This window comes from Sceloporus occidentalis, unplaced genomic scaffold, assembly GCF_023333645.1.
Source record: "Sceloporus occidentalis isolate IW3139 unplaced genomic scaffold, rSceOcc1.0.p SCAF_3, whole genome shotgun sequence".
Classification (NCBI taxonomy): domain Eukaryota; kingdom Metazoa; phylum Chordata; class Lepidosauria; order Squamata; family Phrynosomatidae; genus Sceloporus; species Sceloporus occidentalis.
Window position 1 is genome coordinate 236,088,632 of NW_028316983.1, and position 144,179 is coordinate 236,232,810.

Consider the following 144,179-nt stretch of genomic DNA (forward strand, 5'->3'; position numbering starts at 1 on the left):
GGGGATCTGGGTAGAGGCCTTGATTTTCACCTCTACCAGGAAATGATCCGTCCATGGCAGGGGGGAAACATTAACTATTTCCGCCCACGGATTCTCCGCATCCGAACAGAAGACCAGATCAAGAGTATTACCCGCACAGTGCGTAGGACCCTGTATCAGCTGGGACAGGCCCATGGCCGCCATGGTCTCCATGAATTCCCGAGCCGCACCGGGTGGAACATGGCTGGCCGTGAGGGAGATGTTGAAGTCACCCAGGACAAGGAGCCTGGGCGTCTCCAACAGCAGCTCAGCGACCAGCAGTGTCAGCTCGTTAAGGGAGTCTGCTAATGCACGGGGTGGCCGATACACTAACAGAATCCCTAGACTGTCCCTAGCCTTTAGGGTCAGGTAAATACACTCGATATAGGAGGTCTGTCGGATGTGGTTCCTGGAGAGGGACACGGTGTTCCTATGTACCAAGGCCACAAATTCTGTCAAATCCCAGAATTTCATAGCATTGAGCCATGGCAGATTGAGCAACGTCAACTTGCATTATTTCTTCAGTGCGGATACAGCCAAAGGTAGATAGGGGAAGGTGGTAAATAAAGCAAGATACTCAGAGCAAATCAGAGCCAAAGCAATTATTTAGGTTATAAATATGACATTCTTATGTGTGTGTGTGTGTTTGTGTGTATAAAATGGCATAGGAGATAAATGTCTGTGAGAGACAAGACTAGACAAGGGACCAGGCTATAGCATAGTGGCAAAGTGCATGAAGGTTCCAGGTTCATTCTCCCCTAGAATCAGTTATCATAAAATGTCACCCCTTAGCCCTCTTTTCCCGCAGGCTAAACATACCCAGCTCTCTAAGCCTCTCCTCATAGGGCTTGTTTTCCTGACCTTTCACCATTTTGGTAACTCTCCCCTGGATACACTCAGGCTTGTCCTCATCCTTCTTGAATTGTGGTACCCAAAACTGGACACACTTTTTCAGATGAGGCTTGACCAAAGCAGAATAGAGTGGTACTGTTATGTCCCTTGATCTAGACACTGTAGTCCTATTGTTGCAGCCTAGAATTGTATTGGCTTTCTTAGCTGCTGCATCACACTGCTGACTCATATCCAGCCTGTGGTCCACTAAGACTCCTAGATCCATTGTGTATGTGCTGCCTTCAAGCCAGGTGTCACCCATTCTATATCTGTGCATTTCATTTTTACTGCTCAAATGTAGCATCCTACATTTTTCTCTGTTGAAATTCATTTTGTTAGTTTTCACCCAGCATTCTAATCTGTTAAGGTCATTTTGAATTCTGATCCTGTCCTCCTAATTTGGTGTCATCTGCAAATTTAATCAGCATGGCCTCTATTCCTTTATCCAAATCATTGATAAAGATGCTGAATAGCACTAGGCCCAGAACTGAACCCTGTTGCACCCCACTAGTCACTTCTCTCCAGCATGAAGAGGAGACATTGATGAGCACCCTTTCGGTATTTGGAGGTAGCTAATCCACTCAAATATAGGGTTTTGGGGCTCCAAAACCTTCATGGCACCCCTCCAAGAAGCACACAATTCCGATCCCTCCTCTAACTATTGCATAACGTTGCCTTTCTAGCCTCAAAGAAAAGAAGCAAGGAATGGGAAAAATAGAAACAAACAATTAGCAACCTGGTTGAATCCCTCTACCTCCATTTGATTGAAAATCCTAGAACAACTTTATATTTATTTATGTCAGCCTGGAAGCTTTCTTCCCTGGCTGGGAACTTGTCCAATTTTCTTTGCAAGCCACTATGCCATAATGATGTGACAGTTTGATTTCCCTACAGGTTGTTTTTTAATATATATAAAGAGGGTGTATAATTAGGTGCTATGAATTAACTGGTTTTGAGAAAGAAAACTAGGCTCTGGGAGGGGTCAGTGGAGCAAGCTGTGTCTCAATTTTAAAAAAGGAAGAGTTTCAAGGGATGAAAGTAGAGCCACTCACCTAATTAGCCCTTTTAACTTTTGTCACATATGTACATGGATACAGAGGACAGAAATAGCACAGAAGCAAGAGATACTTGTCAGAACTGGTATATGCATAGCTCAGTTAACAAAGTCTCTTTACTCTTCTCCGCTCGCTTTTCTTCATTGACCTCTTCCTAGCTGGATACTTTTAAGCAGCATCAGCACTGGGAGGGTGGTGAAGGAGGATTGGAGAAACAGACTTTCAGTGTCAGGTTGCAGCAGCACACCAGCAGAGAACAATGGAGTACACTTGGGGAAGGAAAGAGTGGGACTGACTATAGCTGTGTGTGCCTGCCTAGAATAAGCAAGATAATAATAATAATAAAATTTATTTATGTTTCCCCACCTCTTCCGGTGGATCGAAGCAGGATTACAGACTAAATAAAAGCACAAAGTGTTTACATCGAAATTCAGTTAAAAGCAGCTAAAACAATAAAATATCCAACATCAAGCAATAACAATAGCATCAACAAGCAAAGCAGGGATCATACACAGACAGGGTTCATATCAGGGGGGTATTCATATCAGGTGAGGTATGGTCGGCTAAAAAGCTCAGTTTTAACTGCTTTTCTAAATGTTTCTAGCGAGGCTGCTGAGTGGATCTCCTCAGGAAGACTATTCCAAACTCTCAGAGCCATTGATGAAAATGCTCTTTGCGAAGTAGCAACAAATTTAAAGGTTGCTATTTCCAATAGGTTCTTACCTGATGTTCTAAGAGTGCGGGGCGGATTATATAGGGAGATGTGGTCCCGTAAGTAACTCGGGCCCAAGCAATGTAGGGCTTTATAGGTAACAACCAACACCTTGTACTGTGCCTGGAAGCAAATAGGGAGCTGGTGAAGATGTTTTAGAATAGGTGTAATATGGTCAAACCTTGATGAACCGGTGACCAATCTGGCTGCCATATTTTGCACTAACTGAAGCTTCCAAGCTTGGTACAAGGGTAGCCCCATGTAAAGCACATTACAGAAATCTAGACAAGAGGTTACCAGAGCGTGTACCACCGTTTCAAGGTCCCTTCGGTCTAGGTAGGGTCGCAGTCGGCGTATCAACCGAAGTTGATAGCAAGCACTTCTGGCCGTCGCATCTACCTGAGATGTCAATTGCAGGGATGAGTCCAGAACTACTCCTAGGCTGCAAACTTCGTCCTTCAGGGGAAGTGTGACCCCGTCCAGGACAGGTTGGCAAATTTCCTTCCTTAGACCCGAGGAACCTATCACAAGTATTTCCGTTTTCTCTGGATTCAATTTGAGTTAGTTTTCCCTCATCCAGCCCATTACCGACTCCAGGCAGGCATTCAGAGGAGAGACGCCATCCTTAGTCCCTGTATCAGTCAGAGACATAGAGAAACATATTTGGGTGTCATCAGCGTACTGATAACACTGCGCCCCATGTCTCCAGATGATCTCTCCCAGCAGTTTCATGTAAATGTTGAACAGCATGGGGGACAGAATAGCTCCTTGAGAGACACCAGATGTCAGTTCCCTCTTAGAGGAGCAAGTGTCCCCCAGCTTTACTATCTGGAATCTGCCTGAGAGGTAGAATCAGAACCACTGGAGCGCAGTGCCCCCGATACCCAGCTCCCTCAGGTGCTCCAGAAGGATACCGTGGTCGATGGTATCAAAAGCCGCTGAGATGTCCAAGAGCACCAGCAAGGCCACACTTCCCCTGTCGATGCCCAGACGGAGATCGACTAAGGCGACCATGGCAGTCTCAACTCCGTATCCCGTATAAACAGTAGCTATTTCCAGAATGCCTTACTGAGCCTGTATGAATGCCAAAACAGAGAACAAAAGGAAGACAAGCTAAGCCTTCCTCATCACCTGCTCACAGCATGATTTTTAATAGCATGTACAGTCATCCCTCCGTATCCATGCATGGATTCAGCCATCCACAGCTTGAAAATATTTTTAAAGTATATGAATTCCAAAAAGCAAACCTTGGTTTTTCCATTTTATATAGAGAACATCCTTTTATTATGCTGTTTTATTTAATGAGACCTGAGCATCCACAGATTTTGTTATCCATGGGGCGAGGTCCTGGAACCAAACCCCAATGGATATCAAAATCCCACTGTATCTATACGTTAGGCCACCAAAGTGGAGATCATATCAAACATGGAGGCTGCTAAAAGAGAAAATCATTTGTCTGTGCAATTTGGAAGAAGACTACAAGTGGTCTCTGGAAAATTCAAAATGTTTTGCTGAGTTATGAAAAGCTCACCAGACCTGATTGTTTCATTTCACACGTGCATATGGCTAGGCTTGAATACAAGTTTTCTGAAACATGCTGAACTGTTCTTCTTTTTAGCCATCCAGGAATTTTCCTGTATGCTTTTTTTTTCTGCCTCTGATACCAAATTTTCAGTGAAAGAGATAATACCCAGGAACACATCTTCTTTGTTAACTGAAGTATATCTGTATTCAATGCAAATCTTGGGAAGTCATATGAGTCTGAGAGATTTTCAGAAGAACAGGTCACAAGCAACAGCATTATCTCCAATAGACTCTATCCACACTACAGTAATAATCCAGATTGATGCCATTTTAGCTGTCATTGTTCAATGCTATGAAATGCTGGGAATTGCAATTTGTTGTGGCACAGAGCTCTCTGTCAGACAGGCCAAAATGACTCATAAAACTACAATACCCAATGTTAAGGATGTTTTCAGGCCAAAGTGAATGCACATCTCCTGATGGTAATTTTATACAAAATATTTTAAAATAATTTTGTGCATGAAACAAAGTTTATGTATATTAAACCATCAGAAAGCTAAACTGTCACTACCTTAGCCATCTATGTGGACAATTTTGGATTTTGGAGTATTTTGGATTTTGGAATCCTGGGTAAAGGAGATTCAACCTGCAGTAATACTGGTAATGTCATGAAACACATGATTTGCAGCTATGTTCAGTAAGAGAAATTAAGAGAAGGAGCATTAAACTGCATGATTTATTTGAGCCTACCTGAATCTTATAGTCCTTAAGAGGAGGGCTTTCTCTACGTTTCATCTGGTGAGGATGTGGGACAGAGTTTTCTTGGTGGCTGCTCCTAGACTATGGAACTTCCTCCCCAAAAAAGTTCAGTTATCCCTCCTCTGTGCTCTCTTTTCCCTAGCAAACAAAGACCTCCTTATTAAAAGAGCTCTTCAGCTTTCCACTGGTTCCCATACAAGGCTGTGCAATGGATGTGCTATTTTTTTATATATGGTCTATGTTCCATGTATTTTTAATTGTTTCAGATAAATGTTTTAAAAGTAATGTTTTACTTGCATTGGTTGCTTATTGGCCCTCCATATGCATGGATTCTTTATCCACAGATTCAAGCATCCACAGACTGAAAACATCCCAAAAATATATAAATTCCAAAATGGAAACCTTGATTTTGGCATTTTATATAAGGGTCACTATTTTACTATCCATTGTATTTAATGAAACTTGAGCATCAATGGATTTTGTTATCCCTGGCAGGTCCTAGAACCAAATCCCAGCAGATAACAAGGGCCCACTGTGCTATATAAGCAACCCTTTGGTATCCACTGGGTTTGGGTTCCAGGACTCCTGATGGATACCAAAATCCATGGATGCTCAAGCCCCATTATATATAATGGCACAGTAAAATTGTGTCCCTTATTTTTAAAAAGGGCAAAATCAAGCTTTGCTTGTGGGAGTTCATTTATTTATTTGGAATATTATCAAGCCGTGGAAAGTGGCATCTGTGGATGCAGCGTTTGTGGATACGAGGTTCAACTGTATGCGTGTATGTGTGCATGTTTATATGTGTAAACCCTGTGATAGGTACACTATAAGTCAGAAACGACTTGAAGACACACAACAACAAGATTATATGGTGGAATCTGTGGATGCAGAATATGTGGATATGGAAGAATGACTCTAAAATAAAACAAAAGTAGCTCAAACGATACATGGTACAATGGTGTGTGTGTGTGTGATAATTGTACTATGTATTGTTTGAGCTATTTTTGGTTTAACTTTAGGGCGGGATACAAACCGCCGCTTTGCGGCGGTCTGCCGCCGCCGCCGGTTAGTCCGCGGGGGAGCCGGAGCCTCCACACGGCACGGCTCCTGTGCAGACTGAAAAAGAAGCTCCAAAATGGAGCTTCTTTTAGAGTCGCGTTTGTGACGTAGCGAGGCGCCAGGGGCGCACTCGCTATGTCACAAAGGACGCAACATGTCTGGACGCTATGCGTCCAGTACGTAAAGATGGAGGCGCCCATGTGGAAGGGGCGCCGCCATCTTGTACGTATAGGATACGTACTAGGGTTAGGGGGGTGCGGAAGCACCGCCCCTTCCTAACCCTAGTACGTATCCTATACATACTATATGGCGGTTTGTATCCCGCCAAAGTCAGGCCTCCATATACACTGATTCCACCATCCACAGCTTCAAAATATGCTAAAAACAAAATTCTAAAAGACAAACCTTGATTTTGCCATTTTATATAGGAGTTATCATTTTACTACCCCACTGTGTATAATGGAACTTCAGCTTTTACAGATTTTGGTATCCATGATGGAATTAACCCCCAGAGGATAGCAAGGGCAAACTATATTATAAGCCACTCTGGGTCCTGTTTTGTGAGAACGGTGGAAGGTAAACCAAATAAGCAAATACTTTTGGACCACAGAATTGGGATTGTGTCTCTCTGTGCTAATGCAATCTCTGCATTTCATTTTTCTTTAATGCACACGGCACATGAGTATGTGCAGCCTCCCCCATCAGGAATGAACCCAGCTGTGCCTGGGACGGCATGAGTGCTTTTGATCATGCGAGATTAAACAGAGACAACCAGCTAGGGCTTGGGTTTTCCTTTTAATTTCCTCCTTGAAGCCTCTCTTTCATTTTAGGTGAATTACACACAGGGCTAACACAAGCAGGCATCTAATCACACAGCAGACGGCAACATGTGCAGCCTGTCATCAAGGCCCTTGGCTGACACTTCTTCAAATGTTTCGGTGGCCTGGCATGGTTTTGGGCTGGGATTGAAGGGGAGGCAAAGCAAAACAATAACACCCCCTTGCTTATTTTGGGCGAATGTTTGCTTAACACAGGTTTATAATGTCTGTAAGCCATGTTCTGCTTGTAAACCACAATTAAAGAGAATGAGTCAGGACCTGTATTCATAAAAGCAACAAAATTAAGCTTTAGCATTCCCAGGACATTTCAAGAGAACCAATTAGTTCCATATGATGGAAAGATTGGTTATCTCAGTGTTGTTACCTAAAAGTCTCTCTGCCTTGCCCATCGGTTGACCATTTTGGTTCACTCTTGGGTTGTACTTGCTCAGGTATTTTGGGGGTGGTGGTGGTGGAATAGTACTCCAAGAATCCTCTTGAATCATAGGACATGTAGTTTAGAGATTTAGGGATTTATCATTTTCAGCCGTGTGTGTTCACGTTATCTCCAGTTTATGACAACCTTTTTTGGTGGAGGGATTTATTCAAAGGGGATTTTTCACTGGTTGCATTTACACCGCAAACTTAAGGCAGTTTGACACCATTCCAACTGCTATGGCTCAGTGCTATTGAATCCTGGGATTTACTGTTTTGTGAAATGCTTAGCCTTATCTGTTAGAAAGCTCCAGTGCCACAACAAACTAAAGATCCCAGGATTCCATCAGATGGAGCCATGACAGTTAAAGCAGTGTCAGACTGCATTAATTCTGCAGTGTGGCAGATGCCATTGCCTGCATGACTTGTCCATGATCACCCGGCATGTTTCCATGGGTGAGTGGGGATTTCATACCCTCCAACATTTTACATGTCATAACTGGAACATATGTTGGCAAGCAAAGTTAGCGTGGAAGAGTTAGAGCTGGAAGAGACCTCAAGGGCCATAAAATCCAACCTTCTGCCTTGCAAGAATACACACTCAAAGCAACCCCAACAGATGGTTACTAATGAAGAAGAACACACAAGCTAGGAGAGGCTGCAGCAGTTTGCTTTTGCCTGAGTCTACTGAGAAGGGCAGTACTCCACCTCACCTTGCTGAGTTAATTGAGTACAAACTATTTTTGCATGTTGAGCTCAGTTTGCACCAAACAAAATAAGCAAAGGGAAAAGGAGGAAAATAATAGCAGAAAGAAATTGTATGGGGTCAGGTAGCTGGCACATTTTGATTAACATGGGCAGGGAGATCCCCTGTTCTCTTTATGGTTACAGTAAGCAGGTGTAGGGTCTATTTCAAAATTCCTATTAGAATGCAAAGTACTTGGTTGCAATGCGTTTTGCATCTGATGCAGTGGACTTCAGGACTCCTAATACAGGTGGTCTTAATGGATGATCAAGACTGATTAGCATTATTAAAATCTGTTCCTGGTCAAGATGAAGGCCTACATTCCACTGAGTCATCTGAATTATAGTAGATTTGTTGACTGATTGTTAAATAGTAAGCCAACATTGGCGGGATACAGACCACCCCTTTGGGGCGGCCTGCACCCACCCCTTTCCCTGATGGATCGGGGCCTGAGCTGCCACAGCGGCAGCCCCAGAGGCCCCGATCCTCTGCTTTTCCAGGCCGCAGGGAAGTGGCAAAACACCACTTCCCCGCGGCCTGGAAAGGGGTGTCCTTGGGGCTTCATGCCCCAAGGACACCTGACAGTGGTGGGGAAAGGGAGAAAGGGGCCGCTCAGGCCCTTTTTCTCTGTATCGCTGGCGCGGCCGTTTAAAGGCCGTGCCAGTGATACGCGCGGGTAAAGGAGCTCCAAAATGGAGCTCCTTTTGGCACCGCTGAAAGGGCGTCACAAGTGCCCTACAGTGGCACCATGATGTAATGGCCGCGCCGCGCCGTTTGGACACAGCACAGCCATTAAGTCAAAATGGCAGAAACCATGCGAACAGGGCACCATCATTTTATACATACTCCTTACGTACTAGAGTTGTGGGCATCTAAAAGAGATGCCCCCAGGCAACCCTAGTACGTACAGAGTACGTACAAAATGGCCCGTTTGGACAGGACCATAGTCTTCCACCTCTTCATTTACACTCAAGAGACCAGTAAAACAAGCAGCAACTTGCAGGTAAATCTTTTTGATTCAGTGGATCTACTGAATTTGGGACTATTGAGATGATACAGCCTTAAAACTGCTAGAACCTGTTCTTGATGTGACTCAGTACAGCTGCCTGCACTTTGGGATCCTTCCTGAAGCTCCTTCTTTTATTGTCATTCTTTAAGGACTGTCTTGTTGAGTAGTCCACAATTCAAATTTTACTGGGAATTAAAACTGTAGCTTAGATTTCCTCTGACTGGCAAGTTATCTTCTTGCCTCTGTCCAAAATAACTCTATTTCTTCATGTACAGAGGGCTAACCTGTTAGGGAAATCTACAGAAGTAAGTGAGAACTCTTTCCCTCAAAACTCTAGTTTTCTAGACTCTCTTCCACCTGACATGAATGTCTCAGTTTGGCAGGGGGAGACCTGATTACTCCTGTGCTGTCCCACTTTTCCAGCTGCTTTTGAGGTGTTGTCAGCTACTACCACACTACAGAATTAATACAGTTTGATACTGCTTAAACTGTCATGGCTCCAGGGGATCAAGGGAATGTTTCTTTAGAATGGGTTTCACAACTGCTAATTTCAAACTTGATGGAAAACAACCTTCCCTGAGGGAGGCATTGGTTATAGATTGTAGCAGTTTCAAAGTTGCCTCACCTTCCTGGATGGCCAGCCAAGATGGACAGGGATTGAGAGGGCAGGTGGTCTTTTTTACCTTACCAAGCAGCTTGTCTACATCATCAGTACTCATAGATGGTTTTGCACAGTCAAAACTCCAGGTTTGTGATAGCTTTAAGTAGTTATTCATGGTGCTGGGGAAATAGCCAAGCGTTTTACGTAACTCCTCAAAAACTTGAATTATAACCTGAGATGGATTCACTGCCCTACTGGCATGGGCATAACCAACTGCCACATAGCCTTAACTGAAAGAACTAGTAGAACCTATAGAATAAAATGTTGAGCTTGAATCATGATAGCTTTCTCTTAATACCTGAATGGCTGTTGAAAAGGAAGAAGGATACGATTTGGAAAGTGTATAGTGTACATTTTAGCTAAGCATTAGGAGACATGACTTCATATTCTAGAAATTGTTTAGAGTCTGGTAAGGACCTATGGGAGTTGTAGTCCAAAGCATCTGTAGGGCTTTATCTTTCCCACCCCTTGTCCAGTGTAAGAGCTGTTTGACTTTGCAAGAAAAGTCCAGAAAATCCCAAGAAGCTGTGAATTCTTTTTTGCTGGAGATATTTAAAGAGAAGATGGAAGGCCAATCTGATGGGAATTCCTGTGGGGGGGGGGGGTCTTTCATGCTATGCAGTTATTCTGATTTCCTTTTAACTCACTTGACTACCTCCAGTGGAATCCTGGGATGTGCATTTTAGGGAAGAGTACTTAGAATAGTCAGCCAGAGAGCTCTAGTGCTTCACCAAACTACAAGCCCCAGGATTCCACTGGATGCAGCCAAGCCAGTTCAAGGGGAATCACAGGGTGCATAAACACCATAGAAATAAAGCAGTTTGACAGTGCTTTAGTTGTTGTGGCTCCATCCCATGGAATCCTGAGATTTTTAGTTTGGTGAGAGACTAGGGCCTATTACAGACAGCCAAAATAAAGCTGCTTCGAGTCACAGTGGAGGTATGGTGTTTCAATGATGCATGCGTCCTAAGAGTCCAAAAGTCACACCAAAGCCACACTCCAGTCCTTAGGGATGGAGTGTGGCTTTGGTGCGACTTCTGGACTCTTAGGACGCATGCATCATTGAAACACCATACCTCCACTGTGACTCGAAGCAGCTTTATTTTGGCTGTCTGTAACAGGCCTAGAGCTCTCTGAGAGACCAGGCTGAATACTTCAAGAAAGTAAAAGTCCAAGGATTCCAGAGGATGGAGCAATGATGTGTAAAATGGTGCCAAACTGCTTCATTTGTGCAGTGTGGCAACAGCCACAGTTATATAATTTTATAATGTGAAAGAGCCTTCTGAAGTTGCATCTTGTATTGTCTATGGGTCTGGGGAACACTGTTTTCGAGGTCTTTTCTAACCTTAAAATCCTGTGTTAGTCCTTCACCAGGGAAAACTATCCTGTGTTATTATTACTAAAGGGAAAGTGTAATTCTCTTTTGTGCTCCTCCCCTGACTGCAACCCAGTTTCTCTGAGATCTTCATGTAAAAGCAGCATAAAGACACATCAGTGTATGGCCAGTGGAGCTGAAGAAAACAAACATTTTGCTTTCTTAAATAAATAACATAACATAAATAAAAATTGTATTTATTTTAAATTTATTCATTTATTTATTCAAGCAAAGAAACAAACATTTTTTCCAAATTTCCTACCTTACCATTCCTGTTTTACTGCAGACCGTATTTTCATAATCATGGATAATTGCATTAGATGCAGTTTTAGCCTACTGTAGCAAGAATGAGATTGATTTTTTAAAAACAAAAACAAAAAAAACCCTTTTGTTTGGAAGGCATAAATACAGAGACAGAAAATAGCATAGTACAAATTGCATTTATCTTAGAAGTGGAGAATTAACTATTAAGTTTGTTAAATTGCCATTTAAATTTCAGTGAAATGCCTTTACCAAAAGCCTTACCACCATAATAGAGCTGAAAAGTCCCACTTATCATTTTATTCCCTACCATCCTCTTCTCCCTGTGTTGCACTTACAGGAGAGAATCAAATGTATGTATTTTTGAAACATCCATTTCACACACCCTTCTCTTGATTTTAAAATTCTTCTTCCTTGTTATCTCACATCTTTGTTTTTATTTTACTGATATGAATAGAATGGGCTGCCTTGGTGGGTGGTGGACTCTCCATCTTTGAAGGTCTTTAAACAGGGTTTGGATGGGCAACTTTCAGGAGTGCTTCCATTGTGTATTCCTGCATGGTGCGGTGTTGGAATAGATGGCCCTTGTGGTCCCTTCCAAAGTTCTGACTTTAAGATTCTATGAGTCTACTTTTTTCCATGTAGATCCTATCAGAAATCGCAGGATTAAGAGCATCAACATTCAACTTCTTGGGACAGATGAGAGCAATTTATGTAGTGGTTACTGTAGAATACGTAGAATACTGTAGAATAGTGAAGGACTACAACTCTGGAGAGCAGGGTTCAATTTCTAACTCAGCCATGAAACCCACTGGGTGACTTTGGGTAAGTCATACGTTCTCAGCCTCAGGAGAAGGCAATGGCAAACCTCCTTTGAACAAATCTTGTCAAGAAAACTTCTCATAGACTCACCATAAATCGGAAACCACTTGAAGGCACACAACAACAAACAACAAAGTATCAAATACAGGTGGACTGTTCAGAAGACCACATCTTTCCAAACTCTCCTTCCGGTCTGTTCGTTTAAAACTCTTTTAGTCCTCAAACAAACTAAAGCTGTTGTTGTTATTATGTGATTACACATCATTTCTGATTTATGATGGCCAGTAGCAAGCTACTATGGATAGTCACATGTGCTCCATCTCCTTTGGATCCAGTAGAGCCGTCAGGTAGCTGGTTGCCTCAGGGCTTCATGTGCCAATGCTCACAAAAGAGGCCAAGGAAAGAGAAAAGCCACAAGAACAGCAGGATGGGAGGGAGACAAAATTGGTGGAAAAAGAGAGGGAGCTGCAGGAGCTGCGTTGCATCAGGCCAAGAAAATGCTGGCCTCCAAGGGAGAGAAGAACATCCAAGCACAGCTATATCAAGCCTTGGTTCCAGCAGCTGATGTTGGCCCCTTCCTCCATTCCAATTGCCATTGTTCTGGTCTTTGAGGAAGAGAAGAGCAACCAGCCACAGCTCTCTTATGCCTTGGTTCAGTGGGCAGTGAGCAATTCACCCTTCAGGTTGCGCCTCCCATTGTCCTCTGTCCCACTGCCATCTCCTTTTCCGTTTGTGTCCTGCCTTTTAAGACTGTAAGCCTGAGAGCAGGGAGCTGTCAAATGAGTGATTCGTAAGCCACAAATTATAATCATTGCAATCATTACAAAGGCAGGCTTACTGCTGAATATAAAAAAATAAAAAAACAATAGCACCTTTCTTCCGTATTTAAATCCAGGATCGCTTTCTTCCATATAATCCATCCTGCGCACTTAGATCCTCTGGGAAAAACTTACCGCAGCCAGCAAAGACTAGGTTGGCTGCAGTGACCCAGAGGGCCTTTTCATCCACTGCTCCCAAATTATGGAATGGCCTGTCAGAAGAGATCTGGCATATTATCAATCTTGATGGCTTTAAAAAGGCTCTCAAGATGGATCTTTTCTGACAGGCCTTCCTGAATAACTGACTTGGTCACCTCGCTGATAGGGACCATTCTACTAAGTACCTCAAGAAGTCCTGTTCTCCTGTCTATAATTTGTTTTATTGAATTATATGGTATTTTAATTTATTGTTATGTTGGAATTGTTATGTTGTGGTAGAAGGAGGGAGGGGATGAATGGATTTATTTTTGTACTGTATGAATTTTATTGTTGTTGTGAGCCACCTCAATCTTGTTGGAGAGGCGGGATAGAAATATATTATTATTATTATTATTATTATTATTATTATATACTTGACTATAAGTCAAAAACTTTATGCCTAAAAATTGACCCTAAAATCCTGTGTCGACTTATATATGGATCAGTACAGTAATATTGCTTAGAAAGGTCCTGAAAGAAGCACCACCCATGTGCCTGGCAATGATTTCTGAAAGGGCTGCCCAGGCAGGAGTGTGTGTGTGTGTGTGTGTGTGTGAGAGAGAGAAAAACCCTTCTCAGTCTGATGTTAAATCCTTTTCTATCCACCAAACACCCCATTTAACTACTTCCCTACCTTCCCAATGTCAAAAATCTGCTCTCCCCACTAAACACCTCATTTAATTCTACTTCCTTCCCTTCTTAATCCTATGTTAAAACCTTTTCTGCCCACTTCCTTCCCTTCTCAAACTGATTTTAAAACCATTTCTGCCCACCAAACACCTCATTTAACTCCATTTGCTTCCCTTCCCAATCCAGTGTTAAAACCTTTCTCTTCCAGCATCAGGGAAGTGGTGTTAGGTGGTCGGGAAAGGTCCAAAGAAGGAGAAGGAGGGAAGGAAGTGGTGTTTCTCCCTTTAGATCTTTGGTTACATGCCCCTAAGTTTTACCCTCGATTTATCCACAGGTCATATCAAAATCTATGATTTTGGCCCTAAAACCTTCCCTTGACTTATACATGAGGTGGACTTGTACAAAAGTATATACATTACATAAATTCAACTTAGATAATGAGGAAATCGAAATAGTCCAGGTTTTTGTGGTTTTCTGCTAGTGGTACGGTGTCATCTGCATATCTAAGGTTGTTAATGTTTCTTCCTCTGATCTTCACTCCTCCTGCCTCTGAGTCTAAGCCTGCTCTGTGTATGATATCAAAATTGAAATACAGTGGTACCCCGGGATACGAATTGATCGCGTTACGAAATTTCCGGGGTACGAAAAAGTTAGATTGGAAAAAACTGTTCCGGGTTACGAAAGATTTTTCGGGTTACGAAATTCATTTCGGCGCGAAATTCAAATGTGAAGCGCGGCTAGCGGCTTTCCAGTGCCTTTTCGGGTTGCAAAATGTATCGGGTTACGAACGGCGCCGCGGAACGAATTAATTTCGTAACCCGAGGTAGCACTGTAGTTAAAGATTTCCTCTACCTTGGGTCAAATATTGATCAGAATGGAAACTACAGTCAAAAAATCAGAAGACTGGGAATGGGAGGAAAAGTGTAAAGACACACAACTGAGCATTACATTAGAATTGTCCAAGCCATTGTATTCCCCATCTAAAGCAGATAAGAAGAAAATGAACTCATTGGAGGTGTCCTGGTGGTGAAGAGTGCTGAGGATACCATGAGCGGCCAAAAAGACAAATAGGTCCTAAAACAGATCAAGCCTGAATTCTCCCTGGAAGTCAAGATGACAAAAGTGAGGCTGTCATACTTTGACTGCATAGTGAGAAGGCACAGCCTGTTCAAAAAGGCATTAATGCTAAGAAAGGTGCAAATATTAAAAATATAATTCAAAGATATAGCCGTGTTAGTCTGTCAAATCAGTATGTAGGGAGATCTTGTAGCACCTTTCAGACTAACTGAAAGAAAGAAGTTGGCAGCAGGAGCTTTTGTAGACTGGAGCCTACTTCCTCAACTGCATCTAAGGAAACTGACTGAAGTCTACAAAAGCTCCTGCTGCCAACTTCTTTCTTTCAGTTAGTCTCAAAGGAGCTATAAGATCACTCTACATTAAAAATATAATGAAACTGTGAAATCACATGGGCTCAGGGGAAGGCAATGGCAAACCTCCTCGGAACAAATCTTGCCAAGAAAACCACATGATAGGGTCACCTTAGGGTCGCCATAAGTCAGAAATGACTTGGGAGTCACACAACACAGAGAGAAACAATTAAAATTGTGACCATTAGAAAGAGAGGGGAAAAGCAAATATAGACAATATGGCACTTTATGAAAAGCCCCTTTCTTCTGATCAATGAATCCTCAAAGGCCTACTGAAACAATACTGTCTTCACCTGGCTATGGAAGGAAGGCATCAGTCTAGAGTCTCTCAGAAGGGAGTTATTATTTATTTAGAGTATTTATACTCTGTCCTTCAGCTGAAAAGGCTCCTGGAGCAACTTACAAATTGGTAATTGGACAGTTCCTTGACTTCAGGCTTACAGTGTAAGTAAGGGATGGCAGATGAGTAAGTCCAGCAGATTCTGTCCACAGTTCTCTCTCTCAGAGGCCACAGCAGTGATAGTTAGGATGGTTGGAGGGCTAGAGTCCAAGAGCCTGGGAGCAGCCACCAAGAAGGCCCTGTCTGGCAATCCCACCAATGTACCTGTGAGGCTGGCATGACAGGGAGAAGGGCATTGCTTTTCATTTGTGTTGTTTTAAATATTGTTTACTGAATATGCTTAATAAATATACTTAATAAATATTAAATACTTGTTCAGTATTTAAACATGGTGTTCTCGAAAGATGCCAGCCACAGCTGCTGGCAAAACCTCAGGAATACACTCTTGAACATGGCCACATAGCCTGAAAAACCCACAAGAAAAATCTATGGGTGCCAGCCATGAATGCCTTCGACTTCAGGTCATTATTTTTGTTTTCTTTATGTGCAACAGGAAGGCCTAGCCTGCCTTTGCCCTTTCTGCCTTGATCTTCCTTTACTAGGTGTTGCAGGTCTGGGAGGTTTTCTGCTAGTGCTATTCAGGACAGAGGGCCTTGGAGATGCCTCGTCCATTATAGGGTCGCCATGGGTGGAAGGCAGTGAACAACAGCAATTGCTGCTGCTGCTCTCAGTCCTTTCTGCTCTGCAGCAAGGCAAGGCAAGGCAAGGCAAGGCTGAGCTGAGCTGCTGGGGGGGCCGTGACGTCACGGAGCCTCCAGCCAGCACAACGTTCCATTGAGGCGAGCGCGTGCTCCGAGGAGCACATGGGAAGGAGGCAGCCTGCGAGCCATGCAGCCGGGCTCCCATCCTCTGCCCTTGGCGCCCTCCTCGCAGCCCTTCCTGGCACTCTGTCTTTTGTATTTTATTCATTTTTGGCAAAGGATATTTAGTATCCCATCTTTTTGTTTGGGTTCTTTTGTTGTTGTTGTTGCAAAGATTAAGGACTCAGGCTCGGAAGCGGCTTGCAACTTTGTAACGCCTGTGGACGGTGTTGCCTTCCTGCTGGCCCTGTTGGGGGATGCTGGGCTGGTGAGTACAAAAGCTAGCTTTGCAGTGGGGATGAGGGGTGCTGCAGTCTCCGATGAGGATGGTGATGATGTGGGGGAGGGGAAGCTTGCTCCCGGATGCTTTTCTTTTATCTCTCTCTCTCTCTCTCTCTGCATTCCCTTTGGATTTTATTTTTATTATTTTGGATTTGGAATTGTTTTATTCTTTTATTTTTTGGGGCCTCGGAGTTGGCGAGAAGTTTGCAGGTGGCCTTTGCACGGCGGTGGTGTGTGTGTGGTGTGTGTGTGTGTGTGAGGGAGGCGATGCTTTTCCTCCATTGCTCTTTGCACACATGCCTTATTTTTTCTCCCTTTTTCTTTTCTTGCAAGCTCTTCCTTCCTGTTTTCCTTTCCTTGGATAAAGGAGATGAGCATTTTGATTTTGATTTTTTGGAAATGCATGTAGCCAGAAGTCCATTTCTCTACCTAACGGCAAATGCCCATCCGTAGCCGGGATGGCTGGGTAACGTGTAACGGAACGAAGGCCTCGTTAGGAACGAAATCCAGGCAGGCCAGGGCTTGGATTCTGGGCCCCTGCATTTTCTTTGGCCCTTTTGGCTTGGCTCTGGTGCAAAGGTTTGTTTTTCCCTTCTGAAATCAAGCCCAGCCAAAAGGAAAGGAAGGATCCGGACACTTTAGGCTGCATCCGCACTGGAGAATTAATCCGGTTTGAGCCCACTTTCACGGCCATGACTCCAAGCTACGGAATGCTGGGGGTTGTAGTTTGGTGAGGCGCCAGAGCATTACAGAAATAGTCCACTTTGAGCCCACTTGAACTGCCATGGCTCAAGGCTGTGGAATTCTGGGAATTGTAGTTTGGGCTGAAACTGGATTCTTTCTCCTGTGCAGATGCAGCCCCAAATTATGGGGGCAAAACAAGCAACTTTGGTCCAAAACACACTGCAGAAATAACCCGGTTTGAAACTGCTCTAACTGCCCTGGCTTAGTGCTAGGGAATCCTGAGAATTGCAGTTTGTGGTGGCGCCTGAGCTCTCTGACAGAGAAGGCTAAATGTCTCCCAAAACTACAGTTCCCAGAATTCCCTAGCATTGAGCCTGGGCAGTTAAAGCGGTCTCAAACTGGATTATTTCTGCAGTATGTTCTGGAGCTTTGAAAACCCTGGGCCTTCTTGCTCCCCCATTCCCCTCTCCTTCATTTTCTTTGTCCTGATCTCATGTTGGTCCATGCACACGGATGACATGCGTGTACATTCCTAGCCAGGTCCAAAGGGCAGTCTGACATCTTGGTGGATCTTCCCTCTCACGTTGAGGCCTTAAGACAGGAAAGTCCAGGTGGGGCCAGGAAGGTCATCCAGTCTACTCTGGGCTGCAGCAAACTGTATCTGAGGGTGCGTCTACACTGTAGGAATAATGCACTTCTACATCACCTTAAGTCCTGTAGCCCCAACCTAAGGAAACGTGGGATTTGTGCTTTGACAAGGTCTTTTGCCGCCTCTGTCAAAAGAGGGCTGGTACCTTGCCAAGCTATAAATCCCAGGATTCTGTAGGATGAAACCATGGCAGTGACAGGGGTGTCAAACTGCATTATTTCTAGGCACCCGTAGCCCTTGGAGACTTTTCTACCCCAAAATAGAGACATCCACTCCCCAAGGAAAAGTGCAAGCATTAAAAAAAATCCTATAGATTGCAATCCTATATACACTTTTTCAGGAGCAATCCTTGATCCCTTGTGTGCCAACTTTGATAGGCTTTTTATTTTAAGAAAAGGCCTTGGGATGCCTTTTAAAACTGACTGACTTTTTGCAGCATGTGTTTTAATGGATTAGAATTCAGACCTTCAGCTGCATAAAGCACAATCTAGGATAACAGGGATAAAATGAGGGATAAAATGCAATCTGGGGCCTTATGTGGCCCTTAAGACCCTTTTTGGAGGCCTATGACCCCACGGGCCACTCTTGTTATGCCTCTTTTGAGAAGGTGAATTGTCTCTCCTGGCAGACTTCAGGAGTGGTAATTCAATTTTTGAATAGGTTGCAGGGCCTACACTATTTTTAATATCAACAACCCCTTTCCCCGCTCCAGTTTTTAAAAAAAAATCAAAAGAAGAAGTGGACTGCCAACCATTTCTGTTTTTATCTTCATTTTTTTTTTTTTTTTGGTATTTTCTACATCATGTGTGTATATGATCGGCCAGAAAATTAGCCGGACGCACACCCTAATGCCAGGTGTATAATACCTTGCATATTGTACAGAACATATCAAATGGGGTGTATTGATATTGAATAGGGTATATCGTGTATATAATCAGACCTCCATACCCATGGATTCTTTATTCACAGATTCAAGGATCCACGGCTTGAAAATATTCCAAAAATACAGAAATTCCTAAAAGCAAACCTTGATTTTGCCATTTTATATAAGGGACACCATTTTACAATACCACTGTATTTAATGGGATTTGAACATCCACAGGGGATATTGGAACCAAATGTCAGTGGATACCAAGGACCCACTTGCAGTCACTCATCTTTAAAAGTTAGAGGTGTAGTGTCAACCTGTGAGATCATCTTTGCACAAATAAATAAGAATATTCAAAAATATGACATTTTTACATTTCTCTGCTACTTCTGTTGATGGAATATTGACCTCCCCATCCCCGTCGCACAAAGTTACAAATGCTAGACAATGCTAAAGCAATTAGAAATAAAGATGTCTCCTGAATATTCTGGCCTGTTGGAAAGAAGGCCTGCCAAGTTTATGGAGACGTTGAAGCTCAGGGACCCTTCTGAGAAGTGGGCTTGAATTGACAAGTTTGGACATGTTTGTACAGCCTGTGTTTATGAGTTGCCGTAATTAGTCATTCAGCAACTCATGTGACAGAAGCGTCTCCGGTTTTCTTCAAAATACTGGTTTGAGATCTCTTGTTTTGGTGCATGCTTGACATAAGGACCATTTGTTTTCATGATACGGTGCTGTGTTTGTATCATCAGGGTGTAATAATAACAACCAATTGGTCTATAGTTTTGTTTAGCCGTTTGGTAAAATTTGGTAATTGGGATTTGTAGAATATATTCTTTTATTACATTAGTTGCTTATGAGGGGTCTTCAGGTTACATTCAGCATAGGCACAGTTTAATCATGTATGCATATTGTTGATCTGGGAAGAACTGATGCATAATATTCAATCTGTACACTAATGGTACATGTACGTGTGTTCATTCTGAGTGTGCATTGCTGCTTGATTTTAATGTCTTGAATAACAAACAGTGGAAATCAGAAATTTTGGTGTCTTGTGTGATTGTTATTCTCCAATTTAAGAAGTTTAGTTGCTGTCTAACTTAGATAAAAACTCTAATAATTGCAATGGAGGTTGCATAAAATTGTAAATTCTGGAAAAGTTACTGGTTCTACCTTAAACCTTGGTAGATATAAATAATTTTTTGGCGTAGAGTGTTTTTTAAAAATTTTAAAAGTGTCTTTTTAAAGCATTAAGAAATTTTGAAAATGGAATAAAAATGCTAACTAAAGCAGAAAGCCAGGAAGAAATTATTTAGTGAGAAGGCGGAAGGAGGGGAAGAAAGCTGTAGAGGAGAAATTTTGATAAATTAGATATCTGCTTTGCATCTCAGGTCTTTTCTGCTGCGAAAGAGCACTGGGCTGGAATCCAATGATATTATTTTATTTTGTTCATTTATTTTATTTTTATCTCGCCTTTCTCCCAAAAAGAGACCCAAGGCGGATCACAATATATTCTCATTCTACCTTTCTGGACTGAAAACTGCTGTGATTCTGTGCTCCACTGTTTTATTTGGTTGGAGATTTTTTAATAACACACTTTTGCTGAGGATTCTTCCTTCTCTTTCTTTCAGTCTTCCTCAGAATGTACACAAAGAACAGCATTTCTCATGGCTGTTCTTTTGCAGCCATAAGAAATTCTGATGTTTGTGTGCATGCATGTGGGTGTTCTGAGGAAGAGTGGACGAAAGAAAAGGTGTTCAGCAGTAGATGCAAAAATACATGTGTTCATTTTATCAGTGTACAGCTGTACCGTTGGTCACTCCTCTGGATTTAAGAGGATTCTTCGACTTGCCTACAAATTTAGAGTGAACATTCTGTATGGACACAGTATAAACTGTAAAAAAAGTCTCATGTCATTGTAATTTATTTTCAAAAAGCCAGCAAAAATTGTTTTTAAAAATTAATCCACCATCCCCAGCTGAATCCCAGAACTAGTTTATTCCTGGAGTTACAGAGGTTTACACTTTCTGTTTTTGCAGATGTGGCTCTCTTTTCTTTTTTTCAGTTTAAAATAATCATAGTGTGCTGTGATAAAATGTTTTGAGGGAGCAGTATTTCTAAAGATGCAGAACATTTGGACTTTTCCTTTCCTGTGAAATAAGCAATCAAACCCCTGTGGTTTTGAGGATTATGTTTTCTGGTGGTTCTATGTAGAAAAATAGAAGAGTTCCTTTAAAGGCCATGCTGAGAACAAAATGACAACAGACATGCTGTATCATTTCCCCCTCATGGGTCTTGCAAAGCTTTCTCTTTCAGTTTTTCCGGTTCCTTGTAAACTTCAGAACTGTGCTGAGATGTCCTCTTTGTGATCCACCTTTCCTCGGGGATTTTGTATGTGTGGTTGTCACATTTGAACAACCCTGTGAGATAGGAGAGTATCTTTAATAAGTCCTACTGGTGAGTAAGAATTGGAAGCTGGGCCTTGCAGGATTTTATATTCCATTTGCATGGTAACCTGGGATTTAAGTGCATGAATGTGCAGTGGTGGGATTGCATGTGCCTGATAGATAGGCTTTTGCTGAGGAATCACAGTAGAGATGCCAGCTACTGGGCAACAGTGTGAGAGAGACAATGGGACTAGAACCATAGTTTACACTTGTTAGCATTGCGCAGCCCCCTTTTGAATGACAAGCAAAAATGACTTGGGTCGCCATAAGTCAAAGTAGACATCTACACTGTTTAAATAATGCAGTTTGACATCATTTTTACTGCCATGGCTCCATTCCACAGAATCCCAGGAGTTGTAGCATTGTGAGGCACAAGCACACTTTGACAGAGAAGGCTAAAACCTTGTAAAACTACAAATCCCAGGATTCCATAGGATGCAGCTACAGTACTTAAAGTTGTGTCCAACTGCATTGGTTTTACAATGCACTCAGACTCAACTTGATGACAGTAACAGAGTTGCATACTAGGTGGTGTCACAGATCCTTACTTAACCAGCTTTTGTTTAACATTTTGCTCTTCCCAGTTGGTCTAAAGAAGCATAAATTTTTGCAGTATGGTTACTTGGGTTTTGCCAGTTGTCCACTGGTTCTGTTCTGTGTCCACTTGTTCTTTGTGTATTCTTTCTGAGGGGATGTTTTTGTCATTTCTTGGACCTGCACTGAGGTTGTTCCAGGTGGTTTTTTTGTTTGTTTTAGTTGTTGTTAAAACAGTTTACAGAAGTGATTTTGTGGTTCAAACGGCAATTCCCCCCCCCCCCCCACACACACACCACTTGTTTTGGGGGATTTTTAAATTATGGTGCTGCAGTGCAAAAGTGCCATTTTGCTGATGCACTATAGCAGTGCGTCTCAGAGGGATGGTCAACAGACTGATTCTGGTCCAAGAGCCATGAACTGCCAGTGCCTGGATAGTTTCCAGCAAAGAAAAAAAAAAACAGTTGTAGCCAGTGGACACAAGTATGCCTGGAGAAGAGAATGTTAAGGGGTAATATGATAGCCCCGTTTAAATATTTGACTGGATGTCATATTGAGAATGGAGGAAGCTTGTTTTCTGCTGCTCTAGAGAATAGGACCCGTAACAATGGATGATGCAAACTACAGGAAAAGAGGGTCTACCTAACATTAGGAAGAACTTCTTGACAGTAAGAGCTGTTCAATAGTAGAACGCACTCCCTTGCAGAGTGATGGAGAGGCTGTACAGACCAGCCATTATGGCCTGCTTGGGGGTAGGGTCAGGGTGTGGCATCCATACAACTCATGCCCCGATTCCACCCCTGGCCAGTGTGATGCCGCATGCCGCACCACATGGCGTGCAGCATCACAGTGCTCCTCTGGTGCTGCGTCTAGATGATGCAGCGCCAAAAGAGCACTGAAAAGCCATGTTGCCAGCAGCTGTGGTGCCCTTTCTGTGGCGCAGAAAAGAGCCACTTTTTTGAGGATTCTTTTTGTGCTGCAGAAAGGCAAGATCCTGTGTCCTGTGAGTGATGTCTGGTGTGACAATCAGAAACAGAATCTCTGGCTGCAGCCGCACTGCAGAAATAATCCAGTTTAACTGCTATGGCTCAGTAAAATGGAATCCTGGGATTTGTAGTTTGTGCTGGCACCAGGGTGTTCTCACAGAGAAGACTGAATGGGTCTCAGAAAACTACAACTCCCAGAATTCCATAGCATTGAGCCATAGCTGTTAAAATGGTGTCAATACTGGATTATTTCTGCAGTGCAGATGCAGCCCCTGTTGCAATTCCTCCTCACACCAGAGATAGCTTGTGGGAGGGGTGATGGAAACATCAGCCTGCTTTGCCCCATTGACAGGAGAACAGATGTCTGTCACTTGCACCAGCTAATGTCTGGTAAGGCTACATCAGGGGACTTTTACAATCTCAATGCATTTCCTGCTCTTTTGAATATATAGGGATTGTGAATGCAAATCAGGTATGAATGTATAACTGTAGAATTCCAGCCATAATTTGGATAGTTTAAAAAAACCTGGGAACTATAGTAACCAATACTAATGCATTTGCCTCATCTGGAGAAGACCCTTGCTGCCCTTTCATCTCTGCCTTGACTAATTTAACCCAGCTTTTCCTTCCTTGGCCCATTTTGGTTGGTGTTTAAAATTGTGTTGATAGCCCAGAAGGTCTACCTGGTTGTTCCATAGAAATGATCACCTTCTGCCAAGGTGATCTCCATCCCCCAACTTGTGTTGGAAGCATCCTAATTCCTTGCCTTAAAATCATCCCTCACCTCATTTGTGCTGCTGGTAAGTGTACACCTGATGCTATCATTTAAGTATTGCCAGGGTTTAGCATGGCTTTAAAAGAAGGATGTATGTTAGTTTCCTATCACCTTTACTTGCCTGTTGAATCCAGGTTCTGCCACTAGTTCCAGGCTGTGTTATGTGGGGACCATCTTGGAAAAAGAGGTCTGAAACACAGTGTAGACCTGGCTGGAAATTTTCTCCTTTTGTTTCCAAGCAGCTACCAGATACCTATTCAATCTTTTTAACCAAAGGCTTGTTCAACCCAATATACCGCTCCCACCATGACCAATCAGATGTCTATGCCATGCAGCAGTTTCCTGTGGTTAAGGTCAACTTCATGTAAAAGCTTTCTGGGCTTTAAATTGCCTTTTATCTCCAGTCAATGACTGGTGATAACCGCAGAGAAGCTTGTGGGCCTTTATGGGGACCCCTATAAGGAGGTTCCTCATCTCTGGCCCATGGCAAGCCCACAAGTAGGCTGCGGGTGCAATAGCATCTTCCTAACTGTGAGCCTCAGCAATTGGTATTCTGTCTTCTCCTGGATGTCTTATCCTCCATGAATATCTCTACTATATTTACGAAGCTTTCGGCCATGGTGGCCATAATTTCATCGTGAGATAGTGAATTCCATAATGCGATGGTGCATGAAGAGTACAGCGCTTTATAAATAAAGGTTAATAATAATAATAATAATAATAATGAAGAAGAAGAAGTTGTCTATCCTAAGTCCAGCAGAATGGTTAGGCCTGGTCTCAGAAGAGGCAATAAACCAGAAAGCCTCTTTTGGTGTCATTCCACTAACCCTGCTAAAAATTAATAACTTTTTACCCTTTTCCTATCCCGCTGTTTTTCTTTTGTGTCACACCTATTTAGAATATATGCAAAGGGATCTTGTAGCACCTTTGAGACTAACTGAAAGAAATAAATTGGTTGCATGAGCTTTTGTAGACTTGAGCCTACTTCCTCAGATGCATATTTGGCTCCAGTGACAAAAGCTCATGCTACCAACTTCTTTTTTTCAGTTAGTCTCAAAGGTGCTACGTTACAAGATATCTGTGCATACTGATTTTCCAGACTGACAAGGCTATGTGTTTGACTTCTGCCTTTTTAGAATGTAAGCCTGTGGCAAGGGACTGTTCTATTTTGATTGAAGTCTTTTTGGCTGAGGTGGATAGTAGAAATACTTTGAAAAAAGTAACAACACAATAATGCAACATTCTATAAAGAAAATCCTTTGGAAACAGGTATCCAGAGCAATCAGATAAGGCCACTGGTGGTTGTACTACAGGTTGAGCCTCCCTTATTTGAAATGTTTGGGACCAGAAGTATTTTGGATTTTTTTGGACTTTTGAATATTTGCATATGCATAATGAGATATCTTCAAGGTGGGGACCCATGAAATTCCTTATACAGTCAGCACTTCGTATCCACGGATTCTTTATCCACCAATTCAAGCATCCACGGCTTGAAAATACCCCCTCCTCCCAAAAAAATAAATTTCAAAAAGCAAACCTTGATTTTGCAATTCTATATAAGAGCACCATTTTACTGTGACATTGTATTTAATGGGACTTGAGTATCCACGGATTTTGGTATTCATGAGGGGTCCAAACCCCAGTAGATAACAAGGGCCCACTGTACATCTTATACACATAAGCTAAGGTAATTTATACCCAATACTTTAAATAATTTTGTGCATGAAACAAAGTTTATGTACACTGAACCATGAAAAAATAGAGGTATCACTATCTGCACAGCTACCCATGTGGACAAGTTTGAAGTATTTTGGATTTTGAAATTACAGACAAAAGAGTTTCAACCTGTTTCTTACTTCCTGAAGTTAATGCTTTTGTGACGGTTATGTTCCTGTACCATTTTGGAGCATTGGAGAGAGGAGTTGAAATTTGGTGTTTGTATGTCATGTGCTTTGTAAATTGGTGAAGAATATGTTTCATTCCCATTTCTCTGTACTGCAGCTTTGCTGATGGTACCCAAGTTGTCCTGGAATTCCGGAAGGGCAGAAAAGGGGACTGAAATTGTATTGTTTCTAAAGAACCATGATTTGTTTAAAGTGAGGAGGATAAATGTACAGCTTTGTGAGACCAATTCCCCCTCCCATCCATCGCTTTGCAGGCCACCCCACTGATGGTACCCAAACAGACCTGTTGCTTTTTTAGCCTGCATGCCATTTCTGTCTGCCATTTTGATGGGGGAATAGTTGAGAATGGAGATATTGGGTTTCTGGTGAGTTGGGATGGTCTTGATCGGTTTTTCAGGCAAAACTTGGGAGTCTGTTTCAGGGTTTTTTGGAGGACTGGGTTGAGATTCAAAGGTCTCAGAATTGGGTTTTGGGGGCTGTGTGTGGCTCAGAGGTGGCACTTTCCATAATGTTGGTTTAAGGTTTGTGTGAAAGGAGGTACGATATAGACAAGCGATGCCTGTAACACATGGTTGCCATGTGAAGTGAATTGAAGGAAGATACCTCCCTCTTTATTTCAGAAGAAGCTCTCCTTGCTCTTTCCATGAGCATCTACTGTTGTAGCCTGCACTTATATTGGCTGCATGAACACTGCAGAATTAATGCAGTTTGACACGGCTTTAACACAATGTTATGGAATTCTGGGATTTGTAGCTTTGCAAGATATTTTGCCTTCTTTATTGCCAGCTCTTATGCCATAACACAACTACAGATCCCAGGATTCCATAAGATGGGAGCCATAGCAGTTAAAGCAGTGTCAAATTGCATTAATTCTGCAGTGTGTTGGAAGCTGTTGCCATAGTGGAGAGGCTTTTCTAAAGAAGGGAGAACAGAATAGAATTCTTTTATCAGAATTTGGGACTATGCTAGCCTGTAAATCCCCCTGAATCTCCCAGTCAACATGGCCACTGGCTACTTTTGACTGATGGATTCTGAGAATTGTAGGCCAGCACAGTAACTTTTCCAAACTCTGCTCTTCACTTTGCTGTCAGCACTAGTTAGAGAGCTGAATAACGTTTTTTTCCTGGGAGAAAGGTAGAGTGTAAATCCAATAAATAAATGTAACTCCTTCTTGAATTCATTATCTTTCTCAAAATATTGTGTGCATTTTCTTCCTGTCCCTTTCATTCTCCAATTTATTTATTTTTTGCAAGATTTTGTTTTGCTTTTTGCTTCCCATGTGGAAATTCATGTGGCTTTTGGTACACATTTTTCTTAAGGTGGAAACATTGAAACACATTTTCTCCATAGGTCAAAGGGTGTTTGGTTCATTTTTCAAAGAAACATGTTTTACATATTATTTAAAAAGAGAAAAAAGAAGAATTTATAGAGATGCTATTTAAATGATGCATGCATCCTAAGAGGCCGGAAGCTGCACCAAAGCCACACTCCAGTCCTAAGGACTGGAGAGCTGCTTTAGCACAGCTTCTGGACTCTTAAGATGTGTGTGTCATTTAAACAGCATACCTCCAAAGTGACCCAAAGCAGCTTTATTTTGGCCTGTCTGTATGGACTCTTGGTTATCAGCAGTAAAGTAACTTCTCTTGGCTTCCAGGAGTATGTCTTTATCCCATAGCCCTCTTTCCTGGGCAGAGAACAACTGAATTTTTCAAGAAATCTCTGTACTGCTATGTTAGGAAAACGTTTAGGTGCTGCAAAGGTAAAACTCAGCCAATTACAGTCCAAACAAAAAAGTTTTTCCAGATGTAGCAGTATATAGGGACTTCCTGAGAAATTTATGCTGTGACTTCAGTGCCCACTTATAGCTGCCCTTCCCAGTCTTAGGCTTCTTCTGATTTGTTTACTACAGTCTCTATTTTGATCTGTATCAGAACCAAGCTATAGAAAGCCTTTATGTTGATATCTTCATCACCTGTTCTAAGATTGGTGTAAATTATCTTTGATTGCACAAACTGCATAGGACTCCTGAACCCCACTTTTACCACTGCCATATCCCCCAAACAGCCTCCAAAACTCTTTGAACTGCCCCATTGGTAAGAAAAGATCTAGATTGACTTTTGGGAGGTTTTTTTTTTCTGAAAAGACATGAATTTAAGAAAATTGCTTGCATGTCCAGTGCCTTTGCCTTCTCACTTCCTGATTCCTCAAACTCCCCCCAAACCTATATTTGACTGAACAATGACCAAAAAAGGCAACCAGTGTGGCCTATGGATGTGAAAATTGGCCCTGTGCAGTTACCCATTTCTGAGTTAAGAGTAACTGCAATAATCTCCTGTGTTAAAAGTGGTAGGAGAAAAAATAGCTATGGCTGTAATCCTAAATATGCTGGCACTGGAATGCAAGTCTTTGGGACTTGAGAAAAAAATGCACAAGAGGATCATGCAGCATGTGAATACATTCAGTTTATCTGTCAAGTGTGTCATAGAAAGAAACAGCATTTTGGGGGGTGGAGGGGCGGTTGGACTACACCCTCCAGAATAAAGCCAGCATGGTTTGAGCATTGGACTACAACTCTGGAGACCAGGGTTTGAATCCCTACTTAGCCATGGAAATCCACTGGGTGATCTTGGGCAGGTCACATCTTCTCAGCCTCAGAGGAAGGCAAAGACTCCCTCCCCCCGAACAAATCTTGCCAATAAAACCCCATATTAGGTTCTCCTTAGGTCACCAAAAGTTGGAAATGACTTGAAAACATATAACAATCACAACAGCCTTCCAAAATTCCCCAGCCAGGTGAAAGTCTGAAAAAGTAATTCTTCTAAGATCTGGAAAGGTGTTCTAGTGTTCTGTTCTAGATATGTGGCACCATGGCCTGAATGTTTGCTAGAACTCTAAACAGGCACACTTAGCAGTGGCTGCATGCCATACAACAAGCAAAATATAGACTGCTGAAGTTAACAGTTGACACACAAATCATTGCTAGGTCTTCTGCCCACATGTTTGATCTGTGGATCATAAGAACCCTGGATGGCATTTAGTGCCTAGAAGATTCCTTCAGCAAAATGGTTTTGTGTAGCAATTGTATATTTCCCTGTACATTTGGCCCTCCACATTTATGGCTTTGACTTTTGCAGATTTGACTATTCACAGTTTTGATTAGTGTGTTCTCTCTAGGAATCTCTAGGTCCTCCAGCACAACTCTCCCAGATGTTGACCCTAGAGTTGTGCTTGAGAACCTAGAAGTTCCTAGGGAAAACATATCTCTAGGCATTTGTAGGTCTCCAGCATGATTCTATGATCAACTTCTGGCAGATGTTGATTATAGAGTTGCACTGGAGGACCTGGAGATTCCTAGAGAGATGTTATCTTAAGTAAAAGTAATAGTGTTTTGTTATTTGCTGTTTTTCCACTTTCATGGGGTTCTTTCACCTCTAACCCCAGCAAATGTGGAGTCAAATGGCAAAGCAGTGACTTTCTGCAGTCTTGACAGCTGGTCTGCCCCATGCTCTGTTCCGTCAGCACCAGTTTGCACCTCTTCTAGCATTGCCAAGGACAGGCGATTGTGCAACCTTCTGAATGTTGTCGAACTACAGCTCCCAGCATTTCTCCCCATTGGTTATGCTGGCTAGGGCTGCAGGGACTTTCAATTCAACAACAACTGAAGAGTCACATTATTCCCAGCCCTGGCATAGTTAGTGCTTTTAGACTTGTCTGACAATAATACCAGAGATGGATACATTCTGGAAGTCCAGGGGGAAGTTTTCACCACCTGGGATCCCTTTGAAGGTTGCATTCCTCTCAAAAATGGAGCCAGAGATGATTCAAAATCCACATCTGCTTTGGCAAAGTTCTTTTGGAAGTGTTTGTTTGAAACAAGCCATAGGAGCTGCACCTTGTTTAAAAGGAGAGCTTCTGCTCCTGGCTTCCAGGAGAGACAATTATTTCCTTAATTTTGCCTGTGTGTGTGTGTGTGTGTGTGTGTGTGTGTATGTATGTATATATGTATATGGGCCTCCACACCTATATGTGGATCTGCTGTCTTAACTGAACTGAATTCTGTTTCTTACTGAGCCAGGAAGCTCACTGGGCACCCATTTTTATTTAGGTATTTATATCCCGCCCTTCAGCCCTAATGGCTATCAGGGCGGCTTACATTTACTATTATTTTTAACCAGACAGTTCCCTGCCCGCAGGCTTACAATCTAAAAGACACGACACAAAAGGAGAAGGGAATGGTGAGGGGGCAGGGGATCAGGTCCAGCATTCTTCTCTCCCTCTGAGGCCTGGACCAAGGCAGATGGACCGGAGGGAGGGCTCTGCTTCTTCCAGGCAGGCCTGGTGGAGCTCGCCTGCCTCTCTCTCCCCTTCCAGATGGTGGCTGAAGGGAGGGCTGGTCCTCTTCGAGGAAGGCAGTTGGAGCTCACCTGCCTCTCTCTCCCAGATGGTGGCTGAAGGGAGGGCAGGTTCTCTTCGAGGAAGGCATGCCCATAAGCCAGTCATTTTCTCAACCTAACCTACTTTACAGAATTGTGCAGTTACATTGGGGTTACAGTACTGTCAGCTCATTGCAGAAAAGGTATACTATATATCTTATTGAATAATTATATGAGTCCATGCCTTTGTCCGAGAGCACACTGCACAGCAGACTGTAGAGCAGCCTGTATCAGCCTTCCCTGATTTAGAGCTTTCTCACATGTCAGATTATGGCCAAAGTCCTATGTCCCTTCAATGCAGATGTTAACATTTGCTGATGGGAGTTACGTCATGCAGCCCCTGAGCTGAATACCTGTGTAGTGGCCAATCTAAGTGGGTGACCATTGTGCAGTTCAAATGCTCAATGCACAGAAATAATACATAGAGGCAATGAGCATTCACATGCTAAGCTGTTTACTTTAATGTACGATACATTTTCATCTCTACTTAGATGCTTGGCAGCTGGATACAATTCTTATGCAGTCCCCCCAAAAACCATTCTGCATGCCATCTGCAACGTGACATTATTGTGTGCCTTCAATTCATTTCTGACTTATGGTGGTCCTAAGGTGAACCTATTGAGGGGCTTTCTTGACAAGTTTCTTCGGATGGCAATGGTTGCCATTGCCATCCTCTGAGGCTGAGAGTATGTGACTTGCTGAAAGTCACCCAGTGGGTTTCCATGGTTGAGCTGGGATTTGAAACCTGGCCTCCAGAATCATAGTCCAACACTCAAACCACTATACCATGCTGGTTTAAACCACAACTTACCCTTTGTAATGGGAGGCACCAACCTACATCTCCCACCATCCCCAATTAGAAATGAAGGAATCTGTAATGCACATCGGGAGGCCCCTGTGTTGGGAATGGCTTGCCGTACGTGGAGACATTTCAGCTTCTTGGCTTTTCTGTATAGAATTCTCTTCGTCATCTTTTTCTTTTTGTCTGTGCAATCTGCAATTTGGTGGAAGGTGAATGAGGACACAGAGGAGAGCAGCCAAGACTGTTGGCTCATGCCCCTGATGGAAAGGAGCATGTGAAGCTTTTGCTTGTGTTGAAATCTGGCTTGGCAGTAAGACCAGAATTTGTATCATCTGCTCCTGGTTTCCAAAGGGCTGTGAAATAGCAGGACCTTTGGTTAAAGTTCCCTTTCCCTTTCACTCCTGAGTTCTTGCTCTTTCCTTAAAAAATATTAACTTTGCAGCAAGATAAAATACATGTCCCTTGTCATCAATCCACACAGTGCCAGATTGTAGTAGTCCAGTTGCTCTTTTCCTTGAAAATGGAGGAAAGTTTATTAGCAGGGAAAGGATGCTTCTGAAACGTTTCATGGGACAATATTCATTTTACATTCAGTTTGTAGCATTTGTATCTCACCAATTGCCAAATGTGCTCTAATATATTTTTTTCAAAACCCCACCTTCATGACAACAGTGATCGTAATGATGAGCAATCGTTATATTAAAAAAATCAAAAGTGCCAAGTAAAACAAAGGAGAGCATATAAAAATATGGGAAGGAAGAGTTCTATAAAACAGCAGGAAGGCAAGTAAAGGAGCTCAAGTACTATTAAAAGGTATGAGAAAGTAAGCCAGTATTTCAAGATCAGCCTGTCCCCAGACTGCCACCCCGATATGTTAGAATACAACTCCCATCAGTCTCAGGTTGACCAATGGCCTGAGGCTGCATCTACACTGCAGAAATAATCCAGTTTGACACCAATTTAATTGCCTGGCTCAGTGCTATGGAATTCTGGAGACTTGTAATTCTGTCAGACATTTAGTTTTCTCTGTCAAAGAGCTCTGGTGCCACAACAAACTACAATTCCAGAATTACATAGCATTGAGCCATGGCAGTTAAAGTGGTGTCAAACTGCATTGTTTCTGCAGTATGGATATAACCTGGGTTTTCAACTATTAATTGCTGCCCTTACATTTAATACAGGACTGGTACAGATGAAAGATGGATTGGAGAGCAACAACAATGGGGCAAAACTATGGCTTCATATTCAGATGTATTTTTGGTGTCCTAGTGAGCATTTTGTTTGTGCTGAAATAACAAACTAGGTACTCCTAGGTAGATGGATGACTGCAGAGCTGTGAAACACATGCAGAATCTGGAAAAAAATATTTTTCAGAATTACTGTTCTTAGAAAGTCCAGCCAGCATGGGAACTCTGGCTATTGTAGTTCACCAAAAGTAGTTTGCCCAAACTTTTGTGGGGTCATAGTTTTCTTTCTTTTGTAACCCCTGCTGCAAAAGGTTCTTGTTGGTAAGGGGCCACTTCCATTTATGACTGCTTTACAACAGAAAGCAAAAGATTTAAGAGAGAAAATTGCTGAGATGATGATGATGATGATGATAATAATAATAATAATAATATCTTATTTATATTTCCCGCCTCTCCCTGCGGATTGAGGCGGGATTACAACCGATAAAAGCCAAACGATACAATTACACAACACATACTACATAAAATAATCAATTAAAACATGCCAAGATGCAATACAATCATCAACGAAGCCAAATCGTTGTCTGTTTCTGTACTGTTGAATCAGGTGTAAAAAATTCTATAAGATCCACTATAAAAGATCAGGTGGATAGGCCCGCCGGAAGAGATCCGTCTTAAGTGCCTTCTTAAAGGCTTCTAAGGTGGTGATGAGATGGATCTCTTCCGGTAAGTTGTTCCAGAGTGTGGGGGCTGCAGCTGTGAATGCTTTACAGGAAGTTGTATTTAGTCTGGTCTTTGTATATTCCAATAAATTCTTCCTGGATGTTCTGAGAGTGCGGGGCGGATTATGTAGGAAGAGGCGTTCCCTCAAGTAACTCAGGCCCAAGCCATGTAGGGCTTTAAAGGTGATAACCAACACTTTGTATTGGGCCTGGAAGCTGATCGGCAGCCAGTGTAATGATTTTAATATTGGAGTAATATGGTCAGATCTAGATGTACCTGTGACCAATCTGGCTGCAGCATTTTGGATCAATTGAAACTTCCAAACTTGGTACAAAGTTAGCTCCATGTAGAGTGCATTGCAGAAGTCTAGACGAGAAGTTACCAGTGCATGTACCACTGTTTCAAGGTCCCTCTTGGTCAGGTAGGGATGCAGTTGGCGTATCAACCAAAGTTGGTACCATGCACTCCTGGCCACCGCCTCCACCTGGGATGACAGCTGAAGATACGAGTCCAGGAGCACTCCCAAACTGCGAACTTTGTCCTTTAAGGGAAATGTAACCCCATCCAGGACTGGTTGACAAATCTCCATCCCTGGACCAGGGGTACCTATCGCAAGCACCTCTGTTTTCTCTGGACTCACTTTCAGTTTGCTTTCCCTCATCCAGCCCATTACCGACTCATTTAGAGGAGAGATTATTATCCATCCTTAGTCACTGCAGCAGTCGGAGACATAGAGAAATAAATTTGGGTGTCATCAGTGTACTGATAACACCTCACCCCATATCTCCGGATGATCTAGCCCAGCAGTTTCATGTAAATGTTAAACAGCATGGGAGACAGAATGGAGCCCTGGGGAAACCAGATGTCAGCTCTCTTTTACGAGAGCAGCTGTCTGGAATCTGGCCGAGAGGTAGGAATGGAGCCACTGAAGTGCAGTGCCCCCGATACCCAACTCCCTCAAGCGTTCCAGAAGGATACCGTGGTCAATGGTATTGAAGGCCGCTGAGATGTCCAAAAACACGAGCAGGGTCACACTTCCCCTGTCCATGCCCAGACGGAGATCATCGACCAAGGCAGTCTCAACTCTGTTTCCCGCCCTGAAGCCGGTTTGAAATGGGTCTAGATAATCGGCTTCATCCAAGACAGCCTTGAGTTGGAGGGCAACATAAATGGACTATGTTAATACACTGCACTTCCAAGCCATAAGATAGCTTGCAGCCAGAGAAGAGAAACTGAGCTGAGAAAAGAGATATTTGGTAGTAGTAGTAGTAGTAGCAAGTAAAAGGAAGTACATTTCTATACCACTTACAAAGTGTAAGCTAATTTCCCCCAACAAGCTGGGTACTCATTTTAGCAACGTATGGAAGGATGCCAGGCTGAGTTGCCTCAGAGCCCTTGGCTGTTATTGAACTGACAACCTTGTGGTTTGTGAATGAGTTGGCTGCAGTACACGCATTTAACCACTGTGCCACCAGATAGTAGTAGTAATAGTAATAATAACAACAACAACAACAACAACAAAAATAATATTTCTTACCCTCCTCTCCCCATGGATCAAGGCGGGAAACAACAACATATAAACAATGCATAACATCAATTAAAACACATTAATTAAAACATACAACAATTCACATTCTAAAACATTCCACATTTAAAATTCCTCATTTAAAAATAATCTGGATAAGCCTGCCAGAAGAGATTGGTCTTTAATGTTGTTTTAAATTTGGACAGCATATTCAGCCAAATCTCTTCTAGCAGATCATTCCACAGTCTAGCGGCGGCTGAAGAAAAGGTCCTCTGGCTGGTAGTTGCCAACCTAGTCCTGGCTGACTGGAGCAAATGTCTGCCAGAGGACCTGATTGTAAGACTCCTAAAGATAACGTCTGTGCGTGTGCACTTGCACACATTTATCTATGTGCATGCGTACATGCACATGTGTATGCATGTCTTTAAGTCACCTGTTGACTTACAGTGACCCCATGATTTTTTCATAGGGTTTTCTTAGGCAAGGAATACTCAGAGGTTCCTTCCTCTGAAATATAGCCTACAGCAGCTGGTATTTATTAATGGTCTCCTATCAAAGTACTAACCAGAACTGAACTTGCTTAGATACAAAATCAGACAGGGTCTAGTTCCTTTAAGGTTTGAAAGGGCAAGAGACCCCATAGATGGTCTCATGCATAGAAAGAGCGAGATGCTGCAAGTGCTCGTGATGCTCTGTGTTGATGAAGAGACTGAACAGGTATGATGCACTGACTCTTTGCTCTACATCTCAGGCTTTGAAATCGAGCTGAGCCTCAAGAAGTCACCTCAGGTCAGATCCCTTATAATTAGACCTAGGAGAAAAGCCGGCTTGCCTCCATGAATCCAAAGGGAATCTACAGGTGGCAGGGCTCATTAGTTGGTGACCCTTTTGGAGTGGCACCTCAGCATGTCCTAAGGATCACAGGAGGCATTTATATTGATGGGGGAAATTTGAAGATGTTTTCTCCAGTGTCATGTTATGTGGCAAGCATCTGCTCTTGGCCCCTTTCACAGGTTTGAGACCAAGTGCAAGGGAAACTGTTGGCTTCTTTTAGTCTTTCTTTTTCCAAGAAAGCTGGTTGCCCACGGAGGCAATAGCCGTTTCCATGTTAGGATGGAGAACTCATTTCAAGTCCCTGTTTGCAACATTGGCAGCAGCTGTCTCCACAAATGTGTACCACAGCTGCCTCAAGCCATGAATCTTGAAGGTCATTTAAGTTGAATGCTGAACAACCCTGTATTTTTTCTTCCTGTTGTCAATTGCTTTATTATTATTATTATTATTATTATTTTGGCTTTGGCTTTGGCTTTGGCCCTGCTTGGAAGGCTTCCCTTCTTTTCTGTTCAGAAAGCACTGGGGAAGAGCAAACAATGAAAATCCAATCTTCTTCCTAAAGAAGAAAAAGAAACAGTGAATGAAAAGGAAATGGGGTTTGGTTAACTTGTTTTCCACACTGCTTATGTTATGTTTGCAGTTAAAAGGTTTCTCACTATAGTCCTGAATTGCTGCTTTTCTTAAATGCTGTGCTGAATGGAGTTTCCTCACCTTTGTAAGTGCTCTGGCATTTCAGGTGCCAGGATCTTTAGCTTCCCACTAATGTCAGTAAATGGAGGTTCTAAGCCAGACTTTCCAAAACATCATGAGGTACACTCTGGAGCTGTCAATGTGTTTCCTTCCTCATTTTGGGGCTGGGATGTTCTGAAATGGAAGGACTATTTTATTATGTGGAACCATCCACCTCCTGAATAAAGCAATTCTCAGAGAAATTTCAAGCTACCAGATTCCATCTGATCTGGGAGGCAAAGCAGGATCAGATCTAGTTAGTATTTGGATGGGGGAATACCAGGTGGAATAGGCTATATATCAGAAGAAGGCCACGGTAAACCACCTGTGAGTATTCCTTGCTTAGGTGTCCCCTATTACATTTCATGGGATTGCCGTAAGTCAACAGATGAGGGCACATTGTTGTTGTGTGCTTTCGAGCCATTTCTAACTTAGGGCAACCCTAAGGCAACCCTATAATGGGGTTTTCTTGAAAGGTTTCTTCAGAGGGGGTTTGCCATTGCCATCCTGAGAGAGACTATGGCTTGCCCAAGGTCACCTAGTGGATTTCCATGGCTGAGCTGGGATTCGAACCCTGGTCTCCAGTCTTTGTCCAACACTCAAAAACACTATGCCATGAAGGCATATGCATTCACACAGTTTAATTCAGTAGAAAAAGAAGGGGTCTTGTGGAATAGCTATGAACATTTTTAAAAAAGTTTTTTTAATAAAAATGTTTCCCCCTGGAAACATAGGACTAGGATATTTTTTCTGTGCCCCCCCCCCCTCACAGCAAGCCCTTCAGGTAGTTTAAAGACTTATTTCGGCATAAGCTTTTGTGGAAAACAGTCCGTTTCCTCCGATGCAACCTTTATTCTTCATGGATGAAGCTTATTTATTATTGCTATGGGATGTTCTGCATTAGCTTGCTTGTTGTTGGAATTAACACTTGGAAATACCCCTATCATTTAAATTTTTTTTCCAGGTCTCACTGGCGGGTTACACACTGCCATTTAGTATGTAATGAATATGTACTAGGGTTAGGAAGGGGCGGTGCTTCTGCACCCCCTAACCCTAGTACGTATTCTGTACGTACAATATGGCGGCGGCCGTCCCACACGGCCACCACCATATTTACGTATCGGATGCTGTGCGTCCGCACGTGTCGCGGCGTCTATGATGTCGCGAGTGCGCCCCTGGCGCCTTGCGACGTCATAGAGGCGCCGTTTAAAGAAGCTCCATTTTGGAGCTTCTTTTTCGGTCTGTGCGGGAGCTGCGCGGTGTGGCTGCTGCGGCTCCCGCACGGAGCAAGTGGTGGCAGCGGCAGACCACCGCAAAGCGGCGGTCTGTAACCCGCCACTGTCACTGCTGCCGAAATTTGCTTGTGATAAGTTTAACGCCTTGTATGTAATGATCCACCTGGTTAGCCAGAGGAGTTTCATGTGGTCAAGTGAATGAGTGGGCAGAAGAGGAGAGAGAGGACTCTTCTTTCATGTCAGCTTTGTTTCCATGCTGCTGCAGAAAAAGACAAGTCAGTAACATAGCAGGTTGGAGAGAGAAGGATAAAATGCTTTTGTTGCATGGCCAGCATAAATAGAGAACCATTGTAGTTAGTGATTTTAGCATTGGACCATGACTCTGGAGTACAGGGTTCAAATCCATGCTTGGTCATACAAACCCACCTTGGGCAAGTCACGGTATCTCAGCTTCATAGAAAGGCCATGACAACCCCTCTGAGTAAACCTTGTCTAGAAAACCCCATGATAGGGTCACTGTAAGTTGGAAATTATTTAAAGGTACACTACACAGCAACAACAGCACCCTACAGGCCAGTAATTTTGAACTGTGTGTTTTGGAAGTCTGAATTGGAGATGCCTGCATTCACAAGTGTAGACGCTGCCTGATTGTCCCAAGATTAACCCTAATGACTTTGCAGGCTTGTGAGTAACACTGTCATAATTTTTTTTCTCTTCTCTTTTTAACATCTTTGCCTAATGAAGAAGTCATTGGAGCTTTGAAAACTTGCATCATGTATTTTATGTATTTTGGTTGGCTAATAAAGGTATCACTGCTTTGTGGATTTTGGATGTTATGTATTTTGCTACATGGCCAACAGAACTATCCATGGATATGGTTTCTAGACACTTTGCTTGATGACTCATCACTATGATTAGTTAGATTTGCAAGCGCTAGTTGCTTGTGCTTAGAGAACTAACTCTTTGGACTATAAGTAAACTATGAATATGGTAACTGTATTTTTACAAGCACCTGTATTGTACAGATGAAGGCAATGAATGTCATGGCTTGCTGTATTTTCCTATATGTTTGCAAGCATCTATATTCTACAGATGGACTCAACAAGTGTCATTGCTTGCTGTATTTTCCTGTATGTTTGCAAGCACCTGTATTCTACAAATGCACTCAATGGATGTCATAGCTTGCTGTATTGGTGAGCATGTAGCAAACATGGGTTTACCCTTTGGATAACATGAGTTGATCTTTTGGAAATGCGATATATAAATAAAATGTATGATTATGACTATTATTATTAGTTGCATTTTATACCCTGTCTTTCCTATCTTATATCTAACTTTCTAGTGAGCTCAGCGAGAAGCGCATGGCATTCTTCCCTACTTTTGTCTCACATTTACTTTGTAAGGTAGGCCAGGCTAAGTGTGAGAGCAAATGGTCCAAGGGCACTCAGTGAGTTTCACGGCTGAGAAGGAATTTGAATGTAGATCTCTCAAGTCTTGGTTTGCTACTCTAACCATTACATCACCACATTAACCACTACACCATGCTGTGTGTTCCCAGTGTGCAACAGATATGCGATATTACAGAGACCCGCAGCATGTTTGGCCTTGTTATTATTATTGTATGATAATAGGCTAACAGATGTGTGTGTATGTTCCATTCATACCTGTGTGCGTTTAATTAAAAAAGTAAACTTGAAACAAAGAATCTCATGTAAGAGTAAGGTAGGGTTTATTAGTAAGAAGCTGCAAGTCTCAAGCCTCCTTGGAAGATGATCCTCTTTAGGATCTGGTGTGTCCTTTTAATCCTTTTGGGAGCTTATAGTCATTACTTGTTGTGGAGGGCAAAATAGCCTGAAATGTGGAGTTACCACTCAGTGTAAGAACAGCTCTTACCTTCGTTTTTAGAAGTAGGTTTTGGGAATGTGTGTGGCTATAAACTGTGTTCATTCTTGGCTCAGATTAAGAGCTGCAGAGGAGAACATTGTGTTGGCTCCTCTTATAACACTTTGCATGTATGCAAAGCCATATAGTGTTCAAAGTTCTCCACCTACTGTATATACTCATGTATAAGTCAACCTCATGTATAAGTCGAGGGAAGTTTTTGGATCCAAAATCATGGATTTTGATATGACCCGTGGATAAGTCGAGGGGCAAACACTGGAGGATGTTACAAAAGATCTAAAGAGGGGGGAAACAAAGCACCACTTCCCTCCCTATATCTCCCTCTCTGGACCTCTCCCAAGCATCAGTCTCGGCATGGAAAAGGGGAAACAAACCTCGGTGCGTGCGTGCACACACACACTCTTCCCCTTACCAGAAGCATCTCCAAGGCTCATGGCTTGCGAAAAGGAGGACAGAGCCACTGTCTCTCTGCTTGTCACCCCCAGGACTCCCAAGGCTCATAGCTTGCAAAAAGGAGGACAGACCTTTCTCTCTCTCTGCCTTTCACCCCCAGGACTCCAAGGCTCATAACTTGCAAAAATAGAGGACAGACCTTTCTCTCTCTCTGCCTTTCACCCCCAGGACTCCAAGGTTCAGGGCTTGCAGAAATAGAGGACAGACCTCTCTCTCTCTCTCTCTCTGCTTTTCACCCCCAGGACTCCAAGGTTCAGGGCTTGCAAAAATAGAGGACAGACCTTTCTCTCTCTCTGCCTTTCACCCCCAGGACTCCAAGGTTCAGGGCTTGCAGAAATAGAGGACAGACCTTTCTCTCTCTCTCTCTCTGCTTTTCACCCCCAGGACTCCAAGGTTCAGGGCTTGCAAAAATAGAGGACAGACCTTTCTCTCTCTCTGGTTTTCACCCCCAGGACTCCAAGGTTCAGGGCTTGCAAAAATAAGAGGACAGACCTTTCTCTACCTCTCCTTTTCACCCCCAGAACTTCCAGGCAAAATGGGGTACAAGCCAGGGCATACTTTCTGTGTGTTCCTTTCCTCAGCAGCAGCTTGTTAGCTCTGGCAGCACGGGAAGGCTGAGAGGGACACAGACACAGAGAGAGGGAGAGAGGAGGAGAGTGTGCACCGGGGCTTCAAACAGGGAGCCATTACAAGGCTACAGAGAAAGGTGGGCACTTTTTCTTTCAAGAAATGTATTAGCATTAACTCATTGCCCTGTACATAAGTCTACCCATGATTTTGGAGTTCATTTTTGTTTTGTTTTATTGTATTGGTTTTATTGTGTTTTTATTGTATTGTATTGTTTTTTGATGTGCACCGCCCTGATCTCTGGAAGGGGGGTATATAAATAAACTTTTATTATTATTATTATTATTATTATTATTATTATTTTGGGGCATAAATTTTTCAACTTATAGTCGAGTATATATGGTAAATCCTTAGTCTAATGATCCTTGTAGTAGTGCATTGAGGCAGACAAATATTATGAACTGCATGTTACAGATGGAAAAGTGAGGGAGAAAGGATGTTATTAACAGGAGTGGGAATGATGTGGCCCCCCAGATGTTGTTGGACTGGAAGTCCCAGCAGCACTAACCAGCCAAGGTGAGGAATGCTGAGTGTCATAGTTCCAACTACATCTGAAAGGCTACATGATTCCACCCTATCATTGTAGCCTACAAAAGTAAAATGAGGGCACAGTGCATTTTGTGGCCTCCTTCCTCTCCATCCCTCTCTTTTGTGGTGATTCTGTTCTGTCTTAAAATGGAAAGCCTACTGAGAGAAGGTTATTTTTCCTGTTCAGAGTAATTACATGCTAGGTTGCCATTCATTGGCTTTTGCCACAAGCGCCTTCTCTCCCCCCCCCCGCCCCATCTCTTTCTGCCTGATGTGCTATGTTTGGAAGGATGAGGCAGCCAAATATAATAAGCTGTTGGGCTGAAAAGCACAGAGTGCCCTGTGATTTGCTAAATAATTATTGTACAGTGTGTGTAAACCCAGCCGTGGTTGATTTGGTCTTCTCTCCCCAAGCCCTGGCCTAGCAACAGAAATGCACATTGCCATTCCCTTCCCCGTGGTTGGAGTTGGCTAGCATCACTCCATTTTATTTTTATGTCCCCCCCCCCCCCCCGCCGGAAAGCCTGGCTTCGCTTTTAAAAGCTTGTATTTTGTCTCTAGGGATCACTTTTGGGTTTTCCAGTAATCTCTGCTCAGCAGCCAGCAAGATTGCAAGAGACACCTCAAGACAAACCTGTCTCCAGCTAATGCTTCCCTTCTCTACATCCTTTCTCTCCCTGCCTGGGTTTGAAATACATAACTGTGTATATAGATTTCAGGCTTCACTGTGGGTATACCAATGAACAAGACTTGCAGGGTGTGTGGTCCAGCATGAAGTTGCTGAAGTGAAGTGTTGTATATACTTGACTATAAGTCGGCCTCACGTATAAGATCTTGATATGACCTATGTGTAAAACTTAAAGGCATGCAACAAATAATGTAAGTGATGAAACAACAACAACAACAAAACAATGCCAAAGAACTTACTGAATTCCAGCAGGCATAACTGTTTGTGGTCATCCTAAAGGCTGGATGGGTGAGAGTGGAACTGCGATAAATCATGACTCTGCAATGTGTGAAAAGGGAGGTGAAAAGGCACAGGTAGGGCTATGAAAGTGCACACATGTCAAAAAGGATGAAAGGACAAAAACAAAGAGAATGGTGGCTATGGCCCGGTACAGACAGGCGGGGAGCGGCATGCCTGTGCTGATTCTAGGGTTTCAAAGCATGCACCAACCTCACGTTCCGGAACCCTAGTCCGTATGGATTCCATCATCATGGCGGCCTCCTGTCTACATGGCAACCGCCATGATGACATCACCGCCACACAGCAACCAGATGTCACTTCCAGGAAGTGGCGTCATGGTGGCACCGTTTCCCCTTTACAGCACCACAAAAAAGAAGCCACTTAAAAGGGCTTCTTTTTGGCAGCACATCAGTGCTGTGCGGTGCGGCTGCTGCGGCACCGACAAGGGAGAAAGAGGGGCAACATGGAGCCACCCATCTTTACCGGCCCTATGTTAGCGGTGTTTATAGGCTTTAACATCAATGTGCTAATATTGCCAGATTTTGACCCAGGACTATTGACAAACATAAACAAATGTCTTCTTTAAATCTTTTAACACCCTATTTCTTTGGGCTCTCTTTTAAAGAGAATTGCCAAAGAGCTCCTACCTTTACCATTTTCCCCCAGGTATTTGAAAGGATCAGATGTGGCACTGTGGAAGAGAGTGTAGAGGGAGTCGGTGCTTCTCTAACATTTCTAGACTTCAAAGACGTAGCCATGCTAGTCTGGAAAACCAGTTTGCAAAGGGATCTTGTAGCACCTTTGAGACTAACTGAAAGAGGAAAGTTGGTAACATAAGTTTTCATAGACTTGAGTCTCCTTCCTCAGATGCGTGCAACATCTACCAACTTCTCTCTTTCAATTAGTCTCAAAGATTCTACAAGATTCCTTTGCATATTGATTTCCAGACTTATAAATGAGTATAAGCCTGGAATAATACAATAGGCCTAATCCTTGCCTAGCTTACAGAGCAGATTGATGCCATGGGATCAGTATTTATACAAGGCATGGCCAATCCATAAGCCTCCTGCTCCCTCACCAATTGCAGGGCATGCCAGTACACTTCCCTTTTCTATCCTGTCCACATTGGGCTCTGTGTCCAGAAGACACACATTCCTGGACAGCTCCCTGAGATCTTAAATTAAGCTTTCTTGTCTCCTTTTTGTTGTTGTTAATTGTCAAATTGACTTTTACTTTTAGTGACTTTGAATAAAAGATCTTCAAGAGCTCTCTGTTATCAACAGGCCTGCTCCAGACCTGCAAACTCAGAGCTGTGGTTTTCTTGACCTCTGCCCACTTGTCATGTGGTTTTCCTCTTTTCCTACTGCCTCCTACGTTTGTTGTTGTGTACCTTTAAGTTGTTTCTGACTTATGGTGACCCTAAGGCAGACATATCATGGGGTTTTCATGTCTGAATTGAATCCTGATCTCCAGGGTCCTAGCCCTATGCTCAAACCACTACACCAAGTAGGCTCTCACCTTACCTTACCAAGCATTATTGTGTTTTCTAAAGAGCCCTGTCTTCTCACGATGAGGTCCAAGCTACAATAGTCTCAGTTTAGTTATAATTTGGCCTTGAGTGAGAGTTCAGGCTTGATTTGTTCTGAGACATTTATTTGTCTTTTTGGCAGACTGTAGTTTCCTTAGAACTCTCCTTCAGCACCACATTTCAAAAGCGTTGATTCTCTTCTTGTTGGCTTTCTTCACTGTCCAGGTTTCACAACAATATATATCAGAAATCAGAAATAGAATGGCATGTACAATCCTTACCTTGCTATTCAATTATATACCTTTACACTTGAAGATCATGTCTAGTTCTTTCATAGCTGCCCATCCAAGTGCTAAGTCCTCTGATTTCTTGACTAGTCTTCATTTTGATTTATAACTGAGCCCAAGTAGGGAAAATCTTTAACTTTTTTAATGTCTCCATTGCCTGCTTTAAAGTTATGTAAATCATCTGTGCATGTGTTGTGTGCCTTTGAGTAGTTTGCAACTTTGGTGACCCTGAGGTGACCATATCATGGCGTTTTCTTGGCAAGATTTGTTCAGAAGCAGGCTGCCTTTGCCTTTGTATGAGGCTGAAACAGTGTGACTTGGCCAAGGTACCCAGTGACGTAGACTTAGACATGGTTTTTGTAAAAGTTATATTGCATCTTTCCCAGTTGCTTTTCAAGGTGTTTTTGTGGTTTCCCATTTCCCTCAACAGGGTTATTCAGCCTCCTTTCCCTGCAATATTCTTTGAGTCCAAAATCAGCAGTTTGGCTTTGCCTTTTGAAGGTACTTTATGGCCTTGGAAATAATCTCTCCTCTGTATTAGTCCCAACACCAAACAATCTTCTTTTCAAATAGAGGAGAAACTTTTGACACCTGTAACTAATGAAGCCCACACAGATGTCCAATCCAAGTTGTGGAAGATAATGGGAGAACCTCCCTCAAGCCCCTTCCTCTGATTTGGGAACCCCTTTTTGGTTTGGTTATCCTAATAGAGAGCCTGAGAAATGGGAGGAAGAAGTTTGGTGTTATCTCTGATCACTGCAGTCTTACACCTGTCCATGCTTTACATTCCAGCTACATGCTAAATGAGCTCTCAGGCTACTGAAGATAGGGATTTAAGGATTCCCCTTAGGCTGAGAATGTCCCCCTCCCAGAATTCCAAAGCCCTATTTCAGTTTTATCTAGTTCAGTACTCTCCAGATAAGTTGCAGGGATGGCCACCCTCACTGGGGATTGCAAGAGTTGGAGTTCATCATACCTGGGAAAACCAGAGGCCCTTCCATACTATACAATTATACCATTTGATTCCACTTTAACTTTCATCGCAGCATCCTATGGAATCCTGGTTTTTGTAGTGTGTGGGAACTCTTACATACTCTGGCTGAATGTCCCTCGATGAATTGCAAATCTTATGATTGACTAAAAAGCAGCCATCATAGTTGAAGTGGAATTGTAGCTTTATAAATTCCAGGTTGGCAAAGACTGCTCTCTTTCTGTGGTGCTTTGGTTTGCTGTTTTACGGGAAGGTTAACTGCTAGGGGATCTGCTGTGAAATCACTCTCCACCCCTTCACTGTTCATTATATATCATATTTTTGTCTTTTTAATTTTGACATTGAAAAAATGCTTTGATCTCTGGAAAAGTGATTTTTTCTTTCTTTTGAAAAACAATACAATAATACTTGGGGCCTTAGAGCACAAAAACACAAAGCAGAAACACAGACAGTGAGTACTGGCTTTCTCCATGTGATAACATCGTATCGTAGTTTTTTAGTTCTCTTCCCCATGGGAGATGGTTGTAAAAGTGTGTCTTTTTTTATACCTGGAAAAATCCATTCGATAAAAGACACACTTTTGTAACTGTATCCCACAGGAACAGAACAACATAATGTGGTAAGGCATGGAGAAAGTTGCTACTATCTGGCTTCAGCTTTGTTTCTGCTTTGTTTTCTCATGCCTTAAAGCTCTTGTAGATTCCAATCCATTATCTACCAGTTATGTTTCTACAAGACCATGCATTGGTTTTCTGTTTTCTCCCTGTTGCTTTAGTTTTACAGTAAACCTCACCTTTGCTTCCCTTGGGAGGCATAGACAGTTGTTCTGGGATTTATTCAACTGGAAACCATGTATTATTTTTCAGTAACAGCAGGAAAACAAAACATGCCCATTCCTTTGGAGAGGATGTGCTGGACATCTTGATAATGAGCCTTCCTATTATAAAGTCATTTTATGTGTTCAGTTTTTATTCATCACTGCGGAGCAGAAGTCTCACAATGGGGATTCCAGGAAAGCATGTTATTGTCTTCTCCCCCCCCCCCCTTAAAATAGAGGATAACCTAAAATAGCTCTGCGATCATGAAAATATATTTTTTAAAAGCAGCGAGGCTCTGCAACCAGTGATTCAGTGGCCAAATTCTTTTGTGCCGAGCCACCCTTGTTTTCATAACAATTGGACGCCTGCTTATTCTGTTGATGCTACTCCCTTAAATTCTGCTAGAATGGCCCTTCCCTTTGATTTATTGCAACTGAGTCAAGAATTCTTCAGTTAGTTTACAAAGGAGTTTTGAACTGTAAAATTTACAGCCTTCATTATCAGTTATTGATTTATTGAGTGCTGAAGGTAAAGCCTCTGGGCTTAAAGGCAGCTTTCTCCAACATAGCACCTTCCCTATTTGTTGGACTACATCTTCTCATCATTGCGGACCATTTGTCAGCCTCTTTGGGGATGATGGGAATTGTAAGGAGTACATTTAGAACAGTGATTCCTAAACGTTGGTCCTCCAGATGTTTTGGACTTCAGCTCCCAGAAGCCCCAGTCAGCTTGGCCAGTAATCCGAAATACTAAGAGATGAAGTTGAAAACATCTGGAGGACCAAAGTTTGGGAACCACTGATCTAAAAAGTGCTGAATAATTGAATACTCTAAGAGCTAATCCATATTACACAAATAAAGCAGTTTGACACCTCTTTAACTGTCATGGTGCCATCCTGTGGAATGCTGGGATTTGTAGTGTGGTGAAGTATTCAGCTTGGTGTATCAGAGAGCTCTAGTGCCTCATCAACCCTCTCTGGAGGTGATGGGAGTTGTAAGGGGCACATTTAGAGGTTGCTGAGTAATTTGAACACTATTTAAGTAATGCACACTTCAGAAATACAGCAGTTTGACACCACTTTAATTGCCATGGTGCTGTCCTGTGAAACGTTGAGATCTGAAGTTTGGTGAGGTATTCAGCTTGATTTGTCAGAGAGCTCTGGTGCCTCACCAAACTACAAACCAAACCACAGGATTAAATTTGTGTCAAACTGCTTTATTTTTGCAGTATGGATATCCACCAAGACTGAAAAAGCACCTTTGAGACCAACTATGCAAAAGATGTTGTAACGTAAGCTTTTGTAGACATGGTCTGCTTCCTCAGGTGCAGGTAAGGAAGATGGTATCTGAAAAAGTAGACCTAGGTCCAAAACACATTGCAGAAATAATCCAGTTTGAGACCATTTTAACTGTCCTGGCTCAGTGCTAGGGAATCCTGGGAAGTATAGTTTAATGTGGAAACTGAGCTCTCTGACAAAGAAGACAAAGTGTCTCACAAAACTGCAATTCCCCAAATCCCCTAGCATTGAGCCAGGGCAGTTAAAGTGGTCTCAAAATGGATTATTTCTGCAGTGTGTTTGGGAATCTAGAGTACAAAAGCTTATGCTATAACTTCTGTTGCATAGTTTGTCTTAAAGGTGCTACAAGATCCCTTTGCATACTGATAGTCCAGGCTAACATTGCTGTCTCTAAATTCTAAGACGGAGCAATATGCAAGATACATTTTCATTTATATCCAAAAGAAAAGAAAAACCTCCAATAAAAATGCCCACACTACACCATTATAGAGTGAATCTTATCTGTCTTTCATAGTCTATTGTGTCTCATTGTACAATTGCCCCAACTTTGGCGTTCATGGATGAGAGCACCCATGTGTTATTGGGTTGCTGGGAAGAGCTGTGATGTTGAACTGCAGGTTATATTGTTCCTCACCACTGGCTATACAGAGTAGGTCTCCTGGACATTGTACTCCAACAGCATCTGGAGGGTTGAGCTTTGCCCTCCAATTCCTCTAGACCAAAATGCTCTGTTGGTTTCTCACATGACAGAATGGTTACCATTCACTAGGTGAAGCGCTGCTCACCTTTGCTGTGGAAGCCAAACAATCCCACCACCGCTCATGTTGGATGGTCCAATTAAGTAATGTCATAAAGATGCAGGGAAAGAGGAAAACAGTGCTTGGGTCTAGGTGGTGTGGAAGAATGTAAGATGTTTCTAGGGAGAGGGAAGGACTCCTTGTCCCTGGTGGTGGAGAGCTTGGAGAATGGGTAGGATCTCAAACATAATATCTGCCTGGTAGATTCCACGCTCGAGTATTACTGTATCTCTTGAGGGTCTGCATACTAAGATTTGAGCGCTTCTTCAAGGCATGTGCTCCAGTACTCTGAACACCTTGCTGCTCTGTAGCACATATACAGCTTGACCTCTATGAAAAGGTCAGACTATGCATCCAGATTAGGATGTGGGACCCCCTGCTGTTCAGTGAGAGATTGCCACCAGAGGAGAATACAGTAGTTGGCATGGCAGAGCCTGGAAAGCAAGATCTAACTCTTTTGGGCACCTCTTTGAAGTGAGATTCTATTTATTTATTTACCACTCATATTTATATATTGCCTTTTATATATTGCTGAGCTCCAGATTATGTGCACAGCTGTCCTTTGCTTTTTTCACTTTATCCTCACAACAGTCCTCTAGGCTAGGGTGAAAGAGAAGAGTGTGCTCAGGAACAATCATGTCTGCCTTTTGTCCACTTCTGCATGTCACCAAGACCTAGGCTTTGACAGGAGTACCAGCCATATCCACAATAAATTGTCCTCAAAACCCCAAGTATTACATTTGATTTCTTTTCCTCTCCAGGGACAGACCTTTCTAAAGAAGTCACCTACCCTAGCACATGAGGAAACGAGCCACCAGTCTAAATCTGAGAAGAATGGGATCTGATCAGAAGAACTGGATTGATCTTAGGTCCCCTGCATCTTCCATTTTCTTTCCCAGTGGTGGAGCCCCAGATGACAATTTGTCCTGCCTCATGAGAGCCAGCAAGGCATAGTCATTTAAGCATTGTACTACGAATCTGGAAACTAGAATGTAGCAAGATCTTGTAGCACCTTTGAGACTAACTGAAAGAAAGAAATTGGCAGCATGAGCTTTCATAGACTTCAGTCTACTTCCTCAGTTGCAGAAGTAGACTGAAGTCTATGAAAGCTCATGCTGCCAATTTCTTTCAGTTAGTCTCAAAGGTGCTACAAGATCTCTCTATGTACTGATTCTACATACTGTACTAACACATTCCCACTTACCGATAAATCAGTTTCTGAGCCGCATCCTTAATTCGGTTCTGCAGCAGAGCATGGTTAGCATTACGTTTGAGCTGGAGGAGGCAGGCCGGGGAGGACAGAGGAGGCAGGATGGGAGGACGGAGCAAGCAGAAACAAGTAGAAGAAGTAGTGGAAAAAGGCCGGGGACAAAGAGGCAAGGGATGGGAGAAGGCAGCGGAAGAAGGCTGGAGACAGAGAGGCAAGGGACAGAAAAGCTGATGATGGGAGAAGGCCAGGGCCATTGCAGCTGCCCCCCCCCCCCCATCACAGGGAGTGGATTCGAATCTGCATGGTTCACATTGGGCTGAATCGATTTATTTCAAAATAAATCGATTCAAACAAAAAGAACTGGGGAAAAAGTGTCTTTTTGATGCGGGTTCAATGGGTGAAAAGCATGCCTCCCCTTTTGGAATCGCTTCTGCAATTCGAATTAAGTGGGAACCATGCTCTTTTAAACTGGTTCATACCGAATCACGATCCAGTTTAAAAGGTAGTGGGAATGAGGCCACAGCTATATCACTCTGGAGAGCAGAGTTCAGTTCCCACTTGGTCATGAAACCCACTGGATGGGTCATTTTAACTAGCTTGTGCCCATTCCCCCCCCCCCCCCCCCACCACAAGCCACCTATCAAACTAATGATAATCACTTAAACAAAGGGCTTCCTCCTCAACTCTTTCCTTAATTCCTTTCTCCTTCCAAGAACTAATTAATACTAGGTAAAACTTAATACAAAAAGGGTCCCTTTGCAGAGGGGCCATATGAAGGGTGAAGAAGCATGGCTCCAATAGGTGTCCCTGAAAGCAGCTCCATCCAGAGGAATGACTGCTCACATCAGTTTCAGCTAGAACCTCCCTCTGCAATTGCAAAATCAGAATGAGATGCACTCTGGCTTTGCAACCGCAGAGATCACAGTAGTGTAGTGTGCTACATCACACAGTCTTAGAATTACCTTCTATAGAACTCTAGTGCTACAGTGGGAGCCAGCATGGTGTAGTGGTTTGCGCATTGGACTATGACTCTGGAAACGAGGGTTTGAATCCCAGCTTGGCCATGTAAGCCCACAGGGATGACCTTGGGCAAGTCACACTTTCTCAGTGTCAGAGGATGACAATGACCAACCTCTGAAGAAACGTGCCAAGAAAACCCAATAATAGGTTCACCATAAGTCAGAAATGACTTGAAAGCACACAAAAACAACAACAAAAAAGGTGCTACAATGCCGGGAAATAGACTGGAGTTTATAGAAAAGTCTTAATTCCTTAGGAAACTATAAACCCCAGGATTTCATGGAATTGCACCATGGCAGTTATAGTGATATCAGACCCCAGTAACTATGCCATGCAATGGTTCTCAACTTTTGGTCCTGCAGATGTTTGAACCTCAAGTTCCTGCCAGCTTTGTCAGTGATCAGGAATTCTGTGAGTTGAAATCCCAAATGTCTGGAGTGACTGAAGGTTGAGAACCACTGGTGCAGTGTAATATAGGCTTATTGTCCACAAGGTTGGTGCTTCCATCAGCTTGGAACACACAGCTGGTTCCTCTCACCTTGGGGAGTAGAAGTCCTCCTACACACAGGAGGAAGAGGAGGCAAGGAGGGATAACCTTCAGCAAATCCTTCTCACCTGCATTTGCTTGCATTATCACCGGATGCTACTGTGTTTCCCTCTGAGAGCTGCATAGCCCAGCTCAATCCTTCTCTGACATTTTCAAGGCCATCAGCCATCTGGAATATTGCTCAAATGGTGGGCCTTCTAGACCCTTATCACTAACTACAGCTTTATCACAGCAAAATACCATAATACAGACTAGGGATCACTTCTCAGCCTTTTGGCTAAGATCAAGTGTAATACAGACTAGGGATCAATATATTATACTTCTCTATCAAAGGGGAGAAAACAAATTTTAGCTCTGGAATTAAAGAACAGAAAAGGAGAGCAAGCATGGTGTAGTGGTTTGAGGGTTGTACTATGATCCAGGAGACTAGGGTTCGAATCCCTGCTCTGCCATGTAAACCCACTGGATGACCCTGGGCATGTTACATTTCTCTCAGTCTCAGATGATGGGTTTGCCTTATGATCACTGTAAGTCTGATGAAACTTGTCAAGAAAACCCTATGATAGGTTTACCTTAGGATCACTGTAAGTTGGAAATGATTTCAATGCACACAGCAGCAACAATAAACAACAACAAAGGGGTGAGGAAAGCACAGTCCTGGGGCTATATCCTTCGCCAGGCTGACTTTCTTTTTTCTTTTTTTGCAGATTTGGTAACCCCTGGAGCCTTTTTTGGGGGAAATGGCTTCTTTTGGAAATGTCCAGGACTGGCAGTTCACCTTTTACATAGGACACATGAGTTCCCTGCGCTGTTAAACAATTTTTGTGGGTGTGTTAAAAAAACCACGCTTGTTCAAAACAAGATGCAGATGTTTTGACAGACATTCCTGGTTATGTTTTTGGCAATTTGGGGAACTTTTGGTAGACTGTGTAGCCACTGGAGTGCAAGGGCAGAAAATTGCCCCCCCCCCCCCCCACCATGTACAAAGCTGCCAAACTCTGGGCTATAGTTGTTCTAACCAAAATAAAGATGGGTCTTTACAAATGCCTGGTGGACACAACTTCATCCAGAGTTGATTTTGCCCCATTTTCTAGACCTGCTAAGTTCCCAAACCCATAGATCCTCATCAAAGAAATTATTCTTTTTTACTCAGTGAACAATTAGTCAGCTTGCAGCCAGTGTCTCAAGTTGTCATTGTTTTGAGTTTGCTTTTGGCATCTTGCTTTCTTAAGTTTGCATTGACATTTATCTCCTTAAAACAGCTTCTTCATTACCCTTTTCTCCCCAAAGAATTTGGGCTGTAGCATGTTCGACTGACAGGGGGTGGAGATGGTCTGCATTGTTTTCAGTCCACAGTTGTGTGGATTATGGGAGTTGCAGTGGCACACACTGGGAAGGTACCAGGGTGGAAAAGGTTGTACCTGCGTAACCTATGACAAACAGCCTGGGCTGGGCTATGTCATCCATGTTTCTGCTTTTGTGGCTTCCTTAGGACTACAGTGGGTAGGTTGCCAGGCAGCTTATGGGCCAAAGTATGTGGCTATGGACCGTTTTGAAAAAGTTACTTTTCTGGACTGCATCTCCCAGAATCTCCCAACTATCCTGGCCAGTGACCATGCTGGGGGATTCTGAGCACTGTAATTCAGAAAGGTAATGTTAGCAAGCTCTAATTTGTTGAATTAGAAGTTATCCATGGTTGGATGCATCTATATATGTTGAAAAATAGCAGTGATGAGGAAGCCTTGGTACATGGTAGACCAAATAGATTAGAATATTTACATATTTTTTTACATGAGAAGGTGTGGAAGAATGGAAGAGGACTGAGTCATATGAATACCCATCTGGAGTCTGAAATATTTGTTTTTGTTCCTGTTTGCTGTCAAGTTGACTTTGATGTTTATCACACTATACTCTTAAAGTGCTACTATTCCACTTTGACTCCTCTAGCTGCCTCCTGTTGCATTCTGGGATTTGCAGTTTTAAGGAGGGGTATTTAGAATTCTCAGGCAGAGAACTCTGCCTGAGAATTCTAAATACTCCTCCTTAAAACTGCCAATCCCAGAATGCAACAGGAGGCAGCTAAAGGAGTCAAAGTGGAATAGTAGCACTTTAAGAGTATAGTGTGATAAACCTTTTTGACTCATAGTTATTTTATGAATGAGAAACTTTCAAGAGCCCAGGCATTGACTGCCCTGCTCAGATCTTTTAAACTTCATCTCTGTGGCTTCCTAGATTTAATAAACCCACCTGTAATGTGGTCTTCCTGTGTTCTGCCTTCTTTCCACTTTACCAAACCTTGCTGTCTTTTCTACTGAGTTGATTTGTCTCATGATATGGGTAAAGTTTGACGGCCTTAGTTTGGTCATCTTTGCTTCTAGTGAGAGCTCAGGCTTGATTTGCTCTAAGATCCATTCATTTGTCTTTTTAGCAGTATTAATAAAAATTTCTCTAGCACCATAAATAAAATTCATTGATTTTTTTCCTGCCAGCTTTCTTCACTGTCTACCTTTCACAGCCATACACAGAAATTGGAAATATTGTGGCCTGGATGACTTTGGATTTAGTATATAATTTTGTATCTTTATGCTTAAGTCAGAAGTATTACAGCATAGTTAATAGGCTGCCAGCTTGTGAGAACTAGCTAGTAAATTGTAGATCAGAGTGAAAAACTTAGAATCCTCCAGATTTTGTTTTAGATCACAGTACTAAGAACTCCTTACCACTGGATGTATTAGCTAAGGCTGTTGGTAGGTGCAAGGCATCATCATCTGGAGAACCATAGGTTGCCACACCTATGGTTGGTGAAATTTTTAAATGATCATAGCTATTAAGTAAGCCAGCATGGTGTAGTGGTCTAAGCACTGGACTATGACTCTGGAAACCAGAGTTCAAATCCTGGTTCAGCCAGATAAACTCACTGGGTGACCGTGGGCAAGTCCACTCTCTCAGCTTCAGAGGATTGGCAGTGGGAAAGCCCCCTCTGAAGAAACTTGGCAAGAAATCTCCATGATAGGTTCTCCTTGGGTCTACATAAGTTGGAAACACCTTGAGGGTACCCCACAACAACATCATCATTATTCAACATCTTTATCAATGACCTGGATGACAGGATTGGGAGCATACTTATCAAATTTGCAGATGACACCAAATTAGGAGGAATACCTAATACTTCAGAGGACCAGATCAACATTCAAAATGACCTGAATAGACTAGAAAGCTGGGCCAAAGCTAACAAAATGAAATTCAACACGGAGAAATGTAAGGTACTGCACTTAGGGCAGAAAAATAAAATGCACAGATATAGGATGGGGGACACCTGGCTGAATGAAACTACACATGAAAGGGATCTGGGCGTCCAAGTGGACCACAAGTTGAATATGAGTGAACAGCGCGATGCAGCAGCTAAAAAGGCCAATGCAATTTTAGGCTGCCTCAATAAAAGTATTGTGTCTAGATCAAGAGAAGTAATAGAGCCACTGTATTCTGTTTTGGTCAGGACCCACCTGGTATACTGTGTCCAGTTCTGGGCGCCACAATTTAAAAAGGATGTTGAGAAACTGGAGCGTGTCCAAAGGAGGGCAACTAAAATGGTGAAAGGTCTGGAAACCATGTCCTATGAGGAACGACTCAGGGAGCTGGGGAAGTTTAGTCTGGAGAAGAGAAGGTTAAGAGGTGATATGATAGCCCTGTTTAAATATTTGAAAGGAAGTCATATTGAGGAGGGAGCAAGCTTGTTTTCTGCTGCTCCAGAGAACAGGACCCGGAACAATGGATGCAAGCTGAAGGAAAAGAGATTCCACCTCAACATTAGGAGGAACTTCCTGACAGTAAGGGCTGTTCGAAAGTGGAACACACTCCCTCACAGTATAGTGGAGTCTCCTTCCCTGGAGATTTTCAAACAGAGGCTGGATGGCCATCTGTTGGGGATGCTTTGATTTGGATTTCCTGCATGTCAAGGGTTGGACTAGATGGCCCTTGTGGTCTCTTCCAACTCTATGATTCTATGATCAACAAGTATTGACAGCAACAGCTATCCTGTCACTTCTTGTCTGTTAGGGTTGCTGTGTCATAGGTAGTTTTTATGTACCATTCTGAAGTTCAGCAATGTGAAAGAATGATTATATAATTTCAAGTGGTGTTGCCAGCTTTTTCTTTTCCAGTCAAAACAAAAAGGACTTTTGAAACACCTTAGATATTAAACTGATTTTATTTGACACATAGAGGCAGTGTTGTATAATGGTTTGAGAGTTAGACTAGGACTTGGGAAGACATGGTTCGAATCCCCACTTGGCAATGATAACCTACTGGGTTGACCTTGAGCAAGTCACACTCTCTCACCCTCAGAGGAAGGCAAAGACAAATCTCCTATGAACAAATCTTGCTGAGGAAACCCCATGATAGGTTCACCTTAGGGTTGCTATAAGTAAGAAACGGTTTGAACAAACAACAACAAGACAATCTTGCATTGATAACTGGATTAAGATGAGTAAATTTACAATCTTGCATTGATAACTGGATTAAGATATGTAGCATGATAACAAGCCTTTGTCCCTATTCAAGTTGGACCTCTTAATGCATTTTTTCCAGCTGTTTTGCAACAGAATCTGCCTTTTTGATATTCTTTTGTTCACAGATGGCCACCTGGTCACAGACAAAGCCTCCTCAGAGACTAAAGTGACCCCACACAGCCTTTTGAGTACTGCTGTGTCTGATACCAGCGTTTTGTTCTTTTATTCTTCATTTGCATAAACCAGGATCCCAGATTGTGCTGCCACAGTATAAAGCTCCACCAGAAAGCATTGGATGCTTCCTTCTTCAATTGAGTGTTCGACTAGGCCTGTAGGAGACCAGGGTTCGAATCCTTGTTCAGTCATGGCAGCCAAACTACAAATCCCAGGATTCCATGGGATCTAGCCATGGCTGTTAAAGTGGAATTAATATGCTGTTGTAGTGTACTGTGAAAAAGAGTGGTGAACATGTGGCCTACCCTAATATTGTTGGACTGAACCTCCCATTGGTCCTAGCTAGTGTAAACAGTTGTGAGGTATGAGTGTGTGCACTGTGTGGATTGCATAGATCCATGATGGTGGTAATAAGCAATTATTTGAAGGTCTTTAGTGTTCAAAGTATTTTACATAGATTGAAAACATTTGATGTCCATATCCCTGTGATCCATATTGTAGTTTTGTAATGTTTCCATAGTGTGATAGAATTTGCCTAAAGCTGCCAAGCAGATTTGTGTTGATCAATATTGTTGATCAGTGTCTGCATTCATTTGTATTGAGGTTCCAGAAATCACTCCATCTCTACTTGCTCTAGATTTTGCAGAATTTATGAATGGTGCATTCCTGGAGTAGTTGGAAAGAGTCGGTGGGGTCTGATTTGGTAGACCATTGGATCAAATAAACCGGTTTAATAAATTATTGCAGATTGAATATGAACAATATAATCAGAAACACCCAGTATGTGACAAGTGTCTGAACTTGTAGTGAGAAGCTATGGTACTTTAGAACTTGATTAATTAGTTGGCTGAGGAAGGAACTAACTGGGACCAATTAGTAAATTAATCTGTTGGAATTGCCACTTGAAAATGCTGTCAGGGTTCCATGTGATTAATGCAACGTTTTGAGTGTCTGGTGTGTTTTTCAAATCTAACTTGCAACCATTGGCTCGTCTTCAGGTCTCACACAGGAATATCAGATTAGATCAGAGGCCTATGGAGGGTTCAGTTATGGGCACCTCATTTTAAGAAGAATATAGTCATGTTGGAGAAAGTTCAGAGAAGGGCAACAAGGACGATAAGAGCTATGGAGAACAAAACATATGAGGAAAGATTGAAGAAGCTGGGCATGTTCACCTTGGTGAAGAGAAGATTAAGGGCTAGCATGGCTGTGCTCTTTAAACACATCAGGGGCTATCAGAGAGAGGAGAGGACAGATCTGTTCTCTGCTGCCCCAGAAGTTTGAAATGTAGGACATATCCTGGCAAAGGAGGATACCTGGACATCCATCCCTAGAGGATGGGACTAGGTCTAATGGTTTTAAATTACAGCAGAGTAGATTTTGGACATAAGAAGAAACATCTTGGCAGTAAGAGTGGGTCAGCAATGAAACCAATCACCTAGAGAAATGATGGGTTCTCCTTCTCTGGACATATCCAACAAAGAGGCTGAACAGATGTGGGGGGGTTAGACTCTATGGTCCATGAGGATCCTTCCAACTCTATGATTCTATTTTTTGTTGTTGTTGTTGTATCAAGTTGTTTCCAAATTATGGCATTTGTAAGGTGAACCTATCATAGGGGCTTTCTGAAGCTGGGTGTGTGACGCTTGAGATGTTCCAGTGGGTTTCCATGGCTAAGCAGTGATACAAACCCTGGGCTCAGGTCATAGTCCAGTGGTCAAACCACTACACCAGGGGTCGACAATCTATGGCCCACGGGCCGGTTCCGGCCCGGCGAGGCCTTGGGACCGGCCCCAGCCCGGTCCTGCCGCCGATTGCCGCCCCCACCGCAGCTTCCGCGCCGCTCTGGGCGCCATTTTGAGTTTGGCCCCCCAGTTGTCTGAGGGACAGCAACCCGGCCCCCGGCTCAAAAAGGTTGCCTACCCCTGCACTACACCATGCTAGATCTACCTAAGAGTCTAACTCTCTTCATGTTTGCAGAGTATTCCCACTTTTCAGATTAAAGGCAGGGGCAGGATGATACAGAGGGAATTCACAGCCTTGATGACAACTTAAATTTAGGTTGCATCCACACTACAGAAATAATCCAGTTTGACAACACCTTAACAGGAGCCCTGGTGGCACAGTGGCTTGGCCTCAGAGGGAGCGATCAGGCAGACCCAGCAACATCAGGGACTGCCTGAAGGAAGAGGCCCCTCCCTCCTCAACTGTCATCTTGGCCTCAGAGGGAGCGATAAGGCAGACCCAGCAACATCAGGGACTGCCTGAAGGAAGAGGCCCCTCCCTCCTCAACTGTCATCTTGGCCTCAGAGGGAGCGATCAGGCAGACCCAGCAACATCAGGGACTGCCTGAAGGACGAGACTTCTCCCGCCTTTAATTGTCACCTTATATTTGTATTGTATTCAATTTTTACTGTACACCGCTATGATCATTGCGGAATAGCGGTCTATAAATAAAACAAATTATTATTATTATTATTATTATTATTATTATTATTATTATTAAATGCCAGTACTACGGTCACTCACTCTTATACCACAAAGTTGTGAGTTCAATCCCAGCCAGAGGCTCAGGGTCAATTCAGCCTGTGATCCTTCTGAAGTCCCTAAAATGAATACCTAGCTTGTTGGGGGCAAGTAGTTTACAGTTGTAAACTGCTTAGAGATTGCTTAGTGTGGTATGAAGTGGTATATAAATGAATCTGCTGTTGCTACTGCTATTAATTGCTGTGGCTCAGTGCTATGGAATTCTAGGAACTGTAATTTTGTTAGACATTTCACTTTCTCTCTCAGAGAGCTCTGCTGCCACAACAAACTATAATTCCCAGAATTCCATATCACTGAGCCATGGCAATTAAATTGGTGTCAAACTGGGCTATTTCTGCAGTGCGGATGTAGCCCTAATGATGGCTCTACCAGCTCATAGTAAAAGAGTGGGTTGGGTTAAAGCAACCAGTGTAGCTTTTTCCAGATACTGTGCTGGCAATGAGAGCTGCATCTCTCCCTTACAGATTTCCTGTTTCATAAAAAACAACGCTCCCTCACATCCTTCATTTGATACATCCAGGACATGTTCATAGAGGCATATGTGTATGAGCCATACTTTCTTATCCATCCTGCCCCCCAGGATTAGTGATTGTACCAGTGTGGCCTAGTGTTTGGAGTACTGGACTAGAAATCTGGCAGACCAGGAATCAAATCCCTGCTTAACCATGGAATCCTGCTGGGTTTGGGCACGTCACCGTGTCTCACCCTCAGAGGAAGGGCATGGCAAACTCCCTCTAAATAAAACTTGCCGAGAAAGGTATATTATAGGTTTGCCTCCACTTGAAGACACACAACAACAAAGTTTTATACAGGGAGATTGAATTTTCTCACCTTGCTTTCTCTCTGTAGTGCAGAGAGCTCTCTACTCAGGTATGGCATGGCAAACCCCATCAAGACAAATCTTGCCAAGAAACCTATAGGATAGGATTGAAAGCATGCAACAACAAAGTTTCATGTAAGGAGGTGAGCTGTCTGAATTTTCTCACCTTGCCTCTTTCTCTCTATGGTGCAGAAGCTCTTAACTCAGGTAGGAGGACACACCTGCTCACCTGAGCACATGTTCACTGGAAGCAGCCGTTGCTTAAGCCTATACATAGTCCAGGTGACTGCAAACAGAATATGAGTTGCAAAAGAATAAGGACAGCCAGTGTATCTTTGAGCCTCAGCCGTGTCTCTCTCCCAAAACCCATTTCAGCCAGGCTGGGAAACATTCCTAATATTTCCTGTAAAATAGCTGCCGCGCCTGTCTTGCAGTCACCTTTCGTCAGCATCTCAATTCCCCATGAAATAATTGCTAGCCTTGTCTCTGTGCTATTAATAGCCTCCTATTCATGCAAACATGATCTCACTTGCTGGCAAGGCTGAGCTGTGATGCTGCTTCTTTTCTTTTTTCAGGGAGCAGGGAAAGTGGGGTGGGGAGGGAGTGAATGTTTGTGCCATTTGTATGCCTGAGCCAGAGCTGCTGTGAAAGGTCAGTCACATGGATCCCACGGGTTTTCCAGTATTTTTGTGGATCAGGGTGACTGATGGCCACATGACGGTGCGTTTGCGGATGGCTGATCAGAGCCCAGATTGGATGCCTAGGCTGGGAGATTGGGGAATGAAAAGACTCTGTTTGTGTAAGTGGATTCATGGCAGGGCTGGGCCTTTGCTGCCAGAGGGGTGGCTCCATGAAATGGCAAAGCCGGGTTTGCCTTCTGCTTCTAGAGAACACTTGAAGGGATTAGAGGCTGCGTCTTGCGAGATCAGTGCGATGGCTGCTGATACTCCTAATCCAATTCTGAAAATTGAATCATAGGGAAAGAAAAGTTTCTCCCTCTCCCTCTCTCTCTGTATATATAAGAGAAAATCTCTGAGTCATAATCCTGAATTGTACAGAGTGGTATTGTTTGTGCTCTCTTATTCCCTGCTGACTAATGCAGGATGAAGAGTGGGTACTTGTCAGCAAAAAATATGTAGCCTTCTTCCGACTCCTGCTGTTTACAAGGACACCTTAAGTAATTATCCCCCTGTGTTTATTGGGCTGTTCTGTTCCACTGAATAGTGACTTGGCATTGTGTTATCCTTTTTCTTGGGAAGTTCTTGGGAATGGATGAAATTATAAGGCAGATAGAGTTTGGAAGAAGTATGTTTATGTCCCTCAAATCAGGTTCAGAACTCCAGCCAGTGGGAGATTCTGGGAGTTGTAGGCAAACAGAGCAACTTTCCCGAGCTTAGTGCAGAGTGCTGTTTGGCAGTTTGAGCATAAACCTGGATTCACTGTCTTGAAATAGATGGCTGAATAGAGTTTCATGGAAACATCCCACCCTTTGGTGTTGGATATTTTTGAGAATGATCAGATAAACTACCTGGAGTGAAGAAGATGCAAAGCTGGTGTCTTCCTTATATTTATGTATGACTTTTGGGCATACATTGTTGTTGTTGTTGTTGTGTGCATTCAAGTCATTTCTGATTTATGGTGGCCCTAAGGCAAACCTCTCCTAGGGCATTCTTGGCAAATTTCTTCCTAGCGGGTTTGACATTGCCATCATCTGAGGCTGAGTGTCTGACTTGCCTGAACACTGGTCTCCAGAGTCATAATTCAACACTCAAACCACTACATGCTTGGTCACAATTAGAGCCAGTGTAGTATAGTTGTTTTAGTGGTTGACTATGACTCTGGGAGACCAGGGTTCAAATCCCCGTTCGGACACTGAAACTCACTGGATGACCTTGGGCAAGTAAGTCATGCATTCCCAGTTGCAGAAGGAAGTGGCAAACCCCCTCTGAATAAATGTTGCCCAGAAAGCCCCATGATAAGTTCACCTCATTTTTCTTTCACAGCTATGTGACAGGCAGAAATCTAACAGGTGAAATCTCCCATTGCTTTTCTGGGATGGCAAAAGGGTGGGGTGATGGAGAGAAAGCCTCTTTCTTTGGTTTAATGCCAACGCTCTTCTGCGAAAAGTACTGACACAGATGGCATTATGCCAGCTCTGATATTTGCTAGCAGGCAAAATCTCTAGAGGGTTGGATTAGCATCCCATCTCTCCCCCAGAGCATGAGAGTAACAAAAGAAAATTCTCTTAAGTAAGAGCACAGAGTGTGTCAGATGAGATTTTAAAATTTACGCAATTAGGAACAATGCAGCCCATTCTCGGTCTCTGTGTGTGTCTTCCCTCCCCAACAGGAATCTAATCTTCTTCTAAACAGTCTGGCTGAGAACACAGGTTTGAGTTTCCCTGCTTTGATGCATTATCTGTGGTGAAGAGCATGGGTGGGCTTTCATGGTTGTCATGGGATGATGGTGGTGAGGACTTGCAAGGGTCTTATAAAGAAAAGGGAAAAGGCAGGGGAAAGGAGCATCATGGAGTAAGAGAAGTTGGAATGATTGCTATATATACTCATGTATAAGTCTAGAAATTTTATTTTTAAAATTGACCCAAAAAACTGGGTTGACTTATCCACAGGTCAATGTGAGTACTCTTATCAAAAGAGGAATTCAGCTCTTCAACTCTTATCAAAAGAGGAATCATCCCCTTCTCTCAGTAAAGGGGTAAAAGGCAAGAGTGTAGTCCAGTGGCACTCAAACTTTGGTGCTCCAGATGTTTTGGATTTTAAGTCCCAGAATTCCCAACTGTTGGCCAAATTGACTGGGGCTTCTGGGGGCTGAAGTCAAAAATATTTGGAGGACCAAAGTATGGGAACCACTGATGTAGTCCATCCTGGGAGCACCTAAAAGAAGCACCAGCCTTTAGTGTGAGCATAAACAGTTATGCCTGCTGGAATATTGTAAGATCTTTGGCATCATTTTCCTTTGCTTCATCCTTTACATACTTTGTTACATGCCCCTAAGTTTCACCCTTGATTTATCCATAGGTCATGTCAAATTCCATAATTTTGGCCCCTAAACCTGCCCTCAACTTATACTTGAAGTTGACATAGTTGAATATATATAGGAAGCTGCACCAGGAATGAGCAAGTACGGAATGGGGCAGGTTTCATTTTTCACCTCATGCCCCCTGACAGTCCACACTGAGAAGATCTGACACAACTGGGTGTTACATCACATTTGGTTTCATTTTTGACCAGTTTGGGGTGTGTTAAAGTTGTGGCATATGGGTGGAAGACGAAACAGCTGGTTGTGTAGTGATTTTGATCTAGGTTTATTGTTTTGGGGGCAAAAAGTGCCCGAAAACTTTGGATGGGTATCAGGGACCACCAATTTTGGACTTCAGTGTGGTCTGTAGGCTGCACTTTGTCCATCCTTGAACTGCATAAGCATGAGATGCTGCCTTCTACTGAGCTGAAACATTTATCTCTTTAGTCCAGTGTTGTCATCTCCAGCCTTTCCCCAGTCTGATATGCTGTGGACTACAAGTATATAAGCATCTCCACAACATCTAGATGTCCAGGATGATGATTAACCCAGCCATAGCCCTCCATCATTTAGAGAAGTACTGTAGTTCTCAACATTTGGTCCTCCATTTGTTTTGGACTTCAGATCCCAGAAGCCCCAGTCAACTCGTCCAACAGGCAGGAATAATGGGAGCTGAAGTCCAAACCACCTGGAGGACCAATAAAAAGAGGAAAGCTAGTGTTATAAAGCTTGCTTGTCACCTTCTCAGACAGCATAAGAAGAGTCATTATTGGATCAGACCAAATGCTTATTTAAGCCAGCATCCTGTTCACACAGTAGTCAATCATTTGCTAGCAGAACATAAATGCATCTGCACCTTGAGAGGAGTCATGCTTTCTTTAGGCAATTGGCTATATAAAGCCCACAAAGATTATAATAAAATTGAATATGTCTCTCCAGAATATGCTTCTGAACTGAGAGGGAAGGTTTTGTCCTTAACCACTTGTAGCATCTTTGGAGATGAACTTGAGCACATATTCCATCATTTCAGCTCACAGAGGAGGAGATACCATATGGTTGCTTGACTTTTGTGCCTATTAGAGCATTGTTTGTTGTGCCTTCAAGTTGTTTCCAACTTACTCCAAGGCTGAGACAGAGAGACTTTTCCAAGGTCATCCAGTAGGTTTCCACACCTGAGCAGTAATTTGAACCCAGGTCAGACACTAAAATTGGACAGAGGCAAACTTCTATCCCTGTTTCAGGTTGGAGAAGTGAGGCTCTTCCCATCTTCTCTCCAGCTTGGTGTGTTCATCTTGATAAAGAGAGTAGAACTGAGAACATTATACTTTTTGGGACAGCAAATTCTAGTTTCCCCCAGCCTGAGTACCCATGCTGGTTGGAAGATTATTGAAGTTTTAATCCCCCCAAAAAGATGTCTGCAAGAGATGCCTTTCTGGAACCTCGTTGATTTTTCACTGTGGAAGGAGTAGTGGCCAATTGGGACCTGGAGGTCAACCCGACATGCTTTTTCAATTCTGCTGTTTGATAAGTGGAAGGAAGGAAGCCTGTTGTTGTTGTGCTCCTGGATCTCAGCACTCACCACTAACTCACTTTTTGCACTTCCACCCTTTGGGATGAACTCATAGCCTATTTATGGTTGCTGGTTATTGCTCTTAACTTCTTGTAAATGCACATTACCCACTGCCTACCAGTTCTGTAGCTGTTTTCTCTGATTTCCAGCATATTCCAGAGCGCTCTTATTTGGGTCTCCTGCTACAGTCTCTGTGACCTAAGAGGACTGCAGGTGGGCATCTTGTTAACCAGACACATTGTTGTTTTTGTTGTTGCGGCTTTCTGCCTTCACATCATTTCTGATTTATGGTGACCCTAGAGCCAGCATGGCATAGTGGTCTGAGCATTGGACTGTGACTCTGCCATGAAACTCACTGTGTGACCTTGAGCAAGTCACATGCTCTCAGCCTCAGGGGAAAGCAATGGCTAACCTTTCTGAACAAAAATTTCCAAGAAAATCCTATGATAGGTTTCCCTTAGGGTCACTATAAGTTGGAAATGAAGACACACAACAACAACAACAACAACAACAACGCAAATCTGTCACAGTTTTCTTGTCAAGATTTGTTCAGATGGGATATGCCCTTACCTCATCTGAGGCTGAAAGAGTGTGACTTGCCCAAAATCACCCAGTAGGTTTCCATGGGCAAGTAGGGATTTGAATCTTGGTCTCTGGAGTTGTAGTCCAACACTCAAACCATTATAGCACATTGGCGCCTACTGCAATACCTCTTACCCTCCTGAAATTAAAATTAATGCCTGGTAATTAGGAGAAAGATGTAGTGAGGTCCATGTCCTTCTCTCTTTCCATCCAGGCCAACTATATTTGTCATTTCATCTTAGCCAGAAAATTGGGGCATTTTGGAAAACTATAGTTTGCTAATCATGGATATTGGGTCTGCATTTCCCTGGCATAGTCTGCCCTTTGAGATTAATCTGAGCAGAGATTGTCTGAACTGGCCCCAGTTCTTTCACTATCACAGTCTAGAAGTAGAAAGTAGATGCTGAGGAATAAAAAATTTTTGAGGGCATTGTACTGCTGTCAGCCTTACCTCCTTCATCCTCCTGTGTTTTCTTCATTATTCCTTTATCCTGTTTCTCTTTTGGAATACTCAACCTTGACTTTCTGCTGTTTTAGTTATATACTTCAGTGTTCTTTCTTTTAGCATTGGGCTGCTTTAATGTCTTGATGAAGTCTCTGGATTACTGTTGGAGCTGCCTCATCATCATTATTTCTATTCCACTTTTTCCTTTTCAGGACTCAAAGCAGCTTGTAACAAATTTAAAAACACACACTGTATATATGTGACTATAAGCCGACCTCATGTATAAGTCAAGGGCAGGTTTTGGGGCCAAAATTAAGGATAAAGGACAAAGCAAAGGAAAACAATGCCGACGAACTTACAAAATTCCAGCAGGCATAATTATTTGTGCTCATACTAAAGGCTGGATGGATGAGAGAGTGGAAGGGGTTCAATGCTTCCAAGACAGATTAAACTCTTGCCTTTCATCAAGGAATGGTTATATATAACAGTACTTACATTGAACTGTGGATAAGTCGACTTAGGTTTTTTGGGTCATTTTTAACCTAAATTTCTAGACTTATACATGAGTATATACAGCAGTTAAAAATTCACAAAATACAAAAGTTAAAGAGAGATAAAAAGATCAAAAAAGTAAAACCAGATTAAAGCATACACCATTAAACACACACACATCAGTGTAACAATTTGTAAGATGCAGCACGTTGCTTGAGAGAGATGGGCCTTATGCAAGTAATCATCAAATGCCTGTCTAAACAGAAGTCTTTACTTTAGTGTATCTGCATAGTTACATCAGTTTGATACCACTATAGGTGTTGTTTGCTTTAGTGCTTAACATTCTTTTATTTTCTTTCCTCTGAACTACAATTCCCACAGTTCCCGGATTCATTTTTTTGGGAACTATAATTCAGAGACTTGTCTCAACCTATGACCTTGTAGATAAAAATGTGCTTTCTACCCATAGCCTAGGGTGGGAAAGGAGGAGGTATGGAATCATATTTTTAGAGGGTTTGGAATACCAAAGACTTGCAACTATGTGTGTAGTGAGCTGACGCAATATTTAAATACTTAATGCCCACATAATTTCATCTGGTTGAGGCTTCATATGGGACAGCTGTGTCAGGGAAGCTGCAACATCCCATGTAATTGCACAATGGTAACATCTGGGAGATGGTGGAGATGGTGATTTTGCTATGCTGGTTAGAAATCTGTCCTTGATGATGCAAAGGTACAAAGGGCCCTTAGACTTGATCTTATCCTTCCTTTTTGTTGTTGTTTTTGTCTTGCAGAGTAGATTTGTCATAACTCATTGAAGCCCAATAAAATGCTACTGATTCAGCCGCTTTAGGGGAGGTAGTTGTAGCTCTGTGGTAGACCACAAAGTCTCAAGTTCAGATCCTTTTATCTTTAGTTAACAAAACAAAATGATCTCCTTTCAGATTCTTCCCAGGAAGATGCTGCAACTACTCTCTCTTTCTCTGGATAAATCCATGTTTTCATTAGGAAGGAGTTTATAGCTCTGAAATGACATCTGTTGTAATTTTAAAGCATTTGGCTTTAGTCTAGTAGGTGTGTTTGTTGTAGTGTGCCTTCAAGTCATTTTCTGACTTACGGCAATCTTAAAGTTCATGTGGTCAGTCTCCTTGGAAAGATTTATTCAGATAAGGTTTGTCATTGCCTTGCTCTGAAGCTGAGAGAGTGTGACTTGTCAAGGTCACCCAGTGAGTTTTTCCATAGCTCAGTGGGGATTTCAACTTTGGACTCCTGAAGTCCTAGTAAGAACATTCAAAGTGCTACACTGCACTACTCAGTAAGTATGTGTCAACTAGGGTCACCAGATTGAAAATTGGAGAGGTTTCCTATACCTTTAAGAGTTGGGTAGAAGAGGGAGTTTCAGCAGGTGTTGCTTATTACCTGGTTGTATCAGAAGCATCACTTAATGAAATTCTGTCTTCTATACAAAGCATAAAAGGTGCAAGAGCCCTCTCCAGTGTTCAGTCTGGTAACCTTAGTACCATTCCATAATGTCAGATTTCCCTCCCATGTGGAAAACAACACTATGGACATGGGGTGGGTATGAAATATTGAGGCGTCATGTTGTTGATGCAACAAGAGGTGTGCACACCTAAATGCCAGGGATGTAAGAGGCTTTGATTTATTTAATCAGAGAACATTAATAAAATATAAATATGCATGGCGTCTAAATGATTAGTGCTGAGTACCGATCAATTTGGAGCAGATGTACAGAGAAAGTTGAGTCTTTTGGCATTTACCTTCCTTATCCCTGCGAGCAGAAAGAGTACAAACTAAATGGGCCTTTAAAAATGGGAAACTGAGCATTCAGTGGAGCAGCTTGAAGTATCTCTATGGGGCTGATTGGGGCTGCAGTTAGGAACATAGGAAACTACAGGTTGAGTCTCCCCTAGGAACATAGGAAACTATAGGTTGAGTCTCCCTTACCTGCAGTTCCAGTATCTGAAATATGCCAAAAACCAAAATGAGGATGGCTGAGATGGTAACACCTTTGCATTCCAATGATTCAGTGTGCACAAACTTTGTTTCATGTGCAAAATTATTAAAATATTGTATAAAATTTACCTTTAGGCTATGTTTATAATATGTATATGAAACATACATGAATTTTGTGTTTAGGCTTGAGTCCCATCTCAAGATACCTCATTATGTTGCTGTTGTGTGCTTTCAAGTTGTTCCCGATTTATGGCAACCCTAATGGGTTTTCTTGGCAAGATTTGTACTGAGGAGGTTTGCCATTGCCTTTCCCAGAGGCTGAGAGCATGTGACTTGCCCAAGGTCACACAATAGGTTTCATGGTTGAGCTGGGAACTGAACCTTGGTCTTCAGAATAATAGGCCAGCACTCAAACCACTACACCATGCTGGCTTGCCTGTCATTATGTACATATATGCAAATATGTGTATTCCAAAATTTAAAAGGAAAATCCAGAATCCAAAACACACTGGTCTCAGGCATTTCAGATAAGGGAGACTCAACCTGTGTGTCCTAGATCAGATTGTTGGCCCATCTTGGTTAGTACTGTGTACATCAGGGGTGGCAAGCATGTGGTCCTTTAGATAGTGTTGAACTCTATTCCCACCAGGGGCCAAACTAGCATGGCATTTGTGCAGGAAACTCCCAGAGTTCAAATCTCTACACAGCCATAGAAAATCATTGGGTGACCTTGGGCGACTCACTCTCTCTCAACCTTGGAGGGCAGCAGTGGCAACCACCCTGTGAACAAATCTTGCAGAGAAAATCATAGAATTGTAGAGTTGGAAGAGACCACAAGGGCCATCCAGTCCAACCCCCTGCCATGCAGGAAATCACAGTCAAAGCATTCTTGACAGATGGCCATCCAGCCTCTGTTTGAAGACCTCTAAGGAAGGAGACTCCATTACACTCTGAGGGAGTTTGTTCCACTGTCGAACAGCCCTTACTGTCAGGAGGTTCCTCCTAATGTTGAGGTGGAATCTCTTTTCCTGTAGTTTACATCCATTGTTCCGCAATCTAGTCTCTGGAGCAGCAGAAAACAAGTTTGCTCCCTCCTCAACATGACATCCCTTCAAATATTTAAACAGGGCTATCATATCACCTCTTAAACTTCTCTTGTATAATAGATTTGCCTAAAGGTTGGTTGAGGACTTTAAGGACACATAAGAACAATAGGAAATATAAAATCTGAGAATGGTAAGGCACTAGGTAATTCACCTGAAGTAGCCCCAATGTAGTCAATGTCCAAATTGTGGAATTTTTTGGCACCTATAGTCCAAGAGATAATATAGTAAGCAGTGACATCTGGATAGTTGTAAGGCCAGTTCTTGCCTTTTCCAGCCCATTCTTGGGGGGGGGGGGGGGGCGGACTAGAAATGTAAAGATTGAAATATTAATTTGCTTCTGTCTCTGTGCACTGATTTGCCATTCCCTGGGGCTCTTTGGTATTGCTTAAGCTTTATGCTTTCTTAAAATTATTTAAATGTGTGCATATTGATTTTATTCTGCATTTTTTACTCCTTTACTATGGAACTATATTGTAGCTTCACATGGAGAGACTGGGAATTGAACCTGGGACATAGTTTTTGTGAGTTTTTCAGGCTATGTGGCCATGTTCTAGAAGAGTTTGTTTCTGAACTGAGACAATTGCAGACAGAGCTGGTCCTCTGCTGCTGAGCAGTGTTAATGGGACCAGTGTGGGAAACAGTGCAATGACCTGTGCAGGATGGTTTTTTGTCTTCTGTTGTGCATTTCTTTTGTGGGTGTGTGGGGTGGAAAATATAATTGGGATCTTAAGTGGGTTTGAAGGCAAGCACTTATGGAAGGCAGGTTAGTATTTCCATTGTGAGTTTGCATTTAATGAATCAGCTGTTTCTTGCTTCTGTCTTCAGACTTGGGTGGTGTCTGGAAGACGCAACATCAATTACTTTTTAACTAATCATTTAAGTCTCTTGAGGCGTGGGGTTTAGATAACCAGGGCATCCTCTTTTGATGCTCTGGTGTAGGAACTGAAGAGATCAGGAGCACCTGTGGTTGATGATAATATCTTGAGAGAAGGCAGGGTAGCAGCAAATTGTGCTGCAACCACAATCATCCTTATCTTTTTTAGCCTTTCTCAGGCTGGCATGTAAGGTGCCTTGACAGACACTCCAAACCCCCTATTTTTTTTGGGGGGGGGGCTTCCTGTGCCTGTAAACTTTGCAACACTAAACTTTGACATCTGTCAGAAACAACTAGAAGGCACACAGCAACAAAAATTGGCAATGCTCTTCCAAAGCTTTTCTGCTACATATTTTCCAATTAGGTGGAATCTTAAAAAGATGGATTGAATAGCATTGTATTTCTATAATCCTGTTAGGCTTTCCAGCAGCCAGAATTTCTGCTTTAAATCACCCATCCTTATCATCACCACCACCATCTGTTTATTTAGTGCCATCAATATATATGACACTTCACAGAATAAAACAATAAAATAGACACCCCACCCAGCCAAATGTGTACAATTAATTTTTAAAAAGGAATATGGGGAAGGAAAGAGTAATATTAGTGTAAAGCTAGCACAATATAGTTGTAAAACAAGTTATCCTGTTGTTATCCTTATGAGAAATGCCCTGAGACATGTCATGACAGAATACAGTTCATATCTGACAAAACATGGGGTAGTTTGGGGAGCATGAGGCTAGGTTTTGGGTTGTGGAACACCACTTGCAGAGCCTCACAATGGGAAGATGAAATGATGGCCCGTTACAGACCACCCTCAAGCGGCCGTTCTCCTGCCACTGCCATTCGCTGCGGAGGGAAGCCCCAGCGGCCAGACCGCGAGGCTTCCTGGTGCAGCGAAAAAGGAGTGCCGAAATGGCGCTCCTATTCAAAACGTGGAAGTGGTGCCGCAAGGGGTGAAGCGCGCCCTCGCGGCGTCACTTCCGCCGTGACACGTCTGGATGCTATGCATCCAAGACGTCAAAATGGCAGTGCCCATGTGGATGGGCCCTGCCATTTACGACGCGCTCTGCGCGTACTACAGAGAAGGGCCGTGAGGAAGCTAAGACCCTTCCTAACCCTAATACGGCCCTTCCTAACTCTAGTACGCGCGGAGCGCGTGCTTTATGGTGGTCTGTAACCCGCCAATATAATTGCCATTCAGCTTCAATCGGTCTTGGATGATACTGATTTTCTAGACCCATTTCAAACTGGCTTCCGGGCAGGCTATGGAGTTGAGACTACCATGGTCGCTTTGGTCGATGATCTCCGTCTGGGCATGGACAGGGGTAGCGTGTCCCTGTTAGTGCTCTTAGACATCTCAGCGGCTTTCGATACCATTGACCATGGTATCCTTCTGGAACGCCTGAGGGAGTTAGGTATCGGGGGCACTGCGCTCCAGTGGTTCCGTTCCTACCTCTCAGGTAGATTCCAAATGGTGCAGCTGGGGGATGTGTTCTCCGATAAGAGGGCGCTTACATCTGGCGTCCCTCAAGGAGCCATTCTGTCCTCCATGCTATTTAACATTTACATGAAACCGCTGGGAGAGATCATCCGGAGACACGGGGCGCGGTGTTATCAGTACGCTGATGACACCCAAATATGTTTCTCTGTGTCTCCAACTGATGCAGTGACCAGGGATGGCATCTCTCCTCTAGATGCCTGTCTGGAGTCAGTAATGGGCTGGATGAGGGAAAACAGACTCAGTTTGAGTCCAGAGAAAACGGAAGTGCTCGTGATAGGTTCCCCGGGCCTTGGGATGGAAATTTGTCCACCTGTCCTGAATGGGGTCACGCTTCCCCTGAAGGACTCTGTTTGCAGTCTGGGGGTGCTCCTGGACTGGTCGCTCCACCTTACATCTCAGGTGGATGCGACAGTCAGGAGCACTTCTTATCAGCTTCTGCTGATACGCCAGCTGCGACCCTACCTGGGCCGGGGGGACCTTGAAACGGTGGTACATGCTCTGGTAACCTCTCGGTTGGATTTCTGTAACGCGCTCTACATGGGGCAACCCTTGTACCAAACCTGGAAGCTTCAATTAGTGCAGAACATGGCAGCCAGACTGGTCACTGGATGCCCCAGGACCAGCCATATAACACCTGTTTTACAAGATCTACACTGGCTTCCCATTCGCTTCCGGGCGCAATACAAGGTGTTGGTTATTACCTATAAAGCCCTAAATGGCTTGGGCCCAGGGTACTTGGAGGACTGCCTCTCCCCATATAATCCGCCCCGCACCCTCAGGTCGGCCGGGAAGCAATTGCTGAGAGTTCCAGACATGAAATACTCTGTGACTGCACAAAGGGCATTTTCCAGCTTGGCCCCGCAGCTCTGGAACTCCCTTCCCGGTGAGCTCCGCTCCGTTACCTCCCTTGACATATTTCGGAAGAGGTTAAAAACCTTCCTCTTCCAACAGGCTTTCCCCCAGACAATGTAGCATCTGCTCTCTCCCTGATGTATTGTTCCACCTGCACTTTATGCTAGCTATTGTTGTGTTTTAATTCTGCAGTTTTTACCTTGTTTTTAATCTGTTTTATTGCATTGTTAGTGCTTTGATGTATTTATACTGTTTGTGAGATTTGTACATTGTTGTACTTTGGTGTTACCTGCTTAGATCTGCAAAGGATAAGCGGGATACAAATAAACAGTTTATTATTATTATTATTATGAATTAATAAAAGAAGTAACAAAACAAAAAAGGTTGAGAAAGCAACAATATAATATAAAATAATATTTGTTTGTCAGCAAAAATATAAAAATGTGTGTCTTGTGTGCCTTCAAGACATTTCTGACTTACGGCAACCCTAAGATGAGCCTATCATGGGGTTTTCTTGGCAGGATTTATTCAGAGGATAAATTGCCTTCCCCTGAGGCTGAGAGAATGTGATTTGCCCAAGGTCACCCAATGGGTTTCATGGCCAAGCTAGGAATTGAACCCTGGTCTCTTCAGAATCGTAGTCCAACACTGAACTATGGCACACTGTCTGACAAGGAACTTCTGTGACTTGTGTGCCTTCAAGGCATTTCTGAAGGCCCATACAGACAGGCCAAAATAAAGCTGCTTCGGTCACTTTGGAGGTATGCTGTTTAAATTATGCTTGCATCCTAAGAGGTCGGAAGCCGCACCAAAGCCATACTCCAAAGTGACCCGAAGCAGCTTTATTTCAGCCTGTCTGTTCAGGCCCTGACTTAAGGGGAGCCCATCATGGGGTTTTCTTGTGAGATTTACCTATAATGATGTTTTCTTGGCAGATGTATTCAGAAGGGGTTTGCCATTGCCTTCCTCTGAGGCTGAGACAGGATGACTTGCCCAAGGTTATCCTGTGGGTTTCCCTGGTTGAGCAGGGATTTGAACCCTGGTGTTCCAGAGCCCTACTAAAACACTAAAACCACTGCGCTACGCTGACTTGCGAGTGTTTGCAGGCTTCTGCCAGTCTTTAGAAACAGATTGTCTTCCCCTGTACAGACTAATAAAAATATGATTTTTCATTTTTGATGGAAGAGGCAAAACCTGGCATAGTAAAGGCCTATTTATTCTACTGCCTGTGAAGGAGTAGTTTATTCTTATCTGTCAGCCACTGATGAAGACAGAATGTGTCGAAACACATTTGGCTTCTACAGAACATCTGCATCTGGAGTAATTCATGCCAAGCTGTTTTTGAAATGTGAAATATTTCTACATCCTCATTGTTAATACTGGCTTGCATAAAGCATCTGTATCTGCAGCAATTTATGTAAGACCATTCAGAATTATGAAACCTTTGTATGTCTCCTTTGGTAATACAGTTCAGGCAAGCTTTGGATTAGTGAGTTAGTTGTTCCCGTATATGGTGATTTAATTAGGATTTATGCTTGCTTGTCTATAGTTATTTTTTCCCCTTTACTGATAATTAATTATAATATAAATAATATTTTAATACAAGCAGTTTCAACATTAACCACTTGCAACATCTTAAGTCTTTGGTGTATAAATTTGTTGTTGTGTACTTTCAAGTCCTTTCCAATTTATGGCGACTCGTATCATGGGGTTTTCTTGGCAAGTTTCATCAGAGGGTATTTGTCATTGCTATCCCCTGGGGCTGAGAGAGTGTGACTTGCCCAAGTCACATGACTGAGTTGCGATGGCAAATCTGCCCAGTGCTCAAACCACTACCTTAAGGTTATAAGTCAGAAATTACTTGGGAACTATACAACAAACATATCTGGTTTTGAATGCAGAGACATAGCTGGCTGGAATATCAGCATGCGAACAGATCGTCCCACCTTTGAGGTACATGTCTGCATTTGAGGAAGTTAGTCTCAAAGGTTCTGCAAAAGCCCTTTGCATAGTGATAGCTGGGTTAGTTTGCCATCAGGCAATGGTCTCTCCTCCCTTTTATTTAAATCCTTTTAAAATGTAAAGAATTCTAAATGCAGGCTAAGTGGGAGGGGGCAATCTGGCCTGAGGGAACCAGCATTTGGGTTTGTCACCAAGAGGCCTAAAAGGTGCTCACCTTGTCTAATCTATGCATTTTTGTTGGTGGTGGTGACTCAAAAGGCCTCTGAGGGGGGAAGTCCCAAGTCCAGCAAAGAAAGAAGGCAACCAGGAGACAATGATGACCAGCTTTACCAGGAGCAGTTGAGTCATTTGACAATTAGCAGTCAATTCAGCTTTGTTTGCAGGCTTTGTCATTTGCTTTGCTGGAGTTTGCCAGCCTCAAATGCGTGACTTTTTAAATACCCCTGAAGGCTAGATCTGACAGTTAATTGTGAAAAAATAATTTAAAGTGTACGTCTTTTAAAATGCCATCTGGACTCATTTTTTTAAAGCTGTAAGGAACAAGCCCCTCTCAGTAGGACTTAAATTCCACCCAGTCACTTAAGTTTGTAGCCCAAGGCTGCATGAAATGCCCAGTCTTCTTCCTGTGGTCACAGCTGAGTTGAATTAGCATCAGCCTGGTTTGGTTTGGTTTGGTTTGGTTGATCTCCACAGAGGTTTTGTTAAGAAGTGAACGCCTACACAGTATTCCTCTTACTAGAAATTAAAATGATGAGACAGAGGCTATCACAGTTTGGAGAAACCAGAGTGCTTGGAAAAGACAGTACAGTTGACCCTACATATCTGTCAAGTCTTTATCAACAGATTCAACTGTTCATGGCTTGAAAATAATTTTTTAAAAATTCCAAAAAGCAAACCTTGATTTTTCCATTTTATAGAATCGTAGAGTTGGCAGAGACCACAAGGGCCATCCAGTCAAGCCCATTCTACTATGGAGGAATATACTGTTAAAGCAAATCTCAAAAGATGGCCATCCAGCTTCTGTTTACAACCCTCCAGGGAAGGAGACCCCCCACCATACTCTGGGACAGCATATTCCACTGTTGAACACCTCTTACCATCAGGAAGTTCTTCCTCATGTTTACGTGGAATCTCTTTTTCTTGTAGTATGAATTTTATATAAGGGACACTATTTTACTACACTATTGTGTATAATGCGACATAAGCATCCATGGATTTTGGTATTCGTGGATGGGGCCGGGTTGTGGAACCAAACCCCAGTGGATACCAAGGGCCCAAATGTAATGCTGAGAAAAGTTGAAAACAGTAGGGAAAGGGGTAAACCTCTTTTTCAAAGAAATGGCTCTGTTAGGCTGGAAAATCAGTATGCAAAGTCGTTTTGTAGCACCTTTGAGACTAAGCGCTGGTACACACCGCCATAAAGCGGTGTGCTCCCGGTGATATTAGGGTTAGGGAGTGCGCACCAACTGCACGCTCCCTAATCCTAATATGTGTGTGTGGATGCCATGATTGTGCGGCCCTGCCCACACGTCGCATGTGTCTGTGATGTCGCAGCTGTGCTGCGTCCAAAATGGCATGGCGCAGCTGCAACATAACCGCGCCATCCTACTGCGCTTGTGGCATCGCAGCAGCACAGCAAACTGGAGCTGCTTCTGCATGTTCCTTTTTTGTTGCGCAGTGGCACCGCAACATTTGGTTGCTGCAGTAATGCTGCACAGCAATGAGAGGCAGCTCCAGCCTACCTTTTGCAAGCGGTGTGTACCGCGCCTAACTGAAAGAAATTGGTAGATAGCATGAGCTTTCATAGACTTGAGCCTTCTTCCTCAGATGCAGGTCTATGAAAGCTCATGCTACCTATCAACTTCTTTCTTTCAGTTAGTCTCAAAGGTGCTACAAGATCCCTTTGCATGCTCTTTAGAGGTGGAATTCAAAGATACAGTATTACTGTGTTACTCTGGAGCAGGGGTAGGCAACCTTTTTGAGCCGGGGGCCGGGTTGCTGTCCCTCAGACAACGGGGGGGGGGGGGGGGGGCGAAGCCAAAAAATAAAAAATTATTTTTTAAAAAAAAAAAATTAAATAAATAAATAAACCGGGACAAATGTAGGACAACTTTTTTTAAAAAAAGTGGAGGACACACAAAAAAAAAATGCTGATTTTTTAAAAAAATGTTAATATAAATGCATGTTTCTGAGGCGTCTCATGCGCAGGGGCAAGGGGGGCAATTGTAGACAATTGCCCCCCTTGCCCCTACGCATGAGAGGCCAAAGGCCCCAGCGGCAATCAGCAGCAGGACCGGGCTGGGGCCGGTCCCAAGGCCTCACCGGGCCGCATCCGGCCCGCAGGTCGCAGGTTGCCTACCCCTGCTCTGGAGAATCAATACATAGAGAGATCTTGTAGTGCCTTTGAGACTAACTGAAGGAAAGAAGTTGGCAGCAGGAGCTTTCGTAGGCTTAAGCCAGCCTTCTCAGATGTATTTGGTCTTTAGAGATGGTGTGACTGGCTCAAGGAAGCCATGGCCCTGGGTAACCAAAGGATGATCATGACAGCTAATCATAGTTTGACTCAGGACAGCATCTTATGCTGGCCCCACAGTCTAGGTTCCCTAGAAGAAATGGAAGTAAATACTAATCCACGAAGGAGTCATTGCATAGTGGTTTGAGCTTTGAGCTATGACTCTGGAGACCACTGGTCAGATCCCAGCATGATCATATAAATCCACTTGGGCAAGCCACACTCTCTCAGCCTCAGAGGATGGCAATAGCAAACTCCTTCTGAAAAACCACACCAAGATAGGTTTGTCTTAGGGTCACCATAGTGACTCAAAGGCACACAACAACAACAACAACAACAATCCCCTTGATACTTGAGATCCTAAACAATATTTTTTTCTAACACCTTCCCTCCTTGTTTTGTAGCCAACAAATGGAATGCCATGTTGTCATGAAGTAAAGATTAAGGAGGCTGTGAGTTTGGCTGAGTGGAACTCAGAAGTGTTATTTTTGGTGGGGAGACTATAATTCCCCAAATCCCCCAACCAGCTGCTGCTGCACTTTAAATTATACCCTCCCTCACCATTGGCTGCACTTGCTGTTGCTTTTGTAAGAGTTTCAATCCAACAATTACAGCTCTGAAGGGCCTCTCATTCCCCCTATGTTGATCTCAATTCTTCTTCTCCTTTATTTTTTTCTTTTTTAGAACTGGAGAGTAAAGATAAAGTGATTCCAGGGATTTGTCTCCTAAGGGTAGTAAAAAGGAAGAAAACTAACTCCCAGTCCATCAGCTTCTTGAACAGTGCCTGCATATCAAGTTTACTGAAATGGTTCACAGGCGTCGCAGAAGCATTTGCTGACTCAACCTCAGATTAAAATAAACAGGATAGTTGGCTTGCTCTGGTCAGGCGTGCAGATGCACAGAAATGCTTTCCGCTTAGTTCACCCCATTGCAATGTCAAAATAAGGATCGAACAATCTGTCTGTTCTTCCTTGGAATGAATGAAGTGGCTGCCATGGATGTGAAGGGCATAAGAAGGCAACAGGTGTACCTGAGATGGCAGTTTTATTCTCAGTTTGGGGTGGGTATCACTAAAGCTGCAAATTCCTAGGTGGTTGTCTGGCACCTTGCTGCAGGCACCCTATAACTGGAAATAACATTGCTCATTTGGCCCTCTTTCAGGTTGATCCCTAGAAATGAGAAATCATAGAATCACAGAGCTGGAAGGAACTGTAAGGGTCATCTAGTCCAACTCACTACTTTGCAGGGGTACACAACTAAAGCACTATTGAGAGATGGCTATCCACTGTCCAGAGGTATTCACCTTGCATGGCAGTCTATCCTACTGTCAAATAGTTCTTACCATTAGGAACTTCTTCCTAATGTTTACATCAGATCTCTTTTCTTGTAATTGAATTCATTTATTTCTCTCCCCCACTAATTGATCTTTTTCTTATGCAATTCAGTTTAGAGTTTGTGTTGGAACAAGCATTATTAGGTACTTATCCAGGTCCACCTGTATCAATCTTGTTTGCATCATTCTCTCCCAACCTCTCTAGTGGCTAAGGATGATGGGGATTGTGGTGCATCATGGCTGGAGAGAGCCTTCTTGAAGGTCTGGATTGGGCATGAAACCAGGAAACTTGGATTCATGTCCAGACCTTAAGGAGCCCCACTCCTAGTGTAGCCTGTAGGCAAATCTGGTAAGCTTTCAACTTGTGATGAGGTAGGTAATGTTGAAGATGAACAACCTTAGTTGTCTCACTAGTTTTTTTAAGGGGGGATTTGTTTTATGACTTACATTGTCAGTAAATTCTGTTGAGATGTTGTTCATAGTTTGATAAAATGATTGGATTTAGTTTCTTCTTCAGCTTCACTCTTATTTTTTATATACCTAAGTAGTTTATGATCATTACCACAGTCATGATCCATTGGAGCAGACAATAATGCTAGGAAAGGTGGAGGGATGTAGAAAAAGAGGAAGACCATATACCAGTTGGAAGGACTCTATTAAGGAGATCATGGGCATGAATTTGCAAGACCTAAGCAGAGCAGAGGAGGATAGGGAATCTTGGAGATGTCTCTTCCATGGGGTCACCATGAATTGGGATTGACTCGAAGGCAGTTAACAACATCAAAAATTTGTTTTATGGGGTTATTGTGGCCTCTCCTATGTTAAATGGGGCAGGGAACCTATATTGTACAGTGCACCCATGCATACGTGGGTGCGCTATATGTGGCTTTAACCTTACGTGGAATGTTAAGCTGCCAGGGAATGAATGGCGCAGGCGCTGCACTGAAAGCGGGAATGCTCCTCCATTGAAACTAATGGGGTATGAGCTTACATGCTTTTCCCCATACATGGGGGGGGGGGGGGCAGGAACGGATCCCCGTGTATGAGGAGGGCCCACTGTATTGAAGACGTGGCAAGAACCAGTGGGTAGCAATTAGCAAAATTTTAAGAAGAATTAACCTACTGGTTTAAGCTATTTGACCATGAATCAGATGATCTCAAGGGAAAGTGAATCATAGAATCATAGATTTGGAAGAGCCCACAAGGGCCCTGTAATATAAATAAACTTTTTATTTGTGGGGCCTAAAGCACCCTGGCAATCTCCCCCCAAACCCCAACAAACCACTTTATGACATAAATTCCATGTCATTTTCTATCTGAACACATTATGGTGACTTTCTTTTGTCTCATACCACCACCACCACCCCCATTTTTTTTCACTAAAAACTGACCAGAAGAGACACAAAGTCACTTGCAGTGAGCTGGGACATGCCAGTGTGGTCTACTGGTGATGGTGGGGATTTCCAAGGAAAAAGATTGGTCCCTGGCCTCCATGCTCATGCTGAAGGTATTTCAGAAGAGGCTGGAAGAACACCTGTCAGAAATATTGTAATTACACCCTGCATTGAGCAGGGAATGTCAAGGAATGGCCTTCGTGGTCTCTTTCAACACTTTTGAGTCTAGAACCTTGTGACCTTGCTATATCTCAATGGTGAAAGATTAATTAATGGCTGTACATGCCTGGAACATGCCAATGTGACATCATAGTTCAGGTGTGGAAAATGCAAATTATATCTTTTGCAAAAGAGTGGACAGCTGGAGTATTCTGATTAAGTGCAACACATGAGATATGTACGTGAAGCAAAAAATGGCAGAGTTGCTCTCGTGAGTGGTAACAGCGTTTGGATTCTGTGAAATAAATCATTTCCCTTTCTCTCTCTCAGTTGCTTGTACAAACACAGCCTCCTCAGACACTCCTTGCCTTGGCCAGACTCCAAAGATAAACAATATTTACTATGGAATCCTTTTTTTTTCTTTGCCACATCCACCCGACATTTCATCCCCTATTAGGAAATGACTGGTTTCCACCATCGGTGCTGTTTGTAAAAGCAGGCTTTGGTGGGATGTATCTTTGTTAATACTCACTGGGCTAATAACAGTTCCCCTTGTCACTAGCTATAAAAAGAGTTCTCTTGATCAAAGAAAGACCTGTTTAGCCCATGATTTTGATTCCCACAATAGCCAGCCTGGTGACATTCCCCTATTGTTTTTCCTCACCTCTTAACATGAAGCTTTAGCTTAGGCCTGATAACTAGGGGAAAAAATATAAGAAATATATTTGAAATATGCTCATAAAGTGGGTTTTTTCACTGTTGGGAGTGTTGATGTGAATCCTAGATGGCAAGAATCTTCACAGTTTGGGACTGTGTGTGTGTGTATGTGTGTGTGTGTGTGTTGTGTGCCTTCAAGTCATTTCTGATTTATGACCATCCTAAGGCGAACCTGTCATGGTGCTTTCTTGGCAAGTTTCTTCAGAGTAAGGTTGCCCTTGCCTTCCTCTGAGGCTGAGAGTGTATGACTTTGCCCAGAATCTCCCAGTAGGTTGCATTGGCCGAGCAGGGATTCAACCCTGGTCTCTAGACTCCTAGTCCAACACTTGAACCACTACGCCACTCTGTCTGAAAAATGCATGTTGGAGTTTCTTTACAAACAGGTTTCCTGCTTAGAAAACAGTATTTTCTGTATAGAAACATTTAGTGCACAGAAAACATGCTCCCTGCACAGAAAGCAGCATTATTATGTGTACAAGGTGTATATGAAACATAAAGGAATTTCATGTTTAGATTAGGGTTCCAACTCCCAAGATATCTCATTATGTGTATGCAAATACCGTATTCCAAAATCTGAAAAACCAAAATCCAAGTCACTTCTGGTCCCAAGTATTTCAAATGAGGGAGACACAACCTGTATAAGGAGGGTCAGAACAGCTAAACCCTTTTTAAATTATTACCTGGTTCTGGGGTCAACCATCAAAGTTACAGGGTGGGGAGAGAAGGGAAAGGAAGAATCTGATGTTCCAAACAAGGCATTTAACCAGCACTACTTGTTTGCATGTTTTGACACATCTAATGTGAGCAATTTTTTTTCTTGCAGGAAAGAACATTTTTTTCATGAAAAAGTAACATAGAAAATAACATTTCTGCACAGAAAATTCAGAATCCATACATTTTGGCTAATCTTGGACAGATGGCTATGACTAGTGGGCAGCATAAGACTCCCATGTTTTTGTATACCCCTCAACTCCTTTTGTCATAATATGGAGAATCATACTCTAAGAAGCACAACTTTACTTTAAATCAGCCTTCTAAAAAGGATACGCACACACACACATTTTTAAAAAACTGACAACAGAAAATTTTTTTTTTTGCAACTTTTGTCCCCTGGAGACTCTGAAGTTGCCCATTATCCTCCAGTGATTTTTAAAAAAAGATAGAGATGAAAAATACATTTACCACATCGGTATTTCTGTATTTTTTTTAAATGCCCCCTCATTGGATTTCTGGCAGTGAGATAAAATGCACCTTACTTTGGGTGCCTATACATTTCTCATGCATCTTGTAAAATAAAACTGAGCAAGACCACTAATGTATCTACACTGCAGATTTACAGAAGGAACTCTGATACTGCTTTAACTGCCATGGTTCTAGTTTATGGAATCTGGGAATTATAGTTCCAATCTGCTGAACTACAGCACTAGAGATATATCTCAGAAAATTTGAAATATCTCACTAACCTATAAATCCAAGAACTTCGCAGGATGGAGCCATGGCAGTTAAAGAAAGGGATTGACCTGTTATAATGGTATATGGTTGGCTGTCTGTATCCAGGGGCTCTCTATCCATGGATTCAACTTACCATACTTTTGAGAATAATCAAAGAAAATTCCAAAAAGGCAACATTGATTTTGCCATTTTATATAACAGATGCCATTTTACTGCACCACTGTATGTAATGGATTTGAGCATCCACAGATTTTGGTATCCATGGGGGTCCTGGAATCAAACTCCATTGGATACCGAGGGCCCAATCTAGTGTATATTTTCTTCTTGTATAAATTTAGAGAGGGGAGAATGCGTACAACTAGAAAGGTTTATGCATTTCACAGATACCGTGGACAGCTGAAAAGAGAAATAAATGGATTATAGAGCAAATCAGGCCTGAACTATCCCTAGAAGCCAAGATGAATAAACTGAGACTGTTGTGCTTTGGCCATATCTTGAGAAGACGACTCACCAGAAAATACAATAATACTTGTTAGGTGTTAGGAAAAGAGGAAGATCATATTCCAGATGGACTCAGTCAAGGAAGCCACAGTCAGAAAATGCTGTGTGCCCAGGTAGCTTGCTAATATAGTGCTAACCTTACCTGTAGAAGCCCTGGAGTCTTAATACTTACATTAATAAGGGAGCAAAGATGTCTTATAGCAAAGGCTAAAACAAAATAGAATCATAGAATCATAGAATCGTAGAGTTGGAAGAGACCACTAGGGCCATCCAGTCCAACCCCCTGCCATGCAGGAAATCCAAATCAAAGCATCCCTGACAGATGGCCATCCAGCCTCTGTTTAAAGACCTCCAAGGAAGGAGACTCTATCACCTTCCGAGGAAGTGCATTCCACTGTCGAACAGCCCTTACTGTCAGGAAGTTCCTCCTAATGTTCAGGTGGAATCTCTTTTCCTGTAGCTTGCATCCATTGTTCCGGGTCCTGTTCTCTGGAGCAGCAGAAAACAAGCTTGCTCCCTCCTCAATATGACATCCTTTCAAATATTTAAACAGGGCTATCATATCACCTCTTAACCTTCTTTTCTCCAGGCTAAACATCCCCAGCTCCCTAAGTCGTTCCTCATAGGGCATGGTTTCCAGACCCTTCACCATTTTTGTCGCCCTCCTTTGGACACGCTCCAGTTTCTCAATGTCCTTTCTGAATTGTGGCGCCCAGAACTGGACACAATATTCTAGGTGGGGCCTGACCAAAGCTGAATACAGTGGCACTATTACTTCTCTTGATCTAGACACTACACTTCTATTGATGCAGCCTAAAATAGCATTGGCCTTTTTAGCTGCCGCATCACACTGTTGACTCATGTTCAACTTGTGGTCTACTTGGACTCCTAGATCCCTTTCACACGTAGTTTCATTCAGCCAGGTGTCACCCATCCTATATCTGTGCATTTTATTTTTCCGCCCTAAGTGCAATACCTTACATTTCTCTGTGTTGAATTTCATTTTGTTAGCTCTGGCCCAGCTTTCTAGTCTATTCAGGTCATTTTGAATCTTGATCCTGTCCTCTGGGGTATAGGCTATTCCCCCTAATTTGGTGTCATCTGCAAATTTGATAAGTATGCTCCCAATTCTGTCATCCAGGTCATTGATAAAGATGTTGAATAGCACTGGGCCCAGGACAGAGCCCTGTGGGACCCCACTGGTCACTTCTCTCCAGGATGAAAAGGAGCCATTGTTCAGCACCCTTTGGGTTCGGCCGGTCAACCAATTACAGATCCATTTAACAGTTCCTTTGTCTAGCCCACATTTTACAAACTTGTTTGCAAGAATGTCATGGGAAACCTTGTCAAAGGCCTTACTGAAATCAAGATATACTATATCCACAGCATTCCCTTCCTCTACCAAGCTGGTAATTTTATCAAAGAAAGAGATTAGATTTGTCTGGCATGACTTGTTTCTCTGAAACCCATGTTGACTTTTTGTGATTATGGCATTGCCTTCTAGATGTTCACAGACTCTCTGTTTAATGATCTGCTCCAGAATCTTTCCTGGTATTGATGTCAGACTAACTGGACGATAATTGTTGGGATCCTCTTTTTTCCCCTTTTTGAAGATGGGGACAATGTTTGCCCTTCGCCAGTCTGCTGGGATCTCACCTGTTCTCCAGGAGTTTTCAAATATGATTGCCAATGGCTCCGATATTACTTTTGCCAGTTCTTTTAATACCCTTGGATGGAGTTCATCTGGTCCCGGAGACTTAAATTCATTTAGATTAACAAGGTGTTCCTCTACTATCTCTTTACTTATTCTGTGCTGAAATTCCCCTATTCTGTCCTCTGCTCCATTATCCTCAGGTTGAGCACCCTTTGCCTTTTCTGAGAAGACTGAGGCAAAGAAGGTGTTGAGTAATTCTGCCTTTTCTCTATCTCCTGTTAGCATTTTGCCATCTTCTCCACGCAGTGGCCCTACCGTTTCCTTCTTCTTCCTCTTGCTGCGGACATATCCAAAAAAGCCCTTTTTATTGTTCTTAACCTCTAGCAAGCCTGAGTTCATTCTGCGCTTTAGCTTTTCTGACTTTACCCCTACACATGCCTGCTATTACTTTGAATTCCTTTTTCGTGATTTCCCCCTTTTTCCATTTCTTATACATGTTCCGTTTCAAACTTAGCTCGGTTGAAAGTTCCTTAGTCATCCATCCTGGTTTCTTGAGACACCTCCCGTTTTTCTTTCTCACTGGAACTGTTTGAAATTGTGCCTTCAGTATCTCCCTTTTGAGAAAGTCCCATCTGTCCTGAACTCCTTTATCTTTTAGTATTTCTGACCATGGAATCGCCCTCAATACTTCTCTAAGTTTACTGAAATCCGCTCTCCTAAAGTCTAGGATGCGTGTCTGACTCTGCCTGGCTTCTCCTTTCCACTGTATTACAAACTCCAGAAGAACAGGGTCACTTCCACCTAATGATCCCACCACTTGCACCCCATTAACCAAGTCATCCTTGTTGGTTAGGATCAGATCTAAAATAGCTGACCCCCTTGTTGCCTCTTCCACCTTTTGGACCATGAAATTGTCTTCCAGGCAAGTGAGGAATTTGCTAGACCTTGAGGATTTTGCTGAGTTTGACTTCCAGCAAATATCAGGATAGTTGAAGTCGCTCATCACTACTACATCTCTCTTTTCTGACTGTGTGGTCATCTGTTCTAGAAAGATATCATCCAATTCCTCAGTCTGACTTGGGGGTCTGTAGTAGACTCCCACCGTAACACCCTTGTTGTTTCCCTCCCCTTTGATTCTTATCCAGAAGCTCTCCACCTGGCTTCCATGATTGATGTCCAGGATCTCTTCACTGGTGTAAATATCTCTGACATATAGTGCTATTCCTCCTCCTTTCCTGTTTGGCCTATTTCTCTTAATAAGGTTATACCCCTCTATTTCCACATTCCAATCATGAGACTCATCCCACCAGGTTTCAGTGATGCCTATTATATCATATTTGCTTTGTTGTACTAGGAGTTCGAGTTCATCTTGCTTATTTCCCATGCTCTGTGCATTAGTGTAGAGACATCGCAGACCATGGTTCCCTTTTACTTGCTGCCTGTGCAAGTTTTTTTGCCTCCCACTGCTGGGTCCTTGCACTGTTTGCCTTGTTTCCTCTATGTCAGTTTGACTATTTTCGCCATCCCTTTCGCCTTCCTTAATATTGTCTCCCTTCCCCTCGGAACTCAGTTTAAAGCTCTCCTGATCAAGTTCTTGAGACTGTTGGCAAAAACATTTCTTCCAACTGGCGTGAGATGCAACCCGTCTGTTGCAAGAAGTCCCTCCTCATGGAACCGCAGCCCATGATCGAAGAATCCAAATCCTTCTCGGCGGCACCATCTGCGAAGCCAGTTGTTCACATCTGCTATTTTCCTCTCCCTTCCTGGACCATGCCCTTCAACTGGCAGAAGAGACGAGATGACAACCTGTACATCCATTCCTTTCAGCTTCCTACCAAGCGCCTCGTAATCCCTTTTGATGTTCTGAATGCTGTGTCTTGCAGTATCATTAGTTCCCACGTGGACCAAAAGGAAGGGGTATTGGTCAGTAGGCTTGACCAGTCTTGTCAGCCTCTGTCACATCACGGATCTTTGCATCTGGAAGACAACACACCTCTCGAGACATCTTGTCAGGCCTACAAATCACTGCTTCTGTACCCCTCAGCAAGGAGTCCCCCACTACGACCACACGCCTCCTCCGAGGCTTAGCAGCGACTGTTCCCTCGGGTGGGACTCTCAGGCTCCCCTGCTCTGTCCCTGAAGTCTGTCCATGCTGCTCTTCTTCATCCTCCTTGATAAGGGAAAGAGCTTCGAATCGATTCTCTAGCTGCAAGCTCCCCGAACAATTCCTTCTTGGCTTACTTCTCTTTGTGACATTCCTCCAGCTGTCTGCCTCCTCTGTTTGGCAAGTGACCTCTTCCATCTTCCTCTGCGTGGTACTCATCTAAGATGGTTAGTTCTATTGTGTCCAGGAAATCCTCTTGTTCCCTAATATGCTGAAGTGTAGCTACTCTGGACTCCAGCTGCTGCGCTTTCTCCTCCAAGAGTGCTACCAACTTGCACTTGGTGCATGTGAATTTCTCCACTTCTGTAGGCAAGAAGAGAAACATCCCACAAGAGTTGCAGGTGACTGCGGCAGATCCCTCGTTGTCCATACTGCAAAGTCTTTAGTAATAAATATAACAGTCAATCTACTGGGAATACTTCTTTAAAGGTAAGTACTGGCTGCTATCTTACACTTAAAGGGAAGGTTCTGTTTCAATATCTGATTCTAACCTGATGCCACTTGAGCAGAGTTGTTGAGTTAAAGAAAACGAAAAATTTGCGCGCCATTAGGCGCGCGGCTCTGGAAGCTGGTATATAAAGCTAGTCTGCTAGCTCCGCCCCTTGTGACTCACAGATGTGACTCACAGAAGCTCCGCCCCTTCAGCAACGAGCACACGGTCTCAAGCACACGGTCTCAAAATGGCTGCCAAGCAGCTCCTCTCCTTCTCCTCTCTCTGGCAGGACTATTCTGGAAGGCTCTGGAAGCTGGTATATAAAGCTAGTCTGCTAGCTCCGCCCCTTGTGACTCACAGATGTGACTCACAGAAGCTCCGCCCCTTCAGCAACGAGCACACGGTCTCAAGCACACGGTCTCAAAATGGCTGCCAAGCAGCTCCTCTCCTTCTCCTCTCTCTGGCCGGACTGTTCTGGAAGGCTCTGGAAGCTGGTATATAAAGCTAGTCTGCTAGCTCCGCCCCTTGTGACTCACAGATGTGACTCACAGAAGCTCCGCCCCTTCAGCAACGAGCACACGGTCTCAAGCACACGGTCTCAAAATGGCTGCCAAGCAGCTCCTCTCCTTCTCCTCTCTCTGGCCGGACTGTACATCTAGAAGAATTTATAACAGCAAATTTTTTAAAAGCACAAATAAGTGGTAGAACTAAAAACACTAATTTAAAACAGTTTTTACAAACTTAGTAAAGATAAAAGCACAATATTAAAAGAACCTTCTGCAATAATCTGTTAGCAGTCTAAAGGCAGTCTAAATCAAAAGGTTATTGTTGATTCTGCAGACAAAGAAGGGACTAACCTAGCTTCCCATGGAAGGGAATTCTACAGCCTGGGAGTAACTACCTGTGATTTTTCTGTGATTTTTCTGGGTATACCTGGAATTACTTTTAAATGGTGCCTCACAGATATTCATGTGTTCACATTTGATTTGTGAAAATGAGCAAACAAATGGTGCTTGTTAAATGTCTTCTTCTGAGCATTGGATTCTTCCATCCCCTTCTCTCTATACCTTTGATGGTTGACTTGAGAACCAGGTAATAATTTTAAAAGGGCCAGCTGTTCTGAGACTGACCTTTGTTCTTGAGTTAACCATGGCTGCAGCCTGGGAACTTCTGGAAACATTTCCTTCCTTGCTGACCACCTACTGAGAGCTCAGACTTTCCCTCTACCTTCAATTCATGTGAAGGACAGGAGAAAGTCAGTTTTGTCTTTAGAATTAAGAAATTTCCAGACTTCTTGCTCCTTCACCTCCCCTCCACCGCCTTTCTTTTGCCCATCTGCTCCATGTAACCCATCTCTTTTTATTTTGTTTCTTTCTTCAAGGTCTCTGTCTTGTGTTCTTGACCAATCCAGGAATTGCAGCAACATCTCCAAGGCTGTGGGATTTATCTAGTCACCCAGAAAACTCCTAAGAATGTCAGCTGCAAACAAAATGCCTTTGGGGGAGGAATTCTTTCTTTTGTATGTTTCAATATTTTGTGTACATGTAGCACTGAAGATGGATTATTTTCTTATTATCACTGGAATATAGTTTTTTTCTGGCCAGATTACGCTGTGGAAGTAAAAGGGAACAAAACAAAAGAATGAATAACTTCAACATCAGGCTCCCCTCTGTTCCATGTTGTGCACGTATATTGCTATTAAGGTATGTACATAGTAAGTTTCATGAGGTTTGTGGGAGAATGGTTCTCTCCCTTAAGGTAACTATTGTCTCTTGGGGCCAATATGCACATAAGACATTCCAGTCAGTTTAATGGAGCATGGGAAAATACGCCTCTTCACTTGTGACTTTTTTCTTCTTCCAAGTACATTCTGGCTTGTAAACTGCCATCAAGTCAACATCAACATATGGTGACCCCAGGAATGAGAGACCTCCAAGTCCCCCGTCATCAACAGCATCAACAGCCTTGCTCAAGTCTTGCAGATTCAGGGTCATGGATTCCTTGATTGAGTCTATTCATCTGGAGTGTGGTCTTCCTCTTTTCCTACTGTCTTATACCATACAAAACATGATTGTCTTTTCTAGTGGGTCATGTCTTCTCATGATGTGGCCAAAGTATAACAGTCTTAGTTTAGTCAACTGGTTTCTAGGGAGAATTCAGGCCTGACTTCCTCCACAGCCCATTTATTTGTATTTTTAGCAGTTCATGATATCTGTAGAACTCTTTTACAGAACCATGTTTCAAATGAGTTGATTTCCTACCTGTCAGTTTTCTTCACCATCCAGCTTTCACACACATCCATAGAAATGGGAAATACGATGGCATGGACAATCCTAACTTTAGTATTCAATGATATGCTTCAATGCTCCAAGATCTTGTCTAGTTCCTTCATAGCTGCCTTTCCAAGTCTAGTCTTTTTCTGATTTCTTGATTGCAGTCTCCATTTGACTGAGCCAAGGTATGGAAAATCTTGATTTACATGTCTTCATTTGAAGTTAAGTAGATCATCTGTGGTTGTTATTTTTGTTTTCTTCATGTTCAACCATTCAATGTTTTCTTAATATTCAACAATATCCTAAGAACAGTCAGTGCTGGGGGAGTGGTGTAGTAGAACTGAGATTCTCAGGGTCAAAGTACCCAAACCTATTCATGAACAGGGTTGATAATATCATTTGCTACCCCTACCAAGACTTCTTTGTTCACCCCATGATTTGATTTGATGGGTCTTCTTTAGTTGAAACTAACAATTGTATTTAGGCCATATATAAATCTGGTTTGTGTGTATATGTGTGAAAACTGGACAGCAAAGAAAGCTGATAAGAAGACAACGCATTTGAAATGTGATGCTGGATAAGAGTTCCATGGATACTGTGGACTGCTGAAAGAACAAATAAGTGGGTATTAGAGCAAATGAAGCCAGATCTCTTTTTCTCTAGAAGAAAAGGGGCGAAACAGACAGGGAAAAAGAGTTGCTTTCAGTCTGACTTGAAGGTCTGGCGTTTAGATGACATATGCCTTGAAGCCAGCAGGAAAGTGCCCTCTAGGCGCCTTATGCCGAGAAAAGCCGTTTCAAAAAGAAGCATCTTTTTTCCGCTTCTTCCTGGCTTGAAGGCATATCATGTGGTCATAACATCAGCACTCTAGCTGTCTTGGGAGCCGGTGGTGTGGTTGGTGGGGTTTCAATGTGGCTTCAGAAAAGGCAGCTTCAAGCCACTTTTTCCTGTCCATCTGTTTTGCATCTAAGACTGAGACTGTCGTACTTAGGCCATATCATGAGAAGACATGACTTACTAGAGAAGGCAATAATGCTTGGTACATTGACTGAGTCACATATTCTCAGCCCCAGAAAACCCGGTGATCAGTTTGCCATAAGTCAGAAACTACTTGAAGACAGACAACAACTACAACAATGATAGAAAGCAATAGGGACACATTACAGATGGATAGACTTAATCAAGGAGGCCAAGGCCCTGAGCCTGCAAGATATCAGCAGGGCTGTTGATGACTTGGTGATTCTTTCATAGGGTTGAAGTTCACTTGATGGCAATTAACAACCATGTATAAAGAGTCTGTGGCCTTCCTGATGTTCCTAATTCCTACTCCGCTTCACCATTGGTTGTGCTGGTTGGGAGTCTAGGGGTTGGAGTCCAATAACAGCTGTTATTATTATTATGCTTTATTTATATAGCGCTATAGATTTGCAGCTAGAGTACCATGGATTCCCCACCTCTGCTGTTTATGTACAGTATATGCACACAGCAGTTCAGTGCAGCTGTGCATTTTTTCACTTTCTCTGGGAGTCTGGATGTTGTGATGCATACCTTCATTTTGAATTAACCACTGCACCATTGGTTGAGGGAAGGGGCTGAGTAGCTACAGAGCAGAGTAGAAGAGGGGTAGTTCTGCTAACCCTGGAGTTTCACAGTATGGAAGAGGCAGTGCTAGAAGGCTAGGGAAGTGCTGAAAGACACAAGTTCAGAGGTTGAGAAATGTATGGTTTGGGCTATCTTGTTGTTGTTGTTGTTGTTGTTGTCGTCGTCGTCATCATCATCATCATCTTTTCTATATAGCATGTAAAACAACCAGAAACAGTGAGCCCTGCCAAAGGCATGCAATCTAAAATATGTATACAGAGAAAGGAAGGAGTAATACAAATATAAAATTAAACAATGCAATTATACAACACAATATCCAGATAAAATTGAAAACACCAACAGTAATATTATAATATAAAGCAAACTGACAAATACATGTAAGTTTTATGCATACTCTTAAAAGATCAGAAGCAGATTCCATGAATTCCTGCTGTAGTTGTTAGTAAATCATTATTTGTAGTGTCTTGATATGCTCCATTTTCAGACATGTTGTATCCTTTTTAGCAATCATTGTCCAGCAAGGAGTATAAAGGGTGGGGGGAAGTGACACATTGGATGGGACTAATCCATCATTAACAATGATGGCAACTCTTTAGTGGGTGGTGTGAAATTTAGCCTAATACCATTCTGTCTCTGTTTGCTGGCATTGATTGCTTTTCTTTTAAAAATATTTATCTGATAGAGTGCATTTTTCCCTGTTAGATTTGTTGATATTTGTGGAACCCAAGCCTTGAAGGGGACAGCCTTTAGATTTTGGATATGGTAGTGAGAGCTAGTGTGATGTAGTGGTTTGAGCATTGGACTATGACTTGGCAGAGTAGGATTTGTATCCCAGTTTGGCCATGGTGGCCTTGGGCAAGTCACACTCTCTCAGCTTCAGAAGATGGCAGTGGCAAACCACTTCTGAAGAAACTTGCCAAGAAACCCCCATGATAGGGTTGCCATAAGTCAAAAATGACTTGAAGGCACACAACAATAACAAGTGTCAAACATGAGCCATTGAATACTGAGTCATGGCCATAAAAAAGGAGGAAAGGCGGGAATATAGCAGCACATGTAAGACTAACTGGGTTTTATTAGCATGAGCTTTCATGAATATAAACTCATTCCTTCAGATGTAGTACAGAGCATATTTATACAGTTGTGGGAGAGGGATAGAATATAATAGGATCCAGAAAGATGCAAATTATATCTATTGCCCTAAATGTTCAAAGGGCTGGGTGAGGTGATACAAGTATTACAATTCTGTACAGTGGTCAATTGGTGTTGATTTTGTGAAAGCAATAAATCTGCTTATCAAAAGTGATGCTGCTTATGGCATTTGATAAAACATAACACAAATTGGATTTTTACTGCCTATAAAAATTGACCTTCTGATGATACTAAAGAAGCTGTTTATGATGTCTGTTTTCTGTATGGCTTAGGTCCAGGCTATTTGGCAGACTGTATTTCCCGTATGAGCCAGCCTGGGCTCAGAGACCATCAGGAGAGGCCCTTTCTCAGTTCCATCATAATCACAGCCATGGTTGGTAAGGTCACAAGAGAGGGCCTTATCTGTGGTTGCCCCTAGACCAGCATTTCCCAAACATTGGTCCTTTGGATGTTTTGACTTCAGCTCCCAGAATCCCCAGCTAACTATCCTAACATTCTGAAATAATGATTACTGAAGTCCAAACAAGCAGGAAAACCAAAGTTTGTGAACCACTGCCTTAGGCTTTGGAATTTGCTTTCCAGGGAATGGTCCCTTCCCTCCTTGGTGGCCTTCTGTTGCCAGGTTAGAACTTTTTAAAGAATAGGCTAAGGAGTACTGTATTGTTTTAATTGTAATTTTAAAAAGAGTTTTAGCTTTTTAAATGCCATTTTATTCTTTTAATGTGTAGTATTTTAATGCTGTAATAGTTTAGTATTTATTTAGTCTATTATTTACTTAGTCTGTTTTAATTCTAAGGTTTTTTAAAAAAATTGTGGTGTTCTGTTAAATTTTGATTCACTTTGAGTCCCAACTTTGGGAAAAAGCAGGATAAATAACAACAAACACTACTGTATTAGTATTAATTATTAATTATTTTTTTGCAGTACTTGTGTGTACCCTTGTACCAAATGTTTGCTTTTTGATTTGATAGTTTTAAAAATGTTCAAAGTGGTGGAACACAGAGATATCTAGCTCACTGTTTGTTTTAGGTATTTTTCTTGGCAGTGCCCTATGTGAGGCGTTTGTACCCTGATTGAACACATGCCTTGTTGTGAAAGACATGAGCCCAATTTACTTTCTCAGCTACCTTTTTCGAAGAAGTCATGATTGATTTTTTAAGATAATGGCAACTGCATAGGAAGCTGGATGTAGATACAGGTCAGTGGTTTCTCCCTGTTGTATGGCTGAGAGCGGAGAAAGGAATGTTGGCACAATGTTGGAATGTTGTTATAGTGCTAGTTGACTTGGAGTGAAAGTGGAATTCTCTTAGTACTCAACACAGCCAAAAATGACTACTGAAAAATTTGTTGAAGCTCCTCAGTTCTCCTTAGGTTGCAGTCCTGTACATTCTAATTTGGGAATATGTCCATAGAGCTTGATAGGGATTAGTTTTAAATAAACAAAATTGGGGTTGTGATGGTTGGCAACAAATCAAACACTGCAGAGGGAGTTGGTGTTGGTTTGGTGAATCCAGTGGGCTCCCAAGTCCCATGTCCAATGGCCAGGGAAGCTGTCAGTTGCAAGTCCAGCTGCAGAATGGAGGTCCGTGGATTGCCTGTCTCTACTTTGAAGCATGTATCAAAACAGTAATACAGTCAGCTGTCCATATCCAGGGATTCTTTATCCTGGGATTAAAGCATTCATGCCTTGAAAATATTTTTTAATTATTTTTCCCCAATTAACAAACCTAGATTTTGCCATTTTATACAAGGAACACTATTTTACTATGCCATTGTATTTAATAGGACTTGAGCATCCACAGATTTTGGTATCCACAGGGAATCCTGGAACCAAACAGATAAATCATGTAAAAAATATCTATTCTATTCTATTCTATTCTATTCTATTCTATTCTATTCTATTCTATTCTATTCTATTCTATCATTGTAGAATAACTGAGATTAAGATAACAAAAGATAATGGCTCAAATTAGCACCAGATGAAATTAGCTAAAATGAAGTAGCTATAATTGGAGGGTGGAGAACAAGAAGGTTCATGATGTACTGAAACAAACATTTTTTCCTCACTGATCCTTATGACTGTAAGTGTAGAGCATGAAATTCTGTTGGTTATATATACATTCCCTCTGTCTCTCACGCACACATGGGCAGGCACACATTGCCCTCTGTGTTTATATTTATTTCTCCAGGTTTTTTTTTTCTTGTGAGTTCTGTTTTGCCTTTCTGTGTTACAGGTTTTGTATGTTTATAGTAAAGAAGGGAAAGGTTTCTCAGCCACTTATCGGGAAATATATTCAAGGGTAACTTTGTTCTCAGTGTCATCTGGGAGGAAGGACCCACTTGCATAGATATACCTCCAAAGAACACCAGCAAAACCTTGAGACAATGCAAGTCTGTGACTAATACCATCATTTTATAGGTTTTTTTTCCTCCTGTATGATTCTTAACACCTTGCATGATGAAGTAGCCAATGGAGCTTTGAAATCATTATTTTTTGCATTTTGGTTGGCCAATTAAAGGTATCACTGTTTTGTGGTTTTTGGAAGTTATTGTATTCAGTCACCTTTGTGACTATTTTGGATTTTGGAGTATTTTGGATAAGGGAGATTCACCCCCCCCCCTTCTCATTTTTAGAGAAAGAAAAGTTTGAGAAAAGAATTTCTCTAGTTGTCTACTGCAGGCTGTGACTCTCCTATTATACAGCTGGGAAGGAAATTCCAATTTGGTTAGGATGCTACTGTACATCTGTTGGAATTTAAGTTTGCGCTGGGTTTTTTTTTAATCACTGTAACTTTATCACTTCCTCTGTTGTGGAATTTTTGCTCTCATTGTCCTGGGTCCTGGACCGCAACTTGTGGAATTTGCCCTCTCCACGAGGAAGTTGTTGAATTTTTAACTGTTGATGCAGCATTGTCTGCCGACTCATCATGAGCTGTTCCCTTGGCTATTTTGAAGGACAGCTGAGGGCTGCTGAAAAAGCCATACCCATTTAATTCTCCCTTTCCAGTAGGTCGTGAAGCTATGAATCCTATCATGCCCCTCCCTAGAACAAAATATGGACAAAACAAAAAGGGTATAAAACAAAGTGAGGCAATTCCAACTTTTAAGTAAAGACCTTCTTAAAGAGACAGTTTTTGCACATTGCCTCAAACAAGATTGTAGGGACCTGCTGAGTCTCCTTTAGGGGGGCAATTCTGTAAGTACATTGGGTGCCACCACCACAAAGGTCACCAGACTTGGAGCAGGGTGACAGGTGGCAATATCTGCCTCTTGCCATTAAATTTCAGTAGTGGTGGTGGTGTGGGGGAAAGCACACCTTGTTCCAAAGCAAAAGAGTACCATTGCCACTGCTGTTGCACCACCACTTCTGTGTTGTGTGTGTTTGTGCATCTTCAAATTGCCTGTTGACTTATGGCAACCCCACTAATTTCATTGGAGTTTTATTATGGTTTTTCCAGAGGTGGTTTTGCTAGTTCCTTCCTCTGAAATACAGCCAGCTTCCTAGAAACATGAAAGTAGATGGGAAATTGTCTTCTATCCCTCTTTATAGCCATGATAGAACTCAGGTCTTCTGGTAAAGTTAATTGGCATCAGATTTGGGGTAGACAGAAATAAAGCTACTACATGCAACATGTAATTAATTTGTGAACTTCATTGCCACAAGTTGTGGCAATCATTCCCAATTGGGATGGCTTTGAAAGGAGATTATAGGCATTCATGGAAGATAACATCTTGAAAGATAATAGCAAATAGATTCAGTGCCTTGGGACACAGGTTCCTTATAGCCATTATGACTAGTAGCTTTTAAAAAGCTATTTAGGCTACAATTCCAATTCCTGTGGTTTGCTTTTTTTGTGGTGTGTATGTGTGCGTTGGTCAGTCCCATCAGTGGGCTTTCACTGAGTAATTAAACCTAAGGAAACTGCAGTTGGCTTCTTCCCAGAATGCCACACATGTTTTAAGTACCTCACAGCTAGTGTTCCTATTTCCACACCAAAATTTTATGTGCACAAGTAGATAGTGCAAGTTGGCTATTTGAATTTGATCCCTTATTCTCGTTCTGGACATGAATGGTAAAACATTCATCTGAATTAGAGATTCTTTCCTTGTATTTAAAAACTCACCTCAAGTTTGACCCTACTTTTATAGCATTGTGATAGAGGAAGAACTTCTTTTATTTTATCTTTTTTTCACTATTTTTATCCCTACCTCCCTCTCCTGGAGTAAATATAATTAAAAAGTCTTATAAATAAGCCCCGCCAAAGTTACTAGCTTTCGAACAATTGACTAGGCCTGTGCTATTCAAAGGTTATCATCATCTGCTCATCTGTAGTGAGTTTCTTGGAAAGACAGACATTTTGACAATGGAGACAAATATGTTACCAAACCCTGGCTCATTTAAAAAAAATATTGGTCCCCATAGCAGATAGCCTAAGAAACAATGAACGGGTTCATTTATGGATTGAACAAATTGGCAAGTTGTTCATGTGTCTCATTTTATTTATTGAGATTAAACTTGTGCATGGTTTGATCAGAAGCCACATTACATTTCTAATACTGATTGAGCGAGGAGGGAAGCCGCATCAACCCTGTAACTGACAGTTGGATTCCTGCCATGGCTAGTCAGTAGAGCATGGGTAGGTTGTGCTTGTAGCTGCCAACCCCATTGAAACTACCCTCATCCTATCAGCGGTTTCATCACTGCTGCTACTCGTCCTGCTGCGGTTCAGTGGTGGTTGCTGTGGTTGCAACCACCCACATTGCAACAGAAGAAGTAGAATCCATGGGATGCCTAAAGCAGATGACCCAGATGGAAGAGAGGCACCCTTCCTTCAGAAGCTCCCTGAACTCCTCTAGTCCAGTGATTCCCAAACTCTGGTCTTCCAGGTGTTTTGGACTTCAGCTCCCAGAAACCTCAACCATTTTGGCCAATGGTCTAGGCTTCTGGGAGCCAAAGTCCAGAACGCTTAGAAAGCTAGACTTTGGAAACTACCAAGGATGCCATATGTTCATGGAAGGCTGAACTTATGATTTGCCTTGGCTCTGGTCCTTTTCACACTCTACATCCCTTGCAAAGGCCTGAAGGATGGAGAGTGCAGCTTCACTCATGTCCTATTGGCAGACTTCCCATGGGCAGCTGATGGGCCACTGTGCAGATAGCATGTTTGGACTAGATATGCCACCAGTCTTATTAAACAGTGGCCTTCTTAGGTTCTTATAGAAGGAAAGGCCCATGTCATTTCCAGACATCTCTGTATCACCTGTGGCAGAAGGTGAGCATTCAACCACAAATGTGGCTGTAACTTCTGCATATCATATAGGCAAATCATTGGACTTCCAATGCCTGCAATATTTCAACTCATCTAGGAAATCTAGGCTGCACATACACTGCAGAATTAATTCAGTTTGACACTGCCTTAACTGCCATAGTTCAGTGCTGTGGAATTCTGGGATTTACAGTTTTGTGAAATATTTAGCCTTCTCTGTCAGAGCACTCTGTTGCCAATGCAGACCACAAATCCCAGGATTCCATTGGATGGAGCCATGACAGTTAAAGCTGTGTCAAACTGCATTAATTCTGCAGTGTGGCAGCAGCCCTAGATACTCTGATGGCACCAAATCCTATGTGATCTTGAAAGCTAAGCAGGGTCAGCCCTGATTAGTACTTGGATGGTAGACCACCAAAGAATACCAGGTGTCTTGAGGTATATTTCATAAGAAGGCAACAACAAAGCTCCTCTGATTATTCTTTGAATAAGAAAATCCTATGAAATGTATAGGGTCTCCTATAGTCAACAGGTGATCTAAAGGCACATATGTGCACATGGAAACACAGAAGAATTAGAAAGACAAGGGCTGCCTCTGCGTTGCAGAAATAATCCAATTTGATACCACTTTAACTGCCATGGCTCAGTGTGTGGATTTCGGGGAATTGTAGTTTTGTGAGACATTTAGCCTTCTCTGCCAGAGAGCCCTGGTGCCAAAACAAACTTCAGTTCCTAAAATTCCACAGTATGAAGCCATGGCAGTTAAAGTGGTGTCAAACTGGATTATTTCTACAGTGCAGATGCGGCCAAAGTATAATTACTAAATCAGGGAGAAAATAGGAGAATCTTTTTGGACCAGGTTGACTGATGTTTCTGATGACAGTCTCCCATGGGTCTAAGGGAGAATGGTGACCGAGATGGAAGCAACTGATGCCTTTCGTTGATTTGTGCAAGCATGGCTGTGATAAATCAACAGTAATATTGGCTGCACTAGAGTTAAAATGGGTGGATCATGCTGGGAAGAGGTCAACTGCGGTTTCCTGGGATTTAATTGGTCTTTAGGCTGCACAGTCACACTTCTAGTTAAGTCTGTCTTTTGGCAAGGCTTGGGTCCAGATGGCGGCTGGCGTTCAGAGCGGGTGGCTTGCTCTCCCAAGAGGCAAAGGCGGGGTGCTTGCGCTTCATCTTCTTAGATTATATTACTCAGCAATCTCCAAGCGGATGGTCATTGTGCTCAATTACATATTTTCCCCTTCATACATATGTAGGCCAAAAATATGTTTCCGGAAAAAGAATTTTAAAAAACTATCCACCCACTTATCCCTAGAGAGCCTGGCAAATTGAGCATTTTGAAAGAGTTGGCTTCTGCCGTTTCTATGTAATTCTATGTTGGCTTCTGCTGTTTCTGCATAGGTCAGATTATAGGTTGGTTTTTTTTTGGGGGGGGGGAAGCATCCCTGTAATAAACGGCTTTTGCTGTACAGAAGATCAGAGATGCTGTGAGTCTTTGGCAATCTTGGTTTCAGTGATGAAAGCTGCTGTCATTATTCCCAGCATCCGATGTGGTTTAGCATTCTCTTTCATCTCTTCTTGTGGTGTTGTTTGGCTTTCCTGTAAAATCCTAGTGTGGGTCTCTGTGTGTGTACATATATACTATGCTCATGAATGTGCGTGTGCATGAACACACATAAGAGGAGGGCTAGACAAAATAAATTCTGAGTTGCATAGAGACAACTTCAGTTTTTAAAGAGCCAGTCAGGTACAAAGCTGAGAAATTGGTGTTTTAAATTTCAAGGACTAGTTTCGTGGAGCCCAGAAAGATCCATATAAATGCTTCTGGGATTCTGCCTTTTCAATTCTTCCTTGCCCGCATGTCTTCTGCCTGGAATATTGCCATGAGAGTTACACTGAGCCTCTGTGTTTAAGAGCAGTATATCTGAGTTTGAGACAGAAGAACGTAAGTAAGAGGAGAATAGCTGCAATCTAATATGCTGTTTCTGGATTCTTAGGTGTCCTTGGGAATCCAGAATGGGAGAGAAAATGCTGATTTAGGTAGACCTCATAGTGGTCTCAGTGAGGTCATGATCTATCTCTTGCACAAATGCTGTGTTTTGTAGATCTGTAATAAGAGAGCCAGCATGGTATAGTGGTTTAAGTGTTGGACTGCATGCGTGTTGTGGGCTTTCAAGTCATTTTCTGACTTACAGTGACCCTAAGGTGAACCTATCATGGGGTTTCCTTGGGAGGATTGGTTTAGACGTTTGCCAGTGCCTTTGTCTGAGGCTGAGGACATGTATTGGACTAGGGCTCTGGGACACCAGGGTTCAGAACCCTGCTTGGCCATAGGAACACACTGGATGACCTTGGGCAAGTCTTAGGCGGGATACAGACGGGCAGGGGAAGACGTCTTGGAGGTGTATTCTGCTGAATACGGAGCCTCCAGACCGCCCGCCCCGGGGGCGTGCTTCAGGTGTTGGGGCTTCCACACGGGGGGCAGTGAAGACGCCTCACCTGTGTCCGTTTCGGACCCGTAGCTTCTATGCCGCCGCCTCGGAGGACGCCGCAAAGAAAGGGGCAGCTTCCGCACGGGCGGCCCAAACCGTGGCTTTTTTTTTCTTTTGCCGCATGAGAAGTGCGCAGCTGCGGCACTCCAGCAGCAGCCGGCAAATTTCCCTTTTGCCGGCTGCGGAATGCGCATGTGCACATTTAAAGCGCCAGGCCCCTTTAAACTTTTTTCCCCGCCCTGCCCAAGAACAAAGGTGGCCTCCTGCCAGCTGGTGATCAGCTGATGTTGGCATCCTTGCCCGCTTGTGCATTGCGAGTACACCACTGGCATCATGGATGCCTCCTCTCCTTTGTTCCCTGTGGTCTTCCTGAAGCTGCAATCCACAGCCACAGCTGTCGCCGCTGCCACCGCCGTCTTCTCCACCTCCTCCACCTCCTCTGCCCCCTCCGGCCCCTCCGGCCCCTCCGCCTCCATTGCCGCTGCAATGGAGGTCCCATCATCCACCACCATAACAGCTGTAGACTTGGATGACAGCAGTAGTGATGATGATGATGACACAGAACAGCGCACGGCAGTGGCTGCCATAGCACTTCATCAGGCTACTGTTGGCGATGCCATGGCCCTGGCCAGAGTGGCACGCCTCCGCCGATGCTGGAAGGTCCCTGCATCCCAAGACTTGTGGGACAACTTTGTCTCAACCATATGGTCTGATGAGCAATGGAGGCATTTCTTCCGAATGCCCCGTGCCCTCTTCCACAGGCTAGTGGGCATCCTGCGCCCAGAACTGGAGAAGGCAGACACAGTGATGAGGAAAGCTATCCCGGTGGACAAGAGAGTGGCCATTGGTGTCTTTTCACTGGCACACGTCCACTTACATTGTGACGGGGGCGCTGTTTGGGACTGGCGTTGCCACCGTGGGGGAGATCGTGGTGGAGTTTGCCCTGGCCATGGAGAAGCTGCTGCTGTCACGGACCGTGTACCTGGGGAACGCACGTGAGGTAGGGACAGCCAGACCACCTTCCCTTTCATCTTTGGCAGCTCTGTGATATTCTGTGTCAAGTGTCACCCCCTCACTGTACATTTGCTGTTCTTGCTATGGTGCAGTTGCGCATGTGTAAAAGAGTTGTCATCTCAATTCCTCTCTTTCTCTCCCTTCCTTTCCCCCACAGATTATGGATGCCTTTGGTCGCCGCGGCTTCCCACAAGTGGTTGGCCTCATGGACGGGTGCCACTGCCTGATCATACCACCCTTGGGGCTGAGGAATGCCTATGTCAACAGAAGGGGCTCCTATTCTGTCATCCTGCAAGGGACATGTGACCACACAGGAAGATTTGTGGACGTGGAGCTCGAATGGAGCCCACGATGCCAGGGTGGCACGGAATTCTCTCATCTACGAGGCCATGGAGGCTGGCATCTATGTGCAAGGGAACCCCAGCATCAACATCAGAGGCCAGCAGATCGGGCCCCTGATACTGGCTGACTGTGCCTACCCCATTCGGAAGTGGCTCATGACACCGTTTAAGACCCCCCGCACTCCCAAACAGAAGCTCTTCAACAAGAAGTTGAATCGCGTGAGGGGGGCCGTGGAGAGATCGTTTGGCAGATTGAAGGCGAGATGGCGCTGTCTCACTGCCCCACTGCTGGTGGCAGAGGAGAACGTGGTGCCCATCCTGGTATCATGCGTCATTCTGCACAACATCTGTGAGACCAAGGGCAGGGTCCTGGATGAGGGCATGCGATATAGGCGTCGTTTTGTGCTGCCCACCCTGGCACCAATCACAGAGGCTCAAGAGAAAGAGAAGAAGAAAGCAGGGGAGACTGTGAGGAATGCCCTGGCAGATTTTTTTCTGACAAGGAGAATCTGAAGGATGGCTCCTATGCCATCATCTGTGATGTCAGAGTGCAATGTCCTGTAATAGCACATGAATAAATGTATCCCATTATCCACAGCCTGTGTCTGCCTATCATTCCTGATCTGTGCTGTGGGCATGTTTTGCCACGTGCCTGAGGGGGACACACACAAACACACACACACAAAAGGTCTCCTGGCGCCTGTTTTCCTGGGTCAAAAAGATACATCAGCTCCAACTGCCAATTGCCCCTTTGACAATGTATCAATCCCCCTCAAATTCAAGCTTTCCTAATGGCTCATTTGAATGTATCAATAGGGCACCCAGAGGGCATCTATTGGGGGACAGATTCAAACTGCTCCTCTGAAAGCTATCATTGGCCAAGGACCACCTTGGCCTAACGGCCCTGAGCCGCAGGTGCCCATATATACCCGTGCGCAACTGTGCAAGACCCCAGGACGGCGATCAACATGGCAGCGCCACGCAGGAGGGTCCCGGTCCGATTCGCCTACTGGACCGATGAGGAGGTCGGGATCCTCCTGGACTCCCTGATGCCACAGGCAGCTGCGAGGAGGGTGATGGCCAGCACCAACAAGCCCAACCAGGGGCATTTTCTCGAGGCCTCTCGTGCCCTCCGAAACCAAGGGTTTCAAAGAACGCTGCACCAATGTAGAGTGAAGTTTAAAACTCTCAAGGCAGCGTTCTTTGAAACCCTTGAGGATTTCGGAGAGGAGCCCCCGGTTGACAGGCGGCCACCATTCTTCTCGCGGCTGAAGGACCTGTGGATCAGGGGAGATAGGCCCAGACCGGAAGATCGCCGTCCTCCAGGTAAGCCAGAGCTCTTGCCATGCCCTGTCCTCCCCTCCTTGACCCTTCCCTTGCCCTCCTCTCCTTCCTGCATGGTGCCAATGCCATCCCTCCTCTTCCCTTCTGCAGGCGTGCGGCCGAGGCGGAGGCGGAGGGAGGGAGGGCACCATGCCAGGTCGCCCTCTCCACCATCCTTGGGGGATGAGGCTGTCCCCGAGGGTGGGCCACAGCCAGGACCAGCTGCTGTGGCCCCTCCGCAGCCAGAGCAGGCTCCTCTGGCGGCAGGTAGGTCCCCAGGGTGAGGGGTGGGCGTTGCCTGACTGCAGCCCCCACGACACTTGTGCCCTCCTCTGCCATACCAGCATGGTAACTTGGGCCTTTTCTTCCTCTTTTGCAGGGCTTGAAGTCCTTGCTGCTGTTGCCGCCGCCGAGGAGCCTGGCCCGAGCTGCCGCCTGCCTGGCCAGCCAGAGGACTTGGCCCTGGATGCCAGGGCCATGGATCGCCTGCTCCAAGCCCGGCAGCAAGGTAAGTGTGGAGGTGAACCCAGGGAAGGGAGTGGGGGTACCCAAAACCCTGCCTGTGGGAGTGGGTGATGGGCTCCACAGGCTGATCCTAACCATCCTCTTTCTTTTCCCCCCACAGAGAACCGGACGGAGCGGAGGTTCTCTGCGCTGGAGGACAAGGTGGAGAAGCTGGCGGAGAGAGTGTCCTCCATGGAGCAGAAACTCCAAGAGATCCTCCGCCGGCTTCTCGCCCCACCGCCGCCTCCCCCTCCCTGAAGCAGCTTCCCTCCCCTGCCCCCTGTGCCATCTCCCTTCACCACCACCCTTTACCATCCCCCTTCCCTTTGTAAATAGTTGTAAATAAGATTTTTATTGTTGTTATTAATAAAAAATTTTATTTTTAAAAAAACTTGTGTGGTTCATTATGCGCAACTGCGGCAGTGTGGCTGTGAGTGTGAATGTGACAGCTTAGGCGTAACTGTGCAGTCTAAAGCTAGGCAGGAGTGCTGGGAGGTAGCAATGTCCAAACTCTGTCCTTCCAGGCGTTTGGACTTCATCTCCCAGAATCCCAGACCACAGGGCAAGGTGTCTGGGGATTCTGGGAGATGAAGTCCAAACACCTGGAAGGACAGAGTTTGGACATTGCTGGTTTGGGGACCAGTGAGCCAGGCATGGTGGGAGGAGGGAACAGGAAGGGTAGACTAGAGTAGATAGGGCTGGGAGGGAACACATGCCCTGGGAGGCGAAAGGTCTTGGGCACATTCAAGGTCCGGGGTCTCATCCTCGTCCTCCTCCTCCACCGCCACAGGCTCCGCTCTGGCTGGCTGGCCCGCCGGGACCCTCACACGCTCCGCATGAGACCAAGACGTCCCCCTGCCTTTTTTCGGGTTGCTGGTGGATGGCTGTGCCATCCTGCCTGGTGGCAAAGGGGAGCCGCCGCACAGCTGTGCCAGGAGCAGCCGAACTGTGCCCGTTCCCAGGTGAAAATGGCGCAGGAATGTGTGTAGGGGGTCACTTTAAATTCCAAACTTTCCCTTATCACTTTCTACAACCAAAACATCCGCCGGCAAAACTTACAACTTCCCGCGATTCCAGCAACGCATGCGCACATGGAGCTCTAGGGTTAGGGTTACGAGACTTAAAATGCGCCGCAGCTGTGCCGCAGCTTCCACAGCTGCATGGCAGCGGACGCTGCAATTAAAGCCTGACTGCAAACCACGCATGTCCCGGAAGCCGACCCAATATGCGACGCAGCTGACACGGAGCTTTTAAATGGGCAACTTAAATTAGCGGCGTAGCAATTCTGACGTACCGGTGCAGCAGCTTACAGACAGAGCTGCGCAGCTGCGCATCAAACGGAAAAGAAGCGGAGAAAAGCAGCACCTTTTTAATGCCGCTTCTTCCCGCTTGGGGCGTGCGGGGGCGTGTTCATGGCGGCATTCAGGTAAGGCCCGTCTGAAGGCTCTACCTTCATGACGTCATGAATACACCCCTTTTTGCCCGTCTGTATCCCGCCTTACTCTCTCAACCTGAGAGAATGGTAACACCAAATCTCTGGAGAAATGTTGTCTAGAAAATACCGTGATCAGTTTTCCTTAGGGTCACCATAGTTTGGAAATGACTTTAAGGCCCAAAACAATAAGAGGGTTCAATATTTGTGGTCATATAGATTCTTCCTGCTCCCCTCTCCTGTTCCAAATCCAAGTTTGTGAATATTGCCTTGAATCTTGGTCAGAAAAGAACAGACGGTCTCTCTGTCTCATATATAAAGATCATAGCTCAGTGATTCCCAAACTTTAGACCTCCAAGAATTTTCGAGCCCCAGCCAACTTGGAAGATCAGAGTTTGGGGACCAATGTATAGATCTTTGATAACTCATAGAAATCTCTCTGTCAGGATAAGCATCTAGCTACTGTATCTTACATTTTATGGAAAGGTATGAAAATTGTACAGGGCTTCAGAGGAACTGAGCACATGTCACAGAGAAATGAAGAACTCAGCTTCTTCCTTTGTGCCAGCAGGGAGTGGGCAGGTTTCTCCTCTCTATGTTTGTGGAGAGAAGATGAAGAGTATGAGCAATACCTAGGGAGGTCTTATAGAATCCGAGTTGGACTATATTTCACATATTTCCTCTTGGATACCTGCACAATTGGAGCCAGGGTGGCATAGTGGTAAGAATATTGGACTACAGCTCTGGAAACCAGCTTTTATGGCTCAGCTTGGCCATAAAACACACTGGGTGACCATGGGTAAGTCACATGCTCTCAGCCTCAGGGGAAGGCAGTGGCAAACCTCCTCTAAACAAATCTTGCCAAGAAACCCCCATGATAGGGTTCCCATAAGTCAGAAACGACTTGAAGGCACAAGAAACAACATTGTGAAAGCTAGGCAGGAATAGGTTCTCAGAAGGCCAGCATACACAAAACAGCAGGAAGATGTGGACATGCTTGTGGAAGCCCCTAAATCTGAAGACATTCCCAAAAGCACTAAGCAGAGAGAAAAGGTAGCAGTGTGAAGGCTAAGCAAGGTCTGTAGACAGGTCATGTGTGTCTGTTGGGAAAGGAGAAATGGAAAACCTAATGGTGAGTGTCTTTGTGGAGTGAAATATCTTGGAAGAAGGTTCAGTTGGCTTCCTGGAATCATGAACAGAAGCGTTCACTGTTGAGCATTTCATTGCAGGTTTGGCTTATCTACTTGGTTTGGCTACTAGTTATTGCCAGTTGCTTGGCAGCAACAAGGGAAGAAAATAGTTGCCTTCTTGTTGGTATTTATGGCTTTCCCGAAGGTATCTGGTTAGGCTTTGTGGGCAGGAGGTTACTAGTCTGATCTGGTAGGGCTCTTCCTGTGTCCTCTTGCCTAAGAGACTCTCATCTTGCCACTTTCTTTAGTCAAGTAGCCACTACTTTGGTAGGAGCAAATAAGTAGCAGCTTGCCCACACCTTTGCATCACTGTTCCTTTCCAGCTATGTGGCTTGTCTGGAAAATGTTGATTCATGCAGTGTTTCGATCCCTTAGATCTAGAGCTTGGAGAAGTTGCTTTTTTCAGAGTGGGGGACACAACTCCACTAATTCTCAGCTAGCACAGCCATGTGGGTGGGGGATTCTGAATGTTGTAGTCGATTTCTGTAATGTGCTCTACATGGGGCAACCCTCATGCCACGTTGGGAAGCTGCAACTGGTCCAAAATATGGCAGCCAGATTGGTTACAGGGAGTTCAAAATTTGGTCCTATTACACCTTTTTTAAAATCCCTATACTGGCTGCCTATTAGCTTCCGGGCACAGTATAAGGTGTTGGTCATTACCTATAAAGCCCTACATGTCTTGGGTCCAGCTTACCTGAGGGAATGCCTCCTCCCATACAATCCTTCCTGCACTCTCAGGTCCTCTGGGAAGAATCTCTTGCAGTCTAAGAAAACTAGACTCGTAACGACTTCCCAGAGGACGTTTTCTGTTGCTACTCCAAAAATCTGGAATGACCTGCCGGAGGAGATCCGCCACATAACATCTTTAGAGGCCTTTAAGAAGGCAATAAAAATGGATCTCTTCCGGCAGGCCTTCCCTAACTGACCTCCTCGGAATGTTTACTCTCCAGTTGGGAATTGTCGTTTTTAATGGTATTTTAAGGTGGGAGGGAGATAGGGAATTGGATTTTGTATGTTTTCCTATGCTTTTACTTGTGCTTTTTTGTGTTTTATTTTTATTATTCTTATGTTTGTTGTTATCCGCCTCGATCCAATACAGGGAGAGGCAGGATACAAATTATTATTATTATTATTATTATTATTATTATTCCACAAGGTAGCTTTTCTGTGGTCTCTCCCTTCCCTCTCTCCCCTCTCAGTACCCAGAAGGAGCTGTACTAAAATGTTTAATAAGGGAAAAAGATCAATAAATCACACTTCTAGAGTGATCAATCCTGTGCTTGTTTGCTAAGAAGTAAGGTCAGCTGTGTTCAGTAGCACTTAGCTCCCAGGTAAATTACACACAGGATTGCAGCTTTGGTGTGGCTTAATGATCTAGTCAAATACATTCAAAGCTTTGCTTGGAAAATGATTTTTAGTGGAATCCTTGTAAATATTTTAGGACATGACAACTCAAAATAGGATGTTCTTTCCTTACGTTGTTTACCTTTTCAGGAAAAAAGATGAAAGCTCTGAAAATTGCCAGCATACTAATTTTACCACACCTGTGCTTTCTGTCTCTCCCACATGCACACACACCATTTCAAGCTCCTGAGGATAGTTACTTGAAAGGGATTAATTAAAACACTTTTTATGATTTTGTATCCATCACTATTTTTTTAATGACATGGTATATCTGTTAGAAAGGACAATAGGCCACCCCTGTTGGGGAAAGCCAACATCTCATGTTTTTAGAATCAGGAGGAGAAGTGAGAACTGTTGATTTAGCTTTTGTTTTTGCACCAGCAAAAGGGAAAGGCATGCAGTGGATTTCTTCCTTCCTCTCAAACCTCCAAAGAGCTTTATGAAAAGGGATAATAGTGAATGACCTTTATGAACTGTGTCTCACTGTCCTGTACCTAAAGGCAGCAAGTGCCAGGGAGGCAGGCTGTAATAGAGGAAGCTGTTTCAAGTGAGTCAAGCCAGTCCTGGTCGTACACAGGTAATCAAAAAGGTGCAGTGAAACACAAAGGAAGGGCAGTACCCAAAGGCCCAGCTATTCCAAAATCCTTCACAAGAAGACAGTAGTCGCAACGGTGGTGTCACTAGGGTTGGTGTCACCCAGTGCAGTAATTCATGCTGTTCCCCATCCCACTGATCTCCTCCCATACCAAACCATACAGAATTCTTAGTGATGTTTGTACTAACATTACTCATAAATCATAATTCCCATATATCATCAAATGTAATGGTAATACTTGTGACATAAATAACTTGGAAAATTAAAATTATACCTTTATATTATAAATACACACGGCCTAAATGTAGTTATATGTATATAGTTTCATGTGGTTAAAGTGAAAATTTGGTAAAATGTGATGTTTTAAAAAATTTTTTTAAAAGAATTTGTTTAAAAAAATACATTGATTTTTGAAAAAAAATATATATATTATTTTATTTTATTTTAAAAACTGGGGTTTCCCCTTTCTTGTCCCACTTAGCCTCACCCCACTGAACACCATCAATTTGTAAAGAGACACAGGACAGTGCAGCCCAATTCAGCAAAAAAGCAGATGTTTAAGGAGAAGTGGTGTCACCCCCCCACCCTTAGGGTGTCACCTTAGGGTGTCACCTGGTGCAGTCCACACACCCTGCATCCTCCTATCAATGCCACCGAGTCACAATAACCAAAGTCAAAAGAGAAAGACAAAGAGACATTAGCCATTCTGTAGGTTAAGAATCCCAAAACAAGCCATGAACACAAATATGGCAGCAGAGCAAAGAGTTGCAAACCATACCATGTTTCCTCTGCAGGTCTTTTTGTGAGGTATAGGGGTAATGGGAGAGAGCAGAGAGATTGCTAATACCAAAGAATATGTGCGTACCTGGTAGCTGCTGGGAAATTTATAGCTTCCTGACTTTCAGATGACAGGTGGTTAATTGATCAGCATTTCTCAGTTACAGCTCCTTTGATGTTGCTGCAATTCCTGTCTCTGTTTGCAAGAAAGGATGGTGGTATCTTCTTGGTGTCCCCCAATTCTGGCTGAAGCAAAAGCCCATTTTCCTCATCAGCTATGTTTGCCACTAACTGCTCAGCTTGGATTCACATGAAACCAAGGCCTTTCAAAGTCTCACGTCTCTCATTCAATTCCTTGTATTTTATAGGATGAGTTACGACACTCCCCTAGACTGCCATGGGGCAGGGGATCAAGGTCCCTGGTATGGTGAGTGTATAATATCTCTAGGTCTGTAGTTCTTAAACTTTGTACCCCAGCACTCAGAATTCCTGTTGGCCAACCTTTCTGGGAGGTGAAGTCCAAAACTTTGGAGGAACAAAGGCGCGTTACACACCGCCATAAGGGACGTCCTTGAGATGTCCCAATTTGAAAAAGGGGCGTCTCTTCGAGACACCCCTACTCCTATTATGGACAGAGTCCGTAACAAATGGCGGTGGCCGTTCCACACGGCTGCCACCATATTGACATAACGGACGCTCTGTGTCCGCATGTCGCGCCCCAGAAGTGACGCCGTGAGTGCGCGACTAGCACCTCGCGGCATCTCTTCTGGGGAGCAAGAAGGAGCTCGATTTTTGCGCTCCTTCTTTGCTGCGTCCGGGAACCGCGCCGTTTGGCTGCTGAGGTTCCGGGAAACAGCAACTGGCGGTGGCAGCAGACCGCCGCATTTTGGCGGTCTGTAACCCGCCAAAGTTAGGGAATCACAGCTCTAGGTTGTTTCTCCTTTCTTAATGCTGTCCAGTTTTAGATTTTGTGGGTTTCCTTGAAATTATGGGGAGGCTTTTGGAGTGATACCAGAGGGGGCTGTAGGCAAAGGAGGGAACATCCTTGGGAAAGCTGCCTGGCACATACATATTCTTGGGTATTAATAGATTCGCCACTCTTTCCCACTGTCCCTGTACCTGAGGAACAGAGCTGCAGAAGACGCATGAGCTGATAAATTTCCTAGCCCCTAAGCAATATGAAGAAAGATAACACAAAAAGTAGAATGCACCATATAGCAGCAGCACCAGAAGAGAAGAACTTGGATGGAACGGTTTGGCTGCAGCCGCTCATTACTCCCCTGCTGGGAGCTGTAATCACTTGTCATTTCAGCCCCCCCCCCCCCCCCAGTGCTGCTGTGGTCTGGGAGAAAGGAAATTAGACAAGCAGCTTCCCTTCCATAAATATTTAGCTTCCACTGTTTAAGAAATGTGTAGTGCAGCAGACAAAACAAATGACATTTCATGGCTGTTTGTGCAGGCTTCTCTTCTGCTAGCTCTCTGAATTGTGGGGACAGTTATGATTTGATATGAAGTGAGTATCAATACAGGTTGTGTTTCCTTTATCCAAAATGCTTGGGATCAGGATTTTGGATTTTGGAATTATTAATTCTTTTTCTTTTTTCTTTTTTGATTATTTGCACATATATATCATGAGATATCACGGAGATGTTTTGTGTACACTATATAAACATAGCCAGAAATAATTTTATACACAATATTTTTAATAATTGTATGCTAGAAACAAAGTTTGTGTAAACTGATCCCCCAGAAAGCAAAGGTATCACTATCTCAGCACAATTCTGGATTTTGTGCACAATTCTGCATTTTGAAGTATTTCAAATTTTGGAATACCAGAGGATACTGAGCCTGTAACAGTAATGACTTAATTTTTCTCAACCACAGTTGTAAATAACATAATAGGTTCTAATTGATTATCAGTTTTAAAGGTAAAGTCTCATAAGAGTCTTGTTTCAACTTGACAACTTTTTCAGGATTATGTACTATTACAAAAAGGGATAATTCTCAGAACGTGTCGCATTATCCAATAATATCTCCCTATATCCTAGATTCTTGGATAGAATCTAAATTATTGATGATCCAAACCTCCACTCAGTAAGACTGGTAGACTGTGAGCCTGTGATGGTGACATGGATAGCTACCTTGAAAGATAACTCTTTTTCTGTAAAGTCATGCCTGCTCTTTGAGAATTGAGGAAGGCACCTAATTTTTTTCCTGACATCTTCCCCCAGATGCTTGGAACTACAACTCCTGCAATCTTTTTAGCATTGGCCACAATGAGTGAGACTGATGGGGGAGTTGTAAGCTGAAACATCTAGAGGGTCATCACTTTCTCCTAATGTAAATCCAAAAGATGTCTGACTTAACATAGGATGAGAAAAGGAAATCCATAGCCCCCTGACACTTAAGCTAAATGTAAGCCACAAGTTGGGTTTAGTGGCCTCCAAACACTTCAGGAGCTTCTGTTTTTTATGGCTGCCTTGCAGGTGCAAGAAAATTTGCCAAGATCCCTGATGCAACAATAAATCTCACAGGCAAGTCTTGCCTGTTGGATCCTCAGTTATGCAGGGCTGGTAGTTGGTAGATGAGAACAAGCAATGTCATGTGGCAATCAGGTCAGTTGCTGATGAAAGCCATATGCCCTGAGCTGTGCACCTGTGTATGTTGCAAATGCCACAGAGAAGATAGAACATGAGCTTGTTAGGACCAGACTGGTTGTCACCCACTGGGTAGAGAAGCCTTCAGCCTTTGAGCAGCATTGTCCAGGTGATAGACAACTTAATTTGAGAATTGTGGTTCTCCTTTGTAAGAGGAATGTGGTATGTGAACACATCAAGCATCATCATTGGACATCCTTGGACAGCTGTTATGATTCAAAGGCCTCATTTGGGCTTGTTATTGATGTCCTCTGCACCCCCCCATTAGAAGATCTCAGGTTCAGATCAAAAGCTGACCTTCCCATCATGGTTAACCTCTGGGAAGCCTGCGAGTTGCACACAAACACAGAGGGGCAATCCATACTTACGTTCCTTGGCATCTGATATCAAGAGGTATATTGCCTCTGATCCTGCAAGTATACAAAATTTAATTAATTAAGCGAAATTGGCCAAAAATCATGAGAATAAGAAGAGCTAATACTTACTATCCTTGATGACAGCAGTGGTCTGTACCATTCAAGAACATAATCTTTTTCATTTTGGGGTGCAGTCCAGTGAAAAGTCATTCTAAGTGAGCACTGCTGAAACAAATAGGGCCATGCTCATTTGCTTATCCTAAGACTTGAATATCCCCCCCCCTTGTGCAATAAAATCTAGGAATGTAACTTCCCAATTTTCCTCTTCTACTAGGATATATATATTTAAAAAAAGCTCTCCCCTCTGTTTTAGATCTTATCCTATGGGCAAGATGGTGGCTCATTCCTTAAGATGGGCTGTCTGCTTTAGAGTTCTAATGGAGTCTTTATCATCTGTACTTTGATAATCTGACATTGTGCAAGATGGTAAATAAGTTCCTCCTTGGACCCCCTTGGCTTCTTGAAGTTTCCTTGAAGGTCACGACATGCACATAACTCATCTCATCAAATATTTTAGCTATGCAGGGGTGTTTTCCTGGTTCTTTTTTTTTTTTTAATGATTTTGCTGTGACTTAAAATTTCAGGAAGGTCATTCTGACCATGGAGCCCTCCTCTTTTCCGCATTTACATGAACTGAAGAATTTGAACCATGTTGTCTTGCGTCAAAAACCTTGGGTCTTGCGGCCTGAAGAAGAAAAAAAGTAATGGGATATGTAGCTTCAGAATACTTTGCATGCTTGCCTCTGCAAAGAATGCTTCTGATTGTGGTTTTACACCAATTTTATCTTCTCCTTGTTGCCCTCGTTGAAGATCATGGATAGTTTTTGTTAAAGAAACAGAATTGGTAATAAGACCTCAGGGTGCAATTATACAAATTCTCTCTCTCTCTCTCTCTGTCTCCTCCCCCCCCCCCCTTTCTAAGTTGAAAATCTCTATTTCTGACATGTGTATATTGTTAGCTTTGGATAAAAATTTTGCTAAAACGTCATGCTGCTCTTCCTTTTTGTGGTATAAAAAATTATCCCTATTCTTTCTATGTTATTTCTGCCTCTGCTACCAATTTTGTTGTTAAGCATATAATAATGTTCAGCAAAACGTCTGCTTTGTTAATGGAGGTATACTTGTACTTTCTTCCCTCCAGAGCTCCAAAAGCTGGGGCTCTTCAAATGTTGGGCTGCAACTCTCAACAGCCCCAGCTTACATTGGCCACTTGTGAAGGGTAATGGGAGTTGCAGTCCAGTGACAACAGGAGGGCCACAAATTCCCCTGCCTTGCCCCAGACATTGAATTAAGAGTACAGCTGGATTGGTGCTGGCCTCCTGTAGGCTTAAAGCTTGCTTTAAAAAAACCCCAAAGAGAAGTTGAATTGTGCCTGCAGTCTCTGTAGTGGTGTCCTCTGCTCTACCCACAGCAATACTACAGTGACTTTTAGGTACAGTATTGTCTTTTTCTCTCTTCTTCCTTTCTCCTCCAAGTCTTAATGTTGGGCCAGTTAGCCTGGGAGTGGCATGTGTTGCCATCCTTCAGGACCACTTCATATATCTCTATCTACCTCTCTGGTTTAACAACCATTTATTTTATACCTCACCTGTCCTCAGTGAATCTCATTAAAGTAACATGAAGGAATAGTTGTTTTGCTGTGCTTGGAATGCTGCAGCTATATCACAAAGGGGTGTGTAGGTTGTTGTTGTGTGCTTTCAAGTCATTTCTGACTTACAGCATCCCTAAGGTGAGCCTATCATGGGGTTTTCTTGTAGGGTTGCCATAACCCGGCGGCCCCCGTGCCATTCACGGTTTCGGGGGGCCCCTCCCGGTCACGGTCCGGTTTGGGCCCCCACCCGTGCCTTGTTCCCGGTTTGGGGGGTCCGCTCCGGCCATTGCCGCTGCCGCTAATGCGGCTGCTGCGGCGCCGACCCACCTCCTCCTCCTCCTCCGGCTCCGCCTTCCTCCTCTTCCTCGGCGGGCTGGCGGCAGAAGCGCCGCTGCCACCGCGCCCCCACTGGGAGGGCTTGCGCACTGCCCAGGCCTCAGTAGGGGCCAGTGGCAGCGCGCGCGCCTTCCCCATTCCCTCCGCACGCGCGCTTGCCCCGCTTCCCTTCCTCCCGCGCCAGGCATCCTAAGGAGGAGGAGGGGGGAGAGGAGGAGGAGCAGGAGGAGGAAGGAGCTGGAGGAAGGGTGCCTGAAGGCCAAGGCAGAATTGGGCCACAGAAGGAGGAGGAGGAAGAAGAGGAAAGCTGAGTCAGTGGCCATTAGGTCTGCCTTGGTATTTTGGGGGTTTTAAATTATTTTTTAAAATATAAAATACTTATTTTATTTAATTTGTTTAATTTTTATTATTGCTTTTTATTTTTTATTTTATTAATTTTTATTATTGCTTGTTTTTATTTAATTTTATTAATTTTTATTATTGCTTGTTTTTATTTAATTTTATTTTTATTATTGCTTGTTTTTATTTAATTTTATTTTTATTATTGCTTGTTTTTATTTAATTTTATTAATTTTTATTATTGCTTTTTATTTTTTATTTTATTAATTTTTATTATTGCTTGTTTTATTTTATTTTATTAATTTTTATTATTGCTTGTTTTTATTTTATTTCATTAATTTTTATTATTGCTTGTTTTATTTTATTTTATTAATTTTTATTATTGCTTGTTTTTATTTTATTTTATTAATTTTTATTATTGCTTGTTTTTTTATTTTATTACATTATTTTTTATTATCAAATATATACACCCCTGCCTTGTTTTTTATTTATTTTTTCATTATTTTTTATTATTAAATATATGCAAGTGCATTTTTTGTGTATTTATGGTGCTTTGAATGCTAACAAGTCTGCCTTTCTTGGCCAATTATAGTGATGATGATGATGATGATGATGATGATGATGATGATGATGATGATGATATCAACAAGCCTCTGAGGCACGGCCAATGTAACTTGCTGTGATTTTTACAAACTCATGCGCCCTGATGAAAAACCACAGTCCCTTACCCAAGTACACACTTCTGAGATGTACAGTTGAACCCGAGGGCAAGTCCATTTCTGCCATCTGTCTAAGAATAATGCCTAAATGTCCTCCATTTTGATCATGCCTAAAAACATGCATTTATATTAACATTTTTTTTAAAAAAACCTCAATTTTTTGCGCGTCCTCCATTGTTATAAAATGTGTCCTACATTTGAAAATGTTGCCCTACATTTGTCCTACATTTGTCCCGGTTTGGAGGTCCTCACTTATGGCAACCCTATTTTCTTGGCAAAATTTCTTCAGAGGAGGTTTGCCATTGCCACTCTCTGAGGCTGGGATCACCCAATGGGTTCATATGGCTGAGCGGAAATAGAACCCTGGTCTCCAGAGTTGTAGTCCAACTCTCAAACCACTATGTCACACTGGCTCTCTGTAGTTCCCATTTTTCATGCTTCAGCTGGAGTTATAGTCCAAAACATCTGTAGGGACCAGATTGCCTACTTCACAATGGAATAACAGGATCATGGAGTTGATTTAGCCAAGTCGTTCTTAGGGATTCCTAGCAGCAGTTTTTATGTGGAGAACTTACTTGACCCTCTACTCGATTGTTAGTGATGCACTGAACCATTTCAGTAATCCTTTATTCATATGCCACTTTCTAACAGCTGAGGAATTTGAAGCATTTTGCACCCTTTTTTCGAAACAATGAGGTGCTTTTTAAAAAAATAAAAATAAAAAACAACAAAAACACTGTTAACTGTGTTAACAGGATCTGCACTTTTGGGGGGAGTCTTTTTGGGAAGGCAGGGTTTTGTTTTGTTTTGTTTTTTAAAAAAAGCTGTGGTTTGTCCTTTTGAATAGAAGGAACTTGCTGGCCTCTGTTCAGGAACTGCAAATGGCATAGAGAGCAGCCTGTGGTTTGTCCTCTGTGGAATTTGGCTGAGATGCCAGCGATAATACTTCCCTGTGTTTTTGTGTTACAGCTGCTGGAGCCTTGGGTTTGCCTGGCACAGCAGGCAAGGGTAGAAGCAACACAGACTCCTCTTTCCAGCTGGTGGACAGCTTCTTTACTGACTCAGGCCATGCCATGGCCTGAGTCATCCCTACCGCTTCCTACACCATTTAGAGCAAAGATGACTAAGAATGAAGTTTTTGAATCCATTTGTTCCGCACTGGAGTGACTTGGGTCAGAGATGCTCAGATTTTCTATGCTAACTCTTCTTCTCCATAAATCAAGAACACAACTATCCCAAGCACTAATCCGAGTGTGATTAATTGTCTTTGCACCCGTGCTATAAATTTTCAATGGGTTTTACTTGTCATACCTTGCATGCCGGCATAGGAAATAGCTCCTAAGGAGCTTTTCAAGCATCTTTAATCAAATCACAATTCATAGAAACCCAGAATTGATCATAGGGAAGGTGCACCTGTTCTCTATAATCTGGTTTAGGGACTGAATTCTATTTTGTATTCATCTTCTAGTTTGCTTGTTTAATTCTTTGTGTAAGGAATTTAGTTGCAGTGTGATGTGGGAATAGGGTTGTTGGTGTTGCCATGTGCCTCCAAGTTGTTTCTGACTTATGGCGACCGAAAGGCAAACCTATCACAGGGTTTTCTTGGCAAGTTTCTTCAGAGAGGTTTGCCATTTCCATCCTCTGATGCTGAGAGAGTGTGACTTGCCTAAGGGGGGTTTACATGGCCGAGCTGGGAATAAAGTATAATGCTAATAATAATAGAATAATGGTACAATAGATTTGTAATTTGTGGTGGCACTGGAGCTCTTTGGCAGAGAATGCTACATATCTTGCCAGTTGAGAGATCCCAGAATGCCAAAGCATTGCCATGGTAATTCAAGCGGTGTGAAAGTACATTAATTCTGCAGTGCAGCAGAGGCCCAAGCCTTCCTTAAATAAATAGCATGAAAAGGAGAGATGATGCCTTGTCCAGGAGTTGTTGTTACCTTGTGCTTTTCAGATCAGATGTTCTCGCGCTCTCTTACACAGTGGATATTGTTTTTATGACCAGTGATAATCTCTGAGAGTAGCTTGAGCATAAAAAGCCACTGAGTGACCTTGGGTAAGTCACACACTTTCAGCCTGAGAGGATGGCAATAGCAAGTGCCCTCCCCCTCAAGAAACTTGCCAAGAAAACCCTATGGTAGGTAGGTTTGCCTTTGGGTCACCATAAGTAAAAAATGACTTGGAGGCATACAACAGCAGCAGATAATCCCTTATACAGCTTTAGAATAAAATACCAAAAATGGTTTGTATGCTGACAGCTGCTCTGCTCCCTGCCTCATGGCCTCAGGCTTGACAGGTTGCTGAATTCCTCAACCACATCCCCATACCAGTTCCCAGCAGCTTGGCGGAAGAGAAGGATGGGTTAGAGTTCTCCTCAAAGGCCCCACTTCCTAACTCCATTAGATCTAAATAAGCTTCAGTTCCCTCATTTTTCTTGTCTGTCTGCACCTTCTAGTCGTGCCTGAGAAGAGTGACTTCCTGTATCATAGCTTAGGCAAGTTACTTTTTGCATTTGTTGCTGTTGTGTGCATTCAAGTCATTTTCGACCTACGGTGGCCTTAAGGCAAACCAATCATAGGGTTTTGTTTGCAAGATTTGTTCAGAGGAGGTTTGCCGTTGCCTTCCTCAGAGGCTGAGAGAGTGTGACTCACTCAAGGACACCCAGTGGGTCTCATGGCTGAGCTGGGGATCTAACCCTGGTCTCCAGAGTCCTGGTCCTATGCTCAAACCACTACAACATTCTGGCTCACTCCTGCTCTAATCTGTCACATCTTGGAAAACAGTTTGTTGTATTTTTTGTGGGGGCAACAACAACTACGAGAATCCTTAGTAATACTGGGTGATTCTGGGACTTTTAGTCCAAAAAGGGAACTTTTGCAAACACGTTTTCTCCACACCATGCATAATTTTGTCTCGCTCTCTAATATCCTGCTTTACGTGTCTCTCACCAGAGGACAGAAAAGCCCAAACATTGCAGGCTTTCTTCATAGGGGAGTTGCTGCAGCACCCATCCTCTCCTAGTGCCTTGCCTTGCAATTGATGAAAAAGACTTCTCTGCCCAAAAGATGCTGGTGAATTGCAGACAGTAAACAGGATTGAGCTGGATGGCACAGAGTTGGTAGAGACCTCAATGGCCATCCAGTCCAACCCTCTGCCATGCAGGAACACATATTCAAAGCACTTCCGACAGATGTCCATCCAGCCTCTATTTAAGGCCCTCCAAAGAAGGAGACTCCATCATCCTGTTATGTAGCATATTCCACTGTCTAACAGCTCTTACCATCAGGAGATTCTTCCTAATGCTTAGGTGGAATCTCTTTTCCTGTAAGACAGCTCCCCAGGTGAGCAAGGAAATGTCTCCTTATGATGTGCATTGGATAGATAGTCCTATACATGGAAATGCAGGGCCCCTTCCCAGTTGAAGCAAGATTCCCCTAGACTAATGCAGCTCAGTCTGACAGGATTGGCAAATCTCTCATGACATTTTAGTGTGAATTTGATAGAGGTCACTTCTGGGTCTCAAGGCGAAAGGCTTGAATGTTGCTCAAGTTGCTAGAAGAAACTAGAACTTCTGTTCTTCCTTTTAAGCTTGCACTACTGGTAATCTGAAGCCTAACAGCACCCCCCCCCCCCGCCCATTTCCTTGTAAATTTTTTGCAATGGATTGCATGCATTTCTGAAAACAGAGGCTCAAAGGGAGAGATTATCTCCTCACTGTCCTTTGGCCTAGTTTATCCATCCCAGGAATGCGAACTGTGGCTGACTCCTTCCTATTCCTTTCTCCATTTCTATCCATTCTCTAAAGCAATGTTTCTCTGGCTGGTTGATGTGGGGGACTGAAATTTTTTGTTTTGCAATGTTCCAGGTACCAGCACCAAATTGATGCCAACTGGCAATACTCTAAAGCCGTGGTTCTAATCTTTGGTCCTCCAGATGTGTTGGATTTCAGCTCCCTGAATGCCTCACAGTTGATCATGTTGACTGGGAGTAGATGTCCAAAACACCTTGACAGAGCAAAGTTTGAGAACCACCGCTCTCAGCTAGATTTCCACACCAATATCTATTAGGTCACCAGAAGAATCAGCCGTAGATTTCCTGGGAAAACCTGGGAAATGTTCTGTAAGGGGGACTAAAGTATATCAAAAAAAGAAGGGAAAAAGTTCTTGTCTGCTTCCTTTTGTAACTTGGTGTTTTTGGAAGAAGCTTAGACTGCAACTCCCATTATCTTCAGTCATCATGACCACTGTGCTGTCTTGGGATGGTGGGTAGCAACACCTACAGCAACATCTAGCACTTCTAAAGTGTCCCAGGTTCCTGAAGCTGTTGATATGGAGAGCTAGTAGTTATTTTTTTCAAGTGTGCCACAAACTGGTATCTTATTTGTGCCCACTGGCTACAGTTGTTTCTGTCTTGGGAACTCACCAGGAATTAATGGCTGATGGCTTGGGAGCAGCTACTGGTTCCTTCACCACCACTTTCACGAGGCTTGTACTTCTGTGCTCTAGCGCTTCCCAAACTTTGATCATTGAAATGTGTTTGACTTAAATTCCCAGAATTCTTGACCCTTACCCATGCTTGGCTGAGACTTCTGGGGATAAAGTTTAGAACATCCAGAGGACCAAAGTCTGAGTAGCGCTGTTGGTGTACAGGAGAACAGCCCTCTTCCACTGGAAGATGTGAATTTCCTTTTGCATGGAGAATAACATGTAGAGAGATCTTGTAGCACCTTTCAAACTAACTGAAATAAAGAAGTTGGCAGCATGAGCTTTCGTAGACTTTAGTCTACTCCCTCAAATGCATCTGAAGTAGACTGAAGTCTATGAAAGCTCACGCTGCCAACTTCTTTCTTCAGTTAGTCTCAAAGGAACTACAAGATATCTTTACATATTGATTCTACAGACTAATACGGCTACATCTTTGAATGCTCTAACATATTGTCCTGTGTAGAAGCATTGAATCCCCACTCAACCATGGAAATCCACTGGCTGACCTTGGGCAAGTTACATTTTCTCAGCCTCAGAGGATGGCAATGGCAAACACACTCTGAAGAAATAACCACCTTGTGAATTATACTTCTCTTGTCAGTCCAGTTTTGCTGCAAGAAGGGAACAATATGTTGGGGAAAGAGGCTGCATCTACACTGCAGAATTGATACAGTTTGACACTGCTTTAACTACCATAATTGAGTGCTGTGGAATTCTGGGATTTGTCGTATTGTGAGATATTTAGCCATCTCTATTGGAGAGTTCTGGTGCCACAACAAACTACAAATCCCAGGATTCTGTAGGATTGAGACATGGCAGTTAAAGTGGTGCCAAACTGCATTATTCCTGCAATGTAGATTCACCCAGAGACTCACTTTCCCATGGACTTGAAAAAAGTTTGCAAGAGAAATGGGCATTGAATTTAGCTTTGCTGTGTCCAGAATCTACATTTTGTCCTGTGAATTGTTGTCAGGGCTTAACAAAATTATGCAGTCTTCTCTCTCTGCAGTAGTGATTTTGTAAATGAGGCATAGCCGTGTTATCCTGTTTTAGCATAAAAAATATAATGAAATCCTGCAGCATTTTAGAGGCTGAGGAAAAGAAATGTCTAGAACAACCATTTGTGGACTGCAGTGAAGCTGATGAATTGGCTCTCCATATCCATGGATTCTTTACCTATGGATCCACAGCTTGAAAATACTCAAATGAAATATATTTTCTAAATAGCAAACCTTGATTTTGCCATTTTATAGAAGGTATACCATTTTACTCTGCCACTGTATTTAATGGGACTTGAGCATCCATGGATTTTGGTATCCACTGGGGCATCCTGGAGCCAAACCCATGCAGATGGCAAGGGCCCACTGCTTTTGGTGTGGTTCATATTTTAATTGGGTTTTCATATTGCTTTTTGTATGTTTTTAATCGTAATCTTTTAAAAGTGTAGGACTGGAGTACCAGTCTTGGGGAAAAGGGGACATACAAATAAATGAAGAAAACGAAGAGGAGGAGGAGGAGGAGGAGGAGGAGGAGGAGGAGGAGGAGGAGGAGGAGGAGGAGGAGACGACAACAACAACTACTACAAAAAACAAAGTGAATTGGAATCTAGTTTAAGCTAGACGTTTCTTTTTCTACCTCAAAAGTGCTGCAGGATCCCCTTATATCTTTTTATGTAAACAGTGTTTTCATAAATGGGTTAATTTCACAGTTACACAAAGAACCACAGTGAGGAGAACCACCAAATGGTTATAGGTAATACATGGCATAGTTGTTTGAATGTTGGACCATGTCTCTGGAGACCAGGATTCAATTCCCTTCTTGGCCATGAAACCCACTGGGAGAAGTCACATGCTTCCCTGAGCAAATCTTGGCAAGAAACCCCCATGATAGGGTCACCTTAGGGGTTACCATAAGGCACACAACACAAATACATGTAGGATATTCTTCAAGAATGCAGGGTATCTGTGTATCATCTCAGTGAGCATCTCCAATTATCTGAGTCTTAAAAGGATAACCAAGTTCTTACATAACTCACTTTCCTTTTGGCCACTCTGTCAGGGTGACTAACAGTTCTTTCTCTGCCAGGCCCCACTACAGTACTTAGTAAAACATTTTGTAGAGCAAATAACATATTTTTGTTATTTGCACCACTGCTTTTACTTGTAGCTTTTCTCCTCTTGCAGACTCAACCTTTCAGTTTCCTGGCTTGATTCCAAAGGCGGCCTGAAATGAAAATTGCATTCTGTTCCCCAGGAGTCTCCATCTCCTCCCTGCATGTATAGTGGTTGGACTTATCAGCGTGCTTTGAGAAATCAGTGCCAGCTTCATGGGTGTTTTACAGTTAAAAAAAAGAGGAAACAATGGCATTTCCTGACCTCTGTGATTTATCACTTAATAACAAGTGGGTTACTCATTTCCTTTGGAAAGCATCTGTAAAAGTTTTGGAAAGTGTTATTTTAGTTTCTTCGGGTTTCTTTTATTTTATGATTCCTCCTTAGTAGTACTTCATTTGGAACGGACTGTATATTTGTTTGGTTCACACTTATGTGGTACACTCTATGGATGTGGATGATGGGGGGGGGGGTGATGCAGGATATTAAGAGATCTCCCATCCCTGAATAATCCAGCTACAGGTTTGAGAGATGGAGGTATGTGAATTGGCTACACCATGCTGTAGAACCTCATTCCCTTCAATATTTTACAGAGGAAAGCAACATCAGAATGTGGTCGAGGTGGCAAAACTTATTAATGAGGAAGATCACACAAGCTAGGAAAGGTTGTAGCAAGTTGCCTTTGCTACAGTTACAAGGAAAAGCAAAGTTTTTCCTCCTCCTGTCCTCTCACCTGGCTGAGTTAATTGAATGCAAAGTACTTTTGCATTTTTAAAAACATTTTGCAGAAATTTAAGTAGGATGCGGACAAAGAAGGAACAGTGGGAAAAGAAGAGAGAAACTGAGACATTTTAAAAGCAGTCAAAAAAGTGGAATGACAGAGGAATAATCAGGGATGTCCTTGTCAAATCAGGACTCGGGACAATGGGAGGCTATGGAGCCTTGGGTGAAGAAAAATGGAAATATAAAAAGCACCAGATCTGCAGGGATTCTTGCAAGGCTTTTTTATACCATCCTGAACCAGAGGAAGCAGTTGTGGGGAAGGATGCCTGCCCCATTTTGGACTGAAAATGTCATCTGGAAATGGCTGAAGTCACTTCCATTTTTCACTTCCTTCCCTCTCAGCTGATATTTCAGTGTGCTTGGAGTTAAGGTTTGTTGAAGTACTATTTGAAGTACTGTATGTAGAACCACTCTTGGCAGGTTGGAAGGGCATTTTGAAGGCAATTTTTTCACCCAAGAAAAATATGAAATGGGGAAGAAAGTAAATGAGAGACCTCCAAGACCTTGGTTTTTCAGATCCTACAGATGCAGGGATGTGGCTTCCTTGATTGAATCTACCCACCTGTAATTCAATCTGGCTGGTCTTTCGTAGTCTGAACCATTAGGAATATGAACAGTAGAAAAGTGCAGTGCTTTATTGTTATAGCAGTAGTTTTTGTTGTTGTGTGCCTTCAAGTGGTTTCTGACTTCTGGTGATCCTAATGTCTACTTAGGGCTGCGTATTGAGGCTCATGGGGTGGTTCTTGGCAAGATTGGTTCAGAGGGTATTTGCCTTTGCCTTTCTCTGAAGCTCAGAGAGTGCGACTTGTCCAGGGTCACCCAGTGGATTTCCATGGCTGAGCGGGGATTCAAACCTGATCTCCAGAATCATTGTCCAGCATTCAAACCACTACACCACACTGTTTCTCTCACTGTTCATGTAACCCCCCCCCCCAATATGTTGAGTGATGACATTCACCAAGGCATCTTTGCTTGGACACCATGTCATTTAAAAAGTGTTTGAAATTACAGTCAGTTCGCCATATCCAAGGATTCCTTACCCATGGATTCAGGTATCCTTGGCTTGAAAATACTTGATTTTGCAATTTTATATAATGGACACCATTTTACTGTGTCATTGTATATAATGGGACTTAAGTATCCATGGATTTTTGGTATCCATGGGGGGTCCTGGAACCAAACCCTAGTGGATACCAAGGGCCCACTATATTAGATTTGTAAACTGCCTATAGGTCCTTGAGAGAAGTAGGTACCTCTTATTTCCAGCTTTTAAAGGAGGGAAAAAACTTTAGTGTTGTCCTATGGCTATCTAGCTAGCTAGCTAGCTAGCTAGCTATCTAATATTTTAATGCTATACATTGTCTAATTAGATTTGAACATTTTATCTTTTCTATGTTTTTATCTATACTGCATTTGTTTTAATTTCATAAGCTGCATTGTGTCCAAATAAAAGGTGAGGTACAAAATAAAAATTTAAAAATGTTATTTATAAATAACCAAATGGGCTTTGTGCAAGGTGGTAAAGTGTTTAGTTGGATTATTCATGGCTTTCCCTTTCCTTCTGTCCTTTCATGTAGCTATTTGAGCTGAAACCTTGCTGATCAGATGACTCACATGTTTAACAGGAATGGACTTGAGTTGCATCATCCTAAAACATCCCTGGCATTTTGACTGAGTCCCAAACTTTTCTCCATTCTAAAGCAGGGTGGTTCCTTGCAGTTAAGTGTTATCAGGGCTTTTCTTTGGTTATCTAAAATCCCAAAGAGTTGTGCTCTTCCCATCTATAGTTTTACTGATTCTGATCTAGTTCTCTACAGGGAGGTTAAGCTTTCTTTCTTGCTGAAATCTCCTTCTGCCGCTTCCCTTTTTTTTCCTTTTTGAAGATATACTTTGTCCATCAACACCCAACTTAGACAAACATTTGCAAATGTTTGGATATGCCATTTATCTGGAAATGTTTTGTCTTTTAGCAAATGGGGAATGAAAGAAGGCCCTGTTACATGGAGAGGAGGACTCAAAATTATCTTGAGTCTTCTCAAAGAAATGCAATTGATATTGTTGCGGGGGGGGGGCATTTCTGTGATGCTACTGGTCAACGTGTGTTGATTCCATAACATGGGATAGATTTCTCTACAGTACTGGTTTATTTGTAGCCTTTCTATAAATATGAACATGAGCTTGGGGGAAAAAATCAGTCTAAAATGCCCAGAAGCCCTTGAAAGGCACGTTGTTGTTATGCACCTTCAAGCCATTTCAGACTTATGGTGATCCTAAGGTGAACTTTTCAACTTTTCCTTGGAAAGGTTTGTTCAGAGGGAGTTTCACCTTGCTACACTCTTAAGGCTGAGAGAGTGTGACTTGTCCAGGGTCACCCAGTGAGTTTTAATGGTCATGGAGGGATTCGAACCCTGGTCTCTAGAGTCATAGTCCAATACTCAATCACTACACCACACTTCTGGCCTGAGAGGGAGTGATCAGGCAGGCCCAGCTCCACCAAGGATAGCCTGAAGGAAGAGACTCCTCTCTCCTTAACTGTCATCTTCCGGCCTGAGAGGGAGTGATCAGGCAGAAACATACAGTGGCCCTATAGCATCGATTGGAGTTTGGTTTCAGGACCCCCGTTGATACCAAAATCCATGGATGGTTGAAGCCATGGATAAGAATCCATGGATGTGAAGAGCTGACTGTAAAAGGTTGCCCACCTCTTTGCTAAGATACTGTTAAATGTTGTGTCCAAACCCATGCAGTAGAATATGATGCTTGCTGCTGTTGTTGTTGTATACCTTCAAGTCATTTCTGATTTATTAATCCATGGGGTGGGAGGGGGGAAGGAACTTTTCTGCCTAGGAGTTGTAAATCTAAGATGTGTTGGAACATCAGGTCACCAGCTACTGAAGGTTCTGGATGCTCCCGTAAAAGAGAGCTGACATCTGGCGTTCTGCAGGGTGCCATTCTATCCCCCATGCTATTTAATATTTACATGAAGCCGCTGGGAGAGATCATCCGGAGGCATGGAGCTCAGTGTTATCAGTACGCTGATGACACCCAGATCTCTCTCTCCATGTCTCCGACTGATGTAATGACTAAGGATGGCACCTCCCCTCTGGACCCCTGCCTGGAGTCAGTAATGGGCTGGATGAGGAAAAACAGACTCAAGCTGAATCCAGAGAAAACAGAGGTACTCATGATAGGCACCCCTAATCCAGATAGGGAAATTTGTCACCCTATCCTTGACGGGGTTAAGCTCCCCCTAAAGGATAAAGTTCGCAGTTTGGGAGTACTCCTGGACTCATCTCTACAATTATCATCTCAAGTAGATGCAATGGCCAGGAGTGCTTGGTACCAGCTTCGGCTGATACGCCAACTGCGACCCTGTCTGGATCGAAAGGACCTTGAAACTGTAGTACACGCACTGGTAACCTCTCGTTTGGATTTCTGTAATGCGCTCTACATGGGGCTACCTTTGTACCAGGTTCAGAAGCTTCAGTTACTTCAGAACGCCGCAGCCAGATTGGTCACAGGTACCCGTAGATCGGACCATATAACACCTATATTAAAATCTCTCCACTGGCTGCCTATTAGCTTCTGGGCACAATACAGGTCGTTACCTTTAAAGCCCTACATGGCTCGGGCCCGAGTTACTTGAGGGAGCGCCTCTCCCTACATAATTCCCCCTGCACCCTCAGAACATCTGGGACATATGTACTTGAATACCCCAGGGTAAAATTAGTAAAAACTTATCAGAGAGCCTACACGGCAACAGCTCCTTCTCTTTGGAATGCTCTCCCTGAAAAGATTCGGCTATGTTTCATGCTGGAAGCCTTCAAGAAGGCTTTGAAAACGCATCTTTTTCAAATAGCATATCCCCCTGATTCTCTTTAGAGATAGAATACCCTAACTAAGATCCAGATATCCAACCACAACCGATTGTTTTTAAATGGACTTGTATTTTTTAGGAGATTTTTACTGTACTGTGTAATATCACTGATGTAATGGATATTTTAGTGTATTGCTTGAGTATTGGATTGTTTTGTATTATATTGTATGCTACTGTGAACCGCTTTGATCAGACAGAAAAGCGGTATACAAATAAATTTTTTATTATTATTATTTATTATGATGGAGTTCTGGCAAGCTTTCAAAAGAAAGGCAGCTTAAAACTTGTCTGTTGTAAAGGTGATGAGTAATCGAGCAGCATCTTTTCCCAAAATCAAGGACCAGTGACAGATGGCAGTGCCGGAAGAGCTTAGCACCTTGCTCCCAGCTACCAGTGCTTCATGTTTTCCACCTGCTTATCTGTACGGTGTGAGAAATTGCACAGGGCTGGTATTGTGTTCACTCAGGAGGAGAGGACAGCTACAAGGAAAGTGATGAAGCACCTTTGCCAGAAAACACTTGACAAGCCTGTGTCAGCCCTTGTACTGCCCCGATTTCTCAATAACAAGCAGGATGACCTAGCTCTGTCAGTATTTGAGAAAGAAGTTACTCTCTTCTCCCCCTTGTTCCAGCTCAATTTGATCTCACTCCCCCCTTCTATGGTTCTGCAATTTTAGCGTGATATGTTTGGCTCCTGAGACCCCTTATGTCTGCTTAGGGCTGCATATTGAGGCTCACCCATTCTGTCTGTCTTTTCCTTTTCTTATTTCCTTTGGTCTCCTTCAAGTTGCCTTAATCGACTTTGGCTGACATCCCATAATTGAGCTGTGAACAAATGAATGCACACACGTGCGCACTCATGCGGGTGTGCACTTGGCCAAGCCAGTGTGAGATTTGTAAAACTGATTTGCCTTTACTGGAGTGAGAGAAGAAATTCAGGCCAATTTGTTTTTCTTTTGCAGGGTATTTCCAGAATATGACTGTGTGTGTAGCTTTGTTGACTATGAACCTTGAAACCTAGAAACCCTTCCAAACCTGTGCCAAAGTTTGGCAATTGTTTTGCAGCATCCACCCCTCCCATGTTTTTAATGCCCCCTAAACTGAGATATAAAGCTACTTGGTTTTGTTTTTTTTATGAACCAGTAGCCAACACTGAGGGGATTCCATATTACAGGGTTTGCAGTTAACAAAGCTTGTGCGTGTATCCGTCTCTCTTGTGCATAGGCACAGCTGAACATGCTCACATGCAAATGCATGCTACTTGAACTTGATTCTGCATGCTTGGTGCTTTGCTTGATCTGGAAGTGTTACAACAGGAAGGGGAAAAGTCTTTGTGTGTATTGAGTGCCTTCAAGTGATTTCCGGCTTATGGTGACCCTAAGGCAACCCTATCACAGGGTTTCTTGGCAAGTTTCTTTTGAGGCTGAGAGAATATATATGACTTGCCCAAGGGGACCCAGTGGGTTTACATGGCTGAACAAGCATTTGTATCATGCTCTCCAGAATCGTAGTCCATTGCTCAATCCACTACACCAATCTAGTATTCTGTCTCATCAGGCTTGCCCATACTCTGTTGAGATAAGCTTTACACCTCAGATTTCCACTGTGAGGTGCCAAGCCTGGCTACTTTTATATCTTTCATAACACTGGAGTGTTTGGGCTAAATACAGATACAAAAGTATTGCTTTCTGGATGATTGGAAATACTGTAACTATTTGGGGGTATACTTTGCCAGCCCCCAGTTTTTAATCTCACTTTTTCAGACCTGTCTACTGATTTATGAGGTATTGGGTAATCCTGTATCATGTTTCAGGGTTCTACATCATTGAGAATTACCCTAATAATCTGGACACCCTGCGGATGGATGAGTCAGTGAACCAGTTCAGACATTTTGCTGTAACTGTGTACTCATACTGATACAAAGTAATAATATAATCAGCAGTGAAACAGTTCTCCAAGTTAGGATATGTCTGGCGCTGAGTGGAACAAAATAGAGGCGTGCAACTTCTAGAGTTACGAAGCACTTACTGTAAAAATCTCATCATCCTGAATCTGTTCCAGAATTGGTAGACTCTTTTCTGCCAAGAATCGGCAAGCAGCTGTTGCTGCGTCACTTGCATTCTTTTTTTTGGCTGTGTTGTTTTGGGCATCTACACTCTGGAAGAATTGCAGTGTTGTTTTACAGCTAAATAAAAGGAGATTGGTCTTATGTAATGAAGTTTTGTTTGTTTCTGGACTCCTTTTCAGCCAACACCACAACAAAATCTGTGTGGTTCTGGTTGTATTGTGAGACTTGGGGCCATAGAAGATCTTGTCACATCTGTAGTGTGGCCTGTGAGCTTCCATTTACAATCCTTTCAAAGACCAATACTGTCAAGAGGTGGATAAACTTTGGCCTCGTCGTTGCAGATGATCTGGCATTCCCATCAGCCTTTACCCTTGACCAAGACTAATGGGAATTGAACTTTATAAACTTCTTGTGGATTGCAGGATCCTTTGCTCTTTTACTTATTTATTAATTAAAAATATTTGTATCTTTCCCTGCCTCAAAAAGTCTTGGGTCATCAGACAAGTAAAACCAATGCAAAGAGGTCAAAACAATGTGAAAAATAAATAAAAACCAGTTTACATAAAACATACTCAGTATCATTAATAAGTTAAAACAGTTTTAAAATCAAGCACTTTGAGATAAATCATTGATGCCCAAAGACTTCAATCGAATTCAAAGACATAGCCAGTTAGTATGCAAGGGGATCTTGCAGCACCTTTGAGACCATCTGAAAGACAGAAGTTGGTAATATGAGCTTTCTAGATACGTTTGGTGGAGTAGAAAGCCCAGAGACAGACCTGTATGTTCACGGGAATGCAAAACTTTGTGGGTATGGAGATGAGGTGACATGTTCAGTTTCAACTATGGTCATTGGTGAACAAGGCAAGGATGTTGCCTGGAGCCAAGGTTAGTAGATGATCATATGAATATTGGGATGTAATGCAGGAATCAGAGAGCAGATGTAATAAACTGGTCAAGGACACCATCATGAGAAGGGGGAGGGGGTTTGATAGTGTGGAAATGTATGTAGTGTGCTAGGATATCATTGTCTCTGTTCAATGCACTGCTGATAGACTGTAGTCTGTGGATACATTCCAATTCTGCTATTTCTCATTCCAGTCTTCCTTTGTAGATCTTTTATTCAAAGACTGCTGTACTGAGGTCCAAGATGCCAAGGAAGATTGAAATGTTCTGTAATCTGAATGTATACAGTCAGCCATCCTTATCTATGGATATTTTTATCGATGGGATTAAGCATCGATGGCTTGAAAAAAATGTTTAAGTATAAATTCCAAATAGAAACTTTCAATTTTATAAAAGGGACACCATTTTGCTATACTATTGTATTTAATGGGACTTGAGCATCCATGGATTTTGTGATCCATGGAGGGTCCTAGAACCAAACCCTAGTGGATAACAAGGATCCACTGTATTTGAAATATAACCTACAGCAGACTCCCATCTAAATACTAATCAGGGCTGACCCAGTTTAGCTTCCAAGATCAAATGGGATCTTGGTGCCTTAATGGTATTTAGGCCCCATTTGAAGGTAGGACTCCCAGTTATCCCTGTTCCTGGAGATATTTGATATGGCTGCAGCAACTGCTGTCATAGTTACTTCTTCTTCGTGATCTATGCAAAGCACAAAAATGGGTTATTCTGCACCTGCGCAGCATTTCCGGATCCTACTGGAATCGCTAGGGAAGACTTTTTGGTGGTAGCTCTGCTCACCCTCTATATAGGCAGGATGTCTTCCTGCCCTTTCTCAGTTCCTTTCATCTGCCGTGTGAGCAGCAATAGGAACCTCACTTAGAATTGCTCCTTCCTTCACTTTCGCTTCACTGTGTTTGCTACAAATTCGTTTGACTCTGACTTCTCTTTTGGATTGTGATTTGGACTTGGTTTTGGACTCTGACTAATGATAACACTTGGCTTGTTGACAATTCTCCCTCTTTATCCTCTGGCTTTGGTCTAAAGATGTCTGTGCACTCTTTTAAAAAAGTGCACTGAATGTGGGACGAATATCCTGGCACTCGACAGACACTCCTTGTGCCTCCTTTGTCTGGGCAAGGGCTATGTTCCTGCTACCTTCCTTCATTGTATGGCCTTCACACTGCAGGCCAGGAAAAATAGGGAGATGGGCCTTAGATCCTTGCTCTAAATGCAAATCCTGAAACCTCCCTCCACCTCTAGAGCCTCTGCCAAGGTTACTGCCACCAAGGTCATGCTCTCATCTTTGGCCTCAGGGGTCCCTGCCAAAGCTACTGCTGCCAAGGGCAATAGCCCATCATCTCCCTGAGGGTCCCTGCCAAAGCTACTGCTGCCAAGGGCAAACCCTCTTCGGAAGTTTCTGGGTTACTGACCCCAGTCAGACGAAAGTGCACGGACCAGGATGTGGCTGGCCACCCATCCTCACCAAAGACGAAGAAATCCTCAGACTCCTCCAAACCAGAGAATAAAAAACAAAAGTCTTGGGACAAATCCAAGGACTCGTTTCATCCCTTTGGGAAAAGGTTCCATCCCTGCCCGGACTCTGACTCCGACCACCGGTCCTGTACCAACGTGGCCACCCAACCCGCTGACTCCAAATTGGGCTCAGTACCGTGCGTGCAGCCAGTACTTCAACCTCAGTTGTCTCCTCATCCCAACTCTCGGGCCCAACCAGACACAGCCACCTTCCTACAGTTTTTGTCTGAACCCTACCAACTCTCGGAGGGTGAAGAGGAAGCCTCCCCTTTCACCCAGGTGGTACTACTGGACTGACTCCCAGACATCGGAGGTCGTTTGTTTCGAGGATGAACAGGACTATGACACATCCTCTGTCCTAGCTGAGCCCGCCAGATAGGATGTTGTTTTTGACCAAGCTATGGGCATTTATTTTTTTGCCTCTTGAACCCTCAGAAGTCCATGGAGGCTGGTTTGTCTCCACCTTTGAACCAGTTGAACCTCTCTTGCCTCCTCCAAGGTCTTCAGCTGCATCCATCCCACCTCAGTCTCGCCTCTCCTTGGCTTCCCAAGTGGAACCAGTCCAACCCATAAAGTTGATTTCAGCCGTCTCCCTGCAGGTGCAACCTTTGCTACCGGTACTGGTTACCACTCAGGCCCTCTCAACTCGCACCAGGACCAGGTCAGCTTCTGCTGAATCCGCAGATCTTTCTGACTCTGACTGTACTTGTGCTCAGCAGTCACAGTCTCTCACGGTGCTCAATGCTCCCTCTTCTTTGGATGACATGTTTTCCTTCTCGGAACATTGATGTTCTCCATGCAGATTCCCAGGCTCTTGACTCGATTGATGAGAGGGTTCGTGACAAGGTCCCAACTCCAACCTCCATTGCCTTTCTGCCGTCTATGTCCAAAATTGCAAAGAGCTCTTGGCCCACTTTGTCTTCGGCCCAGCCTTCCACCAAAAAACTTGACAATCTCTACCGCATCACACCCTTGGAAGAGACTTGGTTGTTTGAACATCCTAACCTGAATTCGGCCATTGTGGAAGCCTCCCAGGTCCGCTTGGCTCCAAAGACAGCTCTCACCCCCAACGACAAGGAGGGTCGTAAGCTTGACACCATGGCACGGAAATCCTATGCCTCCGCAGTCTTTGACCCTAAGTTCCAGAACTGCTCAGCATGTATGGCTGCCTACCAACAGCAGCTTTGGGAGAAGGCTCTTCCCTTATACGAAGACTTCCCTGAGGACAAGAAACGGACAGCCATGGCCATCCATGCAGATGCTCATGCACTGGCCTCACACCAGATCTTGGCGGCCCAAAACTCAGCTGACTGTGCTTCCTCACAACTCTCAGGTGCCCTGGCCCTCCAACGTCACACCTGGCTAAAGTCTTTGGATCTAATGCCTCAAGCCAAACAGGCCATCGAAGAGCTCCCCTTTGATGCTACATGACTCTTCCATAAGGAAACTGATGAGAAGTTGGACTTCAAGAACAAAATGAAGAACACAGCCCGTAAATACGGTATGTCTTCTTCCTTGACTTCTCACCCTCTTTTCTCTCAACGCCATTCGGGATGGCAAAGACCTCCCTACCCCCCCCCCCCCCCCACCAGGGTAGATCCAACCAGTCTTCAGACTATCACCAACAACACTTCCCTTCCCAGCAGCAAGGAAAACGCCATCAAAAACAAAAGTACAAGCAACCCTTCCATAAGAAGGATGCAGAACAAGGCAAACACCGCTTCTGAAGCTCCCCATCACACTTCATTTTTCCAACTCCCTTTGGGGACTGCCTGGCCCACTTCTCCCACTCTTGGGCCTCCATAACATCTGACTCCTGGGTGCTTTCCATCGTCTGTAAGGGTTATGCCCTAGAGCTCCAATCTTCTCCCCCAAGGGGTATCATTCTCACCACTCCCCCCTCAGACACCCCTCTCAACGCAGTGCGCTCCCTTCTTCAAAAAGGGGCCATCGAGCTTGTCCCTCTGTCCTAGACCCAACATTGCCTTTTCTCTCGATACTTCATTGTCTTGAAAGCCACAGGCAGCCTTCATCCCATCCTGGACTTGCACTTTCTCAACTCTTTTATTGGCTATAGATGTTTCCGCATGGTAACCTTGGCCTCCATCTTGCCTCTCCTGCAGGAGTCAGATTGGTTTGACACCTTGGCTCTTCAGGATGCCTATTTTCACATCAGCATCCGAGGGGACCACCAGGACCTACTTGCCTTCTCCGTTGTCCCGACTGCTTTTGATTGTCATGCCCAGCCTGGAAGATGGCTTGGAGGACTCAGAGGATGAGCTAGAGCCTCTGGGATCTGAACCTATAACGGAGGAGCCAGAGCCCCAGGGGCTTGAACCTGTAATGGAGGAGCCAGAGGCTGGCCCTAGTTCTGCTGGAGCAGAGTCTGTGGCCCCTCCAGAGGTTCAGCAGTCAAGTTTGCCTGGTGCCGAGGCTGTGGACATGGAGGAGGATCTGGGCAGTGTGCCTACCTTCAATGAGCGTCGAGCAGAAAGAGAGGGCCTTCGAAGATCTCGGAGGCTTTATCAGAAGCGTCTTCGCAATCAGGCACAGCTGAAGGCCAGCTCCTTGCCTTTATAAACACCTGGAGCATGTGTGGTTCTTTGCCAGTGGATATCTGACTCTTTTAGAGGAAAGACTCTGTCTCTGGCTCCTTGGCTTCTTGTCTTGAATACCCGGAAACCTTGACCTTGGACTGCTTCATCGACCTGCCTATCTGTTGCCCTGAACCTCGGACTGTCTGACAATTCTCTTGGTAATCCCTTTTGGTAAAGCTACTGCATCTCTCTAGGACTGACTTTGCTGTGCTGGGAGAGGGTTGTTTGTTTGGGAACTAGCTGCCTTATCAGCCTTTGGCTGCTTTCCCGGACATTGATACCGAGTACTGCCCTTTGAGGTAGAAAGTGAACGGCCTCTGCTAGAGGTCCTAAAGAAAGTGGCTTTGGGCTGGATGGACAGTTTGTTCAATCTGATATAAATCACTCTCCTATGTTCTCATATATGGGATTGGACATCTATGCCAATGCACACCATACCATTTTTATTAGGCTTTGAGAAATAGCAGTGGAAGTTAGGAGATATATCAGGTAGGCAACTAATTTTCAAAAGAGATTTTTCAGATCTTCTGGATGTCAAGTCATGGAATCCCTAGTTGGGTTTTTGGGGAGTTGGAAATCCAGAGCTTTGGATAACCAGAGGTTGAGAACCACTGGATTAGACAAGTGAGTTTCGTGTACCATTGGGGAAGGAGAGATGTGTCTTTTACATAAATCAAAAGAAGTCTTAACATCCCCAAATACGGTTTCTGTAACCAGATCTTGTGCCCTTTAATCTATGGCTGTTTTGGAATGAACTGAGAAGCCAGCTTGGATTTCATTGTTTGAAAAGTCCCCAGGTTTCCACTGGAATAGCTTGGGTTATCACCTGTACTCAAAGGTGCTACATTATCTTTTTTTGTTATCACAGGCAATGACAGTGAACCTCACTAAGCCTTCCAAGCATTGTGTTTGCCTTGATTTACAGAGATTGGATACGGGCCAGCCCAAGTTTAATCATATCTCCTGTCTCCTCTCAGTCGTGTCTGTGACTGTCAGGAGCTGATGACTTCTTCAATGTATTTACATAATCCCATCAGTATTTCAGTTTATCTTGACTGGAAATCTTAACTTGGTTATACAGGACATTTAACACATATTAAAATTGTTCTCTCAGCTTAAAAGTGGACAACACCTTGAGCTGGTAATATCAGACAGTCTAGAAAGCTGTTTTTGCCCTCACTTCTATAACTAAGTAGTATTCTTGAAGGAATGGGACTTTTCCTCTCTGAAAAAGGTCTAGTAGACACCTTCATTGTACAGTAAGAGTAACATTAGTTTGATGGTCACAGATCCACCCTTTAAAGTCTTAGGATCTGTTTTTTGTTAAGGTACTTAGAATTTTGTATTAGGGAATTACAGTGCACTCTAGCAGGGAATTTTTAGTATTTCACCAAGTTACAGATCCAGTAGAGAGCAAGCATGCTGTAGTGGTTTGAGCATTGGATTATGATTCTGAGAGAACAGGGTTAGAATTTCCGTTCGGCCATGAAAACCCACAGGGTGACCTTGGGCAAGTCAGACTCAGTCTCAGGAGATTGCAATAGTCAACCCATCTGATGAAACCTGCCAAGAAAATCCCATGATAGGATCACAGAATGACTTGAAGGCGCGCGCGCACACACACACACACACACAAACACACTCTGATCCATAGGATGAAACCATGGCAGTGAAACCATGGCGCCAAACCGCTTTGACTGTGATGGGCAGATCTGTTCATCTGTTTGTTTTATATGCTTTTATATTTACTCCAGTTTATGGAAACTATGGCGCGTTACAGACGCGCTGAAGCAGCGTGCTAGGGTTGCCTCGGTATGTATTAGGGTTGAGAAGGGGCATCCCTTCCGGATGACCCTAACCCTAATACAGACCGAGTCCGTACAAAATGGCGGCGCCCGTTCCACGCGGGAGCTGCCATCTTGACGTAGCGGACGCGTTGTGTCCGCATGTCGCATGGTGCCTATGATGCTGCGAGTGCGCCATTGGCACCTCGCGGCATCATTAGCATGCCGCAAAGAGAAGTGCCATTTTGGCACTTCTTATTTGCAGCGCGGAGGAGCCCCGCGGTTTGGCTGCTGTGGATCCTTTGTGCTGCAACTGGCAGTGGCGGCAGACCGCCGCTTCTCAGCGCTCTGTAACGCGCCTATATTATAGAGTTTTCTTGGCAAGTTTTATTTGGAAGAGGTTTGCCATTGCCTTCCTCTAATGATGTTAGAGTGGGATTTGCTCAAGGTTAGTGAGTTAATGGGAATAAACTCTTTTAGAACATGGCCACATAGCCCGAAAAACCCACAAAAAACTACGGATGCTGGCCATGAAAGCCTTCATTTCACACTTAGTGGGTTACCATTGCTGAGCAGGGATTTGAACCCTGATTTCCCAGAGTCCTGGTCCAACACTCAAACCAGTACACCATGCTTGCTCTCACTCTAGGAGTGAGGAAATCCTAACCTTCTAGATGCTATTGGCTTGGGAGTTCCTCTGATCTGTGAACATTGGCAATGTTGGCCAGGTTTTCTGTGAGCTGAAATCTGAAATCAGGGACTATGTTCTCTCTCCTTGGTACTGAATTAGAATTAAATGAAAGACCACCAATGAGTACCAGGTGCTGTAGGCCATATTTCAGAGGAAGGAACTGGAAAACCACCTCTTGAGTATTCCTTGCCTAAGAAACCTCTGAAATTTATGGGGCCACTCAAAGTGGACAGGTGACTTGAAGGCACATACATACACATTGAGATGTATATATTTAGCGCTTGGCTTTGGGGTGAAGAGCAGGGTATGCCGTCAGATTGTGCTGTAATTTAAAGTGTCTGGCTATCTCTGGGTTTATTATATTGTATGAATGAATCTATATGTTGGATCACAGAGTCACTAGAATTGGTATGTGGTTGTGTGCCTTCAAATCACTTCTTAATTAAGGCAACCCTAAGGCAAACTTTCACAGGGTTTTCTTGTCAAGATTTGTTCAGAAGGGTTTTTCTTTTGCTTTCCTCTGAGGCTGAGAGTGTGTGATTTGCCAAAGGTCATGGAGTGGTTTTTTGTGAGTTTTTCGGGCTATGTGGCCATGGATGCCGGCCATGAAAGCCTTCGACTTCACATCATGGAGTGGGTTTCCATGACCAAGTGGGGATTTGAATCCTGACCTCTAGAGTCATGGTCCAGTGCTCAGATCACTACACCATCCTGGTTCTGGTATGTTATGGGGCCAAAAAGAAGAACAAAGTAAAGATTTTGGAGCTGATTGAGCTTCTGTTCAGAACACTTTGTATTTATTTTTTTAAAATACAGTTTTTTCCCCTCTAGTATGTGCATTTAAATTTTGACCAAACTAGATATCTAGACTTGATTGACCTGAATATTTTTTGTGGCAGTTTGGTCCTATTCTGCAAACTTTGGTTCCCTGCTCCTCAGTGAATCTATTTTGTGTGCAACTTGTGAAAGAAAAAAATTGTAAGGGTTATCGGTGCTACCACTCTTACCACTGTTTAAAATCATCAGCATCAAAATTGGGCAATTCTAGGCAAATTTTCAAATAATAAATAAATAATGCCTGTTTGATTTGGCCCTGTAGGAGTTCTGAAACAAATAGAATCATGCAAATTAAGCAAATAGGTTTAGTCTGGGTGGGTTGGGACACCTACTTTCCCACAATATCTTCTCCCTTAAAAGAAAAACTAACATTTTATTGTGCAAATGAAGGCTAGCATGACAATACCTCCTAATTCTCATGCCTTTCCCCTGGCTATTTAAAACAGCTGGTGATTCTTAGATCATGATCTGGCTTTGGAGTACAGGTTTGCCTGAAGCTTGTTTTATTCTCCAGCTTGCTTCATCATCACAAGCATCCCATCTAGAAAGTGCTCCTTGCTCCACTAGTCTGAGATGTCCCACAGGTCATGATTGTGGATATCTTTTTATTCTACGGTAGTTTGATTTAGGCTTTTGAAGGCACACAACAACAACAACAAATTATAATGGGGGGGAGGAAGCAGTGCCAAACCTCCTGTGAACAAATCTTGCCAAGAAAACCCCATGATAGGTTTGCCTTAGGGTTGTCATAAGTCAGAAACAACAGTTATAATAGGGAGAGCATTAAAGTTGCAGTTGGAGATCTGTTGCATACTAAGAAAGTTGCTTGAAAAATCCAAGCTTCTAAACCATTCTGTAGCAGCTTTTTCTGAGCTGTGAAGTGCTAACCTGTGCATGTTTATCCAAAACAGAGTCATCTGGGGATATCAATTATAAACCTTGAGTTTGGAAAGTTGTGGCAACTCCCCCCCCCCCCCAACAACCCATCCCTTTGAGCTCCAAAGGGGGCATTCTCACTTGTGATTTAAAACGAATTTAAATACAGCGGTTCATTTTAAAGCGATTCAAAATAAAGCGAGTGTTATCCCGCTTTTCAATTCGCTTTATTTGTATCGTTCCCATTTACTTAACGTTTTATTTTAATTCGCTGTAATTGACCCTGTTTCGTCCCCATTCAAGGATGAATCGGTGTATATTTAAACCAGTTTTGTTACTTTTTCGTTCACATTCACTTGTTTCGGCTGTCAATCAAAGCGATGTCATCATGACGTCACATTAATTTGGAGTAACATACCGCGATGTAGCCTGTACCTGCGTTCCCACTACCTGCCCGTTTTTAATTCGTTATAAATTTCGTGTTTTTTTTTAAAAGAGCCAGTAAGGAGGCACTTATTCATCCTCTTCTGTGTCTCCCCATATTAACTGCCATAACTCAGTGGTAGGGAATCCTGGGAATGGTAGTTTATTATGGCACCAGCAATCTCTGGCAGAGGAGGATAAATGTCTCACAAACACAACCATCCCATAGTTCCTCTGGAAAGAGCCTCGGTAGCCCCAAATTTGCTTTGGCTGCCCCATGGGGAGAGAATCTTTGGGGAAGATTGCTCCCAGGGCTCTCTGGAGAGCCATGAAGTGGGGATATGTCCTGCAAAACCCATCCCATAGTTCCTCCAAAGCCCATCTGCTGCTCAGGCAGAGGTGAAAAAGAAAAAAAGAATAGTTAAAAATGGTGTTCAATGGCTCTCCTCACACATCGGTCTATGAAAGAGGAGCAGAGGGGAGGTTGCAATCCACCGGAGGAAAGGCTATTATGCGAATGGAAGAAAATGGCGCTGGCAATGCAGAAAGAGACCAAAGAGGGTGACACCCCCAGGCCAGCCCATCGCGCTCTGCTCCTCCCATCCAGTTGACCCAATTCAAAGGCCGAAACGTTCCTATTTAAATACTCCGAATCCTATCCCGAATCAAGGAAAAATACTGGGGTCGACCCTTCTATTTTTTTTACTCCGGTTTATAAGCCTCTAACATGGATTAAAACAAATACACCGAATCAGATTTGAATCTAAGTGGAAAAAATATAGGGTTAATCTAGAACTGTTCTAGAGTTAATTCGGGTTCAAGTAGGAACGCTATACCTTGGATTCGATTTGTAACCCGGCGTATAAGCCAGTGAGAACAACCCCAAAGACTCATCTTGTGTATACTGTATTTAACTGGGATGAATAGTAGCCTAGCTGTTGTTATTTGCATCTAAAATTCTGTTGAAATTATTAATTTTTCAGCCATGCCCAACAGTTGCAAAGGCTAATCCTTGTGTATATTTCTCATCAGTATGAGAGTGTGACCCTTTACAGACCAGAAAAAAGTGCCGGCCTGTGGGCAGGGTTAGGGGTGAGCATCCCCATGCCAGGTTGCCATCTTGGCGTGCACACATTCAAATGGTGTGTGTAGGGTTGCCATAAGTCAGGACCTCCAAACCGGGACAAATGTAGGATAAATGTAGGATGACATTTTCAAATGTAGGACACAGTTTTAATAAATGGAGGACATGCAAAAAATTGATGAGTTTTTAAAAATGTTAATATAAATGCATGTTTCTTAGGCATGGTCAAAATGGAGGACATTTTGAAATTTGACAGAAGAGGACATGTCCTGGAAAAGGAGGAGGATGTCTGGTCACCTTGTCTCTAGTCCAAAATACACTGCAGAAATAAAACATAGCTGGACTGAAATGCCCAGAGTTCCTCACCAAAGCTGCATCCACACTGAGGAAATAATCCAGTTCAAGAGTGATTTAACTGTCCTGGATTAGTGCTGGGAATGCTGGGAATTGTAGTACACTGTGGCCCCAGAGCTATCTCTGGCAGGGAGTCCCATAACCCTCCAAACATAGTTGAACTGCAGTCCCCAGGATTCCTCACCAGGTGCATCCACACTGAGGAAATGGTCCAGTTTGAGACTGCTCAGTGCTGCGGAATCCTGGGAATTGTAGTCTATTGTGGTCTCAGAGCCATCTCTGACAGAAAAGTCTCAATGTCTCCCAAAGACTAACATTCCCAGGATTCCCTAGCATTGGGTTAAAGCAGTTTCAAAGTGGGTTATTACTCCTGCAGTGTGTGAGAGATATAAAGGCTAGGGACTGGATTCATTCATTAACTCACAAAAGAAGGATATGGAGCCCTGGTGGCGCAGTGGGTAAATGCCTGTACTGCAGCCATTCACTCAAAACCACAAGGTTGCGAGTTCAATACCAGCAAAAGGGCCCAAGCTCGACTCAGGCTTGCATCCTTCCGAGGTCGCTAAAATGAGTACCCAGACTGTTGGGGGCAAATTAGCTTACTTGCTAATTAGCCTACTTGCTGTTCACCGCTATGATCTTTGGAATAGCGGTATATAAATAAAACAAATTATTATTAATTATTATCTGTGTCCAAAACACACTGCTTTGACTGCCAGGGCTCAGTGCTATGGAATCCTGGGAATTATAGTTTATTGTGGCAGCAGAGCTCTCTAACAGAGAAGGCTAAATGCCTCACAGACACCAGAATTCCAGAGCATTGAGCCCTGGCAATCAAAGTTAGAAAAAATACACAGGGGCAAAATAAATATTGAAAATGGCCACGTACCTCCTCCTCCTCCTCCTCCTCATCATCATCATCCTCGCCTCGGTGCCAAAGGAAATGGCCCTCTCCCCGCTGCTGCCTTGGGGACCAAACAGAGGAGGAGCTCCTCTTCCTGAGTCTGGCAACCTCCTGTTGCCAATAAGCCTCGAAGATAATTCCCCAAACGTTTGGCCAAAACTCACCAAATCCCCCCATATCTCACCAAATATGCAGTCAAAATCCCTGAAAAGTCCCTGTAATGTTAATATGGCAATAAAACGTAACCCTAATTGAATAAAAATAATTGGAACTTATTTCAACTCTCAAAATTACCATTAAAACCAACCACCAAAGTGGCTCTGAAAGTACCCATTTTGGTGTGAAAGTCACCAGATTGGCAACACTTGGCTGGGAGTCAAGGAGGAAACTGTGCAGGGACGCCCCCTAGTGGTGAAAAACCGGGAATGTCCCGCCGGCAGGAGGGTTATGGCAACCCTAGGTGTGTGCCATGATGATGCCCCCTATGACACACCGAAAACCCCATGATAGGTTTGCCATAAGTCTGAAATGATGTTAGAGTCACACAACAACATCAACAACATTTCCTGAAAAAGTCCATAGCGCCAAGGCTTGTTTTCCTTTCATCTGTAAGCGTTGCTTGGCCATACTGGCTGGGGGATTCTGGGAATTGTAGTTCAAAATAAGATAGAGCATGTCTGGAGAAGGACAACCAAAATGATGAAAGGTCTGGAACCCATGCCCTATGAGGAGCTGCTTCGGGAGCAAGATATGATTAGTCTGCAGAAGAGATGGTTAAGAAGGTTAAACATGATAGCGATGTTTAAATATTTGAATAAGTCATATGGAAAAGGGAGCAAGGTTGGACTGGATGGCCCTTGTGGTCTCTTCCTACTCTGTGACTATAAATAAACAATAATCTTTCCCAGCTCTGTCTAACCCTCATGGGTGGCATTTAAAATAATTGAAATGAAACATACTGGGAAGACATAGGTCAATGTATGCAGCTGCCCTTAAGGCAGTTCAGTGTTATCCCAACCTTAGGAGGGGGAAGATGGTATTGGAAAGAATAGTTATATACAATGGCCTAGTAAAATGGTGTCCTTTAAAATAAATAGATAAAATCAAGGTTTGCTTTTTCAAGCTGTGGATGGTTGAATCTGTCGATAAATAATCAGTGGATATGGAGGGGCAACTGTACATTTTTTTAAAAAAAGTGATTAGGCTATACTAAAAAGACATGTCTTAACTTGGCGCTTAACAGAAACCATCATTGGCACCAGTTGGCACTCCATAAATGGAGGGCACAGTGGATAAGGCCTTCTTCCATGTCTATGTACAATACTGTATGTCATGTCCATGAACAGGAAACAGAGGAAGATACTTCTTGTTCTTGGTCACTGTAGGGAGAGGCTTTCGATCAAATACAGTGGACCCTTGTTATACGCTGGGGTTTGGTTCCAAGATCCCCTGTGGATAACAAAATCCGTGGATGTTCAAGTCTCATTAAATATAATGACATAGCAAAATGGTATCCCTTATAAAAAATGGAAAATCAAGGTTTGATATTTAAAATTTATACTTTTATCGAACATTTTCAAACTGTGGATACTTGAATCCGTGTATAAGAAATCCATGTATAAGAAGGACCGATTGGTGACTGACTGTATGTCTGCATAAATGTCCATGCATTGGGGGGCATGAGACTGTGTTTCTTAAATGTTCAGTTAAGCTGCAATGTTTTTTTAAAGAGTCCTGGAATATAGAGATAGCAGAGGTGTTGAGTAAGCCCTTTCAGGCTTTTTATTACAGTAATATGCCTTACACCTGCCATTTAGATTTTATAGCAGGGGGTTCTTTATTGCCGTTCCTGGCTGGTAAAGAGCCTGTTGGGTTATAGAAGTGTCGATAGCATAGCCTTGTGGTAAATGGGCTAGTGGCTCTGGGCATCTTGTCATTTGTTTGCTTTCTTCCTGGGTTAGGAAATGCATTTGCTACTAAGGAGATCCTCGCAGCCAGGCAAATGTCATGGGAAGAAGAGGAAGGAGGAAACAGAAAAGGTGTATGAGCCATTCATTCTCTTTTGGTAGAAATGGAAGCCCTGGCAGTCTCTAGCTGTTGGCATATTAAGAGAGGTGTTAGCTTTTCATTCTGCCCCCTGAAGTTGCCTGTAATGCCATCTGTGCAATTAAATTAATTTAGCCTGGGGATTTCTGCTGGCAGCTTTAGTGGTTTCCCTTTGCCAGCTCATCCTAAAGCAGAAGAGTAGGAGGATTGCTTTTCTCTGTCTGGTTTTGACTTTTCAGAATAGTGTGGGGTCTTTTTAGCTGCGGGGACTATTGAAAACAGACCCCATTTTGTAGCTGAGGTCCTTATTCATCACACCACCCTCAATACAAACCCTTTAATCTGATTTGGGCAATTCTTGAACCCTGATTAGTGTTGCATGGGGAACCGCCAGAAATCTTTACTTTGGGCTAGAATATGATCTTGCCTGGGAATTCTGGAGAATCATTGCTAGTCAGAGTGGTCAATTTGAGTATGAGATAGCTTTTTGTATCCCTGTTTGTTCCTGAAACCATGAAAAGGATACAAAGGAGAACATGCCTGATATTTTATGATTACAGAAGTTGACCAGAGTCAGGCCTGGTTAATACTTAGATGATGGAACACCAGACATCTCCAGGTAGGGCTGAAGAATTATTCTTGAAACCCTGGAACTGTCAGTCAGAGTTGACAGTATTGGACTTGGTGGATCTGTGGTCTGACTTGTAGTATATTGTAAATTAGTACAGGTTTATATATCTCTTATCTGAAATTCTTGGGACCAGAAGTATTTCAGGGTTTGAATTTTTTCAGATGTTCAAATATTTGTACATACCAGTACATAACGAGAGATTTTGGAGATGAGACCCAACTCTAAACACAAAATTCATTTATGTTTCATACACACCTTATACCACATAGTTGTTGTTGCTGTTGTTGTTGTTGTGTGCCTTCAAATCATTTTCAACTTATGGCAGCCCTAAGGCAAACCTGTCATGGGGTTTTCTTAGCAAGTTTATTCTGAGGGGATTTGCCATTGTCATCCTCTGAGGCTGAGAGAGTGTAACTTGCCCAAGGTCACCCAGTGGGTTTACATGGCTGAGCTGGGTTTCAAATCCTGGTCTCCAGAGTCCTAGTTCAACATTCAAACCACTACACTACACTGGCTCTCATTATACACATACACTGAAGGTAAACTTATATAATGTTTTTAAATAATTTTGTGCATGAAACCAAGTTTGTGTACATTTAACCATCAGAAAGAAAAGGTGTCACTATCTCAGCCATCTATGAAAAAGTTTTAGATTTTGGAGCATTTCTGATTCTAGATTTTCAGACAAGGGATGCTAAACCTATATGTTCATACATGCTGCCTTGCTGAATGGACTAAAGTTTCATCTTGTTGGCTTTGTTGAGTACCACTGTGTGGTATACCTTCTGTACTACCCTATGGCACAGTATAGAAAAATATCTGGTTTTTTGCTTAAAATTCCTATCAAGTTTGGCTACTGACTATTTTATACTGTCCCCCAACCTCAAGGCAGAAGTTTGATTGTTGTTGTTGTGGTTACTAAAATAATTCCTTACGTAACTATTTCTATCTTCCCAAGCAACGCCCTGACCCGATTGTTGTCTATGATGGAAGAGGTAGTCCTACAGATCTGGAGGGCACTAGTTCCCAGAACTAAGTAGCCACTGTTTGTGCATGTTGTACTGAAATGAGTGTTGAATTATGACTATGAAGTCCAGGGTTTGAATCTCTGCTCAGCCATGGAAACTCACTGGGTAACTCAAAGGCAAAGCCCGTATGAAGAAGTCTTCCCAAGAAAACCCCATTATATGTTCGCCTTAGGGTCACCATAAGTCAGAAACTACTTGAAGGCACACAGCTACAGCAATGTAATGTGGCTATACCTTTGCTATTGGAGGGGCAACAGTGGGGATTAATTACACGTATCTAGCTATTTGCAGTGTCTCCAAACTCTGCTGTGGACAAACTTTAATAGGCCAAGTCCTCAAATTGTCACACCTGAAACAGATCCTTCAGCTTAAGGAACAACTTTTTCCCTATCTGTTCTTCTCATGTGCTCTGGGCATAAGATGTCAGGATGCCCTTCAACCCAACTTCTCCCTGCTTCAAGTACTTGCCAGTCCCATGGGCCTGAACATTAGACAGAAGAGGGATTGGGGAAAAGAAAGGAAGAACTTCATATGGTTCCAACAGGCAGAACTAGAAATTTTAATTCTAGACAGTAATTAAGTGCATAACTACTGTAGATACAACTCCCTAGATAACATGACAGATGTGTTTAAAAACTTCAATGGAATATTACTTTTGCATTCCATAGATGGAAGAAATTCAGCGTAAGAATAAGAATTGGAAGAATTGCTTAGAATTGGAGAAACATTTCCCAAAATACCCCCTCCCAAGCAAGTTCAGCCCCCCTTCCCCATTTTTTTGCATAGGAAGCGGGAGAAACAGTTTTTCTTAATTATTTACCAAAAGAAATATCTTACCAGATAACATTTCTGTGTGAATGTGTTGCTTCCAAGCATTGCTATTAGGAACATTGCTGGATAAAACAAGAAAGACGATGCTGCTTTCCTGGATAAAATGGAGCTGGAGGGACCTTTCCCCTCATCCCTAGCTGTTATCCAGTCCTCTTTGAGCCTTGGCTCTAAATTAACTACTGGCTTTATTGAATTCTTTGGCAGAAGCTCTGCATAATGTCCCATTTGCTACAATGACTGTACAAGGCACCTGCACAGGCTTTTGTGCAGGGTGATCGCTAAACATCTGAAGTGTTGAGTTGTTTTATTTTGTTTATTTGTACAGATAATTGCAGAACCAGTGGCCGAGGTTTGGAATCAGATCTGACATGGTGAAATGAAAGGCAGCAGCAGATGCTGAGCGTAACAACAAAAGTGTGCACGCAGGACAAACACAACAGGATTTTTCTTTCTCCTTTCTTTCTTCCAAGCAGACTTCTTTTCAACCTCTTCTCTGAGCTTTCAGGTGAATAAGAGCTTTTTCTTTCTTTTTTCTATGGGGTTGGTGGGGAGAGAAAAAGGCATCTCTTATTCCTAGCCTGCTTTCAAGATCATTAGTCCTGTGTGTGTGTGTGTGTGTGTGTGTGTTCTCTCCGGTGGTAGCTGTGTTGGCCATGCAGCGAAATACAGCAGCATCCAAAAATGCATTGAGGTGCTACCTTTGTGAGGTCAACCATAACATGCAAAATACCGTATGCAAATGTTTGAAGTTGGGAGACTTCTTCATCAGGCATGGATATTAAAAGTCATTTAAGAGTCACAGTGGTACATCTTTCTTGAGATGTTAAAGGTGATTTCAAGTTGGTGATGAAGGGAGGTTTGATAATGCTGGATGCAGTTCACATTTCTTCCCTTCACATGACTTTTAACATATATGTCCATTGAAGGAAGCCAGTGAACTTCCAGAATTTGTGCAATATAACTTGTGCTTTTCGGTATCAGTGCAATGCATTTTTTTGGATTTTGCTATGTTATTTAGAATCATTAGTGGTGACAAATGCCACTGTGTTGCAACAGGATGCTATTGTGTTCTGGGCCAAAGTTGAGCCTTGGTTTCCCTAATATTTGCATATTTGCATATCAAGAGCCTTGGCATAAATATGCTTAGTTTGTTGAAGTTCATCCTGCATCTGCTGGCCACAGGGGTAGGGTGCTATAGAACTCAATGCTGTGGAATCCTGGGATTTGTAATCTGTTGTGGCACCAAAGTGCAAACAGAGAATACTAAATATCTCACAAAACTACAAATCCCAGAATTCCATAACACTAAGCCATGCCAGTTAAAGAGTGTCAGACTGCATTATTTCTGGAGTGCATATGCAGCCTGAAAGCTGATTATTGTTACCATTTATTTATATAGCAGCATCACTGTATAGAGTACTTTACAAGTAAAAGAACAACAAAACACTTCTCTGTCCTCAGGTTTACAATCTAATCTGATCTGGGAGGGGGACTCACAGCTCCTTCGTCCTAATGATGGTTCCCTGTAGTTAATATGATGGTGGGGAGAGAGCCATAAGGGCTTCCCTGATACTAAGTTAGTTTATTGGTGCATTTAAATAAGTGTTGTATATAGTGGCTGCCAGTGGCTTTCCTAGGTCTCAGGAAGATGTTTCTGCAAGTCTTAAATTGCAAGGTCTTTGAAGGAGTGAGTTGTCCTCTTATTTTGCATAAAGTGATTAAACTATATTGAATGATGATGATCATAATGGTAATTACTAATGCTACTATTCTTGGTTGTTCATCTATATTGGTTCTCTGTGTAGGACATATAGAGCCAGCATGGTATAATGCTTTGAGTTTTGGTCTAGGACTCTGGGAGACCAGGATTCAAATTCCTGGTTGGCTATGGAAGGCTAGTGGCTGACTTTTGACAGGTCTCATTCTCTTAGCCTAAGAGGAAGGCAGTGGCAACCCTCTCTGAACAAATCTTGCCAAGAAAACCCCATGATAGGTTCACCTTTGTTGTTTTGGGTGTCTTCAAGTCATTTCCTACTTATGGCGACCCTAAGGTGACCCTATCATGGGGGGGGGGGGTTTCTTGCCTGGTTTCTTCAGAGGGGGTTTGCCATTGCCATCTAT

The 144,179-nt window shown here is 43.2% G+C and overlaps 2 long non-coding RNA genes across 3 annotated transcripts; both read left to right on the plus strand.

Moving 5' to 3' along the window:
- The first annotated feature begins 16,425 nt into the window (after window positions 1-16,425).
- Window positions 16,426-99,731, plus strand: LOC149317641 (uncharacterized). Of its 2 annotated transcripts, none has more exons than XR_016280751.1 (3): window positions 16,426-16,688; window positions 86,139-86,460; window positions 98,727-99,731. It is a non-coding gene; the product is annotated as an uncharacterized LOC149317641 (long non-coding RNA). The 2 variants fall into 2 exon arrangements; XR_016280752.1 differs by lacking the exon at window positions 16,426-16,688 and adding an exon at window positions 58,703-58,837.
- A 794-nt stretch (window positions 99,732-100,525) lies between these two features.
- On the plus strand, window positions 100,526-100,995 carry LOC149317642 (uncharacterized). Its single transcript, XR_016280664.1, has 2 exons — window positions 100,526-100,741; window positions 100,859-100,995. It is a non-coding gene; the product is annotated as an uncharacterized LOC149317642 (long non-coding RNA).
- Window positions 100,996-144,179: the final 43,184 nt, after the last annotated feature.